The 142933-nt window shown below is 50.5% G+C and overlaps 1 protein-coding gene and 2 long non-coding RNA genes across 5 annotated transcripts in view; 2 read left to right on the top strand and 1 right to left on the bottom strand.

Annotated features, from left to right (window-relative positions):
* Positions 1–66460: 66460 nt before the first annotated feature.
* On the bottom strand, positions 66461–111532 carry Wnt7b (Wnt family member 7B). 2 transcript variants are annotated; one of them, XM_027396180.2, is made up of 4 exons: positions 107032–109730; positions 88971–89197; positions 74967–75238; positions 66461–69007 (listed from the first exon to the last, which is right to left on the bottom strand). In XM_027396180.2, exons 1-4 carry the CDS (start codon positions 107112–107114, stop codon positions 68528–68530), a joined length of 1062 nt encoding a protein of 353 aa, XP_027251981.1. In that variant the 5' UTR covers positions 107115–109730; the 3' UTR covers positions 66461–68527. The 2 variants fall into 2 exon arrangements, with proteins under 2 accessions (XP_027251981.1, XP_027251982.1); XM_027396181.2 differs by lacking the exon at positions 107032–109730 and adding an exon at positions 111045–111532 and having other exon boundaries at positions 66462–69007.
* On the top strand, positions 95979–98919 carry LOC107978619. Its single transcript, XR_004768622.1, has 4 exons — positions 95979–96482; positions 97300–97433; positions 97995–98148; positions 98557–98919. It is a non-coding gene; the product is annotated as an uncharacterized LOC107978619 (long non-coding RNA).
* An 11128-nt stretch (positions 111533–122660) lies between the features above and the next one.
* LOC113831382 overlaps positions 122661–142933 on the top strand; it is a 23685-nt gene continuing 3412 nt past the window's right edge. The window contains exons 1-7 of one of the 2 annotated variants that reach the window (XR_004768623.1): positions 122661–123142; positions 124919–125084; positions 128342–128604; positions 129395–129480; positions 129770–129876; positions 139678–139938; positions 140439–140595. This is a non-coding gene — a long non-coding RNA (uncharacterized LOC113831382). The remainder of the gene's footprint in view (positions 123143–124918; positions 125085–128341; positions 128605–129394; positions 129481–129769; positions 129877–139677; positions 139939–140438; positions 140596–142933) is intronic. The other variant, XR_003481397.2, reaches the window with a different exon arrangement.

A 142933-nucleotide genomic window follows, 5' to 3' on the forward strand; every position in this document is an offset into this window, starting at 1 on the left:
GCTAACAGGAATTCTGCTAACATGTGAATACACAGTGAAACAAGAACAGTATTAACTGCAGGAAGAAAATAAAGCTGATGGTAATGGGGTGTGCTTTCCAAGTTTAGTCCATGTGTACAGAGGCCAGGGAGCTGAAAAGGAGCTAGCCTGCAAAGAACTGAAGTAGGCCTTGGAGGATGATGGAGCAACATCCTGCTGGATGGAAATGGATAGCTGCCTTTGATAAGCACCAAAAGTGATGCTAGGACCCAGATCCAAAGGGAGAAAGGAGTTAGACTGGTCATGGGGTACACAGGATTAGATATGCCTGCTCTGCAAGATCCTGGGAGGAATTTGATTTTACTTGATGTGCATTACAAAACTGCAGAATCTTTTTTTTTTTTTCCAAATGCAAAGATTGAGTCTACAGTTATAAATGACTACCTTTGCTTTTGTGTGGGAAATAAAATGGAGAGAAGGAATGAAGATGGGTAGTGCCAAGCAGTAAACTTAGAATGGTGGTGACTTACACCTGCATGATTATCAGTGAAAATAGAGTTAAGTTGGCATATGTTGGAGGTAGAGCCCTTAGGATCTTCTTGTGGGCTTATTGTGAGAGTAGATGGAGTAGCCAAGAATAACATGCAGGCCTTTGTTGAACAGCTAGATGTATGGCTTTGCATTCACTCAGATAAAGACCCTCAGTGTAAAGAGCAATTCTTACTAGTATACTGACTTTGGGTCACAGCACCCATTCTTCCCTTTTGACCAGATGTTTTTTAGACATCCAATTGGACATAGATAGAAGACTTTTAATTCACAAAGCTAGATGGGACTGGAAATACATATTAGGAGTTACTGGCTTCACATACAGGTTATGATGTAAACACAGCCTTGTAGGGATCATGTGAACAACCTAGGAAGAGATCTGACCCATAGCTCACATCTCAGACCAGCCTATACTGAACATGTGTAAGATTGTTTGCTGTTACAGGTTCCTCATTAAAAGAATTTTAATAATGTCACACACCATCTTCATACATAATATTTATGCATTTTAGTTTACATGTATGTGAAGTCAGGGATGATGCATGATTAAAGGTCTTCTCAGAAAAGTACTTATATTAGAAACAAAGACAGAGTGTTAGCAAAATATGGACAGACCAGGCCCTGAAGTTGGCTCCCAGTGGCTACTCAGCTTCCTGAAGAAAATTAGACATTATTCAGCTGGATGATTCTGACTAAACAACTTTCCAGGTAGTTACTGGCCACCTCTTGCTCATCTCTGACAAGGGTTGGAGTCCCATATGGCCAGCGTGCAGTGTATGCTCAACCTACCTGACTCAATAGAGAGATAGAGTGATGCATGTTCAGTCTGATAGGCAGAGCTATGCCTCACTGAGTAAACTCATTCTGCCCTCTCTCACTGCATTGTTGTGCATAGTTACACCACAGGCCTTCTCTCCATTACATCATGGGAATTCTTTACAATTTGAAAGGAGAGCACATGAGACTGTATTTTATCTCAACACGTATAAACAAAGCTTTTAGAAGTAACACATTGACCCCAACAGGGTCAACATGTTTACAGCTTTGGCAGGCTTTGGGGGTAAAAGCATGTTTTTTTACCTTTTTTGGAGACATTATTTTGAGCAATTCAAGATAAGCATGTTTATGAGTAAAAGAGCATTTTGGCAGGTATTGTAGACTGAGTTGTGTTCATGCCTCCCATCAAATATATGCACCAAAATCTTAACCTCCAGTACTTTGGAATGTGATCTCACTTAGAGATCTTTAAAAAGATAATTAAGGTAATATAAGGGGGGCCCTTGATATTTTGGTGGACTCTGATCTCATAAAACTTCATACCCTTACGAAAAAGAAATTTGGGCACAGCTTCAGAGAAAATACTGTACTAAGACTGAGAGAGAAGACAGGCATTTATAAGTCAAAGAGAGGGGCCTTAGGAGAAACCATCCCTTGCTGTCAGTGGCAAATGTACCTACTCCCCACCCACATTTATTCAAAACACCAGAGATAGAACATGGAGCCTCTCCCATGCCAGGCAAATGCTGTGCCATTGAACCACATCCACAGCACACACATTTTTTTTTTTTTTTTTTGCACTTTAATAGAAGGGGGCACCCTTCAAATGTTTGCTTCCCAGACTACCATGGAGTAGAAGTGTTTGGAAAGTGTGCTAGCAAAGAGTTTCTGAAACATAGGAGAAAAACACAAAGCCACAGAATTAAAAAAAAAAAAAAAATGTCAATGAACCTGGAACAATATAAATCAAAGGGGGAAATGCATTATAAAACTTTGAAAATCTGCAACAAAGACATCAACTATAAAGCATCTTGACAAGAGGGTAGACACCTCTTGAGCTCTTGCTATGACTGACTCTCAGTAATCCTGCCTCTTAGAACTCCCTTCTGTGATGCCAGCACCTTGAAATCTCACCTGCTCATTTGTGTCTAACGGTTTGGTCTTGCAAAGAGGCCTCTGTACTGTGGATAAGTATGGAGCTGGACCCTTCTATTCCAGCTTTCAGTGACTGTCTTTATCACAGAGCCAGAGCACCAGCAGAACTGTATCCGTTGCATTCTCATCCACAAAAACTGACCACCATGTGCATTTCAAGTATGTTTTAGGGTGATTTGTTATACAGTAATAAGTATTACAAGGCAGAACACTGACGTCTCTCAAGAACAGGTGTTAAGATAACAACTAACTTACCAATAGAAAGGTGAAAAACAGAAGAAAATAGAACCTTGTCTTTGAAGAGCTGAAAGTAAGCAACCACCAGCCTACATCTTTATAACCCCCCCACCACCACCAAATCTTTCAGTAATGAAAAGAGAATAAAGATAGCTGGAAAAAACAAAAAACAAATTCTGGGGAATTTATCATTGCTAGACTAACCAAAGACCTTTCTTAGGAAATGGTAAGATAAGCAGGCAAAGGTAATCTATGTGTTTGACAGGTAAAACAACTATCTGCATCCAGGACCACAACAGACATTCTTTTACAAGTATACATGGGGTTGTTTACTGTGTTCTTAGACAGCTCAACAAACTCAGAGTCATACATAATACCTTCTCTGATCATAGTGTAACTAAGCAACATGTCAAACCAAGAAGGTGACTGTAAAGTCCCCCTACATGTAAAAATTAAATAGAGAAATGGCAAGAAGTGAAAGGTTATAGAAAATGCTGTATTCTGAAGTTGGTGAGCAATAGCAAATGTTATCCTTAATGGGCAAGTGAGATTGTACATACGATTGTCCATATTGAGTAGGAAGGATGGGAGTATAAGCCTGAAAGTTGAAGATGAAGAAAGCTGAGAATGAAGCATAATTTAACAGGAAACAAACATAGAGCAAAAATGATGTGGCCCAAAAATGGTTCTTTAGGAAATGAATTAAACCAATAATGCTGTTAACAACATAAGCACTCACAAGTACACTGTGTTTGTGGAAGGCAGAAGTCCTAAGAGAATATTGTATTTTATGGTAACCTGACTTTTTAGATGGGATAGACAGCCCTTTTTCTTACAAACAAAAGCAAGATACTTTTGTGTTAGCACACAACCAACAAAAGATGGTTCTTACTTATAATCCAAGTACCCAAAAATGTGCAGATATAATTCAACATTCTATTTATATCTACCCTCCCATGTAGGAGTGTAAAGGTACAACCAGCCCTGTGTGTCTATGGCAGGACGGAGGTGTCTCCAGCTGAGTATAGTGATACATGTCTTTAATCCCAGCACCCAGAAGGCAGAGAGGTATAGTTATTTGTTTTTTGTTTGTTTTTTCTTTTTATTCTTTGGAGACCTGCCACCAGTTCCCAAATAAATATAGAGAGACTTATTCTTTCTTGTGAATGCCGGGCCTTAGCTTGCTTATATTATCCTGCCTACCTTTTGCCTGAGGGCTTTTACCTTTCTCTATATTCTATTCTATTCTATTCTATTCTATTCTATTCTATTCTGTTCTGTTCTTTCTTTCTTACTCCGTGGCTGGTTGTGTAGCTGGGTGGCTGGACCCTGGAGTGCTCTCCTTCTTTTCTTGCTCCTCCTGAAAAAAAAGGGCCGTCCTTCTGCTCAGTCCCCACTAAAGAACCCTCTCTACACTTAGTTCCTTCCCACCACTTCCTGCCAGCTGGTTGCCAACTCAGCCTCCTGACCCCAGGTTCATTTTATTTCTCAAAGAAATGTAACATGTCTTTGCATCATTAACAAAAGCAACAAAAACAAATGTAACACACCTTTACATAGTTAAAATAATATTCCAAAACAGAGAGGCAAATATATCTCCATGAGTTCAAGGCCAACATGATCCATATTGAAAGTTAGAGGCAAGCTGGGGCTGACTACATAGTGAGACCTGTCTGTTACTGATGGTTCTTCCTGCCAACCTGGTCCCACAGCTGTGTCAGCCCCAAGTGAACACAAAGACTTATATTGGTTATGAAACTGCTGACTGATGGCTTAGGCTTTTATTGGCTAGCTCTGTCTTACTTAACAACCCATAACTACTAATGGTCTTATCTTACCGGAGAACACCTGACTCTGGTCCTCTCAACCAGGGATCACATGACTACTCCTCCCAGAATTCTTCTCATGTCCTAGGCCTGCCTGTCTTGCTGCCCTATTGGCCACAGTGTGTTATTCATCAACCAATAAGATAAACATATACAGAAGGACAAACCCATCATCTCCTCTTTTCTGTCTAAATAAAAAGGTTTTAACTTTACCATAGTAAAATTATATATAGCAAAACAGTTATCAAATAAGAACTATAGTTACAATATTTAGTCCATTAACATTTAAAGAAAATATTTTATCATCTATCCTATCTTTGTGAGTCTAAAGTCTTTTATGTAACTTATCTTTTATCATAACTAAGGAAAACCATAACCATAACTAACTATCTTCAACTCCATCAAAATCCACAGAAGGATAATATATAAACTCTAGAATTAACAGAGACATCTCACTGACTGGACAGTCACCTGAAGTTCCTCTGTAATGTTGGGGCATTCATCTTTGGCCCATAGGCCACAGTGTGTCTGACAGATTTTTCATTGAAGCAAGAAATTTTAAACTGTCCGCCTGCGTTGGCAGTTTGTCAGTCATTTTTCTGTGTCCTGTAGAATGTCTGGCAGACTCTTCCATGAAGCAGGAAACCTGCAGGACTGTCCTATCTTGTTTTGTAAGTTCAGCAGTCACTTCCCTGTTGGTCCTGCATGTCCACCTTATACAGCATACAGTCAAACAGTCCAGGCAAGAGCAGTTTCTTACTCAAAAGGCTATTTCTGCCATGTCAAGGCAAACTCCATAACTCCATAACGAGTTTCTTTGATATCCGTCTTCCTCTCTGAAGTAATTGGTGTTGGCAGAAGCAATTGTGTCTCAAGTCATGAAAAACCATTTTTGATGCCATATTCTGAAGGTCTTTGAAAGGTTTGAAGACTCTCTATCTCAAATATATCTCTGTATATCTAGAAAACCTAACTAACCTAAGTTTTTACTATTATAGGTGACTATCATCTGTATTTAATTATATATTACATTTTTGAGAGAGCTGTATAAACACAATACCTAAATAAGAATAGAAATATAACTATAACAAAATTGACCCTAAATTTGTATCAATAAATCAAAATCCATACCAATACAAAGTATTCATTTCTATATCATATTCCCCTTTTTTTCTTTAAAAAGAATTTGGTTGTGATCCTTAATTATTTATAACCAAACAAATTTAAATGAAAACAAACATTTATAAACAATTTTGGGGATTTTGGGTGTCATTCTCCCCAAACTACTTTCTGCTGTTTGGGAACGATGTCATGGGGATCATGAGAAAACATAAACCTGGCCAAATCCTGATTGTAGTGGTCTGTGAGGCTGCATTGTCTCAGGGGTCTTGCTTCATCAAACCATGTTAGTCTTGAAGGAATCCACAGCTTTTCACTTTCTGTGAAACAAGAAAACAATCTCTTTTACAAAGTAACATGTTCTTAAGCTTAAATTTTGAAGTCAGAGCATTTTTAAAATATATAAGTTGAGTTAATCCAGCAACATTTATAATCAAAAGTATTTTAGCAGCTGTACCTCTTTTCTCAGCAAACAATTTAAAGACAAGACAGTAACATACAGTAGCCAGACTTCCTGTGTATTTTCTATCTTTACATGGCTTTTTTATTTTTTATTACTCTATTTCTTATTCTTTTATTTTTTGAAACAGGGTTTCTCTGTATACTTTTGTCTGTCCTGGAATTTACTCTGTACACCAGGCTGGCCTTGAAATCACAGAGATCTGCCTGCCTCTGCCTCCCAAGTGCTGGGATTAAAGGTGTGCGCCACCACACCCAGCTACTCTATTTTTTTTTCCTTTTTCTTTTCTCTCCTAAGCCTACTTACATTTTTAAACACACTGTAAACTCTTTAGAGGCTTTACTTCATCTATTTCTGTCTTTACTGTAAATCTTTATCTTTTTTCTGGCCATGAGTCTTTTATCTACTGAACTACATTGCTAAAATTAAAGTGGCTGCTGTTTTAGCTGCTCGATTTCCAACATAGCAGGCGTAAGCTTACTGCCATCACTGGTAACTGTGCTCACCACCTGGACTCTTAAACCTTTATGAGTAAAAGCTAAATCTGCCATGCAGCATGCTGGCCATTGCTGCTGCCAGCTTCTCATAGACACCATTTTTGTTTGGTAGTGGGGCCTCTTAAAAGAGCCCTGTGGTTTTTTGCTATGATGAGTCAGGAAATTTCCCTTAAAGGAGCCTCATGACTCTGCTTGTCTCTAGCAAAACAGCCTGCTCAAGAAAATGCTGCAACCAAGAAGCCGTGCTTGTCTCTGTTCTTTTGTTTCTAAAATCCCTTTTAAAGCTTTTGTCAGTTTTACGTGGAAATTCGTACAACCACATTGCCAGCACCACTTTGTTACTAAGTTTTCTGGCCTGGTAGGTCCTATGGTCCTTGAGCCCCAAATGAACACACAGACACTATATTAATTATGAAACTGTTAGCTAATGACTAGGGCTTCTTATTGGCTAGCTCTGTCTTAATTATTAACCCATTTATATCAATCTGTGTATTGCCACAAGGCTGTGGCTTACCCGGTAATGCCCGGCATGATGTTACTCCTCTGGCAGCGTTGTGACTCTGTCCGGTGGGCTCACTCTGCCTACCTTTCCAAGAATCCTCCTCCTCTCCTAGCCCTGCCTATCTACCTGCCTGGCCAATCACTGTTTTATTCATCAACCAATAAGTGAAACATACAGAATAACATCTCCCATCACCTGTCTCCAAAAACAAAAAGGAAGGAAGAAAGCCAGAAGGAAGAAAGCCAGAGACTTTTGAATGTACACTGATTTTTCTCCCCGTCAGGATCCCCTAAATAACTTTGTTTTGTTTACATGGCATGTACCTTGTATTAGGTAATCAAAATAATCTAGAGATGATTTAACATGATGGGAGAGATGTGAGGAGATTCTAGGCAAATACCACTCCATTTTTAATTAGGAACTTCAGCATCCGAAAGGTAATAGTGATTTGTATATGTATTCTGGAGCTGGGGGACGGTTCAGAAACATACTGGGGCTGAGCTAAAATTCCATTGCTCTGTGCTACATCAGCAGTATCCAGGCAAGCTAAAGCTCATTTTTCTTGGGACTCAACTTTACCACTTATGTTTGTTTCTGGATTTGTTAATAGACTCCAGTCCCAGTAGGCACCTGAAAGTGAGGTACAATGTGGAAGAGACCCATGTGGAAGTATGCCTCCTGGCTTACAGTTCAGTGGTACATTCCATGTGTGTGCAACAGGATCTTGAAACAGCTGGCCACATGGAACCAACAGTTGGAAAGCAGAGAAAGATCAATCTGCTTTCTCTCCTGGACTGTTTTAATACAGTCCAGGATACCCTGCCCATGGGTCCCACCCACAATTAAGATGGGTCTTCCCACATCAATTAGCATCAACAAGATAATCCCCTATAGGCATGCCCAGTCCCATCTCCCAAGTGATTCTGGATCTATCTAGTTGGCAGCACTAACCATCACACAGAGACAACCTAGTGGGGAGGTGGTAAGAAGGCAGCCTTTTACAAGTCAAGAAGGGCCTCCACAGAAACCAATCCTGCTGACACCCTAATCTTGGCCTTCAGCCTCCAGAACTGTGGGACAGTGTGTGTTGTATAAGCTACTAGCCTGTGGCATTTTGTATGTCAGTCCTGACATGTACATAGTGCTTAGTAGTTACTGAAAGTTGCATCAGTAAAATACTTTGTTCCTTGCTCTAGATGTACACTTGCTCACAGTGTAGTACAAGGGGCATACATGAGTAAAGTAGTTGGTGGGTCCCAGAGTGACCACAGAAGCCTGGGTCCACTGGGGAAGGCTTCCTGGAGGAGACTACCTCATAATGGTATGGACAGGAAGGGTATTCCAGGCAGGGAGCCAGGGTGCATGGGCTCAGGCCAGGAACCGCACCTGCAGGAACTGCTTAATGGTTTGCTAGTGCCAAGGGCCATCTATCAGAAAAGGGCCTTGAAGCAGAAATTAAGAGGTAGTTCCTGCTAACCATGGAGTATGAGCCACATGCAGAGGCCCACAAAAAACATAAAAGAAAGCTCTGGCTGCAGGGACCCCACAAGATAAAGATACATGCTGCTAGATAGAAGAATTAATGCCAGTGGTTTGCATAAGTGGATTGCTTTTAAAAGATGCCCAGCAAATGACAGTCTTCTGTGGCTCCTGCAGAGCAGGCTCAGGGGTAAGACCCAGGAAGAAGCCTGGTCTTGGCTGAAGACAGAGCCAACTCTAGCCCCATTCCTTCCATGAACAGAATCCATGTCAGTCCTTTCTCTCAGTATTTATTCAAACTGTTGCTTCTCAAGGGCCTGTTTGTGCCTCTGCTTTCTTCACGATGTCCTTTTTTTAAAGAAACCATCAAGAACTTGTGGTCAGCTGATAGTTAGTCCTTCTGCTTCTCCTGGAGACATACCCTGGCTGCCATTGATTGTTGCATAAGGTTGACAGGCTCAGAACCGGACACAGACCCAACATCTCTGTGAGCCACAGAAGGTTACTTCAGTCTCAGAAATAGTCAGGACAGCCCAGCATGCCTTCTTCACTGCTGTGCTTTGGCATTTCCAGGCTCTCTTGTCTGGCCATCCATCCCTTTTGCAAGTATCGATTGCCAGACCCTGGGCCAGCACTGAGAAATAGATGGTGGTTTCCCATCTGAATCAACACAAGGTGCCACTAGACTAAGGAAAGCACCAGGAGAGGTGTGTGGTCTGGGACTAGAAAACCAAACAGTGGCTGTCCTCCCAGGAACATTGACTCCACCCACTGCTCTCACCTATGTCAGGGCCTATGAGCAGGAGCCCCTCAGCTTTTCACTGAACATTCTGGCCTCCTGTCCTGCACCATACAGTGGCTGTTTCCAGGATTGGTACTTCCCCATGTGGCTCTGCTTCAACAGTACCTTGTTGAAGGCAGCCCTACCTCCCTCCTGCTTCCTTCCTAAAAGTAAAAGCCTCATCCTTCTTAAAAAGGATTCATCTCCAGCTAAACTGAGTTGAAGGCCAGGCTGTGCTTTTGTTTTATATTATTCTGTTTTGACCTTGGAATTTGGAGGCTGTGCCTCCCTGGTGCTGGACTGCCCAATGAGTGTTGTGAGCTTGTTGGTGGAAGTTGATTTCCTTCTGAGATTCTTTCCATCATGGCCGTTTTATTTTGTATCTTTAGTTATTTGTATTTGGGGTTTTGTTTTTGTTTTTTCCTCCTTTAGGGCAGTCTATGCACCTTGCCATAGAGTTAGCTTGTTTGTTTGTTTGTTTGTTTGTTTGTTTGTTTGTTCCAAGACAGGGTTTCTCTGTAGTTTTGGAGCCAGTTTCAGAGCTCACTTGGTAGACCAGGCTGGCCTTGCACTCACAGAGATCTGCCTGCGTCTGCCTCCCAAGTGCTGGGATTAAAGGTGTGCACCTCCACTTCCTGGCCTTTGTTTTTCTTTTTTTACTTGATAATTTTCAATTTGCTTGTTAGGGCCCTGTTAGGTTTTCATTTCTATCAATGGCATATTGATAATAAAATTATCCATAGAAACTTTAAAAAGTTCCAGGTACCCTTTGATTCCCTTGTCCAGCCTACTTTTCATTATATTTTTTGCTTATCTGATTCCAAAAGGTCTTAACGTAATCTATATCAACACTAAGTATATTTAGATTTTTGCATCTTGTGTTTTGCACTTGCAGGTAAATCAGTTTTCAACATGTCATGAAGATTCTTTAAAATGAACTATTATGTCACTTTATTTTGTTTTGTTTTTCGAGACAAGCTTTCTCTGAATAGCCCTGGCTGTCTTGGAAGTCACTCTGTAGTCCAGGCTGGCCTTGAACTCAGAGATCCATCTGCCTCTGCTTCCAGAGTGCTAGGAATAAAGGCATGCGCCATCACTGCCAAGCGTTTAATGTCACTTTTTAAGTCATTTCAATAGAATTGGGATAGAGAAAAATGTAGTTCCTACCTAAATCCATTTTAAGATGAATATGCTTTTGATGTTCAGAAATATTTTTTCTTCTATAGTCTATATACTCATTTCACTTTACTCAGAATTTTATCCTAGTTTAATGTTTATGCTTAATTATACAGAATAAAATTTCACAATTAGAATCAGTCACCCAAAAATGTCTGCAAAGAGTGAATGTGTGAAAAATATTGAATATACTTGTATATTACTTGTTCAGGTCAAAGATGAAATTAAAAGCAAATTTGGAACATGTTGTTGCAAAGAAAATACAAACAAAACAGTGCTGAAGAAACTTGGAACTCTGAAATACTCCATTAGAAGAAAGATGTATAGTCAATGGTCCCCACAAGAAACTAGAGAAATGTGAGCAAACGAAACAAAAAGAAATTGTTACGATAAATCTTTCCGCCAAAAGCTGCCTGAGCCCCACTGCCATGTGTGAGCTTTACGCCAGCCACCTGCCCGAGTTAGACCCAAATGAATACACAGAAACTTGTATTAGGTACAATGCTGCTTGGCCAATGACTAGGATTCTCATCTGCTAGCTCAGTCTTAATTATCATAAATCTATGTATTTTATAAGACTTATTGGACGCCTTGCTGGTGGATCACATTGTACCGCTGGAGGAGGCGAACGGGGAAAAAGGGGCCCTTCCTGTTTCTCCTTCGCTTAAATATGAGTCTCCTTGCTACGTCACTTCCTGCCTGGATCAGCACTTCTCTACTACATTTCCCAGAATCCTCTTTGACTCCTAGTTCCATCTACTTGCTGTCTCATTGGCCAAACAGTATTTTATTTAACAATTAATAAGATAAACATACACAGTACATTCCCCATCAAGAAGTACTACTAATGAGAGCAGAAATTAGTGAAAGAAAATGTGTAAACAACAGAGAAGGTTCAATCAAAAGCTAAATCTTTGAAAAGATTCACGAGGTTGATAAGTCTATAGCAAATGGTTCAAAAAAAATCCTCAAATATGTGATAACAAAGATGGGGCATCACTACAAACCCTATAGTCACAAGAAAAGTGAGGCTGTAGTTTTAGCAACTTTATGCCCTCCAGAAATGACAATTTAGATAGAATGAATGATATCTGTGAAATACCTAATTATTAAAATGGACAAATGAATATAAGGCCCAAATTACTCTGTGTATATTAAAGAAATTGCATTTGAGATTAATCTTTTCACAAAGAAAATTCCAGTTCTCTACCTTCAGTCTACTTTCCCTCTAAAGCATCTGGGGTGCAGATCTGTCATTGTCATTCCCTTATCCAAATCCAATGGCTTACTCCACAGTGGAGTATTAGGACCATTTATGATCCAGCTGATGCCTGCAGCTTCCTGTGTTATTGCTAGCCATCCCCTTCCCCCACCCCTGTGCCACACTGATTAGCTCAGTAGTTCCCAGAAGGCAGTACTCTGTACCCCCGCCAGGGGGCACTTGAGGATGTGTGGGAGTATGAGTTGTCACTTGAAATCAAAGAATGTCACTGGCATTTAGTAGTCAGGGCCCAGGTGTCAAACATCCAGCAATGCCAGGGACATGCCCCACAGTGAAGAATCACCTTGTTGAGAATGGCCAATAGAGCCATAGAGACTTTGCCCAACTTTTCATCTCTAGAAATTAGACAAGCCATTAGCTTTGAGTAGACCCATCTTTTGCCTGGCTGATTCTGACTCCACTTTGGAGCTTCAGTTGGGAACCTTCCTGAACGAATGTCCCAAGAGTATTATTACACTGCATTTGTCTTCCCTTCCCCATGTCTTAAAAGATAGAAGTCAAGTTCTGTTGTAGAAGCAGAGTCTTAATTTGAATGTATTCTGAGACAGCAGAGGAGAGGAGACGCTAATATTTACTCAGTCGCTATGGTGAACCTCCCAACCCCACCCCACACCCCATCTTGTCTTCCTGGCTGTTGTGGTGGTGTCTCCTGAGCTGCAGTGCACACCTGAACCCGTGGGTGCTGTGGTTCCTAAGTGCCCCTCTCCCTTCCCTGCTCAACTCTACACTTCATTCCAATGTCCACCAAGAGCCACCGAGCTCTTGGTCCCTGTTGACCCCACCCCTCCCAGTGCAGACCCACACTTGAGAAAGGGCCTTCCATCTGGGTTTGCCAGAACTCAGGACAGGGGTGAGCTTCACTGGAGTTTGGGGATTGATTTAAAATTTTTCATATTGGTAATTATGGGTTGTGGTATTATTGAAATCTGAAAAACTCAAAAAGTCTCCCTGGGCTGTTGTCATTGATTCTTTACTGCCTTAAGTGTATGGCTGAGTCTAAAGACTTGTCAGTCAGGAGGGAGGATTAGCCTCGCCCATATGAAGGGAAAATTAGGAAGGGAAAGAAAAAAAAAAAAAAAAACCTTGTCTGAACTTGAAAATGAAAATGCTGATGTGGTTTTTATTCCAGAAACAAATCTTACTGATTAAGAGCAAGGAGCACTACTGGCTCGTGGGTGGGCCAGCTGTAGCTGGCTCCTTGCTCCACCGGGCCAGGCTCACTGCCACAGAATGTCAGAGGCCCATGTGGTCTGTGCAGGTGGGCATGGTTGTGTGCACACAAGGAGCATCATGGCAGGCAAGTTCCTGCAGTCCACTTGTTCATTTTCAGTCATGAACACAGGTAGACTTCATCAAGGGAAGCAACAGACCCTAATCACATGGGGGCTGGACTTGCCCACTTACCAACCACATGACCATGGCCAGTGATGGATTCTTTTCATCTCATCATCTACGAAGCAGAGGCAATTGCACCTATTATTGAAGTGCTGCCTGCACAGCTCATGACATGTGCCAACACAAACTGGATGTTCCTTGGATGGTCATTCCAGCAGCCAAGATGGCAGTTCCCGGTGATACTTCTCCAATCCCAGTGTTTGCAGCCACTGCTTGAAACAGCCTTTCTCCCTCTGGGCCCTCCTCTATGATTGGAGCTGCCAGAGTGGCCTGAGCTCTGGTGAGCCTTAGTTTCCATAACTGTAAAATGGGCCTGACACCTCTGCACATCGACCACACAGGGCTTGTGGCTTGGCATGACTGCAGAGGCCTCTGCCAGGCAGGCAATCTTCGCCAAGAGCCAGATTCCTCTAGGCCCGGCCCAGCTGGCATTCTCTCCAGTTTCATTGCGTTGGGTTGCAGGGCGATGCAGCCATTGATAATGGTGTAATTGGGGTGACTTGGGTATTTTCCTAGGTACTGCTCCTGATGACTCATGCTTGGTAAGTCCACATTCCACTGCCATCAAGCGCAGAAGACGGTTAAATAACCTAGTCAGGTATTCAGGTTTCACAACTCTGGTGTCTGAATGTGAGGTCCTTGAGTTACCCAGAGTCTCCACAGTTGTTTACGTGGAGCTTTTGTTCCCAGAGCCCTACACAAATGGGGTTTTCTGTGAGGCACTTAGCTGGCACTGGGAGGATTTCCAGCTGCGGTCTCTTCCCAGCCATTAATAACCTGCAAATGATAAACCTGCTCAGTGGCTCGGTTGGACCTCCAGCGCCTACCTTTGCCTCTCCTCTCTGTCTTGCCAGTTGCTTCCCTGTCTCTGCTCTTCTGAACTTCCTGTTCCCTACTCCTACCCCCACCCCCAGCACCCCAGCACCCCAGCACCCCTCTGCCCCTCTCCAGAGGCCTCTGCCTTCATACCCTCTTTTCTCCCTGGCTTGTGCTCCAGGCACACCCACCTCCTGCTCTCCACAGGCCAGACCAGCTCAGCATTGGAATGAGGTAGGGACAAGGGTGGGCCCTAGAGGAGTCTGCCCCAACCCACTGCCTAAGACAGTATGCACTGAGTCCTTCATTTGTCTTTCAAGGTCGGAGCTCCAGGGAGCTTATGGCTTCATGGATCAGGAACTTCCCATTGCTCTGATTGAGGTAGACAGGCACACAGTATCAGTGGGGCAAGACAGAAGGCAGGTAGAGACCAGCAACAGCTGTGCTTGCCCACAGGAGGACCCCTCACACTAGGTCTCTGCCTCCTTTTCATTGGCAAGGTGTTCCTGGTCCTGAATCCCAGCCTGGCCAAAGGTGGTCATTGCTGGCCCAGTGGGAGCCAGGCCTGACTTGACAAACAAGGTCTTAGTCCCAGATTTCCTGGGGAGATAAATGTAAGAACACTGGCTGCAATAGGGTCTAAAGGAGGCAGGTGGGGCCGGGCGTTGGTGGCACATGCCTTTAATCCCAGCACTTGGGAAGCAGAGGCAGGCGGATCTCTGTGAGTTCGAGGCCAGTCTGGTCTACAGAGTGAGTGCCAGGACAGGCTTCAAACCAATACAGAGAAACCCTGTCTCGAAAAACCAAAATAATAATAATAATAATAATAATAAATAAATAAATAAATAAATAAAGGAAGCAGGTGCTAGCAGAGTGGAGGAGCCAGACTGTGCTGCACCCTGCGGCCGAGAGTGGAATGGACCCACTCCTGACTGTGTGGCTTGGGTAAGTGCTTCCTCTCCAGTGACAATGTTGTTACAGTGCTGCCTAGCTTGCACCTACTCTGAACTAAGAAGACAGAAACTAGAGGCCTTCAGAGCAAGCTCCAGATCAGGCAGGTTGGATGCCTGTGGGCTCCCAGCTAGAGCAGCAGTGTGGCCAGAGGTGATACTGCACTGCCCTCTGGGGGATGGCCAGGAGGGAGGAGGAGGTAGCAGTCACCTGCTTCCCACACAGCCTGCCTATTTCCTGGCAGCTGCCGCCTTGGAGGTTTCTCTCCCTAGGAGATACGCTAACAGCCTCTGGCTACCTCAGCTCCTGGCACCACCACCACCACAGCTGAGTGTGAGAGACAAAGCTCCCCTGCTTGTTCCAGGGCTTTGTCTGCCTGTCCTTTTAACCTCAACAACCTAGGGCTAAGAGGCGGGGCCACTATTGCCATACAGTGGAGATAGCTAAGGCAGAGACCCTTGCCACCTCTGCCAGAGATGCATTGTGAACATGCCATTGCTGGTAACCACCTGCCTTCTGCAGCTTCCCCTCTGCCCCCGAAGCCAGGTGTCACTGCCATCACACTTGACTTTCCATCAGCCCCCGCACACCCTTAGCACCCACACCCCATCTCCATGTGGAATTCTCATTTGGCAAAAATTCAACCCTAGTCTATTGCAAACTCCTGTCCATTCCATGGCACAGCATGGTGATACAGGCCTCAAACTGACTGTGGCCTCAAACATCCCAGGGCCTCTTCTCCCTGCTGCACCCCGTTTCCTTCACCACTTACTATCTGTCAGCTCAGGGCCTTCTCCCAGAAGCCACCCTCCTCCCAGACACCCAGGATCCTAGTTTCTGGCAGTATGGAGACCCTTGGCCAATACCCACCACCCAATCCCTGCGATTCCTTCCTTCCTAAAAGCTCCTTTCTGGGCCACACCTCCTGCAGCCACTGTCTTGGTCCTTGGCTCCTTTGAAAGACAGCCAGCCCCTCAAGTAGTATCAACCGGTATCTCCTGGTTGCTCCAGTTGCCAGAGTCCTCCAGCCCATTCCCACTTCTACTGCTGCTGGCTCCCAGAAGCTGCTCCTGCTGGGTTCCTCTACCACCTGGCTTTCCCCCACTCCTAATAGATCTGCTGTTCTCCAGGGCTAGCAGGATTTTCCTTGTGTCCTTGGGCTCTTCAGAAATCTGTCCAGTTTTGAGGCAGGCCTAAGCTCTCATGTTGCTGGCTGACTACTGACTGCCCTGGGGCTCACAATCCTACATCTAGCTCCCTCCTGGTGCGCTGTTTCCCATGTAAAGGTGTCACACAGTTCATCGCCCAGACTCATCCTTGCCCAGCCTTCTCAAACTCAGAGAGTAGCTGGCCACCCCACTCTGCCAGATGTTGGCCCAGAATCGTTATAGCTGTTTGTAACGATAAGTCTTTAAAGCTGCCTGAGCTCTGTCGCCCTGCAGGTTCCTCGATTCCTCTGGGAACTTCGGGGCATGGGGTCATCCCACTTCTGACACCAATCTGTAACGATAAGTCTTTACAACAAGTCGCCTGAGTTCCACCCTGCCATGTTAGGGCCCCAAATAATACAAGAGACTTATTTACAGTGCTGTTGGCCAATGACTAGGATTTCTTATATGCTTGCTAGCTCAGTCTTAATTATCAACCATAATCAAAAGACTTATCTTATGGCAGACACTGGCAGAATGCATTCGGTCTTGCCGGGATCACATAGCGGTTCCATAGAGAAGAGAGCAGAAGAGGAAGAGGAAGAGAGTGATTTCCTGCTTATATTCTGAGTCTGCCTGCTATGTCACTTCCTGCCTGGATCACAAGACTTCTTTTTACTACATTTCCCAGAATCCTCCTCGATTACTAGTCCCACCTATCTTTCTGCCTCATTGGCCAAGCAGTGCTTTATTCATCAACCAATAAGATAAACATACACAGAAGGACTTGCCCCATCAGCTGTTCCTCCCTTTCCTCGCCTGCTCCTCCTCTTCCTCCTTTCTCTCCCACCTTGCCCACATTGACTCTGTCAGCAAGTCTTGGGGCTCCACCTTCTAGATCTGTTGCTGTTTCTCCTCACTTCCCTGACTGGCTGGGCTACCTGACTGCCTTTGCTCTAGGAGACTATGCAAGATTTGGACCTCTCCTGGCTTCCTGCCTCCAGTGTAGCCAGGATAGCTCTACCTTTTAAAGACTATATCACCTTCTGCCAAATGCCTCATATTCTCATCCTGCTTAGAACAAGCAGGAGACCCGATGGCCCTGAGAAGCTCTGGTTTTCTCGTTGTAGCAATCCAGCACAGCTGCCTGGATACTTCCCACACACCCAGGTTCGCTGAGCCTCAGAACCTCTGTATGTCTCCTTTGCCGGAACACTTATTTATTTATTTATTTATTTATTTATTTATTTATTTAATTTCTTCATTCCAATCCCAGTTCCCTTTCCCCCATCCCACTTCATATCTGCTCCTCAGAGGGTAAACTTCCCCTAGAATGTCAACTAAATCTGTCCCATCACCTTGTTGAGGCAGGACCAAGGCAGGACCAGGGTGCCCCCCCCATGTCTAGGCTGAGCAAGGTATCTCTCCATAGAGAATGGGCTCCACAAAGTCAGTTTATGCATTAGAGTTAGATCTTGGTCCCACTATTGGTGGCTTCATATACTGCCCAAGCCATACCATTGTCACCTGTATTCAGGGGTCCTAGTTCAATCCTATGCTGGTTCTCCAGTTGACAGTGCAGAGTCAGTGATCTCTTACTAGCTCTGGTCAGCTGATTCTGTGGGTTTCCCCATCATGGTTTTATTCATATTATCACTTCTCCCTTAGCTCATTGTACTTCGGGAGGTTGGCCCAATAGTTAGCTATCTGCCTCCATCTGTTTCTGGTAGAGGGATCTAGCTTCTCTGGGGTTGTGGATTGTAGGTTGGTTATATTTTGCTTTATGTCTGGGGAACACTCATTTCTTATACTCTCTGGCTCACTCCCTCACCAGCTTCTGATTTTACCCAATTGTCATCCTGTAATATTGCAGCTGTAACTCTCTCCCTGCAGTGATCCCTTCCTGTGCCTCTCCTGATCTGTACTGTCACTAGCATTCCAGCATCTAGGTCATGCACCTTCTGGCTCATGAGGACAAATACTGCTGCATCAGAGCCTAAGAGAGAGACATATATGGATACATAGCATAGCCCTGGTGCTTGTGAGTACTCAAAGACCTCTACTGTGAAGACGGCAAACCACTGGCCCTTTATCCCTTCCAGAAGCCTTCCCAGGGAGGTCTGCAGGTGGGTTGTATGAGTCCCAGAACATCTTTAGCCATCGAAGAGTTTTAACTCAGAGTGTTTAATCCAGGGCCAAAGAGGGTGGTCCTGACCTGACCCTATGCCCTGGACTGTCAGAGGGTCAGTATCAAAGCCGGATTAGTACCCCTGCTTAACCCCAGCTGCCACATTCTTGTGACAGTGGTAAAAGTGGAAAGATTGGCAGTCCCGGCCTTGGACTCAGATACACTTGTGGCCATTTCTCACACCTTGCACATCTCATGCCCACACATTCCCACACATATTGGTGCTGTCCCAGTCAGGGAACAGGGTTCCTCCATCATTCTAAGGCCTGACCACAGCTGACACCAGTCCAAACGGCTGCAGGGCCTTCCTGTGCCACCTGTTCCTAATTTTGCTTGTGACACGGTTCCAATATAAAATGTGATCGTGGCAAGGGAGCGCTCTACCCATCTGGACATTGTCCAGCCTCAGAAACTGCCTCTTCTAAAGTAGGAATGGCAATTGTTCCCCTACTGACCGTTGTGTAGTCAAGATAGGGTAGATGGTGCTGGAGATGGGGTTGTTGTGAGAGTAATCCCAGGTCCCACTTGACAAAGCTCACATGATAATCAATCAAGCCTTCAATCTGTTCCACCCATATGAGTCCATTCCCAGCTTTCTTCCTGACACATCCTAGCATTGTGTTTGTGCTTCCTTGGTCTTCCTCTCCAGTTTAGGAACACTTCTCTATGCAGAGATGTCAGCAATAGCCAGGAATTCTAGGATCTCCTTGCCATCACACACCTCTGAGCACCAGGTGTCTTTTCTCAACGTTCATATTGGAGACATGCATGGCTGGCTGGTGTGGCTCTATCTAGAGAATGACCCCAACCAACTCAAGTACTCAGTAACCTGTGACACATCACATCTTTCTGTGCTGACCAGTTATCCCAATCACCACCACAAACAACTCCTTGGTTGGAGAGGTGCAGTCAGGAGAGGGCTCTTCATGGGGTCAAACCTGAAAGCAGAAGGTAGGCAACCCATGACATAAGAAGAGGGGTATGGTGATATATTATTGAGCGAGTGCTTCTTCTTCTGGGCAGGATGGAATCACAGGCTATTGTTTCCTTTGCCAGACACAAGCCCAAGAACCAGACAATAGATGTGGAATGGTAGTTATGAACATCAGGCAGGTACACTGATCTTTGAAAAACAGGGGTGGGGGGGGAACACTCCAATTGTTATTTCCTGCTGCCTTAGGGGATTCCAGGCCATTGTAGAGAGTGAGAATAGAGATCTTACCAGTCACCGAGGGCTAGCTGGAGCCACAAGCCCAGCCATAGAGGACAGCCACAGAGGGAGGGAACCTGGAGATGTATAGAGGGACTCAGAAATGCCACCCTGGAATAAAGTCTGGCCCCAGTAGACAGACTGAAAAGCTTCAGAATTCTGGTAGGACATTTGATGGCCTTGAGAGACAGGGACTGAGTCAGAAAAGTATTGCCTCAGTAGTACAAACAGTTGGCCCTAGATTGAACCCTTATGCAGACCTGCCTAATCGATCATGACAGCAAGACCCACAAGGATTAAACAAATTCTAAGTAATTTAAGAATGTCACAGAGCAAAGCTCAATACCCACTGGAATACAGATACGCAGTGTGCAATGAGGTACAAACCTCACAAATGTCATAAACCCAATCAAAGATGATGGAGCATGCAAAGAAAAGGGGTGGCCTCAGATTGAGAAAGTGATCTTCTAAACTGAACTGGCACAGATATTAGCCAACAAGCATATTTAAAATATTTGCCACAACCATATCCCACTAATTATGATACTAGAGATGTAGAGGACTAAAGTGTATCAAACTCTAGTGGAGACTGACACAGGTATACTGTGTGGTTATCAGCAGAAAACTAGACTTACAGGAGAAAAGTGACTGAAGACACAATGGTGGAGAACCCACAATAAAACATGAAGGAGAAGGAGTCCTGTGACTTAAATACTGGAAGAGGGCTGGGGAGACAGCCTGGTCTATAAATTGCTTGCTATAAAATATGATGACCCCTGGAACATACATAAAAAGCTGGACTTGACTCTGTATACTTATTTCAAGCTCTGGATAAGCAGAGACAGGGGGAATTCCTAGGGCTCCATGATCAACCAGTCTAGCTTATTTGATGAGTCTTAAACCAATGAGAGGAATAAGAGGGCGCGGAGAATTTTTAAAAGAAAGAAACGAAAACATAGCCTAGCATGGTAGCCCACATCTTTAATCCCAGCATTCAGAGGCAGATGGATCTCTGTGGGTTCAAAGTCAGCCTGGTCTACATAGTGAGTTCCAAGCCAGCTAGACTTGGAAAAGGAGTTGTGAGGCTGTCTCACAAACAAAACAGTAGACAGTGTCTGAGGAGAAACACCTCTGACCTCTACATATATACAAACACACACATACACAAAAGGTTTGAAAAAAATAATGACCCAAAGTTTTTGAAAACAAAGCCTACAGATCTGGGAACTAAGAAAACTCCAAACACAAGCATGAAGAAAAATACAAAGGAAACATCACAATCAAATTTCTGTAATGATAAAGAGAAAATCCTTGAAGTAAACAGTTTATAAAATGTAAAGTACATGCCACATACAACAGAAGAGGCCATGCTAGCAAACTTCTTGTTGGGAACAGTAAGAAATAATCTAATAATCTAATCCTAGCACTCTAGAGTCAGAGGCAGGCAGATCTCTGTGAGTTCAAGGCTAGCCTAGTCTACATTAGCAAATTCCAGGTCAACTTGGGGTAACATAGAGTCCCTGTCTAGAGAAGGGAAGAAGAGGAGGAGGAGTCATTCAGGAAGCCATACAATCTTAAATATCTGTATAACAGCTTCAATTTCACAAAGTAAAAACTCAGAACTGAAGGAATAAATATACCACAATCGTGAGAGAAATGTCAATGTCCCTTTCTCAACAACTGACAGAACAAGTAGACAATTAGCCAGGATATAGAAGATTTGAGGAACATTAACAGCCAGTTTGGCTTAGTTATAATTTATTGAGTACCCCACACAAAAGCAGTAGGACAAATATTTTTGTGAGTGAACACTGAATATTTACCAAGATAGACCGAGTTGCTTAAAAAGTGTTCTCTGGCCATAGAGAAATCCAAATCTCAAGATAATCCTCAAATGTTTAAAAACTATAATAGTTTTCTTGGATCAAATAAGAAACCAAAAGCAAAGCCAGAATTTTAAACTAGTTGAAAATGAAAGAAAATATACCATGCCAGAATTTGTGAGGTAGTGAGAGGCAAGGAAGGCTTGGCTTGGCTTGGCTTTGGATTCAGGCAGTGCTAACATTAGAAAATAAAGAATCTGGTGTGGTAGTTTATAACTGTATTCCAGAGCCTTAGCAGTAGAATCATTACTGGCTAAAGGGGCCAGCCTGGGTTATATAGAGAGTTCTAGGCCAGCCTGGATTATAGCATGAGACCATGTCTCAAAGAACCAAGAGAAAGGAAGATAAAAAAAAAGATCAAATCACTGATACCAGTTTTAGCTTCAGAAACTAAAACAGTGAAAGCTGTAAGCCCACAGATCTAAGAACTGAAATTCAAAGTAATCAGAAACAAATTAAATAATAAATATTAAAGTGAAAAATCACTGAAATATAAAAGAAAAATGATAGAGGAAGAAATGAAGCCAGTGACTAGGTCTTTAAGAAGATAAGAAGAATAGAACTCTGGCTAGACTAGTCTATCAGAAAAGAAAGGGAAGAGGCTAAGCTTAACACCAGAGGTGAGAAAGGAGACATCACCACAGACTGTGTGGGATAAGGGAATCATGTACCTATAAGGTTGACTTTAATGAACCTCTAAGCTCACTTGAGAAGAAATAAAGTAAATTATATCTATGAGAGAAATAAAAAATACATAAAACTTCAGGCCTTGTATTAGTGAATTCTATGAAACACTTAGAATTCTACATACGTCCCCAATATGAAAGAAAAATGTATTTCTTAGCTTATCCCATGACACAAAACCATGACAAGAAAAGTAAAGAACAAATTCTCTCAAGAACATAAATAAAAATGTCCTAAAGGAACTTCAGCAAGTTGAACCCAAAAGTGTGTAAATAAGATAATGACCAAGTGGAATTTATTTCTAGAATGCAAGGTTGGTTCTCCACTAGAAAATTAATCATGTAATTTTCTATATTTATAAACCTAAAACATATGATTATTTCAAGAGTCACAGAAAAACCATTTGACAAAATCCAACATCCATTTCTCTTTTTTTGTTTTTTGTTTTTTTTGTTTGTTTGTTTGTTTTTCGAGACAGGGTTACTCTGTGGCTTTGGAGGCTGTCCAGGAACTAGCTCTTGTAGACCAGGCTGGTCTCAAACTCACAGAGATCCACCTGCCTCTGCCTCTTGAGTGCTGGGATCAAAGGCGTGCACCACCGACACCCCACTCATTTCTTATAAATACTTCCATGAAAGTATAGTTATAAGGGAGCTTCCTCAACCTGAGAAGAGACCTATACTCTGTGGCTAACATCACAGGTAAAGGAAAAGATCAGGAACTGGACAAGGACACCCACACTACTGTCCACCATCATGTTGGAGCCTCTATCCAGGCAAGTTAGGCAAAAAGGAAAAGTAGAAGGAATCCAGACCAAAAAGAAGTGAAATGTCCATTACTTACCTACAGATGACATAATCATTCTGTAGACAGTCAAATAAAGCTACAAAAGACCAACTAAAACTACCCACAGAATTGAACAAGTTTCAACAAGTCAAAAGACTGTGGTATTGAAGATAAGTAGATTGCAAAAAAAGACAGGCTCCAAACAGTCACACATATATAGTCAGCTTATCTTTTTTACAAAGACAATTTAAATTACAGTGTGACAACTTAGCAATTGTGCCTTCAAATATTTGCATGCAAAATGCTAAAGAGCAAACTTCAATTTATACCTAGCCCCATGGCCAAAAATTAACTCACAGTGGACTCTCAGCCTCTATGTAGAATCTAAAACTGTTGAAGTTTTTGATCTTGGTTTAAATGGTTTCTCTTTGTTGTTTTAAGGTGTGTGTGTGTGTGTGTGTGTGTGTGTGTAAGTATGTGTAGTATGTGCCCAGAGACACCAGAGAGGGTGGAGCTGGAATTGTGGGATGTTGGAAACTGAACTCTGATCCTTTGCAAGAGCAGCAAGCGCACTTAGTCACTGAGCCATCTCTCCAACCTCTGATTTCTTAGTCTTGACACCAAATGCGAGATTTAGGAAGGAGTAAACTAACAAATTTGACCTCATCAAAAGGAAACGTTTCCACAACTTGAAAGCCATTGCTAAGAGAAGGAAAGAATATACCACCATCATGGCAGAAACTAATTTTGAAGCATACATCTAGTGATGTCAGATAAAGGACCTGTATCCAGAACATATAAAGAATCTTCAAAATCCAATTTTTAAAATAAACTATTTGACTAACATGTCACAGAAGAAAATATACAAAGAGCCAATGAGGGCATAGAAAGACACTCAATAGCACTAGTCATTGTGGTAATCAAATGACAAGGAGCTACCTGTCTGTCTATTTATTAACAGCTCCACTTAGAGATGACAGATGGCAAGTGCTGTCAGGGCATGGAGGGACTCGAACTCACCACTGACAGTGAGTACAAATGTAAAGGAGTAAGGACACGTGGAAATCTGCTTGGAAGGTGTTTTAAAAGTTAAACATACACTGGCCATATGATGCAGGTATTCTAACCTTATATTCACTCAAGAGCAACAGCACCAGCTGTCCCCACAGAGACTGGGACATGAATATTCATACCAGTTTTATGGGTAACCAAATACTGAAATAGGCTTAATGTCTAAGAACCTGAACAGCTGTCTTCCATGCAAGGGGGAAAGTAAACTGCAGCATAACTTCAGGATTGCACACAGTCCTAAAGATACACAATAGACACACTGCAGTGTAGCACACATCAGACACTGTGGTGTAAACACAAAGCACACACACTGTGGTGTCATCATGAAGTAGACATGCCATGATGTAGCCTTAGGATTTCACACAGCCCTAAAGCTACAAAATAGACACACTGCAGTGTAGCACACACCAGTCACTGGTGTAAACACAAGACACACACTGGTGTCATAATGAAGTAGACATACCATGATGTAACCACGTCCACTGGACAGCAAGAAGGCTACACTGGAGGCTGGAGGCTCAGCAGGTAAGAGTGTTTGCTGTACAAGCATGAACACTTAAATTCAGATCCCAGAACCCACAAAAAAAAAAAAGCTGGACCTGGCTGCACATGGACCTGTTAACCCCAGTGCTGTGGGGTACAGAGACAGGAAGATCCCTGGGACACCAGCCTAGCTTCAGGCTCAGTGAGAGGCCCTATCTCAAAGAAACAGGTGGAGAGTGATAAAGTAGGATGGCCAGCATCCTCCTCTGACCTCTGTTAGCATGCACACCTTCACATACATGTGCACATACATCACACTAAGAGAGTGGAGGGTTGGTTGAAGAGGGAGAGGGTAAGGAAATTGTTGATACACTCTAGGACATGATCTAGAAATAATTGTTGTAGGGGGGAAAACTAGGATTTACCTAAAATCTAGGAAACTACAAACTCTGGTGCGGCAGAAAGCAGGTAGATGGTTGCTTAGAGACAACAAGGGGCAGGAGGGTAGGAGTGGGGGTTGTCACAAAGGGCCCCTGTGGGAAGATAACCGCTCATTATCCTGAGTTAGTGCTGGTGGCTTCAGGGATGCATATGTGTCAAGACTTATCAAATGGTACACCTTAAATATGCACGGTAATTGCTTCTTGGTGACTGTACTTAAATTAAGCTGCTTTTAAAGACGAGCAAGAGGAATGTTCCAGAAGTAAGGACTCTCTTCTTGCACAGGCTTTAGCATAGCCTAGATACAGGGAAAGGGGTGGGGATGGTCCTTAAGAAATGACTGCTCTTCCAGGTCTGTTTCCCTGTCTACAGAGTCACTGGAATCCAGGAACCCCTGGCTGAGCTCTACCTAAGTGAGTCCTCCAAATCCAGGTGGTGTGGGAGGACCCTGCCATCATGGAAGCACCTAAGACTGGGAGAAAAGCCACTTAGAGCCCTAAGGATGTGCTCAGGAGCTATGCTGCAGGCGCCTGGCTACCACATGGGAAGGGGGATTCCAAGCTGGTCACAGGCATGGTGCCTGGCAGATGCCTGGAGTACACACCTCTCCTCTGTGTCTGGATAAAGACACCCAGGTACTGTCCTAGGCAGCTCCATTGATGGGGCCCAGGCACCTGGGGCACATGATGAGGTAGCCACAGCACTGGTCATGAGTAAGGTATGGCCTGGACTAGCATATCTGCCCTCAAGCTCCCTAGCTTCCCTGAGTGGCTGATTCCCTTTACCCTATCATCAGGAACATCAAGGTCCCTAGTTATATATGCACACAGTGCACATTACACATGGGGGGCTGAACCTCTGAGAACAGTTGCGGGGGGGGGGCACTGATGTCATTGGCACCAGGAGTCCAGAAATGGGATGATTGAGAGATCCCAAGGGGAGAGGACATGGTGACAAGTTGAGTGCTCCTTTGCAGTGTGAACATGCTATGTGCTTTTTCTGTTAGTGATGGACCACAACATCTCTCAGATGGGACAGGAAGTTGTCACCATGGTCCCCTCAGCAGAGGCTGTGGCTCTAATGGACAGTCCACTTTAGCCACCGAGTTTGTAATCAGCCCTTCTTCTCCCGTAGGCCCTTCATAGCTTTGCCATTTTGCCAGTAGATATCCCACAGTACCATTTTTAAGAAAAAAAATACTTGAAGCCCACCAGAGATCAAATCAGAGAAGCCAGGATACTACCCTAATATAGGCCTGTCTGGATTGTCACTGATTCTCTGAGTGAGATGGCTGGCTAGGGAGAGCAGGCGTACACCTTCCAGAGTCCCACTAGCAGGCTTGGCAGCAGAGGTGACTTCTCTGTGGCCACTTGGTCCCACGGTGTGTTTTTAATGCTTAAAGGGTTCATCTGTGGGCTGGGCAAGACAAGGCCTTTTTGTGAGCATTTCTGAAATGGAAGGCTCCATTCCCAGCCCACCAAGCCCCCAGAAAGCTGGCTCCCTTGCAAGGCTCCCCATTTCTAACAGTGCCCATGGGTCAGGGCTGCTGGCTGGGGCCCCCTCACAAAGGGTGGGGAAAGCAGCCATGCCTCACTTCTCACACCTGCCCCATCTACACAAAGTAGGAGCTGAGGCTAAGAAAAGGCCATGCCTCACAGCAGCAATGTTCCTTACCTGAACCAGAGAGAGGTGTTTGAAGAGCAGGGACAGCCCAAGGGGCAGACTGTTTTCTTTGGCAGCCTGGCTGGAGCAGGTTTCACTGTGCAGCTGTGGTACAAAGCTCAGGTGACACATGCATGATGCTTGGCTCCATGCAAAGCCTGACCTGGTCCTGACCACCCAGGAGAGAAGCACTCAGAATGACTGTCTCACTGGGCTAATCAGACCTTCCATGCAGCTTGTCATAAGCACCGAGCCTGTTCTGATCAGGGAACTGCTTGATGGCTTGTCCCCTTTCTCCACATGCTCCTGTGCACTACAGGGACCCAAATGGTCCCACAGAGCATGGCCCATGAGGTCCTGTGTCTCTTATGTTTTGAAAAAGAATAGTAAGGAAAGCAGAGAAAGATGGGCCAGTTCTGGTGGCCAGCCAGTGCAAGCCTGCCCAGCTGTGCTGACCTGTCTCTGCTCCCGCTGTCCATGGGGGTCTCAGGCTGGCAAGAGGTAGCAGCTGGCACCACACTTGGTAAGGGCACTTTGCAGTTACTCTGGGCCCTCAGAGGGATGGGCACTTCCCTCCCTGAGGATCCTGCCATAATGTTGATTGTAAAGGACTAGAGGTGGCTGAGCACAAAAGGAATAGTTCCCCATTTTGTCTAAATTATTTTAATAATTTTATGGGTTTCATTATGAGATTTTCATATATAATTTTATGTTCATATTATTATACTTTGCTCATATTTACCCCCAAATCCTTCTCCTGCCCCATCTGGCTCCATTTCTCCCCCCAGACAGTCACCCTCCCATTTTCATCACACACACACACACACACACACACACACACACACACACACACACACCCTAAATCCTGCATATTCTAGTTTGCTTTCTATTCTGTGTTAAAATAGTAACTCAAACCAACTTGGAAGAGGAAAGGATTCTTTTTGGCTCATTCTTCACAGTTCATCCCTGAGCGAAGCTGAGGCAGGCAATCAGGGCAGGAACGTAGATATTCAGGAACTGATGCAGGGACCTCACTACCTTTCTTACACAGCTCTAGGACCACTTGTCCAGGAGTGGCACCACTCAGTGGGCTGAGCCCTTCCATGTCAGTCATTAATCAAGAAAAGATGCCCCCAACTTCATGTTCTTCCTCCCTCTTAAAAAACAAAACAACCAGGCTGTATGCCTTTAATCCCAGCACCTGGGAGGCAGAGGCAAGCAGGATTTCTGAGTTCAAGGCCAGCCTGGTGTAAGAGTGAGCTCCAGGACAGACAGGGCTATATGGAGAGGCCCTGTCTTAAAATAAAATAAAATAAACAATAAAAAGACAATGCCAAAAGAAAAAAAGACATTGCACTATAGATAGGCACATCTGATGGTTGAGGTCTCTTCTTCTCAGGTAACTAATTTGTAGAAATTGACAAAAACAAGCCAGCACACTGTATAAGGTGTGGGGAGGTGTGGCATTTGTCTCCTTGAGTCTGGCTTACTTCACTGATACTATCACCACTTCCACCAATTTACCTGCAAATGACATAATTTCGTTCTTCTTTATGACTGAATAAAACCACTATGTATAGGCCTCACATTTTCTTTGTTCATTGGTTTGCTTTCTTATTTGGTTGATGTTTTGAGACCGGGGGTCTCTTGTAGATTTAAAGTCTTATAGACTTGAAGTCACTATGTAGCTAAGGATGGCTTTGAGATCCTTGATTCTGCTTCTGCCTCCCCAGTGTTAGGCTTTCAGTATATCTGTGGATGGGAACCAGATTCCACATCCTGCCATTTAGAAATAGATCATTTCTTCTGGATTTTGGTCAAGGTAAGTCCCTTTCCCTCACTGACCCTCTCAGTTTCCTTCACCAAATAGAACTGGTTGGCCTTCAAGCCACCAAAGAACTCAGCGGGCTTGGAGCCCACATCTGCCTTGTGCAATGTCATCTACTGCCCACCTTTGCTCACCCATGGTGATGGGACACCAATGTAGTCTTCAGCCTTTCTCACCTTTGTCACCAGCTCTGCCTCTTCTTGGTCCCTTTGTAGCCTCAAGCACATTTCTTAAGCTCTCCAGGCTTCTGTATCCCTACCTGACATGTCAAGATGGTGTCACTGATTCCCAGAGATCACAGCTAAGTTTGGAGCAGCCTGTGTGGGCCCATTTCCAACCTTGATGGCTTAGGCTGTGAGCTCAGAAAGCCTGGTCCAGGCCTTTAGGGAGGTCACATTTGAGCTAAGGCCTCACCCACTGTCTGCTGTGGGACAGAGACTGGGTTCCCAGGTACCTCTGTCAATTCCAGTTCCTTCTCCAACCCTCCAGAAGCCTGGGCAGGTCTGTGGCTGCCTGCCCTGGAGTGGGTCCCAGGCTGAGGGAGGGAATGGGTGAGGCAGAAAGGATTCAGGGTGCTTCCTTCTGTCCTTCGCACCCTAATAGAATCCCTTTCCAATGAGGAGGTGTTCCCATGGCAACCCTGCTTGGCCTCTCTGCCTGCATAGCTCCTTTGGTGTTTGCTGCAAAAGAAGAAGTCATTGCTGGCCTTGCCACCATCCCTCCTCATCTCACCTGGCTTTCCAAGGCGTGAATGTCTCTTTCCCCCTTAAAATACAAGAACACGTTTGAACAGGGACATCCCCCAAGCCGGCACCAAGACACAGAGACACCCATCCCCCAAAGCTACCTACCTATTGCTTGCTTTGCGACTGGTCCCCGCCTGCCCCAGCAGGACAGATTGCTTTGGCAAGGCAATTGGATTATAATTAGCACTCATTAGCACCTCAGCAATCTGTGAGACAAGTCACCTGTCGCCAAGTCCCCTTCTCAAGAGCTGAAATGATCCCTGTCAATGATTCCTATGGGTTCACAACATCAAAGGGAGATGAGCTGAGCCAACCACCCTCTGCAGAAAGCCATCCAGGCAGTGTCCTTTGTGTGTGTGTCCTCCACCCTTCCTGCCTGTGCACTGGAAAGTTCTGTTTGTAGAACGACAGGAGGCAGAGAGGTTGAAGCAGTGCTGGGGCACATGGCCTCTCCATGGGCACACAAGCAACCACAACACCAGCTCCATGTGCAAAGGAAAGCCAAGGCACAGGCTCTGCTGAGGGATACCTGCCACCAGACAAGAAGGCCAGCTCTGAACAGGACCAGGAACCTATGACTGGTTCTAGTAGAGAGAGAGCCATCCATCCCCTGGGAGTTCAGAGCCTACGAGAGAAGCAGAGTGGTCCCTTGCAGGCTGAACACTCCCTTCAGCACTTCTAGGGAAAGAATTGTGAGGGCTGAGGGCTGGAGAGACTGGCCAGTGGCCCCAAGCAGGGAAAAAACAAAAAACAAAAACAAAACCAGTACATATAAAGGCCACCAGCAGGTAGAGAGGTATTGTCTCCCAACAACTGACTCCCTCCCTCCTTCATGAGATCTGGTGGGTGAAAATAGAGTCACTTTAGATACAAGCATACTTGATCACCAATGCTGTGAGTTTTAGGCCCAACCTTCCCATTTCCCAGATGGGAAAGTTATGGGAATGTCACTGAGTGGCCCCTAACTTCCCAGCCTGTGACCTGGTACATGGCCTCTGCCGAGGACCAAGCTCAGAGAGCTGGTTTTGCTTCCCTTCTGGCCTCTGCTGACACTCTGGGGCTGGAAAGCTCCACTGGCTCCATACACAAAGAGACCCTGAAGAGAAAGGAGAAGAGCCTTGGGCTCTCCAAGCTTCTATGGGTGGCTGTTGCTGCTGCAGAACATGACAGGAGCTGTCTTGAAAGGAGGGCAGGTCAAGGAGCCTCACCTCACCTCAGATGCAGCCTGAGCTGGCTGTGCCTGTTTAGGAGTAAGCAGCTCAGCTCTTAGGACTCTGGGGACAGACAGAAAAGGGCTGCCTGTCTTGAACTCAACCCCTGTGGTGATTTCCTATCTAAATAATAATTAATAATAATAATAAATAGAATACAATCTGGAGCTTTAAAACAGGGCTTTCAGGTTCATGCACTCAGTGCCACTCACCCTATCCAGTTCCCAAGCTTCTCTCCTGGCTCCTCATCCCTGCCTGCTGTTCCTGGGTGTCTATCACCCACCACTGCTCTATAGCAGGAAGCCCTGCAGAATGGGGTTATCCTACTTGGAGTTACTATTGCTGTAATGAAACAGCACTACCAAAAGCAACTCAGGAAAGAAAGGGTTAATGTGGCCTATGTTTCCACATCGCTGTTCATCATCAAAGTCAGGACAGGAACTCAAGCAGGGCAGGACCCTGGAAGCTGGGGCCCATGCAGAGGCCATGGAGGGGAGCTGCTTACTGGCTTGTTCAGCCTGCTTTCTTATAGAATCCAGGACCTCCAACCCCAGGGATGGCACCACCCACAATGGGCTGGGCACTCCCCCATCAATCACTAATTAAGAAAATGCCCCTACAGGCCTGCCTACAGCTCAATCTTTATTTTTTGTTTTGTTTTGAGAGGGGGGCTTTTCTGTGTAGCCCTGGCTGTCCTGGAACTCGCTTTGTAGACCAGACTAGCCTGGAACTCACAGAGATCCTCCTGTCTCTGCCTCCCAAGTACTGGGATTAAAGGCGTGTGTCACCATGCACAGCATAAACATTTTTTCTTAATCAAGGTTCCCTCCTCTCTGATGTCTTTAGTTTGTGTCAAGTTAACATAAAATTATACAGCACAGGGGTCCAGTCCATTCTTTTCCTTATAGCTTTGTGTGACTCTATGGAAGTGAGTCAACTCACTCTCCATCAGTGACAGCACCTTGGGCCCCCAATGGACAGGCCCCAAGGACTGGAGGGAGTGTGTGATCCTTTCTCATATTGGTCAACCTCAGGGTGCAGCCTGAGTTAGTAGGGCCGGGAGAGGCACAGAGCTGCCTCTGTCACGGGCCATGTCTTTCCCATTGCCGCCACCCTAGCTTGTGTGTAGTTAGTGAGCAAAGGACTGTCTATATGGGCCCATGTTCATTCCTTGAATGGTCTTGGCCAAAGTGATTTTCACAGGGCATATCCTCAGTAAGGGACCCCAGACACTAGGGACATATGACTCTGGGGGAGGGCCCTCCGCCAGCCTCAGGCCCCTTGAAGTGCCTGAAACTCAGCAACAAGGTCCCTACTCTTTTTCACCCAAGGGACTTTCACATGAGTGAGTCTCTAAGACACACCAGAAAGACCCTATAAGGTTGTGTGGACATGGAAGCTGGTGGTTCTGCTTCTCCTAGATTCAGTACTTTCATCAAAGCCTCAGACACTGAAGACACCCATGAGCTGCTATGAGCATAGGCTGTCAATCACTGCTGTCTCTGCTGGTGCCACCAGAGCGCTAAGGCCTGGACACTCCACAGCTTGTCGAAAGCCATCTTCAAACTGCCTCCTGGCAGGCTGCTGGAAGCCACCAGCGGTCAAGTTTAAGCGAAAAGCTCCCTCCTTGCTTCACTGGCTTTGGTGACAAAAGCCCCAAAAGAAGAAGCCCCTCCCATCAAGGGCCTCTGTCAGTAGAATCATCTGACTCACTCTGGGACATCTGTGGCCTCCCAGGCTGAGGACTCAGAGAGAACAAGGGCTGTGCAGTGAATAGGTATTCATGCCCAGCCGTCCACATTCATCAGGGTCCCACAGCCAGCTTCTTTCGGGCGCCACCCCCAGGACCCCTACTACCTTCAGCATTCTTCCCCCAGGGGGTGGTCCCCAGCTCTCCATCTCCAGTGCCTGCCACTGCCCTGGAGGCCTTGGGAATTGTCCTGGGGACACCTGTCCCATGCTGGCCGGCTGCAGGCATACAGGGTCATGGCTACTGCAGTTTATTCACACAGGCCTGAAAGGAGGCCCTTCGGGAGGTTGCCCCTGGCCTCTCCCCCTCCTCTGGACTGCACGGAGGAGGGGCTGGCCCAGTCAAACAGTATTTTTTCTGTTCTCTCCTGAACAAATAGAATTCAATTAAGAGAGAAGAAACCCAAGCCCAATCAAAGTGCACAGAAAAACCCCTGCAAGAAAGCAACATCTTTTTACATCCAGGAAAGAAAGTTAGTGGGATGGATGGTCCCTGCATGGTGTCCTCCTTCCTTCATTTCCTCCCTCTTTCCCTCCCCCTCCCTCCCTCCCCTCCTTCCCTCTTTCCTTTCTCCTTCTTTCCTCCCAGTCACACACGGTGCACCCGAGGAGGGCAGGCAGTGGAGAGAAGCCATGATGGCCAGCAGTTCACAAAGTTGCTCACTTTATCCCTGCCCCTCAGAGGACAACACTGCTTCAGAGGCCAGGCAGTCAGAAGAGGAGGCCAAGCCCAGGCTCCTCCTGCAGGCCCTGCACCAGCAGGGTTAGTGGGCATCTCTGAGCCCTGCTTCTCCCCACATCCTTAGGCACCTCTACCAGGCCCATTCTGCCTGCTCCTCCTTGGAGACCTGGCTACTGCCCAGAGTTATCAGGATTAGATACTGGGGACCCTGGCTGGGATGGATCTCACTATCTAGGTGGGGAGGGGGGAGCTTTGAGAGGGAAAGGCTCAGCCACATTAAGTACAGGTACAGGGAGCTATGGGAGGCATTTGAGGGAGGGGAGAAGGGCATGTTTACAGATGGGCTGGCCAGTTGGCCTGAGGGATAAAGTGTTTGCTCTGCTAGCATGAGGACCTAAGTTCTGATTCCCAGCACCTATCTAGTCATATCTAGATAGATCTGCCTGCCTCTGCCTCCTGAGTGCTGAGATTAGAGGCATGTACCACTACACCCAGGGCTGGCTACAGAGTACTTATGTTAAAGAGGGGTGGAGCCTTCTGTGGTCTGGGAAGAGCATCTCACAGAGCATCAGTGTGCATGGAACTGGTCATGGGATGCTGGGAATGGGGGCTTCTTCTCATCTCCACCTTCCAATTATAATGCGGAATGGACCCTGGACTCCGTGGTGTCCTTGCCCTTCAGGTGAGCCACCCACACTCAGTGGCTGTGGGATTGGGTAGACAGCAGATGTGAAGATGTAAAGGGAACCTCAAAACTAATGGCTGGTGTTAGCAGTGAACACCCCAGTCTGTATATGCTTGGAGCCATTCAGATGTGGCCCCTGAGAGCCTGACTCAGACACCCAGATATTCTGTGTTTGTGCCAAGCACAGTGCTTAGTGAATAGGCTCCTCCCCAGGCCTCACTCCTCACCATGACTGAGATCCCAAGTGCCACTACTGCCCCTATTGTAGTCAGAGTGTGGCATTGCTGATAGTCACTGACACCATTTTGGGGTGTCATATCCCGGCCTGATCCTGGGCTACAAGGCACAAGGCCTGGGCTTGCTACCTGCTGCCCTCCACTCCATTTCATAGCTCCCAGGGGTGCAGATGCAAGTGAGGGGGCTTGTTTCATAATTCTTGCTATTGCTTGTAGCAACCCTACCCGCATCTTACAAATGATAAGACAAGGTACAGAGAAGCTAAGAGACCTCTGGCCCTCAGATGGTCCTCAACACCTGTCCTTTCCCTGGAAGGCAATACACGAGCCCCTCCCCATGCAACAGCCCCTCCTAGGCTGAGTGGCTCAATCTCACTGAGCACTTCCTCACCCAGCGGTGGACATTGGCCAGGCTGGGGATAGTGCTCTGTAATTTCCCATGTAGCTGGGCATGTGTGTGTGTTATCGGGTGATACTTAAATGGTAACCTTTTCCAAGGCAAACCCAAGTAAGTACGTATTTGGGAACTGTAATTCCAAGCTTGGAGACCTCCCTCGGGCGGATGGGGAGTGTGGCGTCATGACCGCGAACCAGTCCCTCCTTGGCTTTGGGTTTACAGCATGCAGCTGGGAGGTCAATGCCTGGGACCAACACTAGTAGGGTTTGTGGCCCTCCTCCTGCCCATGCCACTTGACAAGCTGGGAACAGGATTTCTAAGGTGCCTGATGTCCACCCCAAAACAGGGCCACAGCTATGGTCACAGAGCTAGACACCAGGCACAGAACTTGGGTGGGGAGGGGGGAGCTTTGAGAGGGAAAGGCTCAGCCACATTAAGTACAGGTACAGGGAGCTATGGGAGGCATTTGAGGGAGGGGAGAAGGGCATGTTTACAGATGGGCTGGCCAGTTGGCCTGAGGGATAAAGTGTTTGCTCTGCTAGCATGAGGACCTAAGTTCTGATTCCCAGCACCGCCAGCAGAGCCTGTAAGGGAAGGCAGAGGCAATAGGATCCCAGAGACTTGCTAGAGAGCCAGTGTAGCCAATCAGCAAGCTATAGGTTCAGTGAGAGACTGTCTCTGAGAGCAAGGTGGAAATTTATAGACAAAGACATCTGATGTTATCGTCTGGCCTACACACACACACACACACACACACACACACACACACACACACACACACACACACTGGTCCCATGGTTTGCACCTCCCTCATCTTGTGGTTCAGCAGCTGGGCCTGTGAACTTGCTCCAAGGTGCCTGTAACTGGATGAGCTGGGGGACACCTGGAAAGCACCCAATGGTTTGTGTAGACAGTGTATGCTAACTTTCAAAGGTGCTTTGTGTGTGTGTGTGTGTGTGTGTGTGTGTGTGTGTGTGTGTGTGTGTGCGCACACGTGCAGATCAGAGGTTAACAATGTTTTTATCTACCAATTTTAACCTTATGTTTTGAGAGAAGAGCTGTGTATGTGTTCATGCAGGTGAGTATGTATGTGTCTGTGGGTGTGTGTGCACTACAACATGCATGTGGAAGACAAAGGATAACCTCTCCATGTAGGATTCAGGAATTGAACTCAGGTCATCAGGCTTGACAGCAAGTACCTTTACCTGGTAAGCCATCTTGCCAGCCAAATTTTAAATCTTAATCAGGGTCTCACTTTGTATCCCTGGATTACTTGAAACTCACTATGTAGACCAGACTGGTCTTGAACTCACAGAGACCAGCCTGCCTCTGCCTCTCCTGAGTGCTGGGATTAAAGGCATGCACCACCACGCTTGGTTCCTGTTTTAAATCTTGATGATGTTTTGATCAGTGTACTGATGTACTTACGCTTTAATGTTTTTTGTACAATTTAGGAAATCTTTGCCAAATTCAATGCAACAAAGATTTCTTCTAACTAAAACTTTCAATTCTTTCATTTTGGTCCATGATCCATTTTGACTTAGTTTTTGTGAATTCCTTCACACCCTATACGTTTGAATCCAGTTCGGTTATTTTCTTTAAGATTCCCTGTGCTCTGAGTCAATATTCTGCCTCCTCCTCTCCAAACCTCTAGCTTTGCTGTTCTAATCTCAGCTGGTTCCTAAGCCTGTCAGCCTCTGACCTCTTCCCGAACATATTGTGGAGACAAAGACACCCCTGGAGCATCATCTAGCATTGAGCATGCGGCCAAAACAAAAAAGCATTTCTCTGAGATCATCCCATTTTTCTTTTTCTCTTCCTCCCTCCCTCCCTCCCTCTCTCCTTCCCTCTGTCTCTGTGCTTAGGTGTGCACATGTGCAAGCACACACACACACACAAAGCACCTTTGAACGTTAGCATATACTGTCTATACAAACCATTGGGTGCTTTCCAGGTGTCCCCCAGCTCATCCAGTTACAGGCACCTTGAAGCAAGTTCACGCCCAGCTGTTGAACCACAGGATGAGGGAGGGGCAAACCGTGGGACCTCAAGGGTCTCAGTGATGTTTGCTGAACAGAGTGACAATGGGTACCTACTTATGACAGGTCAGTTGGGAAACAGCATCCATGGGAATTATGGGGACCAAGTGAAAGACAATGAATATGCTGCCCAGGAGGCCACGGGGAACAGAAGACACCTAAGTTCCCTGGTGTGTGGAGGGGGCGCTGGGAGGCAGTGGGGTGGTGATGGAGTGGCCTGACCTCTTCCTGTGATTTACTCCCAGCTGTCTCCCTGCTAGCTGACTAACAGGTCCGTGCTTGAGCCATGGAGATTTCAGCAATTTCTGGAAAGACTGTTTCGTGCCATGGCCTCTGAAAGGGAACCAGCACATACTATCCCTAGATATGGGGAAAGGGAGACCCCACAGGAGCCCCACTGCCTCCTCACCATCTGGCACAAGGCTGCCCTTACCGGGAAGCCATCTTGCCTCCATTTACCTTCTACCCTATCCCATGCTTCCTGCAGTATTCTGGCCTACCTCCACTCCCCTCTTGCATTCTTTCTAGACCAGTCTTTGCCCCTACCTGGGTCCCATGTTCTTGGGATCACCCAAGGGACCAACAATGGGTGGCCCCTGTGAGCTGCAGAAGCATGGCACCCAGCATGGGGCGAAGCTGCCAGATGGCACCCTCTTCCCACAGGGGCAGCACAGGCCATTCTTCCCGAAAGGGACTTGTGCTCTACGGGATAAAGACTATGACAACATGATATGTTCATCCAGCTATTACAGCCCCCACCTTGCTATCTCTGTTCCCTATACTCCCTCCTTTGTTTCACATGCTCAGCCATCAGGAGTCCCTGACTGTCCCACTGCCTGCCTTTTGACCCCAGTCATCATGACACTCACACCCCCCCCCACTACCACGAGGATCTCTCTGTCTGTTGTAAACCAGATACCAACCTGAGACCAAGTGGCCAGCCTCTTCCTGTGATGGGAGGTGGGGAATAATGCCCTCCAGCCGGAATGGGGCCTGCCATGGCAGCAGAATCTGATTCTGCTGACTGTGGTGACATCACGTGACACTCAGACTCCAGTGCCCAGAGGCCCGGGAAGAACAAAGGCTGTGAGCAGTGGTGAACCGTCAGTGACTGAGCATTGCAGGCCGCTCAACTGCTCTTTCCAAACACATTAGAGGACTTTGGAGACTGAGGCTCCCTCTGGCTTCATTACATGTGACATAAATGCTATTCCCAGGTGGCAACAGGCTAGGCTTTAATGTCTACCACCTGGGTTGTACCTGCCTTCAGCCCTGGGAGTTGCCCTATGTGTCTGGTAGGGGCAGAAAGGACCCAACACATCGTTCAAACAGCCCAGCAGTCCCTCTCTGAGCCTAGCAGCTCAGCTTCCAACATGTCCCCGACATGTAGGGACTAATCTATCTATCTGTGCCACCTACCATGGATCGCTGGTGGTGACAAGAGCAGCCCAAGCTCTGAGTTGGGTTCTGAGGGGGAAGGACACAGAGCACTCAGATGCCCATTCCAGTGTGCCCTCTTTGGGGTTGCTGGCCCTCCTGCCTGTCACCACCTAGCTCAGGTCATTCCACTGCATGAAGACACTGCTCTGGGCCACTCTTGCCTCTGTTTGCTGGATGATACAGACTTAGTTCATGCATTCAGTTCAAGTATATCCTCCTCCATGAAGGCTTCCCTGACTGAACCCTAGTTCAGCAAGCCTGGGGACACATCAGACTTCCAGGTAAGGTCAGCTACCATACAAATGAGCATTAACCTGTGCTCACAAATGGCAGGGACATTTCTCGTGTCATCTTGGGCCCCTAGGCTTGTGGTGGGACCATGGGAGATGTTTGGTGAATCTGTAAAGAATGTAGAAACCTGGAACTAGAGAGATAGCTCAGTTGGTAAAATGTTTACCTGGTAACCAAGAAGCCCCAAGTTCGGTACCCAGAACCCAGTGAAAAAGCAAGCACAGACTGGAGAGATGCTTGCTGGTCACAGCACTTGTTGTTCTTGCAGAGGACTGGAGTTTTGGTCCTAGAACCTGACATGGACATTTCATAACTACCTATGGCTCAAGCTTCAGGGAATCTGAAGCTCTCTTCTGCCCCCACCCCCCCACACACATCAATCTTTTAAAAAAGCACTTGCAGGGCTTGTGAGATAGCTCATCCGTACCCACATGGTGGCTCACAACTATCTGTAATTCCAATCCCAGAAGAACCTGATGCCTTCTCCCAACATCTAGGGATACTGCATGCACAGACATGTATGCAAGAAAAAAACACATACATATTAAGTAAATTAATACAAATTAATCAAGTACTCAGGAGGCAGAGGCTAGATTAGTCTGCATAGAGAGTTCCAGACCAACTAGGGCTCCATAGTGAGATCCTGTCTTGAAGAAGTTGGGGTAGCAGATAGGTGTGATAATGCACTCTTGTAATCCCAGCACTGAATAGCTGGAGACAGGTAGATCTTTGGAGGCTCCCTGGCCAGCTATACTAACTATTCAGTTACTCAAGTTCTGAACCAGTAAAATATCCTGTCTGGGAAAATAAATGGGCATATACACATATTTGCACCATATACACAAAGACCCTGAGACTCATATGTAATTTTATATCAAGGGGCAGCATATGAGCATCTCAGGGGAGCAAGGGGGTCTCAGGGTCAGCTGTGGGTGAGGTCAATCTAAGTGGCTGAGCACACTTGATGGCAGAGCACACCCTGATCCAGTACTCTGGGGCTCTGTGCCAGTTTCTCTGGGTGTATATGGCATAGTAGCGGCTGGCAGTAGTTTGTAGCTTCCACAGCCAGGTCCCTGGAGGTTCCTGGCTGCTGGGGATGGGGGTGAGTTGCTATGTATTGAGCAACTGTTATGGCCTAAGGGCTCTGGAGGATCTTCTGTGTGGTAGAGGCAGCATCACCCTCCCTGGAGAGCCAGGGAGCGGACAGTTCAGAAAGAACAGACACCTGACTCCTGGCCAGAGAATCACCCTTCTCCTCCCTGTACACATGCATGCACTCAAGTGCCTGAGACTCTGGGTGCCCTAGCACCCCAGCCTGGCAGCTGCCCCCAAGGCAGCCCACAGGCCTTTCCTGGACTTTAGTCATATCCTGATAGAAGCCAGAACAGGGTGGTGGGGGCCCGGGCAGCCTTCTCAGCACCATCTGATGGGAGCTGGATGGCCATGCTGCCTCCTCATCAGAATTGCCCTCCCTGCTGGGGCGAAGCCAGGCCTGTCGGCAGCTGCCGGCCCCTGCGGCTGTTTTTCCTGCTCCCACGGACACCACATACTCTTGGCCAAAGGCGAAGCTGATGGGACCCAGATGGAAGCTGGGGCAGCCTGAGAGGGCGGGCAGGGGCTTGGTGAGCCTGGGGGGCTCCACCTTCTGGTTTGGGGGCCCTGATCTGACCAAGGATAAATGACGCCAACCCTGGCTGTTGTCCAGGGACCTCCCAGTGGTCAAGCACCAGCTCCAGAGTGAGCCATTGGTCCCCATGCAACTCTATGTTGAGGGCCAGGCTGAGTGTCCTGGCTTGAGCAAGGGAAGGTCTCAGGATCATTTGTAAACAAGTTGTCAGAATGGCTCACTGAGGGCAGAGCGCATCCTGGTGTGGTACTCTGGGTTGGGGGGGGGGGGCGCAGGTCTCTCTCTGTCTCAGTTTCCCGGGATCTAACTGTCACCGCACTCACTAGCAGGTAGCTTTATGAATAAGATGGGATAATTATGGTATATGAACGGGCTGTCCCAGGCCTGGTAGGTCAAGCCCTTGACCTACTCTTCTGATGTGTGGAATGTATGCTAATCCACTGTTCTCTTGACTCCATCACACCCACCTTAATAAATATTAATTAAGTCTTAGGATATACACAGAAGTCACTCCCTCAGGTCACCCTGGCTAGGCTCAGGCACTCTGGTATCAGGCTGATCTTAAGCAAGGACTAAACACAGACTGAGCTGACCCCCTTCCTGTCACCTCTGCCTTCACCAAGCCCCTTGTGCATCTCCCACCCACCTGCCCCAACTATGTCTACTGAGGTAAAGGCTGTGTTCTCACAAGCCTTTACCTCAGTAAAGCCTCTGCAGCTCCCTGAGCCCCACAACCTGAGAAGGAACAGATCACTCATCTTGGTGTTCTTTGTCATTGGTCCAAGGCTTTCTATTAGCAAGACTTTCCTGTCCCTCCTCTTTCATAGACATCAGGTACAGACCCAGAGACCACTTCCTGGGACTGAGCCTAGGGCTCAAACTACATCTCTGACCCTCAGATAACCCCTGGAGCCTGAAGGTCAAGACAAACCTGAAACAGCTTGGAGTCGTCTAGACCTGCCTGGTCCAGGCCACATTGCAAGCCAGCTCTGCTCGGAACCCCTTTCCTGCACTTGGGGTCTCCTCATGCCACCCTCAGCCCTGTCTTTCCCTGTTTCTCAGACCTCAGGCTGGCCAAAGCAGAGGTAACCTGAAGGAGGCCTGGCCCGCACTCAGCCTGTAGTTGCTCCTTGTACTCCTCCCTATTCCTGAAGCAGTAATGGGCCCAAGCACAGGCCTTCTCAGTGATCCGGTGATAAGGACAAGCGGCTCCAGCCCCAGCCCTAGCTCCTTCTTGGTGCCATGCAGCTGCTGAAGATAGTTGGCACTCTCCTACCCATTCTGTGCCCCAGGGCTCTGCCTCTGCTTTGCCATATAACTTGTGCATGTACACACACACACACACACACACACACACACACACACACACACACACACACACACACACACGTGTTAGCCCTTGCTATCTGGACTCTTACAAGTATGGCTGGTGATCAGGAGGTCTTGCCCGCCAGCATGGTGACACCAGCTAAAGGTCTGGGCTGGGTGGCAGCCATGTGCTGTCCCAGTTGGTGTTGATGGTGAAAGTCTCTCTGAAGGATGGTCACCCTGAGGACAGGTGGCACTCATTGGTGTGTGTCCCCAAGGGCAGAGGGTCCATGGACATGTCTGTTCCACCAGTTTGTCCCCCTCCTGACCGGATGCTCTGGTGGGGCCCCTCGGCCTTCTCGTGGGCCGTGACTAAATCAGAGCCCCCTGGCCCGCCCCACCGACGTGGCTTTGTGTGCCAGGCCTTTCTTTCTCTGCCGACCATGGAAAAGGCCGCGTCAGCGTCCGCTTTGTCTGCCCTGTCCGCCGCCGCTGTTCTCAGGGCGGACAAAGCCCGGCCGTTCACAGCCGCCCGGGCGGACGGAGCGATTCACTGTTTGGATAATTCAACCACAAAACCCATGTGGCCCTTTCGCCTCCATCAGCTGGACTGGGCACCCCGCCCCCTATGGCTTTTCAGGGCTCTCAGGAGAGAAAATTCCCACAGGCCCCAGGGCAGGCTCAAGCCCTGCACAAACAGCAGCTCAGGCCTGGGACAGCACCGAGTCTCATGGCTGCCTGGGGCCGGGTGCCCAGCCCAGCCGCAGCCAGGTACCTGCTGCCCAGACCAGGATCCTGGGTCCTGGAAGGTTCTCCTGACAGATTCCTGTTGGTCCATGCTGCCTCACTCTGGCCTTATTTTCTACACCTGGAAGCTTTGTGGATAAATCATGTCACACATCCCAGAGTGTCCAGAAACCCAAGGACTTAACTTTCACAGCTAAGAAACAAGGAAGGCTCTCCTCCTCCACCTTGCTGAGTTTCCAGCTGACTCCAAGGATTAGAGGCCACCCTATCCTCAAGGACACTTTTGGACCTGTGTGCAATCACTGGCCTTCATTTTTCCCGAAAAGACCTTACCAGACAACTTGCCTCTCTGTCCCTGCTCTGAATCCCGGTACCTCCTCCCACTCTTATGCCTCGGTTCTCCCCAGGCTCAGCACAAGCCCAGCCTCTGCCATGTCTCCTCCCTCCACCCTCAGTCCAACCACCAGAAGATCCTGTTGGCTCAACCCTCCCGAGTCAGCTCTCTATTTAGAATTACAACTCCTACCTCTGGTCCCATCCACTTCACTTCCCCCTCTTTTGATGGCCAAGTGGCCCTACTTCTTCTCTGGTGCCCCAGGATACCTCTCCCCCTGTCTCTGCTGTGGGAAGGTTTTACACCACTTGCACCCTTTGCCTGGCCTCATTTGCCCACTACCATTTCTTAAAATGTGTCTTGGGATTCCACACAGAGTCCTGACATAAAAGGTAGCAACGGTGAAAATTTGGGCAATAGAGAAGGTTTCTTCTTATTAATTAATTATAATTAATTCAAAATCAAACACATGATGGATTCAGGGTGCTTCTGTTGGTGTCTGCCAGTATTGGGACTTCACTATAGCCTTGTTTCTAAAAACACAGCATGGTCCTTTTGCACTGTGCATGCCATCAGGCTGTGCAACACTGCCTGAGACACCTTGGCTGGGATTCCAGACTCTTGTATGATAAGAACTGTGGTGTCTTTTACTGTTCAAGTTCTTATTGTTTAATTCCAGAAAACAATACCTTTACATTTTTATTCTTAATCAAACATACATGTGTGTGTGGGGGGGGTGGCAATGTGCACGTGAGTGCATGTGCCATCAGCGGCCAGCAGAGGGTGTTGGATCCTCTGGAACTGGAATTAGAAATGATTGTGAGCTGCAGTGTGGCTGCTTGGAGCTGAACTTAGGCTCACTGCGAGAGCAGCCAGTGCTCTTGACTGCTGCACCATCTCTCCATTCCCAGAAAAACAAAGACTCAATATTTTGCTGCCGTCATTCCTCACCATAGAGGTAGCAAGTCAGTATCTTTGACTATTGTGTAAAATGATGATTTTTGAAGACTGATGTTTTTGGGGGTGGAGAGATGGCACAGCAGCTAAGAGCAAGCACTGCTCTTCCAAAGAACCCAGTTCTCTGGAACCAGTTCAGTCCTCCAGCATGATGCTGGGCAGCCTGTCACTCCAGCTCCAGCAGATCCAACAGGTTCTCCCCGTCTCTGTGGGCACCAGCATACACATGGTAGACACACACATAGACATCTACAAAGCTAATTGATTAATTTTTTGATTTAAAAATTCACGTTTGAATTAATAACTTCTTTCATTTACAAAACACTTTTGCTTGGGATTAAGGCAGATTCTCCAACAATATCTGAAATGTCCATAAATACAGTTCTGTCAATATAAGGCAATTGGCACTGACAATTATAAAATCAAATATTAATCAGCTTGGGAAAGTTCTGGAAGTGCTCAGTGTCCTGCAGAACCAAATACTTAGCCAGATTGCATTCTTTATGTAAAAGTAAATAAAAATAGTCATTTTATTATAACCCAAATTTGCTTTATCATTAGTAAATAGCAAAATGTTTACCAATGAATTGCTTTAAAATAAATTTCTCTATGGTTTATTACTAGTAAATGTTGGTTCATATACCTGCTTTATAAATCCATATACCAGGAGACTCATAAAAACTTCTTGAACAGAGTTGGAGAGATGGCTCAGTGATTAAGAACAATGGCTTCTCTTGCAGAGGAACCAAGTTCAGACCCCAGCAGCCACATGGCAGATCTCAACTGTCTGTAACTCCAACTCCAAGAGGTCCAACACCCTCTTATGAACTAAATAGGCACCAGGCACACAAGGGATTCACAGATATACATGCAAGCAAAACATTCTCACACATAAAATAAAATCTGACAAATTAATTAATAATGAATTAATTAAAATTTAAAAGGCCATTATCAGAAAAGGTCTAAGCTGCTGGCTAACACCACACAACTAGCTGGCTGTGTCAGGTCCTCTTGCCCTCTATTGCTCCTCACATACCCTGACACCCATGATTCTCTTTCAGATCTCAGCTAAGCACCCTTCCTAGTGAGCTCCACCTCATTCCCAGCCCCTGCCACTGTGTACAGAACAGCCTTCACCCTGTGACATCCTCAGTCTCCTACTCTCTCGTCTCTGCACTGGCGGCGCAGTGAGCCTGGGGAAAGCACCTACTGGTTTATTCTGGCACCACAGTGTCCCAGCACAGGGCACTGTAGTGCCTACCAGTTGCTAACCCCCACTTCTAGCTCAGGAATGGGCTGAATGCCATCAGGTCCCAGAAGTCCTCGCCTAGGAGGGCCTCATGTCCTGAGAGGTCACCCAGAACAGTCCATTCTCTGGCTTTCTCTGGACTCAGCCTGTGTGTGTGTGTGTGTGTGTGTGTGTGTGTGTGTGTGTGTGTGTGTGTGTATGTGTGTGTGTGTATGCACGTGTGTAGCCACTCTCTACTTGAGGCTGCCTGTCTGTCCTATATCACTCTTTGCATCTTGCAGAGAGCCTTCAAATGCATTGCCATCAAATGAATGGGTGGGCACATGGATCTCAATGGCTCTTCATGAGCCCTGGCTTGTGGCTGGAGATAGCCCATAAGCCAAAAATCTCACTGAGGACAGTCCCGGAGGTAGGAGAACTTGGGATGCCTCCAGTCCTGCTCTGTTTGTGGCCCCTCCATGGCCTTCTTCAGTGTGAAATGGACAATGATCCCTTCTCATTATCTCCTGATGCAGCCTCTGGAACCGCATCTGTAATTGTTTTAATTCTTTCAGGGCCCTACACCTAGCTCCCAAATAAATACATGGAGACTTATTCTTTCTTATGTGTGCTCTTCCTTAGCTTGGCATGTTTCTAGCCAGCTTGTCTAACTTGAACTATTCCATTTCTCTTAAACTATGTTTTGCCTCTGGGCTTTCATTATTATATATAGCTTTCCTTCCTTCTTACTCTGTGGCTGACTGTGTGGCTGCCCCCTGGCACCCTCCTCTCCTCCTTTTCTGTCTCCTTGCCCTCCTCCCTATATGTCTCCTCTTATTTATTCTCTCTGCCCACCAACCCCACCTATTTCTCTCTCCTGCCTAGCTATTGACCATTCAGCTCTTTATTAGACCAATCAGGTGTTTTAGGCAGGCAAAGTAACACAGCTTTACAGAGTTAAGTGAAACATTAAAGAATGCTACACATCTTTGCATCATTAAACAAATGTTCCACAGCTTAAAGGAATGTAACACATCTTAAACTAGTATTCCACAACACACATCCTTGCACTTCTGGCAGTGGCCAACAAATTCAGGACCATCCAGACAGTGCTTGGAGATAACAATTCTTAAGGACCAACCTGAGCCCCAGAGGAGGGATTGGCTGACCCAGGACCTCTGTGGTAGCATAGCAGTCTCTTCAAAGCTTACAGTAGCATGTGGCTCACACAGGTCAGGGTCTTCACAGACTGGGGCTCTATATATGAAGGGCATACTGGTAAGGGGCCCCAAAGATCAGGTACTTCACAGGCCAGGGTCTCCATGGACCAGGGAGGTAGCATAAACTAGGGGATCTTACAGACTGGGTGTTTCCATGCCTAGGGGCTCTACCCTCGACTAGCTGTGTAGAGGTGTCTACTCAGAGGGGAACTGTTTCTAAGCCACCAGGCCCAACCTGGGGCATGGTCTGGCTGGGAGAATATATATATATATTATATATATATATATATATATATATATATATATATATAATCACCCATCCCTTCCTGCCCCATGTGCCCATGGTCCTGGTCATGTTACAGCTCAGCCTTCTCATTGTGTAGGTAGGAAAATGGCTGTTTTTGTCTTGACCCTTGAAGGCTGAAGATGAAACAGTCTCTACTGCACCAGGCCATGGCAGCCCCTGGAAGCTTGCTCTCCAGCAATGCTTAATGCAGATACGTTCCAGCAAGTCCCAAACTGTGTCCACAGAACCCCACAACTGCAAGTGTTCAACTACAGAAGGACTCTCAGATGAAGAGGGCCAGAGACATGGCAGGAAGCATCAAGCCCTAGTCTGGAGTCACAACAGCTTGGCAGATGTGACTTCCCTTCAGGACCCTGCTGGCCATCTGTATGCTGTAACATGCCACACACCCTGTGTGTGTCAACTTTCCTCCCCTGGTTGGATGAGGTGTCTGTTAGGAAGGAGACTGTTTCACTCACCTTCCATCTGTGGGTGTTGGTGAGCTGACAGAAAGCATAGACAACAGAAAGTTGTCATGATGGGTCCTATTCAGAGCTACTGACCCTCAGTGCACTCTGCAGCCCAGCATCTGGACATGGTGTCATGGGGCTTCTTAGGGAGAGTCACAGAGAAGAACTGGTAGGTGGCAAAATCCCAACAGCAGTGAGGTTCTTTCCCCATTCTGTCCAGGGTGACTGTCTTAGTTAAGGTTTCTATTGCTGTGATAAAACACCATGACCAAAAAAAGCAAGTTGGAGAGAAAAGGGTTTATTTGGCTTACACTTCCAAATCACAGTCCATCATTGGAGGAAGTCAGGACAGGAACTCAAGCAGGGCTGGAACCTGGAAGCAGGAGCTGATGCAGAGGCCACGGAGAAGTGCTTGCTTCTCCTGGGTTGCTCAGCCTGCTTTCTTATAGAACCCAGGACCAACAGCCCAGGGATGGCACCACCCACTATGGGCCCGCCCCCATTGATCACTAATTAAGAAAATGCCCTACAGCTGGATCTCATGGAGGCATTTCCTCAGCTGAGGCTCCTTCCTCTCTGATGACTCTAGCTTGTGTCAAGTTGACACACAAAACCAACTAGTTCAGCAACTCAGCCAAGTGGGTTGCAAATGTACACAGCAACAAAGATGGCGGCAGAAGTGCTATGGGGAGCAGTGCTCTGACAGAAAACAGTGGGAGCCGGGCAAGCTGGGTGGCTGCACAGACTCAACAGTCAGCCGGCAGCAAAGCAGAACTATGTGTGTGTGTGTGTGTGGTGTGTGTGTGTGTGTGTGTGTGTATGTGGTGTGTATGTGTGTGGTATGTGTGTATGTGTTATGTATGTATGTGTGATGTGTGTATGTGTGTGGTGTGTGTGTATGTGGTGTGTATGTGGGTTGTGTGGTGTACATGTGTGTAAGGTGTATGTGTGTTATCTTTGATGTGTATGGAGGGGTGTCTGTGTGTGGTGTATGTATGTGCATATTATGTTTGGTGTGTAGTGTGTTTTTGTGTGTGTGTGTGTAGTGCCTGCACACTCATGTGTGTGTATGCCTGAGAGTGTGTGTGTGTGTGTGTGTGTGCCTGTGTGTGTGTGTGTGTATGTGGTGTGTGGTGTGAGTGTAGTGCCTACACATTCATGTGTAGCTGTGTGTGTGTGTGTGTGTGTATACATGTGTGTATGGGCCAGAGTTTGGATGAGTGTCCCCTTAGATGCTCCCACTATTTATGTTGAGGTGGGATCTCTCATTCAGCTCAGAGCTCACCAGTCCAGCTCTCTGGCTAGCCAGCTTGCTCTAGGAATTCTCTGTGCCTGCCTCCCAAGCACTGGTGGGCAAGCACCTCACCCATGCAACCATTTACCCCAGCAGCTTTCTCAGAGTCCTATAGGTGTTCCAGTACCTGAGAAAGGAGCTGACAGCCACACATCTGCAATGCCATCATACAGCACACACTTGTCATTCTTGCAACTAGAAATGCCAGAGCCTATGCAGATCCAGCCAAGAGACCTATGGAGATGGATGTGGAAAGTGGGTTCTAGAATTTTAATAGAAATCCCATTTAAAGAATTGATCAGGGAGCCTAGGGAGATGGCTCAGTAGGTAAGAGCACTTCCTGTACAAAAATGAAGACTTCAGTTTGGATCCTGGAACACATGTAAAAACCCAGGTATGTCTACATGTCCCCAGAACCCCAGCACTGGGTTACAGAAACAGGCCGATTGCAGGAGCTCAGTGGCTCGCCAGCCTAGTTAACGGGATCTGGTTCAATGAGAGACCTTGTCTCCAGGAACAAGGCAGATATCTGTAGAGAAATACATCCAACACCCGCCCTCTGGTCTCTGCATGTATACAAATGTGTGTGCCGTGGCATGTAACAACACACAATGACATCATAATAATAACAATTATAACAATATTAATAATTGGTTAGGGAGTGCAGAATAGTTGCACAGCATGCACAAGACCCTGGGTTCCATTCCTAGAACTGATTTAAAAAGAAGAAAAAAATCAATAAGAACACTTTCCTCATTTTAACACAGGTTGTCACTATGTAGCCCAGGCTGGCCTCAAACTCACGGCTGTCCTCGGGACTGAACCTCCTCAGTGCTGGGACCAAAGGTGCAAGCCACCACACCTGACCTTGTTTTGAAGCCTTTAATCTGTATTTCAAGCAATCCCATACCCCAAACCGCCAGCACTGGGAGCCTTCTGCAGCATCTCAGAGCAGACACTGAAATCCATTCATCTGTAGCCCACAACAAAATGGGGTGAGACTGGGGAGGGACCACAGCTGTGCAGAATGTACCTTGAGGAGCCATGGGAAAGAATCCTCAGCAGGGACAATTCTCTCCACAAGGTTTGTACAAATATTTGTTGACTGAATAGAGGCCAAAGGCAGGATGTGCAGGGAGATCTGGGCTGAGATATTCACTCCAGCCCTGTGGAAAGAAGGCTCGTCTTACTTCCATTCTGTCCCTGGTGAATAGAGCCCAGAGCCTCTTCACACACTCTAGGCAGGTGCTTAAAACAAATTGTGTGTGTGTGTGTGTGTGTGTGTGTGTGTGTGTGTGTGTGTGTGTGTGTGTGCGCGCGCACGCGCGCGCACGTGCACATGTGTACATGCATGTGTATAACTGTGTGTGTGTATGATGTGTGTGTATATACCTGTGAGCTCATGCAGAGGACAGAAGAGGATGAGTGTCCTGTTGTCACTCTTCACTGTGTCCCCTGAGATAGAGTCTGTCACTGAACCTGGAGCTGGCTGGCTGGAGGCCAGTAAACCCCGGTGACCCTCCTGTCTCCACCTCTCACGGTGCAATGATTGACAAGGATGCCCATGACCTCAGCTGGATTTTTATGTGGCTGTTGGAGATTTGAACTCAGGTCCTCAAGCTTTCTCAGCAACTGCTTTTACCTATTAACACACTCCACACCTTCTAAGATGAGTCTGCGGAAGACAGCAGCAGATCCACAGTCAAAATGCAACTTTGGAGAACACTCAGGAAAATAGATGGGAACAAAAACCTTCAAGGTAGAGGGACCATATTGAAGTCACTGGGCAGAAATGCCAGGGACATGTGGAGGCTCCAACATGTGTGCGATGAAGAATCCAGACTCTGCCAGTAATTGTGTTATGTTCAGATAATAGGTAGAAAAAGTGTGCTCTGACTCAATTAACTTAAATTCCTTTAGAACAATTGCTTTATTTTGATAGTTGTTCAGTTTGGTTTAATTTGAGATAGGGTCTTGTTCTGATGGCCCAGGCTGGTCTCAGGCTGAGATCTTCCTGCCTCAGTTTCCCAAGTGCCAAGATCACAGGCATGTATCACCACACCTGGCTTTATTATAAAGATTTCATATAGAATGATTTTTATAAGTTCACCAATGTGATAAAAGTAACTTTTGGCTGATGAATAAATATTCAAACAACTAAACAAATTATCTTTCAGATCTCTGATCCTTTCTTTAAAAATTGTCCTTGTTTGGATGGCAAATATTTGTTGAGGCAACACGTGGGCCCACTGCTGCTTCCTGCTCTGCCTCTAGTGGCTCCTTGGTCCTTCTGCCTTTCTTCCTCACTTCATGTAGTGCCTGGTGCCCCCTTCACTTCCTTCTCTACTCCACATCCCTACCCAAAGCCTCCAACCTTTCCCTCCTCCCTCCACCCCTGCACATCTCCAATCTTCCCCTCTCCCACCCTCCTGGGTCTCTAGCCTTCCCCTCCCTTCTCCACCACTCCAGTCCAGGTCTCCCCTCTCCCATATACCTCCATCCTTCTTCCTGGTCCTCTATCCATTCTCTAGTGCAGACCTGGGACTGTGGGGTTTATGTACTGAGGCCAACACAGGACCAGATGGGTCTCTGGAGTATCATAATGCCCTGGGTGATAGTACAAGGAAATCCAAACAACCTCACTGCCTCTAGTCCCCTGTGATTAATGAAGAAGCTGTTTTCACAGCTCAGTATCATTGCGCTGAGCCCTGTGGCTCCCGTCCTGGTGCTTGGGTACCATTCCTGGCTTACTAACATTCTCTTGGGTAGAGGATACAGAAAGACTGAGTGACATGCCCTAGGGTTCCAACTAGAGGAAGGGGCTAAGCCCCACCCTGCTGTGTTCAAGCCTGCCTGCCACAGACTCCTGGGGTGACCTGGCACCTGAAACTCTCTCCTTTGTTCCTTGTTTTCTCACTGCTTTGGCCAGAGCCTAGGGGCCTTTGGAGGGGACTCAGTATAGTCCCTGTCCTCAAGAATGCTCTCCTGGCTTACACCCCACCCCCATCCCTGTGCTTCCACATGGCCTCCTCCAGAAAGCTCTCCCAGCCTGGGAGGGCTTCTGAACCTCATCCTTCTTCCCGAACACAGGTCCTTTCCAAGGGGAACAGAGCTCATCTGGCCAGGGCCCTGTGGTCACTGGAAGGTCAGGACATGGTAGAGCCAAGAACCACAGTGTGAGTGGTACTAAGGCTGTGGGCCTTTTTCCTCAGCCTGGCCTGTTGGAGGGCCTCACAGAGCAGAGTGAGGGGCCCCAGAATCCCCAGCCTTGGTCCTACTTCATTTCCCCCAGGATGTGGTACTGGATCTCCAGGGCCCAGGCAACATTCCCAGCTGCAGTCTGGAACTAGAGATGCTTAGAGAAAAGCCGGTCCAGGTTAGTTCGATGGGCAAGGTTATCAGACCAGGGTGGTGGGGGCAGGGCTCGTGACAGCTTATCTATCTCACAGAGGGAATGCCTGAGGCCCCAGAGCATGGTGCCAGAGCTGCAGGTTGTGGAGAGCAGTGAGCAGAGTTCCTGGGACTCTTGTCCTTCAGGGCTCTCTACCTTCACCCTCCCCCCTCCCCAGGGAAACTGAGACTCAGCAAGAAGTAATTGGCTTGCTGACATATCAGGCAGGCGAGCAGCTTCACAGGTGAGCCAGCTCCCTGGTCCCTAGCTAGGTCTCCCCATCAACTGTCCCTTCCAGGAAGGTGTGTGTGTGGGGGGGAGTGTTGAGAAGTCCTAGACCAAAGAGACAGCGAGGCCCAGTCCTCTGGAGAGAAGTGCAAGGAGGGGGAGGAAGGGCCTGGGTTGGTCAGACCTCCTCAGAGAAGGGAGCATAGCTTCTTGTAAAAACTGTAGAAAAGCTGCCTTTGAACCGGTTTGACCAGTTTTAAAGTCCTCCAGGGAACCTGAGTTCTTTCTATCCAACAGATAACTATCCTGGACCTATCTGGGCCTACTGTGCGCTATGTAGCCCTTGTGGGAGGGTGGGAGGGGGAGGGTACACTGTTTGGGGCTTCATCTTCATACCCTCTGGAAGCCCCGTGTGCCTGTGTGCTAAGACCTGGACTGGACCTAAGCTCTGGAGACAGAAACCAAGAGCATTGCTGGCCCTGCATCCCATACCCATCAGAGGCTCATCATCTGGCTCTGGTTTAGCCTCACTGTGCAGTGGTATGAGTAGCTTTCTCCTGGTTAAGGGAATGGATAGCCTGGGAGGGGCTTGTAGAAGCAGAGAACCAGCCTGGACCATTTGAGTGAGCTCCCTCCACTCCCCCACACCCTCACCCCCTAGTGCAGGAGCCATCTATGGCTCACCATTGCTGAGTCCAAACTCCCCTGTCTCAAGCTACATCCGTTCTTATTTGTCTTCTTGTCAAAAGATTTGTTTTTTTCTTTTTTTAAACTATGTGTATGTGTGTGGTTATGTATACATGAGTTCAGATGTCTGCAGAGGCCAGAAGAAGGCATCGGATCAGTGGGAGCTGGAGTTGCAGGCAGTTATGAGCCTATAGGGATATTTCAGATCCAAATGACTCTCCTACCCTGGTGCTAGGAACCGAACTCAGATCCTCAGTTATAGCAGGACATGAGGCTATGTACTGCTAGCACTTAGCCACTGAGCCATCTCTCTAAGCCCCATCCTTTCGTCCCTCTTAGTTTCTTTTGTTGTCATTACAGCACAATGAAACCTGTCACAAATAAAGGAAGAAAGGCTTATTTAGGCTCATGGTTTCACAGGGTCTTGCCCAAAGCCACTTGGTGGCTGCAAATGCTTGTGGCCAGTGAGGCTGTCCACCTCATATGAACAGGAAGCAGGAAGCAAAGCAGAGCCTGCAGACCCAGTGTAACCTTGGAAGACGGCCCTGGACCTCGTGGTGATCTATTTACTGTAGCTGGGATCCATCTCCCCAAGTTTCTAGAACCCATCAAAACCCAGAACAGTGATTGGTACCAAACTTCCAACCCATGAGCTAGCAGGGATATTTCCTATGCAAATCACACCCTTCCTCTGGCCCAGCTCTAGGATGCCCAAAGTCCTTTTTTGAAGAATATGGGTTCTTGATTCTGGGGTGCTCAGGCTAGCATGGGAAAGCCCTGGGATTTGTGCTGAGTAGACTCCTGTCTCGAGATAGAGCGGCAGGTGGTCTGAACAGAGCACTCGTTCCCAGGGACTCAGGCCCTAAGCTGGAGCTCTGTGTTCATTCCTTCTGCACGTCACTCTGATGTCATGGCTTTGGCCACCTTCTGCAGATTCTGTCTCTCCTTGAGGACTAAGATGCATTCCCAACCCAGAGTTGGCAACAAGATGGCCTGTATACAGCAATGGCAAGTAATACTGGAGAGACACTGGGGAGGGTTGGAGGAGGGCAGACAGGAAGAGACCCCAGTGTGCTCAGGGCCAAATTCTCAGTGGCTAGCTGAACCCTCTTCTCTGCTGCCCTGGATCCAGATTCCCTAGGGAGTGGGAGCCATGGCTAAGCCTAATGCACCTCACTCCATAGGCCTGCCCCGGGGGTGCTATAGACAGGTTGGTGAGGCAATATGCAGCAGGCCGGGCAAGCAGGGTCACAAAGACATTGGTTATTTTTAATGACTTCTGCATGTTCCTAAGTGCAGGGGGATTCAACTACAAAGGACAGTCACTCCTGGGCTGCAGGGGTGACATCTGGGTGGCCAGGGGGCATTCACGGGCCTGTTCAGGCTGGGACTCTGCTACCTCTTAAGAGTCACCTGGCCAGGGAGGGCACACTGTCCTAAGTAGGAAGGTACCAAATGCTATGACATACAGGGGGATGACAGTAACACACACACACACACACACACACACACACACACACACACACACACACAATACAGTCAGTCACATTTTAGTCAGTGGCTAACTGCCTATGTCACAGGCCTCCCTAAGATCATGATGGACCGGGAGAGTCCTGTCACCTAGTGATGTCATAGCTCAGCATATTATTCCTCAGTGCTTAGGGCAGCACCCTATGAACAACCCCGGTGCTGTCAGTGGGATGAAAACTCTGTAGTGCACCACATACGATGGGTGTGCTCAATGCTGGTTGCACACCAGGCTGCGCCCTTGTCTCACTACTCTGAAGTCAGTCTCACTTGGCTTGTGGCTACAGCATCTCTGGGTGGCATTGAGAGTCCATGTGGTGTGACAGAATGACGTAGCACCATCCAGTTCAGTGGGAGATGTCTGCTCCAGGGCCGACTGCCCCGTGCCCGATGAAAAGGCTCATATTCAAACCACAGAAATATAACCTCAGTTTTGCTCTGCCAAAGCCATGCATTCACCCAGGAGAGAGACCAGTCCCAAGGGAAGAAGTGTATGTGTCCTTGCCATCTGACTATCCTGCTGCCCAGAGGCAGAGGCCTCCTGGGACCTAGAAAACATCTTGGGGACGTCAAGGCTGCAGGGAACTATAGGCAGAACCCCTTGAACCATGATATTTTCCAAAACATGGTGCTGGCCTTTCCTCATAGTTAACAAGAGTATCTCTTAAAACTTGCCAGACAGATGTCCCTAAGTAAGTGAACGGGTGAACAATAGTTGGAAGGAACAAGACATTAGGAACAGGAGACTCTGGGACTCTGTACTTCCTGCTTCTGTAAATAGTCTTTCTGTAAATGCAAGACTATTCTAAAGAGAAATTGATTCCCAAAAGTAAAAATGCCCGAGATGTATCTATCCACACAGGGCAGCATCCGGGACCCTCACATAAGCACAACACTGAGCAATACCAACAGATGCTCCTGAAAGCTGGCCCGTGGGTCAGACGGGAGGGGAGGTAGGAAGACAGTGTCAGGTTCCGTGCCATGTCTTTCTTGTCAGGCACAGAGCCTCAAGGGGTCAGCGGCCAGAGGGTACACAGGTTTATGGGTGCTGTCCACCTTCTGGGTGGATGGCTACACGGAAGATTTGTTTTCTATCTCTATGGGCTGTCCATTCTGCTGTGCCTACTTCCCTGTGGGTTCCATGTCATTAGAAATTTCCAGGAAAAAAAATAGGATTGGTGGAAGGAAAGTGGAGATTCCAGACAGAACAAGACAAGTGTTCCTCACTAAAGAGGACTTTGTCCCTCATGGCTGAGAGCCAACTACAGATGATATGTGGTCTCATTCACAACTTGGGTCCTGAATCTGGCTCTGGGGAGGATCTCTGTATTCACAAAGAGAGCTGAGATCGGGGTCAGCAGTCCTCCAGGGATGAATCACACTGTCTTGGAAGGTTGCCTTCTGATTCAGGAAACAACCCCTCCACAGAGTCTCAGTTTGGCCCAGAAGCCAGGGAGACGTAGTCCTGCTGTATACCGGGGTCTCCAAAGTTAATGGTCTCAGCTGCTAGGAGGGGCAAGGGTAGGCACCTGCATTCTCCCGGAGTAACTCTTCCAGGCAGCTTTGAACTCCCTAGGGCATGCTACATCCCTCCCTGGTGGTGACAGAGCTAGGGCTGGGCCAGGCCAGGGCAGAGCCGGTGACATCATGAAAAGAGCTTTGCCAGTACTTTCCCGACCTCGGAAACCCCAGCATCCCGCTCCAGGAACTGGCCTGCGGCACTGGTTTTGGCTGGCTGCCCCTGGAGTGTGGCAGGGAGGCCCGGAGGCCCCCCTGATCAAGTGTCTGCTCCTTCGGTCTCTTCCACGCCATGGCCTTCCAGGGATCCTGGGCCAGTGTGAGAACCAGCAGGGTCAGCTCCTCCATCCCACCCCTGCCCTCTCCTTTACTGCAAGAAAAATAAACAGCTGTCCTGTCTCTGAGACTGGAAACCCCGCCACAGTGTGGCCTCCGCTGAGCCCAGCTGTGGGCTGACTCATAGCCTGCCTGGGTGGGGGCAGCACACAAGGACCCAGGGCTGTCTCAGGAGCCCCTCAGAGACCTTGGGACAGGCTCATGCCTCTGTGAGGGCCACAATCTTGTCTATGCCTGGCAGGCGAGAGGAAATGTCCATTCCAGGACACCTGGGTTGAGTCACACACATCTTGTATTCCCTCCAGCCAGGCCCTGGCCTCTTCTCTCTCCAGTGGCATCGTGGGCTCAATCCAGAGGCCAGTGCTGCACCTCTGACTATCTATGGTATGGTCAGGAAGGAAGGCTAGAAGAGGAGTGATGTGGTTCAGGGTTTTCTGAAGGCCACAGCCAGGCCTCACATGGGGCAGGGAAACAAATGAGGCCTAATTATGGTTAGCAAGGGTGTGAACGGAGCCTATGAGCCTTGACATCCACCATCAGGTGTGCTCTCTACACCATCATTGCTCTGGCCATCAGTCCCTCTCCATCCCCTCTTCCTTCCTTCCTTCCTCTTCTCCACCTATAGCTTTCAGTCTCACAGGCTTGTGCCACCCTGTCACAGCTCTTATCCCTCAAGCCAGCCGAGCTATGTGGGAGAAAGAGAGAGAGGTTTCCACTCTGCCAGAAGTGTCCTGCAGCTGGCATCGTTGGAGAGGTGGGCAGCCTTGGTAGAGATGACAGAGTGTCACAGGACAGCATGCTTCCTTGGGACAGTGCTGTCACCCCTGTCCTGAGGGGGCTTGGGGAACTCCAGGGCTCCCCAGCTGATGGAGAAGATGGAGGCTCAGCAGAAGGTCTGGAGGGGCAGGGGCGAGCAGAGGGTTACTGAAGCCCCGCTGGGTTCCCACGCTGGACAGCAGGGCAGGTGTGGCCTTGGGGTCAGCGAACGGCAGGAGGTACGGGAAAGCCCCCATGTCTGGCCTGTCGAGCAAGAACGTCAACCAATTAACCTGTAATCGCCCAGGGAGAAGCTAAGAGGATTTGCCTTTTGTCCGGCTAATTATTCTGCACCAACACTTTCCCTTTCCTGGGAGCTTGAGCCTTCTGCAGAACTTTAATTAAAAATTTAAAAAGCCACTTTCTCAATGGCTCCCAGAGAGGAGCTGCCCGCCTCCAGCCTTTGCTGATGATCTGGGCACCTTCTCTGAGTCCCCACCCCCAGGACTCTCTTGCCCACTCCAGCCCCAATGCTGTCAGGCCTCTTAGGTCCCCTCTAGCCTTACAGCTTTCAGAGTGGAACCCATCCACTAATGGCTGTCTGATCTGATGGGGAGATGAGCTCTTAGGGGGATTTCCTGGGACCCCACACCCCCTGACAGCAGGACCATTCTTTCTGGATACCTCAGACCTGTGGGGGAGGGCAGGCAGGATCTTCGTGTTTAACAAGTGATGTTGAGGTCCTGAACAGAGCCCAGAGCAGAGCCCATAAGCCCTGACTCCACCAGTCCCCACTCCTGCTGAGTGCCTGGAGGACTGCAGGTCCATTGTTTCAGAGGGATGATACAAACTTTGCTTCTTGTGAGCAAAGCTGTGCTGGATTCCAAAGCCTCAGGACTTTATGCAGCCCTGATGTTACCTCCAAAAGATAGGCATAAGCACCCACCACTCTCCTAAGGAAAAGATAGGTCTCTGTGGGTATATACCTATCTTCTCCATGTTCCCAACAGCCTCCCTTTGGGTTGCCAGGACTCCAGGATTGCCAGAAGCTGCTGTGACATGGCCCCCTACCCTTGCACAGAGGCTGAGGACCTATGGGAAGCTAGACTTCCAGGACTAAAGACAGGTCTTTTGTCCATCCCTACAGGCTCCCCTAGAGATGAAGATGGGACAACAGGAGACATACCCAGTCCATCTTACTAGGTAAACTGTCCTGTACCTGCCATTCGTGAGCAGCATAGGCAGACGTCTCCTCGTGCCTCATGTGCCTCCTGGGGGGTCAATTTGTGCGGAAGATATCCCCACTTTACAGATGAAGAAACTGAGACTTAGAGTAGTTAGAGGTGGGGGATGACCCGGTGCTGACCTGAAGGCCACATGCTCTCGCTAAGCTGCCTGCCCTCTATCTCTGGGCTGTTGTTTTCAGATTCACCAGGCCAGCCTGTAGTAGCTCTTGGGGACTGGCTTGAGAGGAATGAGGGATCCTGTTCACAGCCCCTGGAGCTCTCTCCAGGGTACCTGCTCCCTAGTTTGTCTGTGAAGCACTGGGGGCTTCCTGGAGGAGGTGATGCATCGAAGCGTCTCCATGAATGAAGAGTTAACGGGATGGTTACCTTGGGCCAAAGAGGTCCAGCCAGTAGATGGGGAGTGTGTGTGTGTGTGTGTGTGTGTGTGTGTGTGTGTGTGTGTGTGTGTGTGTGTGTGTGCACATGTGTATGTATGTGTGTGAATGTGTGGGTTGCATGAGTGAGTGTGTGAATGTGTGCGACTGTGCAACTGTGTGTGAATCTATCAGTGTGTATGAGTGAGTGTATGAGTGTCTGAGTGTGTGTTGTGAGTATGTGTGCACATGTGTATGTATGGATGAGTGTGTAAGAATGTGTGTGTATGTGTGTATAAGTGTATGAATGTGTGTGAGTGTTGTGTGAGTGTGTGTGCACGTGTGTATATATGTGAGTATGAATATGTATTTGTGAATGTGTATGTGGGGTACAGGTGCCATGGGGAGGCCAGAGGCAGATGTGGGATATCTTGCTCTGCCACTCTGCCTTCTCTTGAGTCTGGGTCTTTCCCTGAACTGGAGCTAGGAGGGTCAGCAGCCTCAGTGACCGCCGGGTCTCCCTTCCAGACAGTGCTAAGATTACAGACATGCTCACATCACATCTGGCTTTTAATTTAGGCTCTGAGGACCCTTGTGCTTACACAAGCAGCATTCTTACCGGCTGAGCCATCTCTTTAGACCATTGGTGGTGGTTGTTTTTTGAGACAGGCTGTAGCTACATAACCCAGGTTGACCTTGAACTCTCGGTGCTCCTCCTGCCTCAACCTCCTGAGTGTTGGGATTACAGGTGGGTGCCACCGTGCCTAGCTCATTCTTTCACTCATTGGGAGGTCCAGGACATTTGCTGCTGTGACCCCCTAGGAAAGAGTTTCCCACAAAGGAAGCCACTAGTAGTTCTTCTTGAGGTTTGGTTTGTCCTTAGAGACATTTACTTTCCGGGATCCTCTCACTGTTGAACCAATGTGTGGAAAACACCATGCATTGGCTCAACATCCCACATTCCTACTGTGCCTTAGGCTCCATCCTGAGCAGCAGTGATGATAAAACAGCCACCATTCCCAGTCCAGTGGAAACAATGGCTTCAAGAGCAGCCTGTGGAAAGAGGGCAGCTGCAGAGGGAGTGCCCAGGCAGAGAATGAGGGTAGACAGGCCTGAGAAGGGTCTTCAGTGACAACTGAAAGGGGCCAAGAGCAAGTGCAGACCTGAAGGTGTCAGAGATGATTCAAGGTGGTGGCTTAGCCTAACCTCCATGTTCCTGAGGTCTCCCTGAGTGGCAGCAAGGAACAGTGTGGGAGGGGGGATGCAGAGACAAGGGACAGATCGCATTTGAATGTAGGAGATGGAAGCAATTGAGATGAACCTCAATTCTTTCCAGGGAGCATTATGGGAGGTTATCACAACCTTCCCTGCTCCATGGGTGGGTGAAGAGGTCTAGCTTGCAGGGACTTGTTATAGTCCTTGATGGAGGTTAGACAGCCCTCATGCTGAGGGTAGGACCGAGCCACTAGCTGCTGCTCATACTTTGGGCACCAACACTGTACAACCATGATAAAACTGGCCTGGCTCTGGGCTGTACTCTTTATTAGCCCACAGGCCAGCGGTGCTCATCCAGCCTCACTCTATCCTCCGTGTGACTCTGCCCACTTATCCTCATTATGCCCCTACCATCCCACTTGTCAGGCTGTGTAGCTCAGCCATGAGCCTTGCTTTCCTCCCCAAACCCAAATTGTGGAAGCAGTGTCTAACAGACACTCTGTCCTTCACTAAGAGAGAGCTCAGGTGGTCTGTAGGAGGCTGGGAGTCACAGTCCTCAGAGAAACACTGGGCCTGATCCCCAGACTTGGGAATGTTCCCTGGATGGTACAAGCAATCCTGTTCAGGATACTGAGTTACCCAGCATCCTAGGTGGTTCCTGACATGATCTTAATGATTCCTATGTGGAAAGCCAGAGACAGGCTAAGGACAGGCAGTGGCAGAGGCAGCAATGTAGATGGATAAAGGGGGTATGTGAAGATGTCCTTGAAGACTGCACCAATGCAGCCACAAACAGGGGCACCTTAGTTCCAGAGCTGAACAGGGCAGACACACTGTTAGAGAGCACACATTTTTGCACTATATACATCTTGACTTCAGACGTCTGCCCTAGAGGAACACCTGCTGCTTTGAGACCCCAGATTGTGGCCATATGTGTCCAGGTTCATATAAACTTCTCACACCCACCCTGAGGCCTGAGCTCCTTGGCATCCCAGGCTTGGTTGGATCCTGGGAAAGATACAGGGTGATCCTTGTTATCAAACCTCACCTGACCCTAATTTTCCTTGACTGCAGCTCAGGGGATGAGCAGTGGGACAGCACCCTGATAAAGGATGTCTGCATTCCTGTAAGGGAAAATAACCACACCCTGCAGGAAGTCCCCAGCAGGCAGGCTCCTGTAGAGGAAGATATCTGGTCAACCTCAGGGCATACAATGCCCAGGGCACAACCAGAGGAATAAGAGGCACTGGGGCAGCAGGGGCAGAGTGGGGGACTGGGATGGGGTAAGGGTAGAGGGCAAGCTTCCTGACTGCTCCAGGAAAAGTTGACCCTTCAGTGGTCCCCATGGTCTCCCTGGAATGAGGCTGTGCCAGGCAGGCAGCCCTGGGGACAGGCGAGGCTTCTTCTAAGCCCCTGTATTCAGTCCCTAAACCAGCCATCTGCCATCCCAAGTCCTTTTAAGAATAAAAACAAATATTTGTTAGGCGTGTTGTATGTGCCCGGTTGAGTTTTTTCCCCCTTGAGGCTAAAAATAGAAGCGTCTTGGGTCCCATCCCTGTGGGGAACCCTCCCAACCCACTGCCTGGTGCAAGGTCTGGTTTGGCCTCTGTAGCATTCCAAGCTTTGACTTCACTGTTGGTTGGGGGAGAGCGGGTTTTGGAAAATGGTGACAGGCTGAGGTTGCCCATCTGGGTGGTTCACAAGGGGCTTACCCAGATGTGTAAGGGGCAGAGGGACTCAGGGAAGGGTTTGGACACCATCTCCTATCAAGTGATGATTTAGCAAGACCAGAAGAACAGCCTCGTAAAGGAGGGGCCCTCAAACTGTGCAGCAAAATACAGCAGTTATGTTGGGCTTGTGTCCGGAGGATACAAAGTCAGGAAGCTATGACCAGTTGCCTGGAAGGGTCTATAGCCTCGGGTGGGACCCAGTGGCTCTGCTGGCTGCAGCTTGGTGCATAATCCAGAGACTTCAGAGGGCCTGTGAGGGTGGGGTGTCTCAGGAAGCAGTCCCAAGGAATCCCCTGAGGGGAACTGCTATTCCCCTTCTGTTCCCCAGAGACACTGTGGTACACTGGGGACACAAGAGTCTCCGGTCTTGAGGTGGTAGATAAAAGCCAAAAGGACAATTGTAAACTGTAAAGTTCTATGGACACACACTCCAACAGCTAATCCTCCTGGCAGTCCCACTGCTGTTGCCCTGAGTCTTAGTCTCCAGAGACAGCACTGTCTCACTCTGACACCATCCCAGGTGCCAACATCCCTCCACCATGATCTCAGCCTAGAGAAGAAGTGCTAACAGAGGGGGAAACTGAGGTAAAGTGGGGCCAGTGTCACGTAGCCAGCCTCGATGAAGCTCTACCCAGTCCAGGGTCCCTGATCTCCACCTGTCTCCAAGGCCAAGACTGGCCTTCTGCCTGAAGATCACAGAGGTAGAAGGAGGTCACTTGCCTACATTCCAGGCCTCTCTCTGAGCAAGAGGCAGGCCCTCACCCTAGCTCTTCTCTATCCCCTGAAGATGATACAGACACATATCTGAGGGATAGCTGGGGAGCCATCAGCTTCCCTTGACTTTGTCCTCTCTGGGATCCTTCCAGAGCCTGCCTATCCCTCTCTTGGAAATTTCTTTGCCTGTAAAACATGTATGGAATCCCACTGTAACCCCTGTGGCTGCACCACACCTGAGCCATTTCAGTAGACACCACTCTTGCTGCTGTCTCACTGCCTCCTTTACCTCAGAACAGCTAAAGGGTCCCTCAGGTCACTTTCTTGCCCTTACAGTTCATTCCCTGGAAGAAAAGGCCAAACCTTGAGCGGGAACTTCCTGCCATCTAGCTGCATGTCTACTGAGCGATCCCCTCCCCCAGGCCTCGGGCCTGCCTGGTCCCTGGTATGCCATCTACCCCCTGCCTTCTCTCCTCCATGCATGTGCTCAAACCCAACCTTGTAGCCTGTCTCTAGCCCTCCCAGTTCTACTTAATCCATCCACCCATCCAGCCCCTAGACACCTGGCCATGCTAAAAAGCACACTGAATGCCCCTCCTCATGCTACCTGTGCTTTCTGGGTCTCTGGCTTTATCCTGATTCCCCGAGGAATCAGGGTAAGGAGAAGAAGGCAACACCTTGCAAGGTTAGGGTCAGGGGTCATGGTCAGACTGACCTCCCCAGAGGGAAGTTGGCCCTGCCTCCCTTTTCTGCCACAGGAGTGAGACTGCTGAGCACTTGTGCTTGAGCACATAGCTGCATAGGACCTCAGAATCTACAATCAGAACATCTCTCCTTCCTATGATTAAATTATGCTTGTTTCTCTAGTAATAGGAAGTCTACTGCTACAGACTCAGCAGACCTGGGAATTGTAGCCCGAGGTCATTCTCTCCTAGACCTCCTGGCCCATCCCAAAGTCTCCAAGATGAGAGACACCTACAGACCCTGATGTCACAACCCTTCCCAGTAGAAAGGGACCTTAATATGGAGGAGTGCCACTCCCTGCCCTGTTCCCATGAAATCCCAGTGACTCAGCTTCGGTTGCCATCCCTTCAACAGTATTTGTCATTGAGATGGAATCAATACTTCTTGTCTGGGGAACGAGGGAAGGGATGTGGAAATGGGTCACCCTTCCACATGTCACGGCCATTGATAGGCTGGCAAGTACCATCGTATCTTTCAGCCTGGTTGATAGCAGCCCACAGCCTTTGACAGCAGCCTTGATAATGTAAGGGGGCAGATAGGACTAGCTTGGGCAGGCTGCTCAGTGGTGCACTGGGTTCAGATAGTCCTGGGGATTAATGAGATGCCCAGGGCTGCCAAAGACCCCCTTGGGCAGGGAAATTGAGGCCCAAGGAACAACATGAAGGCTACTTATAGAACATCTTTGAGGTCCTTGGGACCTTCTAAAACCCTCAGTAGACCCCAGTCTGGCCCACAGTTCCAGGCCCTTACCCTCCAAGTCTGGTGGCTCTTAGAGGCAGGCACTGCTCTTTTTCATGATGGCAGCCTGTGGACAGCCTGAGGTTATAGGGCAATGGAAAGTAAGCTCCTGCCCAGAGAGTCACGAAATTGTAAGCTGCCAAGAGATGGGGCAAGCCTTTCTGGCAAATCTTAGCCTACAGTGCGGCTCAAAAAGCTAGGTTCCCTTCTATACTTATGGAACTTTCTGGAACTTCACAAGCTCAAAGGAGCTCTCTAACTCTCCAACCTCCATTCCCCACCCCACTGACTCTCAGTTCACCTCAGCTCCTTATGTCCACTTTCTTCCCTCCCCCATCCCTCCTCTTTCCACCTTTGCTTCTGATATCAGTCTCAAGAGGCCATGTAGAGCTTCCACAGCCCCAGACTTCCCAGGCTCTCCTGCTGCTATGGGAGGCTCCCCACTCTCAGGGACCACAGGGACACTCTGCCTCCCTTCCCCTAGCCTGACACTCTCTGAGGGAAGATGCCCATCTCAGACTCAGCTCTGAGCCCTCACAGTGGTCCACCAATCTCCAGGCACCAAAGCCTTTGTCAATGAAAAGATGAAAGACTTGAGAGAGCATGTCCCATGCTTCACAGAAAAGTCTGGAGCTCATGATCCAGAAACCAGGGAAGGGCCATGGGCAAGGTTCCTAGCCTGCTTTGTGGTACCCGGGGTGGAGCCAGCAGAGCATCTATCTAAAAGTAGCTTCTGCAGGGAGCTGGGGGCTGAGCCTCAGACAGCTTATGCTAAGGGTTTCCAGGGGTTCAGCTATGAAAGGACTCATCAAAAAAAAATCAGGGTCCTTGGGTCCCCCTTGGGCCTTAAGTGAACAGGCTGCTCACCCAGGAGGGACCAGCTGTCTAGGAAGGACATCTGTTTCTGGCCCCTGGAGATGAGCCAGCCCTGCTGCCCTGCTATTGAACCACTGCCTGTAGGTGGAGTGAGAGAGCTCTCAATCTCCTACCTGTAGCCTCCAGTAGGGCTCACAAAGGCAATGGGCCAACAAAAGAGGACCCCGGGCAGCTTTCCTAACACAGATTCCTTGTGTCCGGAGGTGAGATAGAACGACCTCCAAATTGGCCCCTCACCAGTGCTTTCTTCAGACAACCTGCCTCTAGGCTCCTCCTGACCCTTAGCTGCAGCATCAAGTTTATGGCTCCTTGGGACCCAGGACTCAAGTTCTATCATGGGATACACAGTTGAGTGGCCCTCAGGACCTAATGAAGGAGAAATGACAGAGGTGTGGGTTTGGAGGCCGCCACTGGTGTCAGCTCTATGTCCTGGTTCTATGGTAGCAACTCAGGAACCTGAGTCAGGGTCTGCCACTCTGCTCAGAGAGGGACTCCTGACTTCTTGTTAGAACAGCCGAGACACATTTCATTCACTTCTTTGTTACTCCCTTACCCACTGCCTCCTTGCCACTCCAGGCCCCAGAGCCCAGCTCCACCCATCTACCTACAACACCTCTTCTTCCTCCCTTCATCAGAGAAGGTGACCCACAGCCACTCTCTCCAGTTCAGAGAGATCTAACCCAGAATCTTGCCTGCTGTTTCTTAACCTGGTCTTTCCTGCTCTGTTCTTAGAGATGACATTCTTAGTATTTCTACTCTGAGATCTGCCTCAGCCATCCCTTTCCCACTGTGTGGTCTTAGACAAAGTCCTTGAGCTTGCATTTCCCTGGGTAGAATAGGAATTGGGGAGAAAGAAGACCCCAGAAGAACTGGCTTTAAATCTTGGCTCTGGCTCTCACCTAGATGTTTCCTTATAATTCCTGGGTCTTGGTTCACCATTTGTGAGTGAGAACCTGCATGGGAAGGGGTGTCGTGAAGTTGTGGGTAGCAGTAGACTCTCTAAGAAAGGCCTAACACGGGTAGTGTTTGTTCCATATTCAATGGACTCATTGGCTTATGAGGAATCAGCCTGCAGGGCAGGTGTGTGTGTTTGTGTGTGTGTGTGTGTGTGTGTGTGTGTGTGTGTGTGTGTGTGTGTGTGTGTGTGTGTGTGTGTGTGTGTGTGTGTGTGTGTGTGTGTGTGTGTGTGTGTGTGTGTGTGTGTGTGTGTGTGTGGGTCATGGTACCCCTTACCCACCTATGGGGCAAGAGTGAAGACAAGGAGGTAAGCTCACTCAGGCGACCTGAGAAGAAGGCTATGGGTGTGAGATAGGAGATAGGAGAAAGAATGTCCCACTGGAACACAGTATGGAAAAGGAAGCATGTAGGTAGCCCTGAGCCTGCTGGACCCCCATGCACATGGTCAGGGTGTCCTCAGAGAAAGGGAGCCGGGGGTTTGTACTATGGACCATTTGTCTTCTGATATCTGAGTAGGGAAGATCTGTTAGGTGCTTCCCCCTCCCTGAAGGCTGCCTCCACTATCTGTGAGCACTTCTTCCCGGGGCTCCTCCTGCCCTGAAACTGTGGGTACTACCTGGAGTGGGGGTGGGGCACATGGCTGGAGCCCTAGGAGGTCAGAACTCAGCCTAGCTAGGGCAGGACTATAGGTGTGAAGGAGCAGAGGTGATGGGGTCAGTGGGCTGGCTTTTACTCCAACTCCAGGCTCCCCAGTGACAGTGTCCCCAAGTCCTTTCTGGACTCTATGTTGATTCTTGTTGCTTGGGAGCCTCTGTGTTCTTGGGGCACAGAAGGCAGGCCATTCTAGGAAGGGACGTGCTACGCATGCTAAAAGAAAGGTCCCTGGTGTGGGTAGTACCCAGCAAGGTACAGGGCTGACTAGCAAGGTACAGGGCTGACTATAACCAAGGGGAAGGGGTGTCACTTGAAGGATGACAAAAAACAAAACAAAACAAAACAAAAAAAAACCTACCGGGGACACCTGGGCTGGCCCAGGTGAATGTTCTCACAGTGCCTCAAGGTAGAGCCTGGAGCCAGACCGGGCAGTGCGGACTCCACGCCTCAGGCAGGGCCCCCAAGGATGCGTGCCCTGGCCCTGGGAGGCCGGGTTGGGATTGAATCGCAGCCAAGAAATAAGTACAGTCTGGGCACCCGGGGCCAGGGCATTCTCAGGGCTCCTTCCTCATTCCTGGCCCTGTGGGAGTAGCCGGACCCTGCGCTCTGTTGCAGCCGCCACTGGGGATTTGATGACTGCCTCATGGGGACCCAGGGCTTCCTGCCAGCCTGCCCAGCCCTGGCCTGGGCCCCAGGCATGTTTCAGCCTACAGATCATCAAGCCCCAGCCTTGAGCCACCTCTTGCTCTCTCCCTGCTACAGAGAGGCTATGCCTCAGGAAGGGTCATCCCAAGGCTTTCCATGCATCCGGAAAGGACAAGGATCAGATGTAGGGTCCTACAGTATACTCCCTTTTGAAAAGCACAGTTGGAGCCTCCTCCAGGAGACTTGGATCTAATGTATGTTCTGTGGGTGCCTCATAGGACACATGGCTGGCTGTTGGATCAGCAGTTCCACCCAATGCCAGGCTTCCCAGGACACCGGGCAGTGGCCAAACCAGCCCCACCACATGCCTTCTGACCCTGGGAATGCCATTCACCATAGGCAGTGCATGGTCACCACAGGCTGTGGCCAGGCAATCAGTTAGGACTGCAAACCCCTAGGGACTCGAGGCTCAGGCCCTGTGAAAACATGAGGCCCCTAGAAGTTTACCACAAACAGCTGGGAGACCCCAGGTCCTCAGGCCTAGGAATCTGAAGTCAGAAGGGAATGGAGGTAGAGACAGGGCCTTCTACCTGCCCTCTCCAGCTGAGGGCATATTGGCCCCAGCCCTGTGGTTAATTCCTGTACATCAGACCATTAGGCCTTGTGTCCTTGCAGCCTGAACCCTTTTAGAAAAAATTCAAGGTCTATGTATAAGCATATATCCAGGGATTGTTGCTGGCTGCTAGAGGCAAGCAAACCCGATGGGCCCAGCTGAGCCTAGCCAAGATCCTCAAGTACAGAATGGAAGGAAGCAGGCCTCTTAGCCAACAGAGGAGGTGAAGGAAATGGGCAAGACTGAAGGGGTCAGCCTTGGTGGGCAGTGTGTGTCCCCACCCTCAGGACAAGAGCTGCAGAGGCATTTCACGGAGACTCCATACACAGTCAATTTTCTGATTCCAGCTTTTATTGGGGCCAAGTGCTTCCCTCCAGAGGAGGCAGCAACACAGCCCATCAGAAGTAGGGCACTTCAAGGACATGTGGTGCCCGGCCACCTCCACCCCAGCACACAACATTGGGACAGCCAGTACCCTGCCTGGGTCCACTAACCACCTCTCTCCCCTAGGCAAGGTCTGCGGCTGACTGAATGCAGGCGCAGGTGCCTGGCAGCCCAGGGACAGTGCGAATTGCCTCGGTGGCATCAGGGGCCCCCGAGGGTCTGTTTCAAGCAGAAGGAGGAGCCTGGCTTGGGGGACAGCAGACAAGGCCATCCCCCATCCCCTCCGGTACCCAGTGTAGGTCACAATAACTTAAGAGACATGACAGACGGGGGACGCTATATAACAATATAAGTTAACCAGGCTCCTCAAAGGGGACACTGGGCTATGGACTTGGGCATCCCAGGACTTAGGGTGAGGAGATGGGGCCGGGATCAGGGTGGGACATCTCCAGCGGCCCAGAGGCTTGGAACATCCTGATATGATAGGGACACACAGCTGGATGCAAGGCAAGGGCAAATAGGGGTCACTTTCCCCAGGTCAACGTCTAGGCCACCTGGCTTGGTAGCCACATTCCGGTGGACTTCTGCTATGACAATACCCTCATGTAGGGAAGGCTGTGGGCAGTTGTGCTATCAGACCTGGCAATTCCTTACCTCTGCCATGCGCTGTAAAGGAGAGGGAGGGATAGGCCCAGGTCTGAGCTCTTATGTCCCCATCTGGAAAATCCTGAGGAAAGAGGCTATCAAGCCTCCCACAGACCCCTGCTTGAGGGTCCCATATCCTCATAATGTGAGGACCCTCAAGCAGATGTCTGTGGACAGTAGGCAGGGGGGCCTGGCAGATAGAGCACTAAATTCTGGATGCCAGCTCTCTGGCATCAGGTTTAGAATGGAAGGACGAACCCCAAGCACTGGAAGAAGGTTCAGTCTCCCATCACCTTGGCTACTTACAGAGTTTGGGCTGCTGGGGCATAGTTCACAGAGCCATGGGGTCTCCAAGAAATACTCAGATTGCTCTATGTCTATCTGTCATGTGGGTCAACTGTCCCCGACCTCTCCTGAACCTGTGGGGCAGTCTTGGGGATCAGGTTGGCTCCAGAATAGAGGGATTTGTAAACTGGGAGTGGAGGCTGCAGAGGGCTGGGAGGGTGAAGGGCTAGGAAGAGGCATGCCTGGAGCCTGACACAAGCCACGTGCCATTTATATGACAGTTTCCAAATGGAATGCAAGATGGGCTGTCCTCTAAGGCCATCTCAGGCCTGCAGACCCATCAAGCCCCTCCTAGGGTGCTGCTGAGGAGCCCCCCACACACACCAGCCAGCCTCTTTGCCAACCCTGATACCCCTAGGCCCTGGACAAGGAACAGAGGACCCTTGAGGGAGGGGCCAGGAGAACTGAATGAATGAGATGGCGGTGGGGCAACCTCGAAGAGAGTTAGGTCTGGCTACCCGGTCGTTAGTACTGAGTCCTCATCTGATGCTAAGAAAACATAAATAATTTTGTCAACATCCATCCACACTGCCCTGGGCTGCGGGACACAGGCCAGGAAACAGTTTTGAGTGTGACTGGTGGGTGTGGCTTTTCTGTGTCCAGCCACCAGACAGGGAGGTGACCCTCAGAGTCTCGCGGTCACTTTGAGGTTCAATTTCCCGAAGAGAAGTAAAGGAATTTGTCTCCATTGGGTAGCAAACCGTGGTGTTGGCCTTGGATGCTGGGCATGTCAGGGCACTGCTGTGCCTCTGGAGGGGACAGTGCAGGGAGGAAGGAGACTGGAGTACCCCGAGCTCCCCATCCCCAACTCTACCCTCCTGCGGCCACAGCTGGCAGCTCCGGAAGAAAAGGATGTGCAAAATGGCGAGGGCCACAGGGTGGGCAGGCGCCGTGTGCGCCTGCACAGCAGCCTCACTTGCAGGTGAAGACCTCGGTGCGCTCGCTGCATGTGTTGCACTTGACGAAGCAACACCAGTGGAATTTGCAGTTGCACTGCCACACCTTGGTGTACTGGTGCGTGTTGTAGCCGCGGCCGCAGCACATGGTGTCGCAGCCGTCGGCGCCTGGAGAGGTGCGGTTGCACAGGCGGCCCTGCGTGCCCACGCTGCCCGTGGCTGCGTCCTCCTCGCAGTAGTTGGGCGACTTCTCAATGTACACCAGGTCCGTCTCCATGGGCTTCTGGTAGCTGCGCAGCTGCTTGATGCGCAGGAAGGTGGGCTGGCGCAGACGGCTGGCGCGTACCACCTCCACCTGCACGGCTGCGTTGTATTTCTCCTTGAGCAGGTGGCCCACCTCACGGAACTTGGGCAGCGTGGTCCAGCAGGTCTTGGTGGTACACGAGCCCGACACACCGTGACACTTACATTCAAGCTTCATGCGGTCCTCCAGAACCTACAAGCAACAGAGCAGAGGCAGGGAATTGAAGAGGCTGGGTGCACTCCAGAGCTCCCTGTGTCTCCTCCATGAACTTATTCATTTAAGCTGCTAAAACTGGGTTCCCATGTGCACACTCAGTAGAGTGTGGTTGATCAGAGTTATTTGGTTAAATCCAGCCCTAATGAGGAAATGGGACCAGGGCCACTTGCAGGAAAGCAGGTAGGGACTCTGCCGGGAGAGGCCCAGCAACAGCAGGTGATTAATAAGCACAGGCCCTCCGTGTCTCCATCTCCCTGCCACTGCCTTATGCCTGGTGCAGGGCCTGGCATGCAGTCAGGGCTTAGCAGCCAGCTGCTTAATGACAGCCTGGCGTGCCAGTGATGGAGGGAACTGGGAGGGTGAGGGCATGGGTCAGCGAGGCCCAGTCGTGCCATCCTCTGGGAAGCCAACAGCCAGGCCTAGCCGGTTGTTGTTCTTTCTCCCGGATGCATGAGGGCCCAGGATGGGTGCAACCCTGTGTTTTCCTTGGGCCTCCCTCTCGCCTGGAAAGGCCAGTTCCCAGAGCCAGCCCTGACCCCAGGTACTCATTTACCCAGATCGAAAGGGCCCTGCCAGCCGGCCTGATAAAAGATGGGGAATTACAGTTAGCTGCAGCCCTGTGGCTGCAGAGGGGCCATTTGTCAGCTGTCCCTGCTTCACTGGCCTCACCTCCACAGCCTGGGCCTTCCAGCATTTGGCCCATAGCCCCACCCCCAGGGAAGAACTCACTGTCAAGGGCACCTGTTGTCAGACCCAGCTCTGCCCCAGACAAGGAACCTCCGCAAATGAGTGTGTGGATGGATGGATGGATGGATGAAAACAATGAGTGAAAGCAAGAATCCCACAGACTGCCTTCACCTCAGCACCTTCCCTGGACCTCACGGGGACCTCTGGGACGCATGGTCCAGTATGATATACTGGAGGAAATACTCATGACTCCCAGGGCCTATGGGAACTCACAACTTTGCAGGGCTCACATCTTAATCCATAACCACGAGACACAGTCAACACTGGGAATGATGGGAGTCTTTTGAAACCTCAAAGCCTGCCTCCTAGTGACACATCTCCTCCAATAAAGCCACACTTTCCAACCCTACCCAAACAGTTCCACCAACTGGGGACCAATTATTCAAACATATGAACCTATGGGGCCATTCTCATTCACACACATCTGTGCAAAGCCAGCCAGTGTGTGCAGTTACCAAGGGGTAGCTGTGGGGCTTCCTGGAGAAGGTGATGCTTATGGTGGTAGGAGCTCGTGAGATAGGCAGGGATTTGGAGGAGCATTCCAAGAGGGCCTACCAAAAGATACAACAGTGCCTCGAGAATTCAGGGCAGCATGGGGTTCTATGCCTCTCATTGCCGGATGAACCCTGGGCGGTTATCCCCATGATTGTTCTTCAGCTAAGTGACTGATGGCCTGCAGTGAGACCAGGGAAGCTGATCAGGAGGAAGGGGGAGACAGGTAGGACTGGCTCAGGTTTCATGTAGAGGGAAAGGGGAACAGTGTGGGCCAGAAAGGCCTGAGAGTCAGACCAGAGTAGTTTCACGCATACTTGGGACCTGTTCCTTACATCTCCCATCCCTTGTCCATCCTGGTGACTCTCCTGTTTTGTTTGGCTCTGCCCTCTTCTACTAGTCTTCTTCAAACCTAGTAAGTCCTCTGCCCTGGCCACCTGCCCACCAGCTAGCTAGACTGGCCCTCTCAGGTCCCAAGCAGGAGTAGCAGGTCACTCTGGCTGACAACTCTCTTCCAATGGCTGAGACGAGTCATGGTCCAGGTTGGGGCCATGCAGGCCAGCAGTCAGCTACCAGTGTCGCTGTGGCCTGCTGGATATCCCTTTCCCAGGCCATAGCTCCTGAGACTCCTTGGGGATCTGTAGCTTGCTGCTCTCCTCTACCCGTGCCTGCCTGAGGACATCAGATTCTACACAGCCATGCTGGTGACAAGGGCAGATGAAGTTGATTGGGCAGGTGTTTGCAGAGTGAGGGGCCGAATCCTCGCTTGGCTGGGTCCCCTGAGCTGGAGCCTCGCCGGGAAGTGATCACAGGATTCAAGAATGTGCCGTTTCCTTCTTCAGAGCCCTCGCCATCAGAGCGACAGCAGCTGTGGCGCCAGGGACAGCCAGGAGCTTGGGGCACTGAGGCCAGCCCAGGCACTCAGGAGACACAGGGAGGTTGCAGAAGGGGTCTCCTGCCTGAGGCTGACTGCTCTGCAAGCCTGGTTCCCGCCAACACATGGGAGTGGGGTGCCAACTGCACTAATGGAGGATCCAGGGCCTCAGAGTAGCACCCTTTTGACCAGGTAGGGGGGAGTCATCAGGCTGAAGCCAAAGTCCTTTAGGAGAAGTTTGGATAGCCCAGGGAACTCTGGCAACCCTCTACCCCAGCAGGGCAGGCCTGGGTGGATGGAGATGGTGTCTCACATTCAGCCCAGGGGTAGCTGAGGTTTTAAGAGACAGGTTGTCAGTGGAGCTCTTGTTCCCTCATTTCCTGTGGGTGGCTTGGCCTCTCCGGGGATCTGGGAACTGCAGGGACATGGCTTTGCCTGCTGTCCTTTCTGACTCTGGGCCCAGGAATGGCTGTGGGTCTTGCTGGCCTAAGAGCAGCAGTCACACTCTGGGTTTGGTGTGGGCTTCCCTCCCAGATCTATACATGGGATAATAAGCCTACCCAGAACCACTGTCAAGGACCCTTGGTCAGGACATGGTCTGTGGCCAGCTGATAGCGTGCTATCCCCCAGCTTCCACAACGGCTTCCAGCCTGGGTGGGCATCAATGGAAGGACCCCAGTGCTGTCCTGAGCACAGCACCTTACCTTCCCATAGCCCTGGCCTGATATCACCATACCTGAATAGGGTAAGAAACCATAGATATCACCTTCTCAGGAATCCACTCCATCTGCCTATTGTCCTTGCTTTACACTATGGTGGGGACTACAAAGGGACAAAACTATTGACCTGGCTTCCTCACATCTGAGTAGTCTTTGGGAACAGTCTCTTTCTGCCCAGACACCAGGGGGCACCTCTCTCTAATGACCAGCACAGACCATGAAGTGTCTGGGAAAGAGAAGCAGGGCAGAGTTGGTGGCTACAATGAACTGGGCTCTGAGCTCAGCCCATATCACCCCAGCTCATCCAGGATCCATGTCTGAGTTCCTGCAGCCTGAGGAGAATGGGGAGTGAGATGTTTGGAGGCTGCTGCTCATAACATACCACAGGAAATCTCAGAAGGAACCTTACAGGGACAAGATGAAGGTAAAATGGAACCGTGTCCATCTGGAATAGGGTGGCCCATAAAGTAGTAAGTGTCCTCCTATGAGACAGATGAGACAGGAGCCCAGTAGAGGCCACACAGTCAGAAGCAGAGGTAGAGCAACACAGACACAAAGCCAACAAATGCTGGGACCTCTAGAAACTGGTCAAGGTGACAGGACCCCACTCCACTACCATACTCTACCTCCCAGAGCCTTTGGAGAGAGCATGGCCCATCACACCTTGCTGCCAGCTTTCAGTGCCAGAACAGTGGAAGAACACATGTCTGTCCTGTTTACACTGTGAGTCTGAGGTGCTCTGAGACATCTGTCTGATGCCCTAGGTTGGTTCAGACCCCACACTGGAGCAACGTGACAAGCTCAGGCCCTCAGTGCCCCTTCCCACCACAGCTAGTGCTAGCACGGAGCTGCTTGGAAGAAAAGGCTCACATGTGGCCACCAGCTCACTTTCAGGGGTTCAGGCCAAAGTGTGCTCACAGCTTCAGGGGGTGAGGCTACTAGAGAGGCAGCAGAGGAATCTGGCAAAGTATCCAGCATCCATTGTGCCCATGGGGAGACTAAGGCTCAGCAGAGAGATAGGGCCAATTCCCACACAGCTGAGGATAAAGCCGGTATAAGGACCACAGCCTTTAATCACTATTTCTTTTAGTGGGTGGGGGAGGCAGTATCTTACTATGTAGGCCTAACTGGCCTAGAACTTACCATGTAGGCCAGGCTGGCCTCAAACTCCCAGAGATCTGCCTGTTTCTGCCTCTTGAGTGCTGGGATTAAAGACATATACCTTTATGCTTTCTCTGGCTCTTTCTCTTTTTGAGACAGGGTCTTATTGTCTAAAACTCACAATCCATATCAGCCTCAGTGATGTGCTGCCATACCTGGGTACCACTGTCCCTTTACAACATTGCCCCATGACCTCCCTGTTTCTAACTAGCCTCCACCTATCCTGCTCTCCCATGGCCTGTTCTCATCTTGGTTCATAGCACCACTTTCCTTCAAACCCCTAGTACGGTGTCTGGGCTGTTCATTTGCCCTCATTCCCCAGCCAACAGCTGCCAGGACTCACTCTTATCCTTCATTTGGCCCCTAGACCCACCACTAGCCTTCATCTTCCTGTGTCTCCAGCAGCCATTCCTGCCTTAACCCCTTAGACTCCCTTACCAGATCCTTCTCAGACCTAAACTGGAGATAATGCTAGCTGGTCCTTGGATGGCCCTTTGCCTGGAATATTTGTCCCCATGAACAGGGACCAGAACTCAGGCCTGAGGGGCTACTTGGCCAGCTCTGCAGCAGCCTGCCCTGGGGCTCACTGTCCTTGAGAAGGAGTGAAATCTTCCTTTCAAGAGAAAGAAATCTGCTAGAAAACAAGCCATTGAAGAGACTGGTGGGCTCCTATGAGGGTCCAGCCTTGCCTATTCTCCATGTTAGAGGCCCCTCTCTTCAGCCTCCCTGGCAGGGTGGGGCGGGGCGGGGCAGGGGTGGTGGTGGTGTTAATTATATGCTATGAACCAGCCTTTGTCTGGAAATGTTTGCCTCTCTGTGAATGCATTGGAGGCCACAGGGCCACTCTTTCCTCAGTGTTTGTCACCATAATCTAACAGCCCCCTCTGAGGGACACTCCACATCAAAGTCAACCCTCATCTTGTTCTATGCTAGCTCCTGCTTCCTTGGGTCTGACTCATCCACTCATTCTACTCCCATTGGCTGGAACTGCTTGCAGCAATCACCCTTCTTGCCACACCACCACCACCACCACCTCCCTGAATGTCCTTCAAGACCCCACTCCTATGTCACCTCCTCCAGGAAGCTCCTGTGCCTTCCCCTGGACTCCTAGGTCCTTTATACCCTTAGGTGATCCCAGACCCCCTAGTCAGTTGGATTGCTCTCTACTGTCTGGCACAGAAAAAGGGCAGAGTCTTGAGTATGAATGAATGAGACACTGGTCTCGGCCATATTCCCTGAGCTGGAGCTCGTCAATTCTTCTTTGCATGGAAAGGCCAGTTCATCCCAGGCCCAAGAAGCCCCCAGGCCCTGCAGGCATGGGTGCAGCCCCTAGAGTCGAGAAGCCAGATCCAGTCCATGTTCTGCTCGGCTGGCTGCCCTATCTCGGGCCATCTTGCCGCCGTGGCAGCCGCTCCTCCTAGCACAGTATCTGGGGCCCTCATCTCCCTGTGGCGGCTGGGCTCACTCTGACTTCTTCCCTAGTGTGTCCTGACCTGATTGTCTTCCATTCTCACCCTCACGCTATCTGGCCCCTATGCAAACCTGACTATTCCACAAGAGTCCTTGACTGACTGTACCCACCAATCTTGAGACAGTAATCATGCTCCTTCCTCTGTCCTCAGCTGTCTGGTTTTTCTTTATTTGTTTTTGGGTACTTGGGTTTTTTGTTTGTTTGTTTGGTTAGTTGATTGGCCTCTAGACCCAGGCATTCCCGCTGTTATGGCCTGAGGCCTTGGTCCACCTGCCGGTCCCTAGCCAGGCCCAGCTCATGTTTTATAGAAATGGTTCCACATGATCAAACCCTAGATGTCTGTAGATGGGGCAAGGAGACTGCCTGGAGCTGCAGAGAGACACAGAAGTGACACCAAGAGCATCTGGTAGTACTTCCATGGCAGGTGTCATGCCCCCTGTGCCTGCCATGCCCGACACACCAGCATGCTACCTTTCTGCCTGCCTCATTGTTGTGGAGGTTCATGAGGCGCCTGGCGTTCTTTTTGATCTCACGAGCATCCACAAATCGTCGGGAAAAGTCAATGCCATAGCGCACATCAGCCGAGCAGCCTCCCCACTTCCAGCCTTCAGCCTGGTTGTAGTAGCCTTGCTTCTCACGGTCACAGCCACAGTTGCTCAGGTTACCCTGGCTGCAGGCAGCAGTGACAGCATGTGCCACGCCTGCCGCGGTGATGGCGTATGTGAAGGCAGCCTCACGACTCCCTGTGGAGAGAGACAATACATATGGGTGATGAGGCCTTCAAGTTCTGAGCCTGGTGGTCACAGGGGATATAGTCCACCTACTGTAGGTTCCGTACCTGCCTTCTCTGAACTTGCAACTCACTAAACTGGGGCTGATGAACCCCACCCTGAAAGGGGGTAATAAGGACGTTTGAGTGGCATTTGTGTCTGCAGTGACCCACCAACACATACCACTGTCGTTTTCTGTCTCCCTGTTCCCAAGGAACAGACCATTTGTGTTCTGGGCAGAAAGTGCTATTCTGGGCCATGAGGAAGTTAGTTCATAGTCTCTGTACTGGAGTCAGAACCCCACAGAGCCCAGAGCCTACCTCCCTCTCTCTGCTCATCTTCAGTCCGTTTCAAGCAGTGGCCTCTCAGATCTCCCTCTCCTTCCAACCTCTGGGCAGCAGCTATTCATCACTAAGTGTAGTCTAGGCAGGGCACCCTCCCACCCCACCCCTGCTAACACCTGCTTGGCTTCCTTGGCCCTCTCCCCATCTTGTCAGGGATGATGACTCAAGTCTTCTGGGTGTGGCTCACACCTCCTCTAGATTTACTGGTCTTTGGGGGGTAAGATTCCCTTCCCCTGGCTCTAATTCCTCCTCCTCCAGGCAGCCTTCTCAGGATGAAGTCCTCACTGCTCAGACGGGGGTCCTTTCCACCAGGTTAGCCCTACAGAGATCCCTGGATCCTTACAGGTCCAAAGGCTCCTCAAATGGGCAAACACCTGCCTTGTTTTCTTCTTTGTCTACCACAGTCCCAGGCTGGGCCATCCAAGCCTTCCATCTTGGATTCATTTTTTTCTTATGTCCCTCTCTGTTCATATACTCTCTATTTCCTTCAGGACTCCAGCTCATGGTGGTGTGTGGGTACACAGCAGGCTTATGAAGGGCACCCTGGGAACCTAGGGCAAGCTCTAGTGAGGGATGGCCCCTACCATCTCATCTATGGACAGCAGGGCCAGTGGTCAATTATGGCTAGGGTGGTGGAAAACCCAAGACCCAGCCTTAGCAAGGCCCCATGCCAGCACTTGCCTGTCCCAGCCTGTCCCTGGTACTAGGCTGCAGGCCCTGCTCCCAGAGGCTGTGTCTGCTGTGACCCACCACTACAGAATAATGGCTCTGAGTCAAGTCAGGTCAATAAACCACATCAAGAGCCAACTCTACACCTGGCCTAAGTCTACCTACCTACCCACCAACTGGCTGGGGTGTACATGAGGACATCTTCCTTGCCAGGAGGAGCTCACTGGGGGACCCTCTTCCCTCAAGGTAAGGATAGAGTGGAGGCCACTGTCTCAGGCCTACAGCAATCTCCACTTTGCCCTGCTACGCTACTTGGCTGCACTCACACTGCCCCTATCACCTCTCTTGCCAGAACACAGTCCCAGGGGCTGTGGGCTCTGGGCTCCAATTATGACTGGAGATAAAAGAGGTGAGAGATAACCCCTAAGCCCATTGGACTCTGCACAGTCCTGTGTGGCTAGTATTGTTCTCAGAGGCCCCAGAGCTATCCCATCCCTGTACTGGTGGAGGCTGGCCAGGAGTCCCAGGAGCAGAAACTGGAAAAGTGTAGGAATCTGTGTCCCTGGGTCTAAAGTGGGTCACCAAGACCCTAAGGGAAGCTGCCAGGTTCTCTTTTCCCTCTGATAAGGCCTGGCAAAGTCAGCTGACCAACTGTTGAGAATGATGGAGGTGACCAGCACAGGTGGTTCTCAGGTGTAGGGGGACTAGATAGCTCCTGACCCCAGGATGAGGGCTCTGTGGAGGCTGAGCTGCCTTCTTAGTGTGCACAGGTTTCAAGTATCCAATGCTGGGGTCTAGAAATTCAAACCATTGTGCAATTTTGCAATTGGGGCAGACAGAGGTGGGTGTCATCCACCACCTGACCCCAGGCCAAGGCAGTCACTGGAGATGTTCAACCTCTTCCATTACAACCAGGAAACCTATCTTGAAGCCTCAGGCAAGCAGGCAGGTGCCCTGGATTGCAGGTGTGTTTCAGGACGACCCAAGGCGTCCTGCATGGGTCCCGCTTCAGGCCCCAGCTCTCACCTGCTTATGCCCACACTTGCTCTGACTCAGTTACTCAGCAGTTACTCATCAGGCTGCCACTCCTGCTAGGGCCGCTTTTATTTGGTTTTAATGAGCCAAGCCCTTCGTCTGTTGCCATGGAGACAGGGAGAGGGGGAACAAGAGGCCAGTGGTAGTTTGTAGAGAAGAACAACCCATGTGAGCTCAAGCAAGGCTGAGGGGCTGCTGTGGGCCAAGGGTCCCTGCAACTAGCATGCTGTAGTGTGTTCACTTTTGAGTCTTGAATGAGCCCTGGATGCTGGCTCAGTGGGCTTGGTAACTTGCCCCAGGCTGTGACATGCCCAGGTGATGAGTAGAGAGGGAGGAGTGACTCTAGGCTTCCCCATCCCTCTTAAGGCCTTGGCTGGGGCTGCCCAGGGCCTAGCCTGCTTCCTCCAGGAGAGAACAGGGAAAACTGACTCAGAAGATCCCGACCATGCAGACAGCCTGGGCTCAAGGACTTAGTTCAACAACCACTGATGTCTCCCAAGATATCTGAGATGGATTCCAGTATCCTGGCCTAGTCCCCAAAGTCTCCAAGGCCTGATAGCATACTATCCCCCACGAGTCGCAGCCCAACATGGCTAGGGTGAATGGTGGCCCATCTGAGGGTAAGTGTAGTCAGCTCAATGCAGAGGAACTATTTGTGAAGAAAGAAACACCCAGCTACCTGCCTCCTGCCTGACAGGCAGTGGCAACTCTGCCTTCAGTGACTCTCAGTGTCCCCATGTCACAGGCTCTGGATGCAGCTGAGATTCTTACTGTCCTAGAGTGTTTCCTGGATGCAGGGACCCTCTGGGCAACAATGGGGCCAGTTTTCTCACACATTCTACAACCAATGCCCTCTTCCAAATCCTCAGACATGGGTGGATCTGGGCACTTCATTTTATCTTATCCTTCCAACAACCCCAAGAATGGGTCATTTTAGATGGACACATTTCTCAGATAGGAAAACTGAGCCTCCTAGTGGTAAACTATTTGCTCTAGACAGTGGCTGCTGCCTGGGCTCCAGCTGTTTCAGGTGATAGGTTTGGCAGGGAGAAGGATGGAGTGAATGGTGACAGCATGAACGATCTTCTGTGCAGTTACCAGCTGTCCTGAGAGGAGACTTGGCTCACGAAGACCTAGGAGTCCTTTGGGATCCAAAACTAATTCTACACAGGTCTTCACTCTTAAGCACTGGAGCCCCTAGTCTCCCTGGAAAATACCAGAGATGGGTAAGTAGGTTCCTGGATGGATTTCTGAGTCTTGATGGTCCTCAGGGCCCCCTGTCCACAGTGTTTGGATACATCAAAGCAAGCGCCATCAGCTGAGGCGCCCTGGCTAATAAAGGGGAAAGCAGTGAGGGGCATGCAGAGAGATTTGGACTAGGGAAGGCAGAGGAACACTGGGGGATGGAAGGGGTAGGCAAACCACAACCCTTCTAGAAGCCTGTTGCCTTGTGGGACTAGAATGTTCATCTCTGCCTGGAGCCAGCTCTGGGGGCAAACAGAATCAGCGACACTACCCCCATCACTATGAGGGAGAAGAAGGTTGAGGCCAATAGAGGAACCATAGGATAGCCGGGTGCTTCTTAGGGTTCAGTGAGGCTGGGTGGGAACACCCTCCTCCAGGGCCAGTACTTTCAGCACTGCCCAGCAGTCTCCAGCATCTTCATCCTAAGTAAACCCAGACTTATGAAGACAGCAGATTCTGAGACTACTACCATGTGGGTGGACCACAGCTGTAGAGCAGAGGCTGGCCCAGCCACAGGGAGACTGCCTAGTTCAGTGCTCTCCTTAGGTTATTCAAACTCTAGTCCTCACTGAGCAGATGGGCTCCCCATCCAGCTGGCACAAGCTGGGCTCATAGGACAAGAGATATGGCCCCTGCCTGCTACATCACTACAGTGTCAGACTGGAGCTGAGTCTCAACTGCCTACTGTCCTCTCATACCGACCCCCAGAGAACATCGCTAGGCAGAGACAACGGGCCTGCTGCCCAAAGCAGAGGCAGGCCAGGGCCCCCTGCCTCAGGGCAGAGCTGGGGCTAAGCCTACCTCAGACCTATCAGTCAAGCTACCTGCCACTCCCTGGCATCTACATGGGCCACACACTACTTTCAGAACACTATAAAAAACAGAATTGAGCTCACAATGACCCCATGAATTACACAGGGGAGGCCAGACTATAAAAGCCCTTGGCTGTCTCTCAGAAGAGGGGTTGGAGACCAGGATCTCAGTTCTGAGAACGATCTTGAAGACTTTCCAGTTACATACCTTAACCAAGAAGACCAAGGGAGGCCTAGAGAAGGATAGCATACTGCCCAACATACAGCAGCTCAGGATATGGCAGAGCCAGGACTTACAGGCCAGTCACTGAAGTCAGAGGTCAGAGGTCAAAGGTCTGGAGTTACCCAGGGACTAGAGTCCTCCAGAAGTCAAGATCCTAAAATGGGCTACTTGGGTGATGCTGACCCAGAAAAAGGGCCTTCCTGTATTCCTATGGCCATACATAGTCCCGAAGACAGGCTGTCCTTCTCCTACCAACCTTGCTCCCTCTTAAAAAAAAACAAAAACAAGAACAAAAAACATTGTCTTCAGGTTACTAATAAAAAAGCAACCAACCAATTAAAAATGGGCAAAGGAGGGGATTTGGGGATGGCCCAAGCGCTTGCCTAGCATGCAGTAGGCCCCAGGTTTCATTCCCAAGATTGAAAAAAAAAATTACCAGCAGCAGAGGGGAGAGTGTGTGTGTAAAGACTCTGAAGATACATTTCTCAAAAAGAGTATGAAAACGGCCAATAAACACATGAAAAGACTCTCAGTGCCCAATGTCCTTAGAAAATCTAAATCACAGTGAGATGCAACTCATATCCACCAGGATGGCTGAAATCAAAGACCACTAATATCACACACTGGTGAGGGCCTGAAGCCTCGGAGCCCTGGACACTGCCACTGTGGATGTGAAAGGGGAAGCCACCGTGGATGTCTGGCAGGTCCTTGGAAATGTAACCATAGAGCTACCTGATGCAGCAACCACACAACAAGGCATGTGCTAAGAAACGAAGTCACACCCACAGAATCCCACACACAAATGTTCACAGTGGCTCAGAGTAGAAACAGCTCAAGCATGCATCAATGATGGGAGAAGAAAATGCAGTATACTGGGGCTAGAGAGATGGCTCAGTGGTTAAGAGCCCTTACTCTCTTGCAAAGGACCCAAGTTCAGTTCCTAGTTGGGCAGTATAACTGCCTGTAATTCCAGCACCAGTCTATCAGACACCTCTGGCCTTCCTTAGCACTACACACACACACACACACACACACACACACACACACACACACACACACACACACACACACAAGAAAAGAAGGTATATCTATATAACAGACTATTATTTAGCCTTCAAAGAGAAACGATGCTAGTGTAAATCTCAGGCCTTGAAAACATATGAAATGAATGAAGCCAGACACAAGGAGCCCATGTGCAGGAATGTCTACAGTTAGCCAATCCACAGAGAGGAAGTGGGCTGGGGAATAGTGACTCAAGGCACAGACTTTCTTCTGGGGCTAAGAAAATGTCTGAGACCGGTAGTGGTGGGGGCACTGCAGAGACTCCAGACCTGCAGTGCCACACACAGAGCTGTATGGCTGCAGCCTGTCACAGAGGTGTAGCATTTGATGTTCTGAAGGGTTCCACACACCTACTTAGTCCAAGTCCTCATGGGACTCCATCAACCTCAGCTAGGTCCTCAGCTGTCCAGTAAGACACAGAGCAAAGAAGAAGCCAGTGACTAGCCTGAGGGCATACAGCAGATGAGTCACTGAGCTGGAGTCTGACCTGGGAAACATGAGTTCTCAATGCCCCTGAGGTCTAAGTCCCAGACTGGAAAACCTGCACCCTCTGCCTCCTGCTTCACATTGGGACCCCATAAACCCATGTCAACCCAACATCTCACTCTCTCCATCATATACTATCTAACAGTCTGTGTGCTCTATACCTCTATAGCCCTGCTCCTGGCCAGACCATCCAGAGCCCTGCAGAGATGTCTATACTTCCCTCCCCCCAAATCTGGCAAAGCTTTTCAGAAAGCCAAGCCCAGCACAGGACAGCTTAGTGGCAGGGAATGCTGACCCAGGGCAGACAGGTTAGGCAAGGCTCCTAGCTGCTGAGGCAGAGGGCTGCAATCAGAGTGTGCAGGAGGGTTTCAGCTGGAAGGCAGTGGACGGACTAGGAGAGCCAGACAGGAAATGATGCTGAAGGTAAGTCCTAAATGGTAGAAAAGAAAGGCAAGCAAAGGCACAGGGAACACTGTCTCAGGCAGGTGGACCCTCGGTGCAGAAGTCCGGAGGAGTTTATCCCAAGAAAGCAGGGGCCCCACACCATTTGCTCTGGAGAGAGAATCAGGCAAGTATAGGGTTTTCCTCTAAGAAGACAGGACATGCTTGGAGGTGTGGCTCTGATCTAAGCTGAAGGGAACCCTCTGGCAAACTGTAGGGGTTTGGAGACAGCACGGAGAGGCAGGTGCAGGGGTGCCTATGGGTGATTCAATATATTGTATCAGCAGGAAAATAGGGGAGGGGAATACAAGATTCCTGAAGGCCTCATATGTAGTGTTGGAGGAGAGATCAAGCCTAGGGGAATCAAAGGAATCCTTAGCTGTGGGTAATTTAAGGGGTCTGAGGACAGGAAAGGAAGAGAAAAAACTGACACACAGGCTTAGCCTCAAGAAGACAAACCTGTGCCTAGCCCCCACCACCAAAACCAGCCCCAGGGAGCACTGGGTCTGTGCTATGTGACCCTGGCCAGACCCTTCACTCTTAGGCCTCAGTGTTCCTGGGTACAATGGGTTCCCTTTAAAATATTCCTGCGGTGGGCAGGAATATAAGATGGTGGGCCTGGGCAGTGAGATATGGCTGGTGATCTTCCACCCAAGATCCCTCCCCTCACCCAGCCTACCAGGTCCCCAGTATCCTCCTAAGTCTAGAATAGAGCAGGGAGTATACTGTCTCCAAGAGGATCCATCTACACATCAAGAAATTGGGACCCACAGAAATATGGACGTCCCTGGACCTGTGGGTAGCTCCGCTGGTCAAGGGTATAGTGCCAACATTTAAGGGGGGCTTTGTCTGGACAGGGCCCCAAGTGGCTACCAGGCACAGGAGTTGGGAATGGGAAAACTTAGGAGCTAGAGGCAGCGCCTCTATGTCCCTTATGGCTGCCCATGCCCGCTCCTCAGCCCTGGCATAGACTTAGTCACCAGGGTCTAGATGTAAACCCTGCCTAAGTGGGTCTCAGACCTGCACCCTAGCACTTAGAGCCTCAGGCCAGGGTGTGTACAGCAGGGCACAGGGTAGAGACAGAGACAGTAACGTGGTCCATGGTCCAATACACAGATACCTCTGACCCCACAGGGATCTCCAGGCTCTGCCTGGTGCAGGTTAAGCAGGCTGCCTTCCATCCCTGCCTACTTCTTCCCCAGTAACACCCCTTGAAGAGGCCTCTGATGGAGACAGTTGGAGAGGCATTACATGTGCCAGGGCCTGAGTACCATGGAGGTGATGGTGACATACTGCATGTAATAAAGATACCACCCCTGCCCCCTGTCAGAGAGGGTCTGACCCTGGGCCTGCATAGGTGCTATGTATCCCACGTATGAGTGAGGAGTATGAATATATGTATGGATGCATGTATGTATACATGTGAACATGTACACGTGTGCATATATTCACAGAGATGTATATTATGTTTGTGTGTATGCACACGTGTGTGCAGGTGTATACCTGTGTGCAGGTCTCTGAATGTGTGTTCATACATGTATACATCTATGAGCATATACATAGATGTATATGTATTTGTATAGACCCATATGGTGTGTGTGTGTGTGTGTGTGTGAGAGAGAGAGAGAGAGAGAGAGAGAGAGAGAGAGTGTGTGTGTTTGTGTGTGTGTGTGTGTGTGTGTGTGTGTGTGTGTGTGTGTGTGTATGGTGTGTTTCCATGTGCCTATCTGTCCTCCTCTATCTCTCTGTCCCTCTGTCCCCTCTGGCTCCCACCCCACCCGGCCCCACCCAGCTTGGCTGAGTCAGTGTCTCCACTCTAAGCTCCTCACTGCCGTTGTCATAAACAGCAGCAGGGAAAGGCCTGCCAGGTCCAAACATGCAGGCCTGCCTGCGCCCCAGGCTTTTGTTCCGACCCAGGGTGGCCCGCACATGCTGCTGTGCAGCCCTGTAGATAGTGCCCCAATTGGGGGCACTGGGCTGAGGATAGGACCTGGCTATACGACAAGGGAACATAAAGTTAGAGTCCAGGGGTCTGTGTCTCTTTTGGGTCCTGTAGAGCTTCTGGTCTCTCACCCATGCAGCCTTGGGACAGTGCTAGTCACCCTCTATTTCTCCCTCCCTCAGGGCTGCTGACAAAATCACCCATTGCTTTGAAGAGAAGTGGGGTTTGGGCCTCAGCCTCTCCTGACACAGGAGAGAAAACAGAGGCCCCAAGGACATGAGTCTGTACTCAAGGTCACCTGGGTGAGCTAGTCCACTGGCCCAGGAAAGATGTCCCCTCCCAGGCCTGCCTGACTATATTCCCAACAGGGCCTGCCAACAAGGTGAAAATTCCAGTCCTGGACAAGTCCCAGGTGGCCTCTAAGGGGTTGAAGGATGGTTCGGGTCACCACAGCCAGCTGCATAAGGCTATAGATCTCAGTGACAGTGACAGTGGTCTTCTGTGAGAAGCCCTCCCATCTGTGAGCTGCCTTCCAAGGAGGGATGGAGTCCAGGCAGTAGTCTGAGGCCCCGTTACATCTCAAGCCAGCAACTGACTTTCAAGCTCCCGACTGTCCCTAGGGTCCTGGCAACCAGGCTCCTGAGCATAAGAAATGAATGTTCTGCTGCTTTGGCTGGCCCTGGTGTTGGCTCAATGGGACAGTAATATGAGATTCTCAGGCCAAGTGTCTGAAAACCTCAAGGCTAAGGTCCTCTAGTCCTGCCTCCTCCTGCATACCACCCATGCCCAGTTCACTGGGGACGCCCTAGGCAGGTTTCCAGTGCTAGGGCTGATAATGGCAACACTGTCCCTCACATTGAATTGACCTGTAATGCCATGGGAAAAGCACATCAAATCTAAGTTCAAATTGTCCTGGCCATGTGAGCCAGGTCACTTCCATCCCTTCTGAGAACAGTGTCACCAAACAAAAATCTCAAGCAAGCCATGGGTATCTTCTGAGGTTTCCCAATGATCACATTAAGAAAAATATAAATAATGTGGGATGTCAATGTGGGTGATCTTTCATTTAGCCAATATTTCCAAACAGTATCATTCTAATATACTGTAGGATAAAGGGGCTGCTTATTTCTGGGGTCTGAGCCCTGTTGTCTTACACTACTGTGCACTCAGTGGAAGCACACCTGCCAACAGAGGCCTATAGCCCATCAGGAGGTCAGGGAAGTCAGTGTCCTTCTGGGGACAACCCTCCCCACCCCACAGGGGCCTGCTTGCAATGACGTGCTGAGGAGCCACTCTCCCTCCCCAAGAGCCCTCCATTCTCAGATGACCTAAAATGGGTAAATCTACTCCCTCCCCAAGGAGGGCTTCAGCTGCCCTCCTGTTTTATCACTGGTGGGTCTGGCTATAGGGACATTGTCCCATAACAAAGCTCACCCTTAAAGCCAGCAGGAGTCAGCCTTGGTCTGCTCACGTGGGCTTAGATTAGGGGCGGCCCTTATGCCTGGTCATGTCTGAGACCAGCACATGATAGGCAGAGCACTGCATGCCGGAGCCAGGGACTCTGCAAAGCACAGTCCAGGCCAGGTTAGTGGATCAGGGTCGCTGGGCTCAGGAGGAACTGGGGCTCTCAAATGCTCAGAATCTTCTGGATGCTCTGGGCTCTTAGGGGGCTCATAGCATTCCATCTGTCTTTCTGCACCCTTCAGCCTCAACTCTCCCACACTGCTCCCCAGCTCGCCCCACAAAGCACCTGCCCTTCAAAAAATGCTCTTTCTGCTTCCTGGCCTCAGGGCCTTGGCACATTCTGTTCTCCCAATCTCCTTCCTTAGGCTATATTTTGTTGAAAGTCCTGACGTGGTTATGGCGACTGTTAGCAGCTCCCACACTTGCAAGGGAACCCAAATTTCTAGCAGGCTTCCCTGGTAGTACACAGATAACCCAACACATATACTCCCATGCCTTACCTCTGTCTCTTCCTCCATCTCAGGGCAGAGCCGGGCTGTACTTAAAATGCATCACCCCCCAAGTTCATTCTCAGTCAATGGAAGAGACTAGTTGGAAGAGCCCTGAGCTATCACTCTCCCTGGATTGTGGGAACAGTCCTGGACAGGTTAGAGAGCAGAGGGTGCCAAGCATGGAATACCATGTCAGTAGTGGGGAATCTAAAGACTGTCTTGACCTTCTCAAAAGAACAAAGCCACTAGCACTCTCAGTGTGCTAGACAAGGCTAGTGCAGTAGTCATCATGGGAGTACTGAGTGTCCCGTCCATGGAGGTAACTGCAAAGGTGTTGGAGAAGGAGTACAACTTTGCAGAGAGGCTTTGCTATCTTAATGGGGTTTCCCTTCAACATTTAAGTTTTAGGACCAGCCCAAGGTCGCAGGCAAGGCCTAAAGGGGGCTGTCCCACCATCCAGACCATTGCTCCTCTCAGGGACAATCATTAATTGGCCCTGCTTGAGAGGTTGCTCCCACGAGAGCGCCCCGGCTGCCTGCCAGCTCCCAGCCGAGCTTCCGGGCGTGTCCAGGCACCCAGCAAGCCTCTCAAAGTGGCTAGCTCACAGTACTGCCTGCTTGCTGCTCCTGACTCTCAGCCACTGAGAATAGAGAAGGAGCCTTCTCATAAAGGCAAAGCCCCTGCGGTTCTGGCTCCTGCTCCATCAGCTCGGCCTATGGCCAGAGCTGCCCTGCTTGAGTGCAGCAGGAAGCTATAGGAGGCTAAGGCAGGGCAGCAAGACCCAGGCTGGACTCCAGAAAGCCTGCCCATCCCAGGGCAGGAAGGGCTAGGGACAGGCACAGGCTGACCCAGCTTGAGGGTGTGGAAAAGCCCCCCAGGAGGGAGGGAGATGAGCTATAAAGATATATAGCAGAAGGAGAGGCCTCTTGGGCTGAAAAATGAGACAGGAAGGGGTCTGGCTTACTTGGGCAGACAGAAACGCCAAATGTGGCTGGGGCTCTGGTGGGAGAAAAGCAAGGTGAGGGGCTCTGAGTTAGGAAGTTAACCTTAGCTCAGGGCAGTAGAGAGCTACTGCAAAGATTAAACATTGCTGGTTTTTTTTTTTTTTTTGCTGGCAATGAATTTGAAAGTCTCATACAGATTAGGTGGGCCAGGAGCTGGCAAAGGTGGGAGTGACAGGGCACTACTGCAGCACTCTGATCTAAGAGGTGCTGGGGAATCGACCCCAGACCCTTTGGCATACTAGGCTAGCTGTATACCCACAGAGAAGAAAGGAAAGGACACAGGGTGGCTTCTGGGTGGCCCAGTAACTGAGGCTGTGGAGGCCAGGGGACATGCACAGCTTCCAGGGGAGGGCTAGAGAAGAGGTCCGGCAGGGATGAAAGGGTAGAGGGGTGGAGAGTGGAAATGATAGACACCAGGTGGTCAAATGGATGGGGAGCTGGGAACAGCACATTTGAGGAGCCCAACGCCACACAGAAGAGCCAAAGTATCTGTGGGTCAGCAAGACTCGGTACACCAGGTGACATTGAACTGGCAGGGTACTGTGAAGAGAGTCATCCATGTGTGCCTAGGGATCGACACTCCTTATCTAGGTCAAGGCAGGGAACAGCTAGAGATGGAAGAGAACCCAAGTTGATAAGTCAAGGTGGAAGCCAAGGAATGGGAATAGTCAGCAACACAGGCCACTAATGACCTGGACAAGAAGCTATGTGGAAGTGGACAGAGGTGGGCTGGGGTATGAGAGAGTCTGCTGAGGACTCAGATGTTCTTGAAGGCAAGACGAAGGGCCAGGTTCTCCCTAGGAGAAGAGGAACAGTCCCCTCAAGAGCAGGGGACACAGACAGTGTGTCTGTGCAAACTGTTGAGCAACAGCCACATTAGCCTAGTCCCCAAGGGAGCAAGGAGCAGAAGGGGTACATAGAGCAGCCCTCTCCACCCTGCCTTGGTGGCCTCCTTTCTGTGGGCAAAGCTGTGCCCCTCCTGGCTGCTGGTGGGCCCAAGGCCACTTTCCAAGGACTAGCTATGATGTTCTTCAAAAGGTGGGGTAAGGGGACAGCAGTGGGCCAGCATTGCTCCTAAGAGGACAGCGTGGAGAGTCACTGGGATTCTAGGGAAGGCTCAGGTCTGTACATGTCTCTCTCCCTGTGTCATGGGTTCCCAAAGTTCAAGCCCCCCACTCCTCTGAGGCTTGCCCTGATTGCCACGTGAGGTGAGAGACTCTGGGTCTACACCCTGGACAGGCTGAGTGACAGCTGATGACCTTACAACATCAGCTTCTTCCCTGTGGGTTGGGTGCCCGCAGATGCCCCACAGGGCACCTGGGGAAGTGGGTGGGAAGCCACACAAGGCGGGTACCTCTGCCCACTACTGCCCTCCCCATCAGCCCCCAGCAGGCATCTGGAGGGAGTGATCTGCACTTGGGTGGCAGAAGCCCCAGGGAGGGGGCGGTGCCATGCTCCTGGCTGCACTAGGTGCCACCCACAGGCTGCTCACCACAAAGGGGCCCGCGGGAGTTTTCCCCTGCACCACCCCCAGCCCATGCTGGCATTTGCAGCTGTATAGAGCCAGCTCCTGCTTGGGTCCTGTGGCAGCTGCAGCCCTTTGGGTTGTGGGAAACACTGTGAGCCTGAAGATTAGGCAGACAGCAAGTCTTGGACTCTTCTCCCATCTAACCTACAGATAGTCTACAGGGCAGCTGGAGTCACTGTCCCTGCCCACATGCAGCCGGCAGCATTTATTGAGCACCTACTGAATTCAGGCATTGAGATCCAGCAAGAGCCTATTGACTCATTGCTCACACTACAAATAAGGAAACTGAGGCTCAGGGTAGCCCCAAGAGACACAGCCAAGGTCACACAGCTGGATTCAGATCTAGATACTTGCTGGAAATTTCCTTTAAGACTCTTTCTAGCCCTGAATTGGGGTCCTCCCTGGGTTTCATTTTCCTTATCTGTGAAATGGGCACCATGTAGCCAATGAAGTGCTTCAAGGGCAGGCATCCCCATGCAGCCCCCAAGGACTGTGCCATCACCCGACATGATAACTGTCTTCAAATGGAATACCACCCCTGCTTCACCCAGATCTACCCTTGCACACGGCATCCTTCCTTCAGGGTCAGAGTTGTCACACCTGAACACCCTGCAGGCTCCGTCTGCTGGAATCCCTCAGCAAGGAGCAGGCAACATCTCATGGTTCTCCCTGGGTGAGCTGCAGTGCTCAGCCTACATCCAAAGCCTCACACATTCTCCCTGCTTTCCAAATGGCAGCCACAGAAAGTAGAGCAGGGGCCTGTGTCCTTGAAGCTACAAAATAGGACGACCTGCTGCATTGACTCCCTAGCCTCTGCTTCTGTCTACCTGGGTCACTGTTCCCCCACACCACAGCCCAGAGCTAGGATGCTCGTCCAGACACACTAGTTGTGAGGGCTGGACTTGGGGTGGGTGGTGGAATACCTGGCCCCCAGCCCACAGGCCCAAAGACACCCTTACCTACTCGGAGCTCTTGCCCGAAGACGGTCTTCTCGCCCAGGGCGGAGCAGTTCCAGCGGCCGAATCGGAACTGGTGTTGGCACTCATTGATGCCCATCTGAGCCCCCTCCCCGATCACAATGATGGCATCGGGGCGGCTCTGGCAGATGGCGCGCTGCCGAGGGGCCAGGCCAGGAATCTTGTTGCAGATGATGTTGGCTCCTAGGGCCACCACGGACGACAGTGCTCTGTGGAGGCAGGGAGAAGACAGGTGCTGAGAACCCCTCAGGCAGTCTGCTGTCCCCACTGGCACTGAACACCTCCCTCTGCTGAGCCCCACCAGCCCTAGAAGTGTTAGAACCACAGACCAGTTCACACCTGCAGAAGCCACGGTGCCTGGGCCTGAGTCAGACACACACGTTCTCCAGAGCAGACAATGTCCCACCTGGGATCTGACAGCCTTGGCACAGCTCCCAGTTGGTTTGGAGTGGCACTCTCAACTCCCCAAACCACCGGGCTTTCCTATCTTCTCCTTCTGAGCCCAAAGGATACAGCCTCCAGCTCCTACCTGTGTGTGACCTTGAGAAGACACCCTGAGACTAAGTTTCACATTCAGGCAATGTGTACAGACACCTGCTGCCCCCAGCATGCAAACAGATACACCTGAAATAGTGCCCCCCTCACATTTCCAGATGAATGGGTACACTAGGAAGAGACAGGATCTGACATGAGGTGAGCACCTACTGTGTGCTGGGCTGGGCTCAGAGTCATGGCTGCCTTTGTAATGACTCCTGGCAACTCCCAAGGAGGAAGCCTCTTGCCAAGTTCACTCTGAGCCTGGAGTATTATCAACACAGTTGTTTGTTTTTGTAATGAGGGGAAATTCACATAACATAACATTAACCATTTAAAAATGTACAGCCCCGTGGCCTTTAACACACACACACAGTATTGTACAACCTCCGCCTCTATCAAGTTCCAAGCTTTTCTCAACATCCCAAAAGGAAACTCTGTACCCAGGAGCAGGCACTCCCAGCCCCTCCTCCCCCAGCCCCCGGCAGCCACTAATCTGTCTCTGTTCCCACGGGGCTGCCGCTTGCTCGGACAGTCTGTGGAATCTTACAATACATGTGGTCTTTGGAGCCGGATTCCTTCCACTCAGTGAAATGCTTTCAAAGTTTATCCAAGTCACAGCATTCATCAGTGCCTCATTCCTTTTAAAGGCTGAATAATATTCCGTTTGCACAATAGGCCATCACCTGTTGATCTACTACCCATGGATGGACACCTGGCCCCATCTCTCAGCTATGGCCATGAAGGTGCACATGTCTGTCACTGTCTGAGCATCTACTACTGGGGATGGACTCCCTGGGTCATCTGGCAATCCTCTGACCTCCCGAGGAATTGCTCAAAGGTTTTCCACAGCCATTTTACTGATCTTTTGGTTGGAGAAGGAATATCCAGAGGGAGCAGAGAGCTAGTTTTCAGGTTAATGGCCAGGGCTGGGCTCAGCTAGTGGAGATCTGGCCTTCCATGCACAAACTTCAAACAAAGTAACACATGACCTAGATGCAGTGGTTCATGCCTGACGGGAAGTAGAGGCAGGAGAATCAGGAGTTCTAGGTTATTCTTAGCTATTTCAAGTTTGAAGTCAGTCTGGGCTACAGGAGACCCTGTACAAAAACAAGAACAACAAAAACTCTCCAGCTTTAAAACAACAGACTGAGCCAGGCAGTGGTGGCGCACACCTTTAATCTCAGCACACTGGAGGCAGAGGCATGTGGATCTCTGTGAGTTCAAGGCCAGCCTGGTCTACAGAGTGAGTTTCAAGATAGCCACAGCTACTTGTAGAAACCCCTTTCTTGAAAAGCCAATTAATAATAGTGACGATAATAATAATAGTGATGATGATGGTGATGATGATGACAAATCAGAGTTGGGTTACTTAGCAAGGGAGCACTGGTGAAGAGGGACTACCAGGGGCCCCCAAAGATGACAACTAGGCCCTGGGCCTTTGACAAGATGGGGCCCTTCTCTGCCTGTGGCAGTTCTTTGAGAACTCTTGTGTTTTTCCAAGCTACCATACTCCCCAGGCAGCTGGGCAGTTCCCCGTGTGGCCTGAGCCCCCAGCATGTGCTGCAACCTCAGTGACACTCAATCTCTGTGACCCGCCTGCCTGTTCTACCTGCTAATCTGGCCAAGAGCCCCCCCTGGGTCTCCCGTGACACAATGGGGTGAACACGCCCCAGGCTGGCGTTGAGGAAGGGCATCTAGGCGGGTGGGGCTGGGAGCGGGCTGGAATCTGGGGAATCTAGCCCAAAGTAACTGTAGAATCCTCGGAAACCGAGCTGGGGAAATGAGCTGGATGGGAACTCCACCAGGCATCACTGGCAAAGCAGTCACTTTGGTACCAGACCTTAAGGGCGCTGTGTTCCTTGTTCCCAAGTTCCTCCAATAATAGGCTTGGACAGAAAAGCCTCAACTGCCTACCTGGAAAAGAGCTCAGATCAACAGGCTAAACTGTGGGGACCTTAAGAGGGTACAGGGTGAACTGGGGGCAGCAAGCAATCATTGCAGTGGCCCCAGGCCTACTCTCCAATCTACTAGGCTGCTCCTTCTACCACCCAGATACGACCATGTCATTTCCCTTGCTCAAAAGTCACCCACAGCTCCTCCTCACTGCCCTCTGCCTAGAAACATAAGCATGGGGGATGATCTCTCCTTTCTACCTCCAATGTCCACCTTGACTGTCCGCACATCCTTCTGTTAGCATGCTGTCCCTCCTCTCTGGCTCCATCTGGAAAACTATTCCTCTTTCCAGGTTCATCCCTTCCATAAGCCCTAGCATCAAGGAGAGGAACAGTGAGCATTTGTCCTGAGAGTCTAAATCTCCCCATCAGTGCCCCGCTGTTACTGTCTACCACCAATACCAAGTCCCAGTTGAATTTGGGGTCCAAGAGTGACCTGCAGAGGAAGGGCTCTTCAGCTCCCATAGAATTCGTGAATAAAGGAACAAGTAGACGACGCCTGAGAGACACACAGGAAACCACTGTTGGAATTCAGCAACCACACAACAACCCTGTTTTGTAAAGGATTTGACATATTTTCCCAGAGGCACGAGAAGCAAGCAGCATGTCCAGTGAGATGCAACCTCACCCACCCTTCCAGGAATGTAAACCACTGCACACCCACCAGGATCCCTGTGAGCACAAGTGAGAAGCTGTAAAACACCAAGTTTGAGAGAGGAGGCAGAGGAGCAGAGTCCTCCCGCACCACAGTCACTGTGGGCAGCAGTTTGGCAGAGAGTAAAAAGTCACACACAAAGCTGCCCGGAAATTCCATTTCTTGGCATAGATCCAAAAGAATTGAAGACAGGTGTCGAAACAAAACCTTCTGTACAAAGCTCCCAGCAACACTATTCACAGTAGCCAGAGGATGGAAATAACCCAATTCTCCATCGACGGATGAGTGGCTGAAAACAAAATGTGGTATGTCCATGCCATGGAATATTATTCGGCCATAAAAAGGAATGAAACATGCATTCATGTTCCAATATGGGAAAAGTTCAAAAGCATTATGCCATGAGAAAGAAGGCAGACACAGAATCCCAGATGTCACTTGAGTCCATTTAAAAGTAATGTCCAGAATGGGCAAAACCACAGAGACTGAAGACATGTGAGGAGGAGGGATGGAGACTGACTGCGTGACGGCGGTGTAACCGTAGAATTCCTACCTGGGTGATGGAGCAATGTAGGCTGCTGGTGGTGTGGAGCTATGAAAACACGAAATGACACCATTCTGTGCTTTACAATGGACAAAGCAGTACATTTCATTTGGTGTGCCTCTTCACCACAATTTTTAAAACAACTGCAATCCACAGGACTCCACACACTTCAATATAAAGGACGTCCCCCCCCCAGTCGGCTTTCACCAAATATGGGTGTTGGTGCTGTCAGAACAGGAATTCCAGCCCCTCAGCCCAGTTTGTGCCCGCACACTCTCACCAGTGTGTGGATCACAAACTATCAGGAGCATAGCCTAAGTGACCAGGTACCGTCATAATTTGAAGATGACATCAAACTTGTCTTCCTTTGCACTAATCAGGAATCCCACTGACAGTACTCAACACTCCCCTCCGAGGTCAACCTCTGTGGAGTCTCCCTACATGCCAACCCTGCAAGGACTCTGCTTGGCAGGGGTTGCAGGGAGTGCTCAGAGAGGCTGGGGAGGCCTCCAGTCCCACTCAGAGCCAGTGCTCCACTTCCGGAGCTCACAAATGGAGGCTGAACTGTACATTGGGAAACCATGAAGACTTGGTAAGCCCAGAGAGAGACCCAGGAATGGGGGTGGGGACCAGGCCTTCCAAAGGTTTTATTTATTTATTGTGTGTGTGTGTGTGTGTGTGTGTGTGTGTGTGTGTGTGTGTGTGTGTGTACGTGCACACAGAACATGTATGGAAATCAGAGAGGCAGCTTATGAGAGAGTCATTTCTCTCCTTCCACATGGGTCCTAAAGATCAAACTCATGCATGTTGTCCATGCTTGTTTTTTTTTTTTTTTTTTTTTTTTTGCCAAGGTCTCAACTTGTAACCCAACCCAACCTTGAACTCATTCTATAATCCTGCCTCAACCACTTTAGTTGGGGTTGTAAGAGAATGCCACCTATCAGGCTATGCCTATTTGGAGTTTGTTCTCAACACCCAATCTGAGCCACCTCCTTGCTGAAAAGCATTCATTCATTCATTCATTCATTCATTCATTCATGCTTATGGTGTAGAGATCTGGTTGCAGTTCTCCATAACCTTACCCCTTGCACTGACTGATCAGATCCCAAGCTCCTAGAACAAGCTAGACCCTAGCTGATCCAAGCCTTTGGGACAAAGGGGTAGGCTGCAGGCAGAGCCCATGAGTGGGAAACGTGATTAAAATTCTAAAAACTAAGTTAGCGGTGCCGGCAGGAGGCTAGTGGCATGTGGGGCCTTGCCGAGGTTGTTGGCAATGGGATGAGAGCATGCCTGGCACCCTTAGGAGGCCACCCTGCAGGTGGGCCCGGCTCTCATCCCACATTGGGAAAACCCTCTTCCCAGCCAGCAGCTGCCTGCTCAGGTGTCCAAGTGGCCAGACCAGGGAGGCCTGTATGCCAAGAAGCCTGGCTGGCAGGGGTGTGTGCCTTTGTGGTTGACTTTTTCCATGGAAAAATTCTGTTCTGGGCTTGTCCCTCAAACTTCTCAGGGGCCTTAGGACATGGGCAAAGTGCCAGGAACAGTGGGCCACACTGTGAGCCTCCAAACCTTCCTCACCTCTGTCTGGCCTGAATCAGGCTCCTAGCAAGATAAAGGCCAGCAGAGGCCAGGGGGACCTGAGTCTTGGGATGCCCAGCTATGAGTTTAGGCTGGGCACTGTGACAGGGGGACTGCCTTGGACAAGCAGACCTTTCTACCTACCAGCAGCTTATGGGGCTGGGACTGCTTTCATGACAAAGGGCTTGAAGAGGGAGTAAAGGGTGCAGGAGAACAGCTCAGTCTTACTAGTACTGCCCAGTGGTAGAGAGCAGGCTACCTACACCCAACCCTTTAATGCAGTGGCTAAGGCCACAAATTCTGGTACCAATAAGCTCTGTGGGAACCCTGAACATGACTCTTCATGGCTGAGCAGGGAAGGTGCTTCAGTTTCCTCATCAGTAAAAGGAATGTGAGAGCATCCTGGACACATGACAGAGTTGATGATAAGAAAGTTCACTGTGGCACATACACACTCACACCGCAGCTAGCATGTGGTGACATTTCACGTGGGGGGAATGGGTATTCTCCAGGCCTGAGGCTGACGTCACTGTGGTCCTTCACTGGACACACATGGTTGATGCACTCCTGGCTCCACCAGTCCCTCTGGGATCATCAGGGCACCATGCCTACAGTGGGACCCTGAACCAGTGAGTGTCCACTGTGGTCTCCATGCCCACCCAACGGGCCAGCTTCAGGCTTTTCCTCCCTCCAACCTAGCCAACTCACTCACGATCTAAGAACCAAGGGGAAATAGTATCTGACCACAGCCAGTACAGTGACCAGCCACCAGCATAGGGGGCTGATACCTTCTTCAGGCCAGGCCTCACACTCTTGGGTCTCCTCCAAGTAGCCCCTTACTCCAACATCCTTGGAGAGCACCAGCTCACATTAAGGGCTGGGGAAAGGGTGCCTCCTAAGCCTATGACTGAGGTCATCTTTTCCTTATTTGATATGGAGAATCACTCCTGCTTCCTTCAGGAAAGAGGTTCCCCCCCCCAAAGCCTTGGGGGGTATAGGAATCTAACCTACATCCTTTATGCTGATAGTTTTAAAGTGCTTGAATAAAAGACCTACTGTGTACTAGATTGAACTCAAGGTCCCCCAGAGACCCAGAGAGGCTCAGCTTCCTAGGCTGGTTGGCAGGCAACGAGCAGGAATGCAGCCCACTGCCCCATACCTCAGTGGGTGAACAAATGAAGGATCTGTGAGGGGATGAAGACCTCCAGTCAGGCATCTCAGATGCACTGACACACAGTTAGGACAGTGACCTGACTTGTGGCTCACATGCCCAGCTGAGGGAAGTGCAGGGCACCCTCAGTATAGCAGGGCAGGTGATAGCTATTGGGAAGTCATGGTGCTCTCCCTCTTCATCCTAGGTGACAGGTCAGTGACAACCATGTCATTTGCCTTGTCCCTTTCCACTTAAATGGCCAGAGAGAAATGGTGTCATTGCTAGCTGCAGAGGTGACCAATGGAGCAGTTTCTCCCCCCCCCCCCCCGAGGAAACTCCTAGCCACCTTCAAAATCCACGGATGTGTCCTAAGGTGGCCACAGAACTAGACATCTCCATCTCAGTATTCTCTTTAAATCTCTGCCCACCACAAGAGCAAATAATAGCAAATACCCATAATAGCAGTGACCTCTGCAGGGCTCTTCTTTCTGGCCTGAGCCCTTTCAACATGGGACCAGGCTGCCCCCAGGCTGCTGGGCTGGGACAAACACACAGGAGGGAAGTCATGGAATGTAAAGACTAGCACAGGATCCAAAGACTGTTTAGAACCAGCACTGAGCCCATCCTGGCCTGGAGACTCACAGGGACCTGGGGACTCCTCTCTGAGGAGCAGGTGCCTCTTAAGAAACTCCCCCAGGTCAGGCCCTTTAGCCCTCTCGTCCCACCACTTACATGCTCCAGCTCCTGGCTTAGCCCAGGGCCCTGTCTGCACTGCACTTAACCGGCCCCTCTAGGGACCTGGCTCAGCCCGCCCAGCCTCAGAGGCAGCCTTTTTTGCTCCATCCTCCTACTCTGTGGCAGGAGTATTTGGCCCCCCTCTTCTCCCTCCCACTTGCTCTGCTTTCAGATCTGCTTGCCCACTGCAGATATACCTCCTCATAGGCATGGTATCACCCAGCCTCCCTTGGAGTCCCAGGACTCAGTGAGTGACCCTAAGTCCTGGCCAAAGGTCATCTGCAGCAAGCTCTCTGCCTTTTGCCTGCTGCTGACTCCCCATGGCATGGATTCTTCTCACTGTCAGGTAACTGATTAGTCCTAAAATAGCACTGGGTTTGAAACACCCATTCCTCATGCTCTCCAGCCCCAGTCCCAACTCTGGAAGGTAGGGACAGGCTGGTCTAGCTTCCCTCTGGGCCCCCCAGACTTGGCCCGGCCAGCTGCCCAGCTGCCCAGCTGCTCAGCAACTCCAGCCCACGCTCCTGGCCCACGGCGCTTTGTAATTCTTCCTTCTTGGGCATCCTCCGGCAAAATATTTGAAGAATGTTCTAATTATCTATGATCGGCCAGGAAGGCGGGCCTGGGTCCACTCATCCAGGAAGTAACTCAGCAAATCCCCTGGAGGGTGGCGCTGAGCTCTCCCTCGGGTGGGCAGGTGTGTCCAGGGCTTTTCCAGCCACTGAGGGGCCCAAGGGCTCTTCCAAGGTTCTGGAGTACAGAGGGGTACTGGGGGGGGGGGTTGGTTGGGAGACAGGGCTAGAAGAACCTCAATGTTCTTGTCAGATAAGTAGGGATACGAATGTCTCCCCGGTGTAGACTGGCCTGAGCCTCCATATCAGAGTCTCCCCCGCCACACACACACACTAGCTATACTCTGAATTAGATAAGACTGACCAGAGAGAGATCACCCAGGCCAGAACTGAGCACAGCAGGTCCCCTTGGCAGCAGGTCTTTAGGACAGAACTGGTCAGAGTGGAACCTGCCTTCAGGCTACCTGTCCTCCCTCTGGTCTCCTTTGTCTTTTTTCCTTTGCTGCTAACCCAGCTCAGAAACATGGGCAGAGCATGCGGCTCTAGAGTTGTGTTCTGTCGCCCCCACCCCACCCCATCTCTCTCTTGCAGGGTCTCATGTAGCCCAGGCTAATCTCAAAACCACTAAGTAGCCAAGGACAATGAACTTCTGATCTTACTGCTTAGACCATGGAGTTCTGTGGCTGCAGGTGTATACCATCTCAAAAGGAAGTACCTGGACCCAGGTGAGGCCTGGGATGGAGTGTCAGAGGTCAGGTCCAGCCTGGCCATCCAACTGGCCCTTTAGCATGCCCTGACTCAGAGCCTGCACCCATAGACACAGACCCAAAAGAGTCACCTACCCAGTTCAGTTCCTTACCTGTTCTATCCATCCCCAAGGAGCTCTTCATGGTGGACCTTGAAACCTAAACTTACAGAGGGGAAAACAGACTAAAAGAAACCTAGAAGGGCCTGGGGGTAGCCAGAGACTGAAAAGGGTACCTCTAGGGCTCTACTTGGGAATTCAGCCACCATAAAGCCCCTTCCTTACCTGCCTGGGCCTCAGTTTCCCATTTGAATATCAAGGGTTTGAGGTGAAAGTCAGGGTACCTGAGGCTAGATCCTAAAGAGAGCCTCTGTGGCTATGGGGACTAGGTTCCAGTTCTGCTAAGTCTCTGGCTCTTTCTGACCAACCCGGGCCTCAGTCTACCTATCTGTCAGGAGGGAGAGCCATCTGCCCATGGTTGGGTCTCTTGTAGGCAGCCTCTCCCCTCCGGCATGGGTCCCACTTGCTCCCATCTTTCCAGGCCACTGCTCCCCTTAGCTGCTCCTGGTGTTCCCAGGCAAGAGAAGAGAGATTCTGCTAAAGGCTTTCCCACCCTTCCACATAGCTGGCATTCCATCCAGGCATCCCAGGACCCCACCCTGGAGAGAAAGAAGGCAGTCTGGGAGAAAGCAGCGGTGAGCAAGAGGCCTGGGTAGGTTGGGCCTGCTAGAGATGGAAAAGCCACAGCCACAGAGTGATACATAGAGGCATGGGCAAAGGGGCCAAGGGGTATGATGGATTCACTGAGCCCAATCAGCAGTCATTGTAACTCTACTAACCTCCAACTTCAGAAAGTTCAGGACCTTTCCTGGCATATAAGGCCCACCATAACATGCCAGGTCCTGGCCCTAATGGCCCAAGTCTTTGCCCTGGGAAGGGCACCCTGTCCCTCCAGCAGTCAAACAGGACTCCACACCCAGCTCACTGCCTCCACCTCCAGGAAGCCTGCTTGACTTTGCTTCATTCTCACTGCAAGCCTGGCACAGGGGGTGAGGTGGCTTCTTTCTGGCCTTACCCCTGTCTTTTTTCTTTGCTTCCCACAGTACAGATGGAAATCGCCACATCCAGAGACTTCAAGGCCCTTGAGACTGTGAGCCTGGCTGAAGCCCAACTGGGGCTGATACCCCTGTCAACCAAGCATGGCACTTACTATACAACCTATGTGATATGGGGTGCACTGAAGGCATGGCTGGCCAAGACACCAACCTGAGACCTAGCGATAGATGGACAGGTGGGTGTAAAAGGTGGGAGGGAGTTGGCAGGCTCCACTGGCCTACTGCCAGTTTGGGAGTCTAAACACTGGATGGCTGAGCCGGCACTTCCTGGGACACTCTGAACATATTCTGAGCTGTAAGTCTGGGGACCAAGTCACACACACACACACACACACACACACACACACACACACACACACACACACAGAGGATAGTGAGGCACCATCTCTCTACAGACCTCAAGGCAGAGCTGAGCTCTTACCTAGTATAAGATGAGAGACAAAGCCTAGAGAGGTTAGGGCCTGCTGGCCACACAGCACCCAGGGCAGTGTGAGCCTCAGCTGGGGACCAGACCCATCCCTGCCATCTGCTGTCATTACAGTTGGGGACCTGTCTGAGTCAGAAGCTCCCCTGGGCACTGTTCTCTGGTCCCTCACCTAATGGCTTTCTCCATGACCTTAAAGGCCTCTCTAGCCAACTGCCTCGGATGGAAAGCTCTGGGAAAGGAGCCACTCCATCCTAGTGACCAGCCTGGCTAGGAGTTCATTATTCCCATTTCCCAGATAAGGCTCAAAGAAGGGGAGTGTTTTGTCCAAGGCTGAACAGCAGCTTGGCACAGATAAAGCCAAATGCTTGGCCTTTGCCTTCTTGACCCACTCCCCACTGCAGCTATGGCTACCCTGTTCCTTCCCATTCCAGGAATCCCCACCTTGGAAGGCACAGGGGAAGATGGGGCTCAGTTCTGGGCCTGTAGACCTGCCTGTACACCCTGTCCTTGCACTGCTCTGTGAGGGCTCCGGAAGGTAACAGTGACCTGTACGCTGCCAGAGGGCACTGCTGGCCTCTCAACCTATGCTGCTTCTCAGGCTGGGCTAGCGCATAAAAGGAGGACTTCCTTCAGGTGAAGTCATTGCCACATACTCTACTGTAAAGATGACAGGAAGGCTACCCAGAACCTCAGGCAAGGCCAGGAGCCCCCACCCCCACCCCGTCCCACAGCCCCAAGGGAAGCTGTCCAGCTCTTCAGACCTCCTGCTGCAGGACAGGATGGAACTTTAAGCATTCTCTTCCTGGCCATCTTGGGGATTGTGTCCCTGGAGTCCCTCATGCCATGCATCTCTGTCCTAGAGCTCTGGCAAGATAAAGAGCATCTAGACTTGTCAGGCCCTGGCTAGTGCTCTTTCCATACCACCTGCTTTCCCAATCAAACCCAGGTTCTCTCACTTCAGTTTTAGACCATGGTGCATCTCAGCCCATCCCATGATCCAAAGTTCAGAGGGTCACTCTGGGAGGCTGGCAAGCTTAACCTGGTGTTCCACCCTGTGGCAGGGTCACCAAAGGGAATGCCAGGGCTGCTTAGCCCATAGGAAGGCCACACTAGTACTCTGGCCCATGGGAGAATATATAGTGGCTTAAATTTATCCCTCCCCATGGGCCAACCTGATCTATAGGGACATAGCATATCCCGGGAAAACGGAGATGATGGATATAGCAGGGTGGTAAATCTGGTGGCCCCCGGGGTGGGGTGGAGGTCAGCAGCATTTGGAAAGTCCCAGCACTCCCTGCCTGAGGTGAAGTCAGCCCTGGAAAACCTGAGTTCCCTCCCAGAAGATGTTCAGCCTCAGTCCAGCCCTCAGCCCCTGCTTCAACCTGTACCCCCCAGACTGGTAGGGATGACTCTGGGGCTTCTTGGATCACCCTATTCTGGAAGTCTTTACTGAGTAACCCCTACTGAAGGTGGTCAGGGGTCCCTGCTGTGGGAGCTGCAGGGCTCTGTGTGAACTTAGAGGAGGGTTGAGATGAATTAAGTCAGTGTGAAGAGTCGAGGGACTAGCTAGAGGGCTAGCTCTAGACCTCCCTCAGATGGAAAACCAAGATCTAGAGAAGCCAGGAGTACCATAAATCAAGTCCCAGCCACATCTGTGAGCATATCATATCAAGCACACACAGGGCCCAGGCTGGTTTGCTGGACCTACTTTTCTTCCTGTTAAAAGCTGGCCTCAGAGCTGCTGGAGCAGAGCCAAGACAAGCAGGGGCATCTGATCCACATCCTCCAGGGCTAAAGCAAAAGCTAGCCCCCAAGTTGCTGAGGAAGCCTTTGCTCAGGGCCCAGGAACTCCTGGTCCATAGATAATTGCAACAAACTGACCTAGTTGGGTTCTCAACCCTTATGAAATGTAATGAGTGTGAGAGAGGCAACAGTGTTGGTTGGTTAAGAGACTAGAAGCAACATGTACCTCAGAGTCATACAAACCTGGGTTCAAATCTAACCTCAGACGCCCTGACCTGAGACACACCTGGCCCTGATGGCCCCAGCCTCACATTCCTATGCCAGAGGTAGCTTGGTTTAGCCCCTGTGCCAGCAGCCACGGAGGAAAGAGACTCAAGAGCAGACTCCAGACAGTCTGGTCATGCCAAGCCCACAGGACAGGTCCTTCTGGAAACGTGAACCCCGGGGCCTGTGTTCCCAGGCTGGAGTCAACAAGACAGCTGGTCCATTCTCATTCTATAGGCTTTCATTTTAGACAAGCCTCAATATGAAAGGAACCCAGCCTGGCTTCAAACTCATGATCTTCCTGCCTCAGCCTTGAGTGCTAGGATAACAGGTGTGCAAAACCCTAGGGCTTTTAAAATCTGTTTTACACCCAATGGCCTGCTCTGCTACTGGGAGCAATCTGGAATCCCACTTGTCCTCTTCCTTCCAGGGACCTGGCCATGTGTAGCAGCTTCACCTGGGTTTGGTGGCAGATTTCTGAGCACAAAGAGAGATCAGGCAGCACAATGGCAGAGGGTTCTGGAATGTGATGGAGGCCCTTAAGTATAAACTGATGGGGCTCCGGGGGATTCTCGCTTTTCCTCCACCTATGTGCTATGTGCACTCCCTGGATGATCACCATTGGCCCCAGCCCTGCTCCAGCCCTTAGAAGGCTTCACAACCTATAGCTATAGTACCGGCTAGTTTTTATATCAACTTGATACAGGCTAGGGTCATCCAAGAAAAGGGAATCTTTATTGAGAAATGCCTCCATAAGACTGGCCTGCAGGCAAATCTGTGAGGTATTATCTTGACTAAGGATTATAAGGGAGGGCCCATCCCACAGGGAGTGCTCTTAGGTACTGTAAAAAAGCAGGCTGAGCAAGCCAGGAGGAGCAAGCCAGTAAGCAGCACTCCTTCGTGGCTTCTGCTTCAGGTCCTGAGTACAGTTCTTGCCTTGGTTTCCCTCAATAGACTGATCTAGGATATGCAAGCCAAATAAACCCTTTCCTCCCCAAGTTGCTTTTGGTTATGGTGTTTGCCACAGCAATATAAAACCTATGAGAGCTGCCGTGGCCAAGTAGAGGCCATGACACTTCGACATCATCTACTCCCAGTCTTGGCCATGATTGTAGCATCTCTGCACTGGTACAGTGGCTTTAGTTACACACCTAACTGCTTACACTGCATGCCCAAAGCACCAGATTCCCTGGTCCAGCAGAGTCCTTCTTCAGAATCCCCGGTGTCATGCCTACATCTACTTGGATGCCTCCAGAACCAGGAAGCTCACTGCCTCCCAGATAGCAGCAAGGGTGGCTCAAGCCTGGGGATTCATATGCAAGGGCAAGGTGACCCTGGGTGGGTAAGGGGCTGGGGGGAGGGGCAGACTGAGCTAGAAGACAAGGAAAGAGAGGGAGCCCTGAGTGCACCTGTACCCACCCCCACCCATCGGCCAGCCTGAGGGGAGGCCCCCAGCCCCACACCAAGGAGAGAGGACAAACAGCCGTTTTGTCCTTGGCCAGCGGGCGGCCTGTACTACACAATGACCCTTTCATCAGGCTGAGGGAGCCCTGGGCCGGGGTTTCATCTGACAAGGGAGGGCGCCAGCCTCTTGTCCCCTTGGGAGGGGAGCTGAGCCCTATCCCAGCTGGACTCAGGACCGTGTAAAATGGAGGCCTCCAGGGAGCCTGCTGAAGCTGTTTCACCTGCCTGGGAGATGGAGAGGTTAGTGGGCTGGCTATGGGCTGCACAGAGGGGTCCTGTGCTGGACACTTCCCCCTTCCCCTCTGCTGACATGCAGCCTGGGTCCAAAATGCTAGTTTCCAACGCAGCCTTCCTGACACTACCATAATCAGAACACTGGCTCAAACCCCAGCAGGGCATCAATGCCTACCAGGACACCTGAAGCAATAGAACCCTGGTTCATGTGCCCATCCAGGCCAGCCTGAGGCTTGGAGGTTCTGCAGGAGAGCTCGAGGGCAAAGAGACAGAGGCAAGAAGCATCATTTCTAGACCTCTCCCTTCAGGGTGATCACCTGCCTCATTGCGCTAGTGACAGGTGGCTGTGCCACCTCTCCTCTCTCGGATGGATCACCACAGGGAGAGCCATGTGGGGGCTAGAGTCAGGAGGGCATGATGATGACTTGGAGTCTGGGTGACCTTATCTCTCAGGACTTCAGTACTCTGTCTGCCTCTCCATCTCCATGAGGACCCCTGGGTGGATGTGTTTGACAGTCAATTTCTCTCATGCAGGAGTCTCTGCTGTGATCTTACCTAGTTTGGCCCAAACTCTATTCCATCCTTAAAAAAATCTTGTTTAGATCCACCCATAGGAAGTCCCCGAGACACCCTGAGAGCACACCATTCCCTTCTGAGTGACTGCTCCCTCTATACCTCCCTCTGTGTCACTAGCGGCTAACCCCATGCCCACGTTCCTGCCACCTGTCTCCTGAACTATCCCTAACATCAGGATCTGAACTGAGAGCACTGGCCCTGAATCTTCTCTGAGTGCTCCAGGCTGCCCTGAGGTTTCATGTCCACCACAGTCTTCCCGAGCAGAGGTGTTAGCTAGGGTCAGGATACAGCCAGGCAGGAAGAGGTGGAGTGAGGATGAGAACCCAGATTTGGCATGCCTCGTGGTCTCCAGGACTCCAAAGAAACCAGGTTAGAAAGAGCCCCACCCTCCAGCTTCCCCCACAGCTAAAGACCAAAGAGGCAAAGCCCTTTGCACACACAGGGCCTGGAAGAAGTCCATCCCAGACTGTACCCCGCTCCCCTCTCAGCTGGTGAGTCGTACAATACCACAGTGGGTTTGGGGTAGTTTTCTGTGGTTACAGGGGCTCCAGCTGGAAGGTTTCCTGGGAGTTAAGCTGTCCTTGGGTGTTCTAGCTCTAACCCTATTGTGCCAATAGACTAAGGGCTGTCATATGCTTTCAAACCCAGAGACAATTAGGCCTGACCTAAGACTTCTTTCCTTTGAGACTGGTGAGGAGACCTAGGCCCGGATAGACACCACCCTCCAGGTGACCTGTCCATGTTGAAGTCTTGTGACCCACACTGCCCCCCTGGACTATGATGCCACAGAAGCAGCCTGATTCAGCGTCCATCTCACCAAGGGTCATGCCCACAGGGCTTTTAGGACTGTGGTCAGCACCACCGGCAAAGCCACAACAGGAGCCAGGAAGAGGCCTGACTGGGCCTGGGGAGGACAGTGGTGAGCACCCTCTGCACCCCCAAGCCAGGTGGTCGGTGAGTAACCATCCTGTCACCCATGACTCACTCAGCTCCCCAGAGCAGGCGGTTACCATGACAGGCTATACCGGAAGACATGGGGGGGGGGGTTCATCACAGCCAACTACCACATCTAGGACAAGAACGGAAGGGACCTGCCCTTACAGTAGCTCAGGCTGGTTCTGGCTCCAGGCTTGGGTCAGGCCCTCACACCAACTGACCCAACACTCCAAATCCTGCTTGTGGCCTCAGCTCCCATTTGCCGTCCCTTGGTCCCTTGCTGTTTCTCCACTTGGCCCCCACTCTACAACATGGGTAGAGGTGGCCAGAGCTGCTCTCCTAGCTGGGTTACACTTGGAGTCTGATGGGGGCTCAGGGCCCTTCCAGGCCATCACACCCGTCCAACATGATCAGCAGCAGGGGCCCAGGCATGTGTCTAGGATTCTCTGTGTTCGGATGATAGCCCAGCATTCGGAGCTGGGAGAACAGCCCAGTTGAAAGGGGCAGGATCAACTGTTGGCTAGTGTCTGTGATCCCAGCAATGGGATGCCTTCTGGAAAGTTCTCTGGAACACAGCACAGCCTCCACTCAGGGCCGGCCCCTCCTCGCTGTGGCACCCTCTGGGACATTCCTGCCGTTCTCGGAGGGGGCTGTCTCACACTGACCCCTACCACCTTCCACTGTTAGCAGCGTTCTTCTACACTGACCATCTAACCAAATTCTGCCACGGAGGTGCCTGAACCAGGGTGGGCTAGCACACTATGCTTACATTCTAATTGCAGAGCCCATTCCCTCCCAAACATCTTATGCAGTCAACCCTGAGATGCTCAGCAAGGTGAGGAAGGCCCAGCACTAAAATCATTAGCCCTCTCTCTCTCCCGGGAACAGGGCTTATGAAGGGCCAAACAGGCTCTTTCTCCTCACTCCTCAGGGCTAAACATCAAGCAAGACTAGTGATGAAGAAGGGACCTGCTGTGTCTTACCACCCCCCACCCACCCCAGCTACCATCACTCATATTGGCTCCATCTTTGGCCTGGACACATTTGAAAAGCTGCTCCCTTGAAAGAATTTGAGCCCCCAGAGCTGGTTGTGTAGTCAGGACAAACCTTTGTAGGTACAGACCCTGGAGGTCATCACAAAGCTGGAGTGGTCCCTTCAGGAGAAAATTGGGGCCCTCAGAGGTACACGGGCTATCATCTGCCCTGCAATTGCCGTGGGGCAAATCGCCCATACCAGCCTCTCCTCCCAGACAGGGCTCCTGGCCTCTACCCCGGACACCTTCCCCAAACCTCAGCTGCTAGTGTCCCCAAATGATTTCTCACACAGAGTAACTGCAGGGTCTTTAGCAAGGCTTAAGACTGGGGTGGCCAGGATCTGGGGAAGGGGAAGCCTCAGGAGCCCCAGAACCAGGAGCCCTTGGAGTCCTTGGCTGATCCATTTCAAGGAAGGACAACAGAAGCAGGATTCTCTTGGCCAGGTCCCCACTGATCAGGCGGTGCCCACGGGCCCTGCGCCCTGCCCCGGGAGGCCTGCTACTCCCCACCCCAGGCGATGCCTCCTCAGCCAGGGCTGCCCGCCGGGCCTGGAGCGCTCCCTCTGCCCGGACCTTGTAATTATGTTCCACAGCCGGGGAAACCGCCGGCCTCGCAGCATCTGGCTGCGGTTGCGAACTTTTGTTTCAAGATGCGCGACTATTTATAGAAGGAAAACTGGTAGGATAGTAATTTCCTAGGAGCTGGAGAAGAAATTGGCTGCGTCTTTATTAAAAGGGGTGGGGGCGGGGCAATTTATCAGGACTGTGGCCGCGGGGCGGGGAGGGGGTGGTGCAGAGAGCGGGAAGGCGGCTGCCGCCTCTGGCCGCGTTAGGCGACCCCGGACGTGGCCCGCGTGTTAAGGAGGGGCGGGGGAGGGGAGGAGAGGGAGAGGGAGCGCTGGCTCTGAGGTTTAATCAGTAGCATCCAGCTTCAATTCCCCCAAACGGCGGTTCCATAAATCAAACTTCTTTTTAAATCGGAGGCCAGAGCATATGCGTCCCATTAGAAATCGGTCGAAGCCACCGCTGTGCGGACGCGCCCCCTCAGCTCGCTGGGCCGCCTTAGGCCCTGCCCCGAGCTTCCCGTAGCCTGGTGGGCGCCCTACCCCTCTCTCGTGCGCCCTGCTCTGTGCACTCCCTAGGCCTTGATACCTGGGCGCTCTGCAACCTAAGAGCACATAGTGCGCGCCCTCCTCGCCTCCAGGAGAGGCGTCAAGAGAGCAGAGTTCAAGGCCTCCAGGCGCCTCAGGATGGCGCGAATGATCAGAGACTTTGGGGGGGGGCGCAACCTGGGTACGCTATCTGGTGGGGCGCAGCATGCACGTGTCTGCCAGTGAGGGTGCTGGGAAGCAAATGTATGCGTGTGTATCTCCTTAGTGTGGCAAGGCCGCGAGCGCCGCGTGGGTTAATATGGCTTAGGGAGATCTCCCGCTGATCCAGAATCCTGCTGGGACGCGTAGGAAATCTTCGCTTTGACTGGCTAGCTCCGGTCCCTGCCCTCGGTGCACACAGCCTAAACTGCAAAGGCAGTCGGATCGCGCTCTCTCGGACCACCTTTTCTCTGACTCTAAGCTAAAATTCCTCATTGCCACAGCTTCCTCCCAGGTGTTCTATCTCGGCGGTTTAGACCAGCAAAGTGATCCAAAGGCCCCAGCTTCTGTACACGCAGGACACTCAGAGCCCCACCCTGGGACCCTCTTGCCACCTCCCCCTCCCTCCCTCCTACAGCAGTAGTGGCTAAGTGCTCCCCTCCCGCCCACTCCACCCGCCACCGGCGGCACTCACAGGTAGCTGCCGCTGGACAGAAGGAGAAAGATCTGCGGGCAATAGACGGAGACCAGCGCGCTGCGCGGCGACAGGAGGAGCATGATGGGCCGGCGCGCTTGGCTGGGCTGGACAGGCCCCACCCGCAGGGCTCCTGCGCCAACCAAGGCTGGGGTCTCTGCGGCCCTTCCTGATACAGGGCAGCAGCGCTGGGCGCTAGGGGCCAGGACTCGGGAGCCAGGGGACAGTGGTCGCCCGTGTCTCGACGCCAGGACCGTGCATCCTGCTGTATCTGGGGCAGCAGCCGGCGCTGGGGCTGAAGTTCAGGGCGGGGGCCCAGCGGGGGACAGTGGGCGCGCCTTAGCCGCTCTCTGGTCCTCTGTCCGTCTGTCGGTGCTAACAGGCTCTGTCGCTCACTCTGGCTCAAATCTCCAAGTCTCCCGAAGCGCGCAGCTGCCATTGGACAGGCCGTCCCTACATCCGCCTCCTCCGCGGGCGGGTTTTTTTTTTTTTTTTAAGGGGAGGTTGACCAGAGTGTGCAGCGGGTGCCGCCCCCAGGGTTTGCCCAAGTTGCCTTGGCCAGGATACCCTCGCCACAACCTTTGGCTAGAAACACCGCTACTGAGAGCGCATCTCCGGGAGGCACTGCGCGGAGGCGTGTGTGCCTCTTAGGGGCTGTGCTCAGCAACGTGTGCTCATGTGTGCATGCATGTGCTTGCATGTTCCTGCCGGAGCATGGGCGGTCTAGGAGCCTGCAGGTGTGTGTGCACAGATGCCCGGTGTGTGTTGCCCCTCTGCCTGCATGCAGCCTGGCTAGGGATGGCTGGGTGTGGGTCCCTCTCACTGCACCTGGGCCAGCCCTGTTCTGGGGCTCCGGTCTGGTGCCTAAACCACCCCCTTCATGCACCTCTTTGGATAGGAAGGCAGGGGAAAGCCCCCAGTTGCTGCTCTCATCATTTAGTGCCCTCACATCTAACATCTTCATCTCTAGGAGTTGGTTGGGATGGGTGAGGAGAGATCCGTCTAAAGAACTCTCCCTTTTCTAGTAAACTATTTTTCAGAGCCTACAAATAGATTTTTGGGTCCTATCCCCTATTTCTGCTAAGCCTGGCTGTATTGGAATGTACTTATATAGAAGTGTACATCAGCTAGGGGAAGTCTCAGATCAAGGGGACAGCAGGGAGTTGGGGGCTGCATGTGGTACAGTGGTGGTCCTAAAGAATGGACTGTTGGCTCCTGGGCTTGGCAAGGAGATTCGTGGGCATCCAGGAAGCAGGAACCTCCCTTACTTCAGACCTCCCTGTCCTTTTTAAATTTTATTTTACTTTATTTTTATCACTTTGCTTTTCCTGACCACAGCAGCATGAACAAGCCTAGGGCAGGGCTGCTCCTGGCATCTCAGTGACCTTGGCTGCTCCCTATCTCACCTGGGCCTCCCCCTAGAACAGCAGCTCCATCCATGGGGACCTTAGGTTAGCCACTGTGATTCCCTAATGCCATTATGCTTGGAACTAGCTGAGAATCCAAGGCACTTCTGTTCTGGGATTTGGGGGGCTAGCTTCTGGCTTCTGCTAGTATGGGAGGTGGGTATGTGGGATGAATGCACTGGACAGGATTTTTGGAGGTCCCATTGCACATACAGAAAGGTGCAGGAGAGGCAGGCGGGGGGGGGGGCTGAGATCACAAAAGACCTTCTCCCTGGAATAAACTATATGGAGGAGTCCCCTGTGGGTGCCACAACATTCCACCATCATTACTTAAGGTCAGGCAAAAACCATCAGAAATAATGCCTCAGCAGCCCAAAGGAGGGTTTACCATCACGCCACTATTTTCAGATGAGGGTGAGAGGCTGCTCTAGGGTAAGAGTTCATTGAGGCACCTGCCAGAAGTGATGTGAGATGCCTGCTCCAAAGAGATCTCAACCCACTAGGCTTCCACACCACCTATCCCTTTAGGATCACATGTGGGCCCAGCTGCCTTTCCTGCCCACCTAATGGAGGACACACACACACAGAGAGGGGCGGGGGAAGAAATTACAAAGAGGTCCAAGTTCCCCCTTTGCCGGTTCCAGGGTGAGTCCCTGCCTTCCCTGGCAGTCATTCCACTAGGTCTTGGTATCTTTTATTTTAAGCTGGGGGGGAGGCAGTTTCTGAAGGGAAAAGAATTCCCCTCCTGTGCTCTTGGGCAGAGCAGGAACCATGAAGAGGAAAGCTTGCTCAATCCCAGAAGGTAGTGGTCATGGACACTAGGAGCCCAGGCTGGGCTGGAAGAGAGAGACCTTCAGGGTCTCACTTACCCATTCTCTACTCAACACTGTGCTATTCAGATGTGCTATTCAGAACAGCCAGAGCCAAAAATCCTACTTCCAGAAGCTGAAGGAAGAGGTACAAAGATGAAACCCAGAAGCCACTCCAGGGAGACCCCCAACCTCGGTAACCCAGGTCCTTCTTCTGGTACCTTTTTCCATTTGCTGGGTAGGAGGCTTTTTCAGAGGCCTCTTGTTGAAGAATTGGTGCTAAGGAAGACTGGCCAGCGGTGGAGGTGGAAGCCAGAGCCGGTGGAGTCAAGCACCCAACTCAAAGGCCTCGGTGCCAGAGCTAGGTAGCTGGGACCAGCCTGGATTCTTGTCCCGAAGGGCAGGGCAGTGGATCCCTTCGCAGGCCCAGGAGGATCATGGCACGCTGCTGAGAGTCCGGGAAGCCCTGGCCTGCCCACCCCGCCCCCACCCCCAGCAGGCTCAAAGCCGGCACCCCTCACCTTCATAAACAAACACCCAGGGACACAGCCTACCCACACAAACCTACAATAAACACAACCACCAGCAGCCGCGGACACTCCGGCCCAGGACTGCAGGAATAAGGCTAGTAAGGGACTTCCAACCCTGCCTCTGAGGCCACCTTGGTTTCTGCCCCTCTCTGGGCCTCAATTTCTTCACCTGTAAGATGGCGGAGGTGCAAAGGGCTGGGAGGGGTGCTGATCTTCAGCTACTGTTTCTACCTGTCGCCTGGAAAGCCAGTCTCCCAGGTACCGGAACCCGCCCCTCCTACAGGTCTGGTCACTGGCCTTCCCTGGGCCAAGATGAGGCTGGCCTCTGAGGTCGGGTGGCGCATAGTAGGAGCACGGGGCGCGGCGGGGAGCAGATGCCCGCAGGTGCTCGGGGTCAGGGTGGAGGTCTGGGCCAGACCGCCAAGAGTGACTAACACCCGCGAGGTGCACAGCGCTCCTTTCGGTCACACTGCCCCTCCACCCCCAATCCGGGGAGGCCGAGACAGATTCTGTCTAAAGGAGATCGCGGCTCAACAGGTAAGGACTCGGCTAGGTTCAGGAATGTGGAAATACGACTCGGAGCAGCTACGGCGGCGAGCAGCGAGCGCGGCCCGCCTGGAGCCCGCCCGGCCGTGCCAGGGGGAGCGCGGCGAAAGGGGGCCGGGCGCAGGGCCCCAGGCGGGCGGGGGCCCGGGCCCCGGACGGAGCCCGAGACTGCTGCACCAGCCCCGCGGCCCATCCCGAGCCAGCCGGACGAGTTGTCAAGGTAATTTCAACATGTCCGGGTGATGGATAGAGACGCAGGGCCGCGGCGGGTGCGAGGCCTGCGCGCTCGCAGCGGTGCACGCTCCGATCTCCCCCACCCGGGATGCCCCCCGCCCCCCGGCCCGGCGCGCCCTCCGGGCGGCGAGCGCTCGGCCCGGGCTCCGCGCCCAGCGCAGCCCGGGGGAGGGAAGGCGCGTCCCACCCCCGGGGCCTGGAGCCCAAACAGGTGAAAGTACGCGCCCGGCACGCTCGCCGCTACCCGCGAGCCCCGCTGCGGCCGTCCGCGGGCCGCGCTGTCCCTTCAGCGTCCTGGGCTCCGCGCCCCTCAGGAGCACTCCTGGCTCCAGGGGCTCGGATGAGTCTGTGAGGCTGAAGCGGGGACCGGACACACCGGCCACTCGGAGAAACGCCCTTCCCCCCAACTCGGGTCCCCAGGTCCGCTGGAGGAGGCTCTCGAGGCTGTCGGCTCCCCTTCTGCCGCCCCCGCCCACAGGAATACTCACCCGAGCTTCACGTAGAGGACGCCAAAGCAGAGAAACACGTAAAAGATCCACTTTCGAAAGTTTCTGTGCATGATCCAGGGAGGGGGGCTGCGCCATAGACAGCTGCGGCCGGAGGGGACGCGCGGGCGGGCAGGGGCCAGACAGGGGCCAGGGGGCTGTGGGAGGACCAAGCTCAGCCGGCGCTTCGGCTCGGGCGATGGGCGACGCGCGGGCACTCGGCACGCGTTGCCACCATGGTGAGCCCAGGGCGCCGCAGCCGCCCCGTGCGCCCGGGGGAGTGACCCGGGCCGGGAACCGCGACCTCGGGAGCCCAGCGGAGTGACCGTGGGGCTCTGCGAGCGCAGGCCAGGACCGGGCGCAGCGGGCGGCTGGGTGGGCGGGCGCTGCCTCCACTGGGCTCAGCCGCCTGGGGCCGTGCGCGCCTCGCGGTGCGCGGCGGCGGCCAATGTGTCCGCACTTGTCCGCCTCCCCAGGTGACTCGCGGCCCCGGCAAGCGCGCTGCGAGCAGGCGAGCGCGCCCCAGGTAGGAGGATCCGCCTCCCGCCCGCCCTCCTCGCTCACAGCGCGCTCTCTGGCGCGCGCTCCCTGGCTCTCCCCTCCCTTTTCTCCTCCCTCCCCCGTGACACACGAACGCATCTAACCCCGCGCTCCCCCTCCCCAGGCCAGCTCCCTTCCGATTGCCCTCCCAGGACTGCGTGGGAAGGGGGGAGGGAAGGGGAGGGTGCGGCTCTGAAGAGACACCTGCGCTCCTCCGAACCAGTGAGGGTGGGGGTAGGGGCTAAGAAACTACTCATGCAAGGCCTGGTGGTCACTTGGTTTCCAGTTTCTAGTAGAAGAGGGAGAGACCACCCACCACCATCTCCTTTCTAAGTGCAGACATCCTCTCCCTAGACATTACCCACATGGGGGCTTCCAGGGCCACACCCCCCAGATCAGGCATGCCTGCCCGGCAAACTCCGGTGGGTGAAGGATCCTTCCAACACCAGGCACTGCTGAGTGCAAGCAGAGCATGGGACTTTAAGACTGGTAGGCACACTAACCTGCCCACCATGACAGAGGGCGTCCCCGAAGAGTCCCAATTTTAGGATTCCCTGTCCCACTCTGCTGGGTTGTCTGATGCAGGCCTCAGATCTGGTTCATGTTGATCAGCCAGAGTGGGAAGTTAAGCTAGCCTCGGTGCCTGGCACATCCTTTTTGGGTCTGGCTTGATTCTATCTTGGACAAGTGGGTGCCGGGGACCCTGCCTCCAAAGCTAGATCTGTCCTAGCTCAGCGGACCAGCTAGTAACCAGATACCTGCTGGGGGCCAAAGCCCTGTCCAAGTGTCTTCAGCCTCAGACAGCATCAAATGGAGCCATTATGACAAGGGAATAGACTCTCTGAGAGCGCTCGGTCTTTTAGGTCTGGCCAGTACCTAGTTGCCTGGCGTGGAAATAAGGAGGACTATGAGGGGGTTCTGTTCTCAGGCTTACTAACCCAGCTCGGCCAGGAACCTCCTGTTCAGAAGCTATCTTCTCTGTCCCTAATCCCCTTTTAATCTCTCCAAATCCTCTGAACTTTTGCTACTCCTGGGCCCCAGGTTCAGAGGCCGGCAGGTGCAGTTGTGCAGAATGTTTTGGGTTGGAAAACTCTGTAGAAAGCAGACTTTGGACCTCACGAGTAGGCAAATTGAGGCACAGACATCAAGCAGCAGTAGCAGTTCCACGCCGCTGTCTCCTGAAACCAAGAGCTCTGGATGTCGCACAACTTCGTGATCAGGGAGCTGAACTGGGCCCCAAGGCGGGAGCAGCAGAACAACCCAGGGGCTTGGCAGGCGGATGCTGCCACCCCGTGGCGACAGAGAGCAACGCTTGAAGCTGGAGCTGGACTTGGAATACCATGCCCGCGAGTCTGGGGACCATTCCACGTTGCCGCCAACAGCCTCAGTCTTGGGGTCGGTTAGCGAGACAAAAGATTTGTGTGACTGTAGTGGGGGGCTGAAATAGCAAGAGGCATCCTCACGCGTCCTACACCTGGGGCTTTGGGATTCCCACCCCACCTCCAGCCCAGTCAGATCCAGAGGCCCAAGATAGGATTGGCTCTGGGATTCTCCAGGAGAGATGTGACCGAAAAAAATGGGTGCTTCTGTTTTTAGGTAGGACCCGACCTACTTTTTTTTTTTTTTTTTGGTTTTTCGAGACCGGGTTTCTCTGTGTAGCTTTGGAGCCTGTCCTGGCACTCGCTCTGGAGACCAGGCTGGTCTCAAACTCACAGAGATCCACTTGCCTCTGCCTCCCGAGTTCTGGGATTAAAGGTGTGTGCCACCAACGCCCGGCCGGACCTGCTTTTAAGCCTTAGTTTTCCTAAAACCAGAATGCAGGTTGCTAAACGAAGCGCAGAGGGTCTGCGGCACAGCGTCGTGCTGCCCCCTGCCGGCTGCAGGTGGGAAGCGACATCACCCAGGCTTTCTAGGGAGCCTGTAACCACATAGCCTCCTACCCACCATTTGACCTTGTGGTTTGAAGAAGATATAGTTAAGGTTTGGCTCCAAGATCCCTCCACAACTATTTGTAGGACAAGGTGGAGAATTACTTCTGTTGGGGGAGCTTCTCTCCATAAGGTTGGGTAGGGATTGGTATGAAGAAGATAGAAGTCTCCAGAGCCAGGACTGCTTGTGGGCCTGGTTATCTGTGGGTTCAGCCAGGCTCAGCTATCCTTGCCTGTGTGACTTTGGGCACAATTTTCAACATCTTCAACCTGAAAATCCTCCTTTCCCTCCTCCTTCTCATCCTCATCATCGTTCCTGTACTCCATGGTGTTACTCTGGTGTGTCCACCTCCAAATGAGTAAACAGTGATGGGTGGATGAGTGTCTGGATGCATGGGTGTGCAGGTAGTTAGATGATGCACAAGTACATGAGTGATGAATAAATGCATACATGAACGCATGGAAGAGTGGACTGATAGGCAGGTGGATGGATGAGCACATGGACACATGGGTAGGTGGCTAGGAGGAATGGATGCATACATTCATAGATAGAGAAGTACATATATAGATGGATGGTGTCTTAGGTGGGGTTTCTATTGTGACAGAACACCACAACAAAAACCAACTTGGTGAGGGTTATTTCAGCTTATGGTAGCACATCACAGTCAACCATCAATGGAAATTAGGGCAGGAATTCAAGGTATGAAAGAGGTAGGAACTGAGGCAGAAGGAACCCTGCTTACTGGCTTTCTCCTCTTGGCTTGCTTTCTTATAGAACCCAGGACTACCTCCTCAGAGTGTACAGGCACTGCCCTGGGTGAGCTGGGTTCTCCAACAGCAATCGTCAACCAAGAAAACACTCCATCGGCTTGCCCACAGGCCAGCCTGGTGTGTGTGTGTGGGGGGCATTTTCTCATTTGAAGTTCCCTCTTCCAAAATGACTCTAACTTGTGTCTAGCTGATGTAAAATGACAGCTGACCTTGTCAGCTTGACATACAAACACATCACTGGTGACTGGAATGTTCCCTTTCTCATTTGTTCCTAAGGTGGTATAATATTGATAGCACCATATAAAACACTCCAGCTTTGTGATTTTTGTTTGTTTGTTTGTGACAGAGTCTCTTTATGTAGAACTGGCTGGCCTTGAACTCAAAACATAAGCCTGTCTCTGCATTTTGAGTGTTGGGATTAAAGGTGTACAGCATTGTGCCTGGTACACATCCCAGTTTTGAAAAGTTCTACAGTCCTTAAAAATTCAAATATATTGCAAGTGCAGTCTCTTTAAAATATCCAAGGTTTCTTTAAAAGTTCAAAGTCTCTCTAAAATATCCAAAGTGTCTCTAAAATTCCAACGTTTCTAAAATATTCAGGGTCTCATGACTGCAGACTCCTGTAAAATCAAAAACCAAACTAAACCAGGGCACAGTCACAATTAAATTAAAGCCAAGGTCCAACAGTGTAAAAAGTCAACAGTGTAAAGAGTTTAGTGCTTGACATCTGGAACTTACTCATGATCCTCTGGCCTCCCAAGGTCACCTGACCAATGACAGCTCTGCCATCCACAGCACACACAGCTTGTCTCTGAAACTCAGATCAGCTCCACTCCACAGCTGTTGCTGTCCTCGGTGGTCATCCCATGATATATCCAAAATGCTGGGGTCTCCTCTGCAACTGGGCTTCACTTTTACCAATAGCCTCCTTTCCTGGTTCCCCTCAGGGACTGTGACCCTACCACATGATGCCAAGCCTCAACTCTCTATGACCCCTTCAATCCTGGGGCTTCAAACCAGTTTGGATAGGTGGGTCAATGTATACATGGATGGATGAATGCATAGATGGATGACTATATGGCCCCTCCTGGTCTCTCATGGTGCCAACCCCCTTCATGCCCTCAAAACTAGTACCACTTGGGAGACTCTTACACATTATCAAGGCAGCTACTAGCACAAAGTACCGCTTTAGCTCCCTTGGACCATAGCTTCTGTGTACTGACCTTGAGGAAACATTTCTCAGAAAATTCATCCTCAGTGATACCAGTCTCTTAATCACAACTGATTCTTCAGTTCCAATGGACCAGCCTCAATTGTCCTAGCAAACCAAGTGTTTCGCTTTAGTGGTTCTTAATCCCAAAAGACATATGAAAGGCCTTGATAGAGTCTTTGTTTCCCTCTGAAACTTCACAAGCCAGGCTTCCATTGTCTGCACTGCTCTCAGCCTTGTGTTCCAAGTTCCCACAATTGAGCTCTGACCACTCAATGGCTTTTACAGCCTAAAGTTCCAAACACCTCCCCAACCTTCCCCAAACATGGTCAGGTCTGTCAGAGCAATACCCCACTCCTGGTACCAATTTCTATCTTAATTAGGGTTTCTATTGTTGTGATAAAACATCATAACCAAAAGCACGTTGGGGAGCAAAGGATTTATTTCAGCTTATAGTTCCACATTACAGTTCATCATCAAAGGAAATCAGGGCAGGAACTTGAATTCAGGAACTGAAGTAGAAGCAGAAACAGAAGCCATGGAAGAATGGTGCTCCCTGACTTGCTCATCCTGTCTTCATATAGAAACCAGGACCACCAGCCCAAGGTGGCAGAGCTCACAGTGAGATGTGTTCTTTAACATTAGTCATCGGCCAAGAAAACACTCTACAGACCAACCTGGTGTGGGCATTTCCTCAATTAAATTTCCCTTTTCTCAAATGTCTCTAGCTTGTGTCAAGCTGACATAAAACTAACTAGCACAGATGAGTAGGGGGATGGATGGTTAGAGGAATGCGTGTATGGATACATGCATAGATGGATGAAATAATACATGGATGGATAGGTAGGTGAGACATAGATGGATGTGTACATCAAGGATGAATGAATGGGTAGATGGGTGGATGGATAAATGAATGAGTTGACTGAGGAATGAGCTGGTGGGAGATTGGATGGATTGATGGATGAAGGGGTAAGTGAATGGATAGACACAGGTGGATGGATAGAAGGATGGAGTGAGGAGTAGATAGTTAAATGGATGGATGGGCAGATGGATGAATTCATGGATGGATTTGCTTTGGGAGCATGCAGCAGGCCATCCCCATGTGGACCAGTGTGGGCTGTGGAGATGAATTAAGTCTAGGTACTTTGCCTGGGACATTCCCAGATTGTTTGCTTTTGTCTGGTTGTTTTTGTTTTTGTTTTTGAGATAGGGTTACTCTACATAGCCCTGACTGTCCTGGAACTTTCCTTGAATTCACAGAGATCTGTCTGCCTCTGCCTCTGCCTCTGCCTCTGCCTCTGCCTCTGCCTCCTCTGCCTCTGCCTCTTGAGCACTGGGATTAAAGGCATATGCCACCATGACTAACAGATATTTTTAAGCACTGAAAGTTCCCCCATCTCAGGAACTCATCAGAAAACCCCAGATCTAAACTAAAAGGGAAGAAACCAGAATTCTCCTCAAGTTACTGATTTCTCTGGGACCCTAGCAAGAAGTGCCTGAGAATGGTCTCACAGGACTGGGCATATAAAGGTAAATCCAGCTTCCATTTAATTGACAGACACTGTGCTGGACTCCTTGTCTGCACAGTTCCTCTGAGTCCTTACAGACACCACCAGACAGATTTTCCCTTATGTCCACACCCTGCGGTTATTTGCCCTCCATAGCTGAGTCCAGTCTAGTTCAGGCACAGACGTGGAATATGGAGAAGCAGATGGATGCGTGAATAATAAATGAATAAAACCCACCTCCTTCTCTCCTGACATCTCTGTCCTTTATGTCACTTTGACACTTCAAACTAGTTTCTGCCTCAGGACCTTTGTATATGCCATCCCTTCTAGCAGCGTTCTTCCTCCAGCTCTATCTGGCTTTAGCTAAGCATTCCACACCAGAAGCCTTCTCCCTCCCCCATTCTTCCTACCAAATATACCCACTGGCATTCTTTAATATGATACTCATCTTGAAGAAAGATGTCATTGTTTTATCTGTCTTGTTCCATTTGCATATAAGCTTCACAGGGACCATTCCGATGCCTTGTTTACTGCTCTATCCCGGAGGCATAGAGTAAGTGTTCTATTAAGTAATTATTTGAATGAATGAAGGTGTGAATGAATGATTTTGCAGGAAGTAGCAGGCACATGTGACTTGTAGTGTTCCAGGTTGGAAAGAGAGGGACCTGACCCAACTCCTCCAAACCCTAAGGTTAATCACCCCCATCTCTAGCATCAGTCACACCTGGTTATTACTGCGCCCCCACACCCTGGCTTCTGTGTGGCATCCTGTTAGTGACTTGTGAGTGATGTGGTCACTGACGTTTCCTGAAGTTTAGTGTTTCCAGCCCCAAGTGCTTTAAGTGTGCACTGACCCTAGATGAGCAGCTGGGTGCCACTAAGCTCAGGCAGATGAAAGAACAGAAGCAGAGTGGTGGGCAGAGCCAAGCTCACATTGCTGGGATAATATATTGGCTGGTTTTATGCCAACTTGACACAAACCAGAGTCACGTTGTAAGAAAGAACCTCAACTGAGAAAATGTCCCTATCAGAGTGGCCAGTGGGTATACCTATGGTGCATTTTCTTGATTCATGATTTATGTGGGAGAGCCCCGTTCACCTCGAGAAGTACTCCCCCTGGGCTGGTGGCCTCAGATTGTGTAAGAAGCAAGCTAAGGAAGCCATGGGAGCAAACCAGTAAACAGAGTTCCCTCATGGCCTCTGCTTCAGTTCCTGCCTTGAATTCCTGCCCTGACTTCCCTCAGTAATGGACATGATTGGGATGTGTAAACCAAATAAATCCTTTCCTCCCCCAAGTTGCTTTTGGTCATAGTATGTTATCACAGCTGTAGAAACCATAACTAAGGCAGGGATGCAGGATTCCCACCCACACCTGTCAAGCAGAGAGCTAGGCTCTTGCCACCGCATCACTCAATCTCTTTATGGGACAGAAGCAGAGGGGAAATCCCAGCAGCCCCTGCTGGAACCCCAGGCCAGTGAGGGGAGGGACACTAAGGATGGCCAGAGGCCCATAGTAAGGCATTGAGGCGGGTGGGAGGAATTAGGTGACCCTCAGAGAGACAGAGTCAGATAGAGGCAAGAGGAAAAAGAGACGCTGTGGTGGGTTTTTCAAGATGCCCTGCCCTAGTTCCAGTAGTGCCCAAGACTATGGTAGCCTGTGAGACAGGCATACATAAAGTCACAGTCTTTTGATTCCATCAGAGCTTACCCTCACAGGCTGGGTCTGAGTTCCTGAGTGTGGTAATATTTTGTTTGTGCTCTAACAAATAAAGCTTGCCTGAAGATCGGAGGGCAGAGCTAACCAGTAGTTAACCATAGAGGCCAGGCTATGGTGGCACACACCTTTGATCCCAGTACTTGGAAGGCACATGCCCTTATTCCCAGCACTAGGGAGGTGGAGACAAGAAGTGATATGGCTGGGTGGAGAGAAGAATATAAGGCAGGAGGAGACAGGAGCTCAGCCCCTTCCAGGCTGAGGAGTTGGCGAGGTAAGAGGTGGCTGTGGCTTGCTCCTTTGTTGCTCTGATCTTTTAGCATTTGCCCCCTGATATCTGGTTCCAGGTTTTTATTATTAAGACCAATTAGAATTCGAGCTACACCCAAGCTCCTTAAAAGCTAGGTTTACAGCAGCTATAGCTTGAGGGCCTGCAGGAGAGACCTTAGAGACCTTAGAGTTTGACTGATAGCAGCTTCGGAGGAGGCATGGCCTCCTGGGGAGAAGGCTCAGGGCCCCTGGGGATTGAAAGCTATTAGAAACCAGTAGGGGAAAGTGGGAACCTCAACCCTGTTCAGAATTCTGTGCCTGCCTCCAGGAGGCCTATCCCTGCCGACCTCCCGGTGCCCCCCCCCCCATCCGTGTGAGGCTGGACTCCCGATGAGGCGGTGGTTAGAAGCCACACACTTCGTGGTGAACATAAAACCAGTGTGGCAGGGTTTGGACACTCAGAGAAGGAAACAGAAACCCAAACCCCAAGATGCTGTAAGCAATGGCCCCTGGCATCAACAGAGTGAAGCACGGCTTAGGAAAGAGGCCGGGCCCCAGACATGGACAGCATGCCAGACTGAGGAGTTGGGACTTCTTTTTCTGGCACAGGGGAGCTACTGAAGATTTTTGGAGGGGGGGGCGCATCAGAGTTGGGCCCTGAAGTGCCCCCCCACCTGACCGGTCAGGTTCTGGAATCATGCCTCAGAAATGGGGGAGGGAAGGTTCTATATGCATGCTGGGGGGTTCTGGAGACAAAACCTGATTAGGAAGGAACCTGGACCATGACATCAATGACTGGTGCTTGCATGGCTGCACTCTCCTGTGCGTGCATGTGTCTGTGTCCTGCTCCAACCCCAATAAGGCAAAGGGCAGACCCTCTAGGGAGAGATAGGGAATGAAAGTGGGGGAGCCTTCATTGCAATACACAGGTGGAGGTACTTGAGGGATGATGAGTCTCCCATGAAGCAAGCCCAGGAGTTTGACAGGCCAAGGGCGGGAGATCGAGTCAGTCCCTAGTCAGGATTATAAGCTCTAGGAGCCAGCACTCCTGCATTGTGTGGACATGGTCACCAGGGGGTGCCCTGTCCACAGATCTGCCTCTTTAAAACAGACATCCTGTTTCCAACAGAAGTCTCTTCTCAGGCCTACAGGGCCGAGAGCAGAGGGCAGGCCACTGTCTATTATACCCTGGTCCAGCCTGATCTGCTGGAGAGGCATCTGTCTTCTAGTGCAATGCAGACCAGGGCACTGGGGTGTTCTCTCTGAGTGAGAGGACACAGCGCCCTCCAGACATGGCCTATCTTGAGAGAGGAGTATGTCTGCTATGGCTCCTTGCTCCTAAAGTCCATGATGCTCAGCTCAGACCCCCAATCCTCAACTTCTTCCTCCTTGGCAAAGGTAACTAGGTCTCACCCTTCCATCCCTTCCCCTTGCTGGTGATGGCTGCCATGGAAACAGTGTGTGGGGTTGCAAAGGAACAAAGGGCTCCTGTATTGTTTGTTTGTCAACTTGACAACATCTGGGGAGAGGGAAGCTCAACTGAGAAAATGCCTCATCACATTGGACTTTGGGTAAACCCATGGGACATCTTCTTGATTAATGATAGCTGTGGGAGGGCCCAGACTTTTGCAGGCTATGCCCCTTCTGGAGCAGGGTCATAGGGTCCTAGGTTGTATTTTAAAAACCAAGTTGAGAAAAATCAGGAAGCAGCACTCCTCATGGCCTATGTTTCAATTCCTGCCTACAAGTTCCTGGCCTTCTTCAGTTCCTGTCCTGCTTCAGTTCCTGCCAGGACCTCCCCCCAGTGATGGACTGTGACCCAGAAGCCAAACAAACCCTTTACTACCAAGATTGCTTTTGATCATGGTCTTTATCACAGTAATAGAAATCAGATTAAGATGGCTTCTCAGAGAAAAGAAATGGTTATGAAAGGCTAGACCTGAGAATTCTGGAGACATCCTCTCCAACAGATATTCACCTCCTAGTACTGGAGACACCTCTTCCTGTCAAGTGTCTACTACCTAGAAATGCTACCAACCAATGACTGGTTGAGCAATAAAGACTTTAGTGCCCAGTGCCTGGGGAGAAGGCAGGATCCAGGCCTGAGGGCACCCACACAGCACTTGGCTGCCTATTCAAGATGGATTGTTTACAGCACCCAGAACATTTTTACTGGATGGTTCTTTGTAGGTTGTTTTGTGCTGTGGAATAATCCTCTTGTACACTGTAAAGATTTGTCACTTAGATTGGTTTAATAAAATGTTGATTGGCCAGTAGCCCGGCAGGAAGTATAGGTGGGGTGACCAAACTGAGAATGACGGGAAGAAGGATGGAGTCAGGAGCTGCCAGCGAGATGCAGAGGGAGCAGGAGATGAACATTTCATGAAAATAAAGGTACTGACCTGTGGCAGAGCATAAATAAGGAATATGGGTTAACTTTAAATGTAAGAGCTAGTTAGTAATAAGCCTGAGCTATTGGCCAAGCATTTATAATTAATACTAAGCCTCTGTGTCATCTATTTGGGAGCAGTCAGTTAGGATAGGAAATGTCCCATTACAATTTTGTGTCCTGTGTCATTCAGCAGGGTCTCCGACCCCCCCTTACCACACACACACTTGTAGCCCCTCCTGTGAGCTGTGACAACCAAAAATGTCTGTGTACATTGCCAAATATATTCCTGGGAGACAGAACTGGACTGTTGAAAGTCACTGATCTAAAATATAAAGCATGATGTTATGGGGGTGGGGGACCCAGTCAACTGTGTATGCCTAGTACATAGTCTGGTAACCAGGCTTATGCCAGGGCTTAGATATAGTCAACTTTCCAGTTGCACAAAGCACAGACATCCAAGAAAGCAAGTGACACCCCTTTGCACCTTTGGCATCCCACTGATGCCAACTTTGTTTGGGCCAAACCTAGCTGCAAGGGAGGCTGGGAGCTAGAGCTTAAGTTCAGCTGCTGGCTAGGACTAGCTACAGTAGGTGACCCAGGGAGGAACTAACAATAGAGTCTGGAGGTTATCTGGTGTAGCTGGGTTTTTTACTCTTCAGGGGCCTGCCACCCAGCTCCCAAATAAATATATGGAGACTTACTCCTTCTTAGGAGTGCCTGGCCTTAATTTGGCTTACTTTTAGCCAGCTTTTTTTAAATTATCTTTTTTCTCTTCTTCTATGTTTTGCCTCTGGGCTTTTACCTTTCTCTATTCTATATGCCTTTATTTCCTTCTTATTCCATGGCTGGTTGTGTGGCTGGGTGGCTGTTCCCTGGTGTCCTTCTCTCCTTCTTTTCTCACTCCCCATTTCTTTCTTCCGCTCCTATTTATTCTCTCTGCCTACCAGCCCCACCTATTTCTCTCTCCTGACTAGCTATTGGCTGTTCAGCTCTGTATAAGATCAATCAGGTGTTTTAGACAGGCAAAGTAACGCAGATTTGCAGAGTTAAACAAATGCAACATAAAAGAATGCATCACATCTTTGCATCATTAAACAAATATTCCACAGCATAAAAGAATGTAACACATCTTTAACTAATTTTCCACAGCAGTATGGCAGCCTGCCATCTTTCTTAGACACAGTCCCCACCATGACCCTGTGCACTCCCACTGCTGATACCCTACCCCTACTCTTTATCATGTTCCCAGGGGCTCTTCTTAGCTCCCAGCCCAGGGTAGATAGATAGCCCCAGCTCTTGTGTGTAATACAGGACACTTTGAAGCCCCGTCGTCGTCGTCTTCTTCTGTGTTGATTTCCAGACAGTCATTGTTTCCTCTGACTCAGGCAATCTGAATGCCATTCCCCAAGCTGATTCACCTGTGACTCTCTCAAAGCTCTCTTATTCTTCACCATACCACTTCTGAGTAGGTTCCAGCTCACAACAGAAGAGTTTAAACAAAGAGCAGGCCATTTTCTTTCTCATAAGAGAAATTCAGTTATAGATAAAACCCAGAGCTTGTACAAGGGCCACACATATCATCAAGGACTCAGTTGCCATCCTGAACACGGAGCTAATCACCTCAAGAGTTTAAAATGGCCACAAGAGAGTTCCTCCATCACATCTGCCTTCCAGGATGTTGAATGAAGTAAGGCCCAAGGAAGGTGTGTGGTTAATCTTGGCTGTCAACCCAGTTGGATATGGAATTAACTAAGAGACATGCCTTGAGGTAGGTGTGGGAGGGTATTTCCAGGGAGCATTAACTGAAGGTAGAAGAGCTTCCCATGAGAGTGGGAAGCACCTGTGGCAGTGGTCCAACTATGAAGAGGTTTGAGAGAAATGTAGCAGAGGCAGAGAGGTAGCCTGTCTGCCTCTGCTTCCTACTGGTGGGTGTTTCTACTCTGCTGTTGCTGCTGCTGCTGCTGCTACTGCTGCTGTTGCTAATGCCACCATCCTTTGTTGCCATCAGAACCCAGCTTCTTTGGCCTTCCTTTGTTAACTGAAGACCAGCAGCTCCCCAGAGCATTCTCCAGCCTATGGCACCAGCCACGAAGCTGTGGCTGAGGTATCCAGCCCCGTGGGTTCCCAGCCTCTCAGGTTGCAGATGGCCACTCATGTCCTACCCAGGCCCTGCAGTGTAAGCCACTCTGATAAATCCCTTTAGTGAGGTGTATTCATTCTGTCCATTCTGTTCCCCGAGAGAGCCCTGAGTGGCAGAAGGACAGCCTCTCTGACACTTCCACATCTCGGTGGCCAGAAGTTGGCCAAATGGCCACATGAAGCTCTAAACCTGCTTGGAATATGTTCCCTTCTAGTTGAGCATGATAAACCCAATGGAAACTAGAGCTGTGACAAAGGAGGATGGGAGGCAGATATGGGGTCATACATGGAAAATGCCTGCTGCGTTCACTTCCCTGTACCCTGTAACTTTCCTTGAAGTCATGGTCCTGGATCCCAGGCAGCCTGTAGGTGGCTGTTCTTAGACTTCCCTGATGGGGACCCTGCCAAAGCAGTGAGGGAGTAGAGTGACACCAACCTTCTCTGTCATCTCTGACTACTGAGGTCAATGCTGTCAACATGAACCATGCGGGGTAGGGGTGCAGCTCATGGCCCAATGCTAGCACTCTTCTTCTGCGACTCCGTTGACTCTCATGTGTGTTTCATGCCTCTTCAGCCAAGTGTGATTATATGTGTGTGTGTGTGTGTGTGTGTGTGTGTGGTGTGCGTGTGTGCATGTGTAGAGTGTATGTGTGAGTGTGTGTGTGTGGAGTGTGCATTGTGTGTGGGGAGTGTATGAGTGTGTGTGGAGTGTATTGTGAGTGTGTGTGTGTGTGTGTGTGTGTGTAGAGTGTGTGTGTGTGTGTGTGTGTGTGGAGTGTTTTTGTGAGTGTGTGTGGAGTGTTTTTGTGTGTGTGTGTGGAGTGTGTGTGTGTGTGTGTGTAGAGTGTGTGTGTGTGTGTGTGGAGTGTGTGTGTGTGTGTGTGTGTGTGTGTGTGTGTAGAGTGTGTGTGTGTGTGTGGAGTGTTTTTGTGAGTGTGTGTGTGTGTGTATGTGTAGAGTGTATGTGTGTGTGTGGAGTGTATTTGTGTGTGTGGTGTGTGTGTGTATATGTGAATGTGTATGGAGTGTACATGTGTAGGGTGTGTATATTTGTGTATATGTGTGTGAGTGACTGTGTGTGGTGAGTGTATGAGTATATGTATGTGTTTGTGAGTGTATATGTGAGTGTGTGTGAGTATATATGTGAGTGTGTGTGTGTGTGTGTGTGTGTGTGTGTGTGTGTGTGTGTGTATCTTGACTGCATGTTTATCTGTGCACAATGTATGTGCAGTGTCAATGGAGGACAGAAGAGAGCATTGATCTCCAGAGACTGGAGCTACAGACACTTGTGAGCCACCATGTGGTTGTTGGGAATTGAGCTCAGATCCTCTGGAAGAGCAGCCAGTGATCTTAACCTCCGAGCCATCTCTCCATCCATTAAAGTGATACATCTTCCATTGGCCAGATCCATCCGACACAGCAGCTATCTTACGGGCCTTCCCTGAGGGATGTTTTCTAATCAGGAGAAATGGATGCAGAATCCTCAAAGCCCACACTGTCCACCATGCCCCTGGCTGGAGGAGGCTAGGGAAGATGCTCTCAGAAGTGCTACCCTCCTCTTCAGTGGACAGGTATGGACAAGCTTCCAGCTTTTCAGGGGAGAGTTCTTACTCATGTAGGCCAGGGGCCTAGTCCCCTAGCCTGTGAGGACCACATGAGGAGGGAAGGAGAGAGGGAGGGAGAGGAGGGAAGGAGGGAGGGAAAAGGGAGAAAAGCCCTGAGTTTGTCTTGGGGGCCATGCTGGCTGTGGCCACAAAATCAAAAGCCACTAGAGATGCCAAGGAAACTGACAAAAGCCAGTCACTGCCAGCCTCAAGGAAGTACACATAGCTAGGGACAGGGTAGTTACTCTCCTTCACCTGAACTTCTGCCCAAACTCTGGAAAGTGAGTCAGACAAGCTGACAGACAGTGTTCCTGGGAGGGATGGGATAAAGGTGAGCTTGGCTAGTACAGAGGACATAGGCCTCGGCCTTACTCCAGTACGTGAATGACCTCCACTGGGCAGCCTTGGTCTTGTGACTTGCAAATGGGTAGCAAAGTCTACCCTGACCCCACAGGGCCCCTGCATAGTTCCCTGGGGGTGCCCAGCAGCACAAAACCTCTTACTTAGGCCCAGTCCTCTCCCTTCAAGCCATGAAAACATCCCCCAGCATCTTTTATTCTTTGTTTCTTGGAACATTGTCCAGAGAACTCTCCACAGAGCTGGAGGCACCTCCCCGAGAACCCCACCAAGGCCCTTATCTCTGCACCCCACTGCCCTCTTGTCTTAGCCCTTCTGAAGTTCCCAGGAAGCCATAGGGATGGTGGTCATCTATACAATACCTTTCTTGACTCTTATGTTGAGTCAGAGAGATACCTGCCTCCAGTGTATGTGGGAGACACAGCATGGTTTCCTGGCTAGGTTGCTGTGCACTGCCTACTGCTGGCCTGTGGCAGTGGTGATTATAGTGAGGATGACATTGTTGCTGGTGACAGAGATGGTGGCGGTGAGGTGTATTGTGAAGGCAATGGTGACTGTGATGGTTAATATTGATGAGTAGCTAGACTGAAAAGTGACTAGGTGTGGTGATGTAAATTTGACACAACCTAGGATCACTTGGAAGAGAGTTTCAATTCAGGATCATTTATATCAGAATTGCCCATAGATATGTCTGTGGAGGACTGCCTTGATTGTTAACTGTATGTGGGAGATTCAGCCTGCTGTGGGCAGCACCATCCCCTAGGCAAGGGGTCTGGCTCTTGTAAGTGTAAGAGAGCAACCTGAGCACAACACTCCTTTCTGCCCTGGTCTTCGAGTGTGATGTGACCAGCTGCTTCAAGGTCCTTCTCCCTTGACTTCCTTGCAATGATGGATTGTGACCTGGAATTGTAATGCATTTTTCCTATAAGTTGCTTTTTGCTAGGATAATTTATCACAGCAGCAGAGATGAAACTGGAATACTAGATGAGCAAAGCACAATCCTGAGAGTTTCCAGAGGTGATTAATATGTGGAGCAGCAATTGAGGGGGAAATACATACCCTGAATGTAGGCAGCTCCTTCCTATAGGATAGGGGCCTGGATGGAATAAAAGCAGGAAGTTAGGAAGCCAATCAGAGTATCTGTCTCAGGCGAGGGTATTTCTTGTGGCTGCCATTACCCATGACGTCAGACTCCAGCTTCTTCAGTTTTTCAGTACAGATTCATCATGGACTCCAGGGAACTTACAGATCTTCAGTCTTGGTGTAGGACTGTATTGTTGACTCCTCTTGTTCTGAAGCTCCCAGCTTCTCTGGCTGAGTGACTACTGGGTTTTCTGGTTCTCCTGAATGCCGATGGCCATTGTTGAACCATCATCCAGACTTGTTCTTGAAAGTCAATCCAATGACTCTCCTTTATATTCAATACATGCTTTACTGGTTCTGCTCTTTGAGAGAAGCTTGACTAATCACAGTGATGGTTATGGTGGAGGTGATGATAGTGGCAGTCATGGTGACAGAGATGATGGATGATAGTGACAATGCTGGTGGTAATGTGTGGTGATGTGTGATGATGTGTGGTGGTGATGATGTGTGATGTGATAATGATTGTGGTGACATGTGATGGCGATGCGTGATAATGGTGGTGATGACGTGTGATGGTGATGACGTGTGATGGTGATGACTGTGATGGTGATGACGATAGTAATGATAGTAATGATAGTTTTATTAGTCACTTTTCTCATCTGTGTGACAAAATACTTGATGAAAACAACTTAAAAGAGAAGAAAATGTTTTTGCCCACAGATTCAGAGGGTTTAGTCCTTGCTTGCCTCCATACGCTTGGGCAGAACATTTTGGTAAAGGAAGCATGTGGTGGAGGAGGTAAAAGGAAGGGTCTCTTATGGCTCTGTCTTAAATTACTGTTCAGAGATGCACTGACCAAGGCAACTCTTAGAAGATAAAACATTTAATTAGGAACTTCAGATGTTTAGTCCATTGGTGGAGAGCATGGCAGCACGCAGGCAGGTGCTGGAGCAGTAGCTGAGAGCTACATCCTGATCTGTAGGCAGAGAGAGAGAGAGAGAGAGAGAGAGAGAGAGAGAGAGAGAGAGACTCGGCCTGCCATGGGATTTGAAGCTTCAGAGCCCACCCCCAGTGACACACTTCCTTCCACAAGGCCACACCTCCTAATCCTTCTAATCCTTCTGAAGAGTCCCACTCCCTGGTGATTAAGTATTCAAATATATGAGCCTGTGGGGGCCAATCTTACTCAAACCTTCACAGGCTTGTAGTTTAAGAAGGGCTATAGTCCATCATGGCAAGGAAGGCATGACAGCAAGAACATGAGGCAGCTGGCCACATTCAATCTAGGTCTCTAGCCCATGGGATGGTGTTACCCACATGCAGGGTGGGTCTTCCACTCAATAAAGCCTTTCCATAAATGCCTTTATAAAAAACCCACAGGTTTGTTTACTAAGTGAGTTTAAATACTGTCAAGTGTTAAGGTGCTGGTGGTGATGGTGGTAATAAAGGTAACTGGTGATGATGAGAGTGACAGTGATGATGGCAGTGATGGGAAGATATTGTTGCTGTGGCAGTGCTTTGAGAGTAAGATGGATGGCAGTGTCTTCTGTGAAGTCCACTTGCAAACTGGTTCTGTCCTCACCACTCCACAGTCCCTGGGAAAGACCCATAACTTCCATGGACCCATTTTCCATGGAAGTTATGGAGAGGGTTGGGTGATTCAGGCAGTTCTAGCTCCTGGCCAGCCTCTACCCTGTGACCCTACAAATGTCCTTGACCTTCAAGAATCTGCTGAGTTCTCTATTCCTTGTCTATGACCTGACAACTCCCATTAACTCCACCAGAGGGCACTCTGCAGCAGGGAACAGGCACACTGGATGCTGACCATGGAGCAGGCGGCTGTGAAGCTGGAGCCCACATGCCTGAGACTCAGGAAAGAGTGCAGATTCTGGGCTCTTGAGGATGTGACCGTGTGACCATCAAGGCCTTTGCCTCTCTGCCTCTCTGAGGGCTCTAGGGATAATGCAGAGGGACCAGGTTGGTGCCAGCCTGCAAATACCCAAGCAGCGATGTGATTTTGGGAATAGGGCTGGATCCCTATGGTAGGGTGAGTATTTGAAGCTACAGCCGTGGGAGGTTGAGGGGGGTGTCAAAGATATGGCATCACCCCTGAGGTCTAGGGTGCTAGAATGGAAACAGCAGCGCCTAACCCAGCCCCCAGGTGACTACCTAGGGACTATGTAGAATGGTCACCCATTCATTTGTCTCTGGACATTTGGCTCACCCAGGCCCTTTGGGCTGCTGTGAGCCTGGTACTCAGGAGTCTGATCCTGTCCCTACTGTCACTTCTCCAGGACTCAGGTCTGGAAGTGGGCTTGCTGGCCACATAGTAGTACTCCATGCTGATTTTTCTGAGAGGCTTACTAGTGTGGCCATTTCATAGTCTTGCAGCCATATGTGTTTGTCGTTCTCTGCCCTCTCCCCTGATAGCTTCTTTTCTTTCTGTTGTGCTTTATTATTGTCATATCATTGCCATTGTTATTATAACATTGAAGTATTGGGAAGTGGTATCTTACTGTGTTTCTCTCCTTTGTAAGGCTAGACAAGTGGGGTGCATTCTTTCCTTGAGAGTTCATAGCTGGGGTTTGAGGGAAGACCTTACAGTCATCTTCACACCTAAGAGGCCAGGGCGAAAATGGCAGAAATGGACCCCACTGGACAGGGCAGGCCTGGCAGCACATCCTGGAAGCTGCTGGAACCAACTTATTCAGCAATCTATCAGCCCTTTGTGAGGACCTACTAAGTGAACATGTTCAGCAATCTATCAGCCCTCTGTGAGGACCTACTAAGTATGGGTTTTATGCTAAGACCTTCCTGAGTAGATTCTGTCCTTCCAGGTGTTTCTGAAGGATGAGGAGACCAACAAACAAGCAAGCACTATGAGATGTTCTGTGTGGACTCAGGAGGTGCCTGTACCAGGCAGGTGGGCAGCGATAGGGGAGGGGAGGGTTCAACAGAAGGGACAGACAGCCCTTGAACAAGAATGTCTGGACAGAAGGGACTCAAGCTGGGAGGAGAAAATGTGGACCATAGGAGGCAACTGGAAGTAGACCTGGGCAATCTCAACAGACCTAGATAAAGTACAGAGGGCACGGCCATGCAAGGGCCCCCGTGGTAGAGAAAGCTTGCACAGTCTGAGGCTGTGGCTACCAAAAGAGAGGAAAGACAAAGCCGAGATTCCTGAATCCCCTCTACTCCCTTCCATTTCCCAGGCACTGTTCCAGGGTCCTGATGGGTTCAAGGCTGGGGGAATCAGTTTGATTCAACCTCAAGGCTCCTCCTACTGGAATCTGAAGTTCTAAATCACAGTGCCTGGGCCGTGAGTTCACTTGGGGACACAGTGGCTCCTCTTCTGTGCTCTGTCTTCCTGTGTTGCTGGGGGATGGTGGTCCTGGCCCTGGGCCACCGCCAGCACATTGTCTGCTTGTCTGGCCGGAAGCAGCTGCTGCCCAGGGCGGGTGGGGCCTGCGGGGACCATGGACTGAGAGGCTGCAGGACTGCAGGGCTGCAGGAGTAGCCTGAGCCCCGAGCCCTCCCTAGTCAGCCATACATGGGGTCTGGGATGTGGAAGCTAGATGGGGATAGGGGAGCTGGTCACTGTCCTGTCCTCCCAACTACTGGCTTACTCAGTCCCCTGGGTACCATCCCATCACCCAACCTGACAGTAACCAATCAGAGAATTTTGGTCACTTCTCAGCTGGACACAATAGAGAAGACCAAGGAGAGCAGTCAAGCCCTAATCTAAGGAGAAATGACTCTAGTCCTGGCCAGCTCCTTATCCAAGAGGAACATGTTTAGCCACTGGCCCCATGGGAATTTGGATATTATACCCTAGGGTGAGGATGGTAGAATGTAGATGTCCAGCCTGGGAACTTACAGGTCTCCTTATCCCATGGCTCCTGCCCTGAGTCAGGCCCTTTCTGCCCCCACCTCTCATCCTTCCCTCCCTCCCCATCCCATGGACCAAAGCTTTTAAGAACATTTCCTGTGTGAACAACTATAAAGAAAAATGGCGGGTCTCAATTTAGCCACAATGCTTGTTAAGGGGCCAGGATGCTCTGGGTCACATACGTATGGTCATGGCCACTGAATATGAGGATCCAGGCTGCTTGGAAGATGACATAACCATCAATGAACAGGCTAAGCCCTACATAGTGGTATGCATCTGTAATCTCCACACTAGAGCGATGGAGGGAGGCTGGATGACCCTGAGCTCAAGGCCATCCATGTAACATGAAAAATAAATGACCCAGAGACTGATATTGGGGTTCATGCTTCAAGCTGAATATCAGAAAAGCAAAGCAGCTACCACTAGCTTCTTACCTCTATCTCAGGCTGAATGGGCTGATCCTGTCTCCACGAGACTGACCAAGCCTCAGACTGTAACCTCTCCTCAGTGTGGCAGGAGAATGAATCCCTCTCTGGGACCTTGCTTCTGTCTTATATACTTACCTAATGTTGGGATTAAAGGTGTGAGCTATAATTCTCCTTTAGACTGATTCACTCTTGTGTAGCTACGGGTGGCCTTGAACTCACAGAGATCTGACTTCTTCTTAATCCTGAGTCCTAGGATTAAAGGTGTATGCCACCACCTCCTGGCCACTGGGATTAAAGGTGTGTGCCTGGCTTCTATGGCTTGTGGCTGACTTTGCTTTCTGGATCCTCAGGCAAGCTTTAGTAAGTCATAAAAAAAATACATCACTACACATATGCAACTATGTAGCAAGTTTGAGGTCAGCCTGGGCTCCACCAGACCCTGTTTAAACAAAAGGAGTTAGGCGAGCCAAATCCTTGACTCTGAGTCAAGAGAGAGAATTTGTCTCAGAAAAGACAGTGAAAAGTGACGGAGGAAGAAGATGCCTAACGTTGGCATCAACCTAACCATGCATGTATGTGCATACCCACTCACACCAGAGAAAGAGTCACAGAGAGAGATTATAGAAATGCTGTCCCTACCATGCAAGGCCTGTGGGAACAGGTCTTTTCCATGTGAGCTTTCTCCATTCTCTCAACCTCGCAAGACAATTTGACTACAGAGGACCCTGACTCCAAGATGAGTAGGAGCTCTGAACTTGGAGCTTAGTGTTCCCCAGGCACATGCAATCGGCTTTCTGGAAGGTGGTGGAATTCTATAGCATTACAGGAAGAAGGCATGGAAAAGTTGGCAGCCCGACAATCCCATCTGAAGGATGCAGGGCTACTTGGCCCAAGAAGGGTTTGGGTGTAACAAAGAAGAGATGCCACAGGATGAGTATTTAAAACAAGTCAGGCCTGGCAGTGGTGTTGCATACCTTTAATCCAAGCACTCAAGAAGCAGAGACAGGCAGAACTCTGTGAGTTTGAAGCCAGCCTGGTCTACAGAGCGAGTCCCAAGATAGGCTCCAAAAGCTACAGAGAAAAACAAACCAACAAAATAGAACAAAACAAAACAAACAAACAAAAACATATGATTCATCAAAGTAGCAAGATTACAGTTATGAAGTATCAGTAAGAATAATTTTATGATTGGGGGTCACCACAGCATGAGGAACTGTATTAAAGGTTGCAGCATTAGGGATGTTGAGAACCACTGGTCTAGCAAGCCCTTTCACGCTGAGGTACAGCTTGAGCTGATGGGGCTGGCCTGGGGCACTCCAGCTTATACTGGGAAACTTAACCCTCTGTCCAAGTCTCCAAATCAGACTTGCCAGGCCCTCAGCCCATGCCCACCACAGGGCCTTATTCTATCCCCACAACCACCTGGGCACCTACTTGAGGACTGAGGCTTCCGTTGCTGCTCTTCTAGCCGACGGATGAAGTGATGGGGATGCAACCAACTCTGCAGAGAATGGCCATGTCGTCTGTTCCCACATTCTGGCTGTGGATTGTTCCTGTGACAGGAATGTGGGACCCTGGAACACACCTTTGTCACCTCCATAACTTCAACCAGTTGTCTCCTGAGTTTATGCTGGGAAACTTAACCCTCTGTCCAGGCACCACCACCTCTGTCTCCCCAGCCCCCACCACAGCAACCCCTGCTCCCAGCTTTGCTATGGTCCAGGCAGCTAACACATGAGGCTTCACTCAGGGTAGCTGTCCCCACCTATGCAGTGGCCCTAACATTGCTGGAAGAGCCAAGGGCTCAGGCCTCTCCCACTGCTACTGATAAAAGATGCCATTCCACCCCACCCTTCCTCTTGATGTCCTTGCTCATTTCTCCCTTAGCAGGAGATAGCCCCATGCAGACCAGGGACCAGGACACTGGCAGCATTAAAGTTAAGGCTCTGGGCTCTGCCTGGAGCATGGGACACAAGTTAGGCATCCAGTCTACCCACTGTACTCACTGAAGCTCAGAGCTCATAGCAACCACAGCTCTCAGTAGTGACCAAGATACCCGGCACCAGTCTGTGCCCTGGGGTCTGCTCCAGGTACTATGCCTGCCATGTAAGAGGGAACCCCCTAAACAGACCCTTACAACAGCCAGTTTGTTTTTTGGTGTGTGTGTGGGGGGGGAAGGAATACAGACAAGTTCATATATGTCTAGGTGGAAATGTATGTGTCTAGGCCAACGGTCAATCTTAAGTGTCATTCCTCAGGAACTATTCACTGCACTTGAGCAAGAGTTCAAATTAGCCTGGAGCTCTCCAAGTAGGCAAGGTTGGCTGGCCAGCAAACTCCAAGGATCCTTCTGCTTCCACCTCTCCACTGCTGGGATTACAGGCTCTGGCCACTGTGCCTGGCTTTTTACATAGGTTGTAGTATGTGTCAAGTACTTTACCCTACCCCCACAGTCACACTTTCAACACTTATGACCCCTATGGTTGCAATGGAATTCCCCAGCCTCTGGTCATTCTGGCTGGGGGCCTCAGCTTTAGGTGGCCAGGGCTGGAGTCTGGAGGCATTCTTACTTAGGATTGGTGAGGTAGTGGCCCCAATACATATGAGCTGGATTCCCACAGTACCAAACTGAAGCCAAAAGTTCCCCCAGCCCAGCCCTGGCCCACGTGCACCTCTGTGGCACTGTGGAGCTGCCATAGCCCTACCTGGGGGGAGGGGCTTAGAAGATGAATGGTGAATGGTGGAGTAGATCCCCCTAGTGTGGCTTTAGTGGTGTTGTGCCCTCTGGTTTCTGTGAAGAATAACCTTGATGCCTGTTCTCCCTGGTGAGGGCCATCCTAGTGACCAGGCTGGCTTCTTCAGAGACATGTTAACTGCCTTTCTGGGATTTCCAGATCTATTTTACCCACCCAGGAGGCTCCCAAAGACTGACCTTGGCAGCCCCCAGGCCTCTGTATATGGAATTTTGCTTAGTCCTAACCAGTAGGATGGGTAGCTGCTCAAGGTTCCTCTATTAAATGCTGCTGTGCTTGGCCAATGCCTAACTGTCTCAGTAAGCACCCCAGCCTCTCTGTCCCCACTACCCCAGGTCCCCAGTAGAGTCTCACCTACAGCTGTGCAGCTGTGCGCTGGCTTGCCCACGATGACTTCTGTAGAAAATGCTATCTGTTCAGGAGCCGTCACTGCTGAACAGGCTCTGTGAGGACAGGAGTGCGTGTGTTAACTCCAGAGAGACCAGGTCCTGGTTAGGGCGATGGCGCCAGCCCAACAGCTGAACAAACAGTGTCAGCCTTGTTTCCCGGCACCCTGCAGTCTGGCTGCCCCACTGGACTGGAGGCCACTCAAGGCCAAGGGTGGCCATGTCCCTCTGTGAAGATGACAACCCTTCCCCCTTGACTTCCCAGTTCTGCTCCTAGGTCCCACAGCCAGAGTCTCTACTTGGCACACAGCTGAGGGGCTAGCTGCCCTTATAGCCCGTTCAGACTCAGCTCCAATATTGTTGCCTTGAGACATTCTCCCTGTCCCTCAGTATTTCCAATTATAGAATGAGATGAGAACACCCATCTTTGTCCTAAGAACAAACAGGGCAGTTGCCAGCAATGAGGGGTTGGGCTAATGGGAGTCCCAGAAGTTCCATGAAGGCTGGACACTCCCGTGCCCAAGAATGGACCCTTTATAATTTAAGAACACTTGAGCTGGAGGATGGCTCAGCAATTAAGAACATTTGCTGCTCTTCCAGAGGAGCCAGGTTCAGCTCCCGGCACCCAAATGGTGGCTCACAAATGCCTGTACTCCAATTCCAAAAATTCCAACACCCTCTTCTGGCCTCCCTAGGCACCAGGCATGCACGCTGGCAAAATACTCACACACATAAAAAATGAAAATAAAAAGGACAACACTCAAAATTTTTATTTAAAAAATAATAAATGGAAGTCAGGTGGTGATGGCGTACACTTTTAATCCCAGCACTCAGCAGGCAGAGGTGGGCAGATCTCTGTGAGTTCAAGGCCAGCTTGGTCTACAGAGCTAGTTCCGGGACAGCCACAGCTACAAAGAGAAACCCTGTCTAGAAAAACAACAACAACCAAGAAACTAATAATAATAAATGGGATTGGAGAAATGGCTCACTGCTTAAAAGCATTTGTTACTCTGGCAAAGGATCCACGTTTGGTTCCCAGACCACGTAGTGGCTCACAACTTTCTATAACTCGAGATCTGGGGGATCTGATGGCCTCTTCTGACCTCTGCAGGCACCAGGCATGAACATGGTGCACATACATGCATTTAGGCAAAACTCTCATGCACACAAAATAAAATTTAAAAATCAGAAAAATAAAAAAGAATATTCCTCATCAAGTTTGGAGGCCACAGCAGGGGAATTTCAAGTTCAAGGGCCGCTTGGGGTACATCCTGAGACCTTGTGCTGGTTAGCTTTTGTTACACTGACACACCGGAAGGAAGGAATCTGAATTGAGGAACTGCCTCCATTGGGTTGGACTGTAGAGAAGTCTGAGGCATTTTCTTTCTCTTTTTTTTTTTTTTTTTTTTTCCGAGACAGGTTTTCTCTGTGTAGCTTTGGAGCCTGTCCTGGCACTTGCTCAGGAGACCAGGCTGGCCTAGAATCTGAGGCATTTTCTTGATTCATGATTTATGTGGGAGAGCCCAGCCCACTATGGGTGGTGCCATCCCTAGGCACCTGGTCCTGATCTATATAAGAAAGCAGGTTGAACAAGTCATGGGGAGTAAGCCAGTAAGCAGCGTTCCTCCGTGGTCTGTGTTTCAGTTTATTCCCTAAGCTCCTGCTCTGACTTCCCTCAATGATGCACTGTGACCTCTAAGATGACTCTTTCCTCCTGGAGTCATTTTTGTCACTGTTTTATCACAAAAACTGAGAAGCAAACTAGGACAGACCCTGTCTCAAATAAACAAACAGCTATCTCTCCACTGATGACCAAGTGGAAATGTGGAGCCTGGGGAAGGAGCCTAGGGCAGGGCAGTAGGGCATGGGCTACCCAGCAGCAGGCATTACCCCACTTGGTAGGAGGTGAATGTGCCAGCTCTCCAAGACAGGTAAAGTCCTCACTATCCACTCCCTTCAGTTTGCAGAACACAAGGGTGCCAATTCTTTGTGCTCAAGGATCTGCATCACAAAGACGCCCCCTTAAGGGGTCCCAGTCATCATCTTAGAATTATGAGATTTAATTTAACCCTCAAACAATGACTTCTGGGCTTTTGGAAATGCATATAGCATCTCAGGACCTCTGACAGCTAGGCAGCTCCTGTTCCATTGGGTGCCCTGGGCTGGATTAGAGCATACAGGCCAGGCCACAGTAATACATACTCCACAGGCTGCCCAGAGCCCAGACATCTATCTGCACCAGGGCCATGGGCCAAAGCTCACAGAGATATGGTCCCTCTCAGCCACCAACCCTCAGACTACTGAGTGCCTGTCTTGCCCGATACAGCCTATGGCAGTGCCCTGGTGTGCTCCACTGGACAGAGTTCCCTTCCATCTCCTATCCTCAATGGTAATGTCATGGAGGTCTAAAGCTCCTGGTGTGAGTCACTTCCTATACCAGGCTTCCCAGGAGGTGATATGTCCACCCCTCAGCTCAGTCACCTCCAAGAGCTTGGGCCATATCTTGTTCACCTTGACTCCCTATCCTCATCTTTAATGTCAACATCAATGAAATAGCTTCTAGGATTGCTAGACTATCCCCTGCCCTTTCCCTGTATGTGTTAATCCATTGTCATCTAGGAAGCAAGGACTATTTTAATGAAGGGCAGAGAAGTTGGGACTGTTGCTCATTGGTACACAGCAGAGATGGGCAGAGGCCTGGAGACAATTATCCTCAGCACCGTGAACCTTGCCCTGGTACACAATGGATAATCTACAAGGCCATTGGGCCACCAGTCATGCAGGCCTATTCCTTCTGCTGTCATACCATGCTGTCTTTCTATGCCAGAGCATCCTGGGGTCATGGCATTCCCCATAGAGCCACCTACTCCTCAAGTATCTCTTCCTTCAGAAGGTTGAGAAGAGGGGGCATCAGACAGGGGAGTGACATAAAGGTTCACTGTTCTCTGGGCCCTCAGATACAGGTCTTCTGGACCTGTATAAGGAAAGTTCTGGACCTCCAACCCAGTCCTCTCCTTCTACCAGCCTGGTCCTGTCTCATCCGTCAGACCAGCATGATAGGGCCTTTCCTCCCCTGCCTCCAAGGTCAGGGGCATGGTGATGCCCCAGGCTGGTGGGGCTCTCAAGCCTCCCTCTGAGAATTCAGTGCCACAGACTCTGGATTGGTGAAGTCTGTGTCTGGCTAGTCCTGGGCCTTGCCAGGTCCTCTGTTACAGCCTCAGTTTACCTCCCAGAGCAACTGATTCTTGGTCCCTATGGATGGATGACCTTTCTAATTCTAATGTGATGACACTCTGTGGGACCCTATTATTCCCTGAGCCAGGTGTCCTGGTAAGGGTCAGGAATGGGGTGGAAGTTTGGCCATAGGGCCCAGACAGGGGTGAGGAGTGGAAGGAGAAGGCTGCTAGAAGGGGGGCACTCTGGACAAGCACCTGACTGGTCTTAGGGAATTTTTTTATGTGTATGGATGCTTTGTTTGCATGTGTATCTTTGGACCGTGTGTGTTCAGTGCCCGCAGAGGCCAGAAGAGGGTGTCAGGTCTCCTGGGGTTGGAGTTACAGGTAGTTGTGAGCTGACATGGGAGTGCTGGGAATTGAACCCAGGTCCTCTGGAAGAGAAGCTCTTAGCCACTGACCAGTCCACTCCTAACCCTGATGATGATATTGGAGGCATCATGTTGGGTCCTCAGGGGGCAGGCTGGGCTGGCTGACCTGGCTTGTAGCCCTATAGTAGTATAGTCTTCAGCACTTGCTGGGCCTCAGGGAACTTGTCCTCCATCCTGAAAGCCAGCTGCTGCATGATCAGGTCAAGGCTAGTGTGTGGCCGGCTGTCCCACGATGCTGCTGATGGCTCAGGGAACAAAAAGTGCAGCGCCACCCCAGCATCACATCTGTCCCCAGACACTGGGAAGATCCAGTAAACGAGCCCTTCACTTCATCGTCACTGTTAGGAATTAAAATACATGGGCCTTGGGCTTCTCTGTCCAACCCCCAGTGCTACAGCCTGAGGCGCCAGGGGGCTGCTGACTGGCGGGTGGGTGAGCACATTTCTCTGAACATTGCTCAATGTTGTGTCATTTCTAGCAGGCCATACCCATTCCTGACCCATACTGCGCACTCCTCAGACATAGGTGACATCCTCCTGTGTGAGAGTGACACTCACAACCAGAGCTCCTGGAGACGCTACCCTAGCCCTATGGGTGCCCATCTTGTGGGTGCCCAAGGTCCTGTGGATGGTTCTGTCAGTGACGCTGTAGGTTCCCAGCACTGTGAATTCTTGTGGCTTTGTGTATTCTTGTGACACTATAGGTGTTTGGCTCTGTGTGTGGGATGATGGTGGTCACATGGGTGTCATTGGGTGGATGATGGTCCTGTAGGTCCAAAGCCCTGCCTGAACTGCCATATGTCTTCACAGCCACTAGGGGGCAGAAGAGGGAGCAGGCCCACCTTCCAAGGCAACCTGTCTTCCCTTGTAGAGCCAGCGCTTTGTGCAGGCAAGGGAGGTTGGGGGTGGGAATGAGCAAAGAAGGCTGAGCAAGGTCACTCCAGGCCAGCAGAGAAATCCTGGCTTGGATCCTGGCTCTGCTGCTACCTCCCACATGACTTCACCAGCCCGGCCCTCATCTGAACATGCAGAGAGCACTGGGCCTGCTTAAAGCATTGCCTCCAACGCGGAAATTAACTTCCTGCCCAGAGAGGCTGCACCCACACAGCTGCAGGTCTGGGCCGCCAGACCTGGGGAGCTTTGGGGTCTAGTTGAGGCCTCTCCTGCCCTCCTCCTGTCTGCAGATGGGAAGTTGAGACGCAGCCAGGGCAGGGGGGCTTGGATGACATTGCACAATAAATTAAAGTCTGGGACAGGACCAGCTGGGCCTGCAGACAGTGGGGCTGCCTGCTTCACAGAATCATCTCCCAGCCTGTGTGTCCTAATCCCACAAGGGCTGGAGTCCTGTAGGACGTGGGTTCTGCAGGGCTGGGGAAGAAAGCTGTTATCTAGCCTTGAAGGCCTTCCTATGCCAGGTACTGTGGCCACCTGTCTTAGAAGGCAGAGGTCTCATATTGTTTTCCAGGCCTGAGGTGTGGGTGCTTCTGGGCTGTGTGGGTATCTGGGACCTCATCACCAATGCAGGGCCTGGCAGCTAGAGGGTGAGAGTGGGTGAGGGAGCAAGCTTCCTCAGGATTTTCCCAGCATAGTCTATCTCAGTAGCTTCTCTCCCCCAGGATGAAGGGTAGAAAGCCCAGCAGTTGTCCTCTGAGCCAGCATCCCCCAGCTCCTACACAGAGGATAATGGTCAGCCATAAGTTCAGTCTGAGTGCTGGGAGAATGAAGTCTGGCAGGTAGAAGCAAGTCCCCTACTACTCCCGGACCTGAGAGGGTGGGCCAGGAGGCTTTCCTTGGCCCGCAGAGAGTCAAGTGGGAGCAGCTGTGGACTCTTGCTGGGGCTTTGAGTGTGGCACCCTCCCCACTTCAGGCCTCGGTTTCCCCATGTGTTCAGCAGCTGCTGTGTGTGCAGAGCAGAAGTTCTGAGGAGAACCGAGAGGCTGAAGGCTCAACCCAGGACTGGGATAGTCCCATCTCAAAGATGAGAAGTGAATGAAAGTCTGGGGTCTCTGGCCTGGTTTTCCTTTCAGCCACAAAAAAGGGCTTATTTTGTGCTTTGGGCAGGTCGCCCAGGCAAGGAGGCCACTGACTGCCATTCTCCAGCAGCTCCTCCCGTCTGCACGCAGCATTACCTCATCAGGAAGCCATTCCGGAAAAGAGCTGCAGAGTCCCAAGAGTGGGAGTGAAGAGGGCTTTCCAAGAGACTCCTGGCCACCCAGGAGCCCAACCAGGGCAGACAGCATAGCCCTGGTATTTGCCCAGTGACCACTGCAAGGAGGTGCCCAGGCAGGAGGGACTGCCCTGTCTGAAGCCAGCAGCTTCCAGGTAGGCAGATCAGATATTTCAAGAGCTGGAACCAAATGGCCAGACATGAGAGGAGCCAGGACAAATGAAGGGCAGAGTTGCCAAGCCCTGACCTTCTTCAACCTATGTCCCCTCCTGCAAAGTGTGGAAGCATTAGGCACAGTGAATATATGACTGTACCCTGCTGCCTAATATTATACATCCAAAGCCCAGTGGTGCATCCAGCCACACAATGGGCTGGGGAGTGAACTGCAGGGACAGCTGGAGGTGAGGGGTGGCATAAAGGTGACCAGGAGAGCTCTCTAGCCTCTGGCCCAGCGGCAGTATCAGACAAAACTCTTGAAGCCTTAATTGTTCTCATCTGAAGAATGGAGCAAATAAGCTTCATGCCCTAGTGGCTGAAAGGTCTGAGAATACAGGCACTGGCAGACTGGTGCTCAAGGGGGCATGGGGTAGGCCCTCCCCTGCCTAGGCTAGGGGTCTCCTCCTAAGATGAACTCGAACTTCTCTCCTTACCTCAGGGGGAGTGAAACTCTGTTCTCCAACCCCACCCAATCATGGAGCTTCCTGCACATACCACCTTTCCCCAAACCCTGCCTGGAGAACACCTGTACGCCCTGCAAAAACTCTGGAAGAGGTTGATCCTGTCAGTCTGCACTGAGAACCAATGAGGCACAGGTAGGGGGAAGATGTGGACACAGGTCCAAGGTCAGGCCCACCACCTAGGTGACTGTCCTGGTTAGGACACACTAGTGGGCAGGAGGATTGTTGGGGAAAAGAATTATATGTTTTGTGTCTGGGGCTTCAGACTGACTTTAATGAATGGTTGAAGATTCCAAGAGGACAGGAGAAAATTAGGGCCTGGGTGGAAGGGTTTTCTTTGTTTGTTTGAATGATTTTGTCTTCATGTTTATCTGTGTACCATGTGTGTGCAGTGCCTGTGGAGGCCAGAAGAGGGCGTTAGATCCCCTGGGACTGAGTTAACAGACCATTGTGAGCTACCACGTAGGGGCTGGTAATTAAACTTGGGTCCTCTGGAGCAGCAACCAGTGCTCCTAACTGTTAAGCCATCTCTCCAGCCCCTAGTGTAGCAGTTCCAATGCAGCTGTGGAGCCCTTGATGGGGCCCCACAGCCTTCCTCCTGCGAACAAGAAGCCTAGTGAATTTTGAGCCCCAGAACAGGACAGAGCTGTCAGTCGATGGTGCAGGACGCATGCTCTTCTGTGCCAGAGTCCTGAGTTGCTGTGCAGGCAGAAGTCGTGGGTGCTGAAGATGCCCGAGTTGACCCCAGGATCTGTGTGACTGCAGGGCACCTGAAACCCTTGCCTGTCTCTACAGCCAGCCCAGCTAGTGAGGGGGTGGGACAGGGGTGAGGGTGGAGTGGAACAAGGGCAGCTGGGACAGGGCCAGTGCAGCAGGAGGTCTGAAGAGACTGAGAAAGCAACTAGGCAGAAAGTGGGGCTGGGCAGGACAGGTGGCCTGTGCTGTTTCCATGGCTCCCAGGCCTCTGCCTGCCCAGCTCGGCCTGGGAAAAACAAGCTGGGCACTGAGCAAACAGTGCCTGTGGCTGCTAGGACAAAGGCAGGGCTGTTTAGGTGCTCATGGCAGCCAAAGGGCCTCCTTGGCGGAACATCAGTTTAGACTAGGCCAGTCAGGGCTAAGCTGCCACACCCTATAATGGCCTGTCTCTTAACCTCTGGGGTGCAAGTGGGAGCTGTGGGCTGGAGGAGGGGAAAAGGAAGGGGGCAGGCAGGACCCTAGATCTGCATTCTGAGGGTATTGTCATTCATCTGGTCTTTCAGGGCACTAAAAAGAGTAATGTTATGTCCCTGGGTGAGGAGCTAACAGCCCTGTGGCAACACTTGAGTTCCCCCCACCCCACCCCCAGGGGCATCTCACAGAGTGTGGGAAGTGCACTTTTCGCTGCCACTGGGACAGATGCATCCTTGGCCCTAGGCCAACTGCGCTAGAAGAAAGCAACCTTAGCCGAGACAGCACTCCCAGCATCCTATGGCACTGTACCCAGCTGCCCTTGGATAGACACTCTGCACTGGCTACAGCCTCCCTTCTTCTGCCTGCTGGAATCCCCTCCCATGAGAGAGCCCAACTTACATGTGAGCACCTATGCTTCAGAGGCAGCTTGTAGGAAGATGGAAGCAGGAAGGAACTCTTTCATAGAAGGGTCTCCACAGCAGGTTGATCTATGGGTAACCCCAGGCCTTCCTGGGGTTTAGGAAGGCTGACCCTATGCCATCTCATCTCAGCTGGGAACCTGTGGCAGAATGATGCTGAGCCAGTTGGGTCTGGAAAATATACAAAGGAGTAGGGGCTGGACCTTTACACAGAAGGCCTATATTTGAGGAGTAAGGGTGACCAAACAAGGGGGGTGTTGGGAGTCTCCTCTACATCTCACTCCTCCAATTCCAGACCCCACTCCTCAGAAAGCCCATCAAAGGTCAGTTCCTCTTCCCCAGAGCTGAGCAAGACCATGCCTACAGGGTATTTAAGGCCTGGGCGCAAGATCTGTCACATGATCTTTCTCCTGCCTTCCCAAGAGTCACCCAGTGATTGCTTCACTCTGCTTTGCTCTGTTTATCAAAATCTGGTCTTATTAATTTGGTTTGATTTGGCTTATTGCATGGGTGGCAGATACTTAATAACCGGGGATCCAATACTTATCAAGGGGTACCATTAGACAGCAGCCCTCAGAGCTTCCAGGCCCCATAGATGGCACTATCTGCCCCTTGCCTATGCCCCCACAGATTCCAAGACTCAATGGCTTCTGGTACCTTCCCCACTCATGGTTAGACTACCTTCGGCAGGATAGCTGGGGCTGTTGCTAATGCAGCCACAATGTGACCTAGTGACTCCAAGCTCTAGTGTGACTGAGAAAGCCAATGATGTGAGCAGGGAGATGGGCAGTACCGAGATAGAAGCAGGATGGATGCTGGATGGACTCGGTGAAACTGACCCTCCAAAATGACCCCAGAGCTGTCCTCAGCCCGACAGAGTGGGC

Source organism: Cricetulus griseus, chromosome 2, assembly GCF_003668045.3.
Source record: "Cricetulus griseus strain 17A/GY chromosome 2, alternate assembly CriGri-PICRH-1.0, whole genome shotgun sequence".
Classification (NCBI taxonomy): Eukaryota; Metazoa; Chordata; class Mammalia; order Rodentia; family Cricetidae; genus Cricetulus; species Cricetulus griseus.

Coding starts and splice junctions, on each gene's coding strand:
- Wnt7b (XM_027396180.2), bottom strand. CDS start 107,114: ATGCTCCTCCTGTCGCCGCGCAGCGCGCTGGTCTCCGTCTATTGCCCG. Junction 89,198..107,031: donor CTGTCCAGCGGCAGCTACCT/GTGAGTGCCGCC, acceptor CTGCCTCCACAG/AGCACTGTCGTCCGTGGTGG. Junction 69,008..74,966: donor ACAATGAGGCAGGCAGAAAG/GTAGCATGCTGG, acceptor TGTTGCTTGTAG/GTTCTGGAGGACCGCATGAA.